The 144,179-nt window shown below is 38.9% G+C and overlaps 1 protein-coding gene across 2 annotated transcripts; it reads left to right on the plus strand.

Annotated features, from left to right (window-relative positions):
• Positions 1 to 2,284: 2,284 nt before the first annotated feature.
• st6gal1 (ST6 beta-galactosamide alpha-2,6-sialyltranferase 1) lies at positions 2,285 to 117,874 on the plus strand. 2 transcript variants are annotated; one of them, XM_039747378.1, is made up of 9 exons: positions 2,285 to 2,744; positions 16,916 to 17,022; positions 40,643 to 40,747; positions 63,909 to 64,550; positions 81,987 to 82,248; positions 83,766 to 83,863; positions 96,503 to 96,604; positions 97,315 to 97,489; positions 113,422 to 117,874. In XM_039747378.1, exons 3-9 carry the CDS (start codon positions 40,730 to 40,732, stop codon positions 113,676 to 113,678), a joined length of 1,554 nt encoding a protein of 517 aa, XP_039603312.1. In that variant the 5' UTR covers positions 2,285 to 2,744; positions 16,916 to 17,022; positions 40,643 to 40,729; the 3' UTR covers positions 113,679 to 117,874. The 2 variants fall into 2 exon arrangements, with proteins under 2 accessions (XP_039603312.1, XP_039603313.1); XM_039747379.1 differs by lacking the exon at positions 40,643 to 40,747.
• The last annotated feature ends 26,305 nt before the right edge of the window (positions 117,875 to 144,179 follow it).

Here is a 144,179-nt window from a genome sequence, read left to right on the forward strand (position 1 = left end):
TGACCGGTATATTGGATAGATGGGTAGGCAGGTACGTTATTAATCTCATGGGGAAATGCACTGTCACAGCAGCAAAAAAGTTAACACGTTGACTGCCACAGTGACAGAAGGTGAATTTGTTTCGATGCTAATGTAAAATCAGAGTATTTTTAACATACTAGCTAAAAGTACCAATTGAGCAAAATTCATTTATCCGAATTCTGTAAATCGTGGATAAACCTGGCAGCCAAGTATTACGAAATAACAGGCGAAGTTAAACAAACAACTACGATGTCTAATAAACTGTAGTCTTCGTAGTTACGGAAAACACCCTAGCACGTTTGCTTTTTTAAAAATTATATACAAACAAAAACAACCTTTTTACACGCACGCCAATATTAAACAATTTAAGCCCTTCAAGGCAAGTGACTTGTTAAATGACGCAAGCTCGATGTCTTCGGTGAGTGGTAACCGAACTCGGCATTGTTCTCTCTTCAACGCTTGCACATGAATTTTTGTTACCTTTTTCATTTAAAAGATCAGGAAGACCGCTACGGAGCTGTTGTTAACGAGTCGTACAATGGTGTGATCGCTCCTTTTTACAATTGAATATTTCTAAGACAAAAGATATACAGTAGTTGTAGATTTCAGGTGCTCCCCACCTTCCACTGTCTCGGCTTTAATTAAAAAGGAGACGGTGGGGATGGAAGAGCATTACAAGTATCTGGGGAAATCTTTGGTAACAAAATAAAGTTTGATTTTAACTCGAAGCAAATTTGCAAAAAGGGCAGTCACGACTTTCTTGGGAAACTCAACTGTTTTTAAAGTGGACACAATCATAATATTTTATTATGTACAAGTTTTTTTTAATCCATAATCACATTTACCTTTATCTGTTGGTTTGACAAGGTCGTGGGGTCCAGCGGCTGTGGGGCATCTGGTAAAGAAAGATTCACGGATCTTGACTTTGCCTACGATGTTGTGATCTGCGCGGAGTCAAAGGAGGATCTGATCGGGGTGCTCGAGAGACTGAGTGAGGAAACTGAGTGTCTGGGCTGGCGAGTATCCTGGATAAAAACCCAATATACGTGCCTTTAATGACCTCTTGGGCATAGCCGCCAGCATATGTGTCTGTTTGTGGAGAGAGTTTCGACCTTTTCGAGAGGTTTACTTACCTTGGCAGTGACATTCATGTCTCTGGTGATTTTTTTACTATGAAATCATTTGACGGATTGGAAAGGGGGTGGTGTGTCACTGGAAAGGGGTTTGTGGCGCTCCCGATATCTATGCAAAAGGACGAAGGTCCAAGTCTTTAGAATCCTGGTTCTTCCTGTCTTGCTAGATAGATAGATATGATATTTTATTAATCCCAAGGGGAAATTCAAATAATCCAGCAGCAGTATACTGATACTCTTTAATTTATTTTATTTTTTTTTTTGTAATAAAAATGCATGTAAAAACAGACAACAACTTTGAATAATGTTAGCATTTACTCCCCCGGGTGGAAAAATATAAAAATCCATGTCTATATGGTTGCGAGACATGTATTTTATCTGGAAAATGGGTATCGTTGGTTTGACTTTGTGTTGAATGAGCGGTTGCTCATGGAGTCCCGAATGAGGCACATTACCTGCATTGTGAGGGAGAGTCAGTTTCAGCACCACGGCCATGTGGCGCGATTACCCGGGGGTGATCCGGCTCGTTAGATCCTCACTATTGGGGACCCCAGTGGCTGGCCAAGGTCAGGGAGTCGACCACGTAACACCTGGCTGTGGCAGATGGAGGGTAATTTCCGGAGGGTGGGACTGGGGGGTTGCCAACCGGGATTTGTTTACTGAGTTGTTTAGTCGTGTAGTGGGTGCGCAACGCACTAGTGCATGCTCCCCAATTTGACTTGCTGTCACGGTGCAGATTTACGTGAAAGAGCGGCAGGTTTAAGATCTCTTTTAATCCTAGAGCTATATGCATTTTAAATTGTTACTTGCTGGGATGCTGCTAAATGTTAAATTCTGTATTATTGTTTTGTGTACTGTTGAAAGAAATTATTCTTTGTTCTAATCTTGGCTGGGTGTTCATCCAGTAACATTGGTTATTAAATATTGTGCATTTGTTTATCTGTTGGATCTGTGAAACAACGTCTTCTGGTTGTTGTACTTTACTGTCGCAAACAAATTTCCCTCTGGGATAACAGTCTGTCTAACCTAGCCTAATTTAGCTTAACAGCGCATCCTGCAAATCTCGTCTCTAAGGGCGTCATCTCCGCGCACACGTTTCCACGAGCGCGCGCGCGCGCTTCCCCGGCAGTAACATAGACCGGCACGCACGCAGCCGTGAGCTCACCCAGACCCTATAGCACACGGTGCTCGGCGCTGTCTTCGAAGGATTTTGAAGCGGTCTCCGCCTCCTAACAGAAGACTGGTCCCGCGTGGACATCTTGTGCTCTACGTGAGACGGCGACCCGGTACTTGTGTCCTTGGGTCAAAGTGATCGCTTTAGGTAGTTTTAAGTTGTGTGTGCGTCACCTGCAGAGTAGTGGAGATGTCGGAGAAACAAAAATAGCCCCTGGGGACAGACCGCTGCATTGCGGTGATGCGACGCGTTTCGTCACAACCTTCCCTCCCAGTCTGATAGACAATCCTCTTAAGAGTTGGAAGGATGGATCGTCTGCGCGAGGCCACGGAGTGCCGAAGAACAACACAAATGGAAGAAACGGGGGAGGAATTTATGTGAACGTGAACTGAAAGCAAAAATTGAGGCGCATTGAGGTAATTATTAATAGTTTTGAAGGTTGGAAGCTGGTAAAATCCCTAAATGACGAGGGTGCCGTATACAGGGGAGAGTTACAGTGATGGGCATATTCAACATGTGAATGCTATTAAAAGACTTAAGACAATTTAACGGCTGAAAGCGAAATAAAATGGGTAATATTGTGTGCGCGCGGGGGCGTGAAGTATTTGTAGACGAATGTGGTAGCAGGCGCGCGCCCGTGACTGCATGTGACTGCATGTACGTGTATAGCGAATGTGTAAATGTATGGTAGCATACCTGAAAACTGTAATGAACTTAAACACGATGCCAGGATTTTTTTTTTGTTTTGCTTAGGTGGAAGAATATCCGTCACTGAGCTGCGATGTGAGTTGCAAGTAGTGAGAACATTCATAGTTTTTTTGCCTTTTTTTAATCTTTTCCTCCTTCAGAGTATCTAGTGGGATCCTTGTTAAATATATTCCAGGTAGAGAGTAAAGTAGTGCATTATTTATCCAAGTGGTGTTTTCCATTTGAGTGGAAAGTCTTAATGTATTTCATTATAACATGTAAAGCATGAACATATGTAATTTTAACAATAATGCTGGAAAATCTGAGCAGTACAATAGTGAAATGTGATAAATGCCCAATAAACGGGGATCTTGATTGACCAAAAATCGTCCAAAGATTCTTTTTCTTCTGTCATATCTTTGATCAGGACATTGCCCCCTTTTTTTGGTATTCATGTTGAAAGGGGCCCAGGACAGGGACGGAGCGGCCTTACTGCAGTTAATAAAACAAAAAAGACAGTTTAATTTGGTAAAGTTAAGTACAGGACAACAATTCTTGTCAGGTGCTTTGTGCTCCTGCTTCATGTAAGTAGTATCCAAAGTCTCGATCAAAAACCTTGGGATTTGTGAAGTTGTTCCCATAATAATGTTTCTACATCTGCAAAAGAAATGTGGGGCAGGTTAACTGGCCCTTAGGGTTTATATTAGTATTTCATGTGGTGATCTAGTACGCAGTCTTGTGCCCTGTGTTGCAGGGATAGACTCTAACCACCCCCCCACCCCCCCCATTTCTGAGCTGCAGATTTTTGCATTAAATACAAGGATCCAATGTGAGGGTAAGAATAATCATTAGTTTGCCTTAACAGCTAGCAACTAGTTTTGCAAAAATGTAGCAAAATGAATACATTATACACTAAATATCAAGATATTATGGCTTGTGGGTAAGTTTATGAAATCTGGTAGTCTTCTCAAGCAGGTTGTCCAACTTGCAGGGAAAACTCAGGGATTGGGTGCAGGGTTGGCACTCAAGCCGCTGTTTAAAAACCTCACACCATTCCATTTTAACTAGTGTGGTGTTGAGGTGTCTCCCGCTGCAGGACTGCCTTTAGGTCTTAATTTGGGATGCTGAGGTGGTTCGTCATGCGGTGGGTGTGGCAATGTTGCTGTATTAGTGTATGCCCCCAACCTCCCCTCGTTGTCCTTTTAATGTGCTCAATGGTTTACCCAATGGAAAGAGAGCTACCACCACCACTCTTATTTGTGGTACATGAGTCACTACATTTAACGTATAATTGTGGCTGATTTTGTGGATGGCACACCTGCTGTGTTTCTCATTTCCATGCAAACGTATAAAAGAGAACTTGTTGGGAAAGCTGATGGGGCAACTCTGACCCATAAATACACATTTTGTAGGAAGTGACAAATTAGGTCAAAACAGAAATGAAGACTTGCAGATATAATAATTCATATCACTGAGCTTTTGTTATAGTGATGTGACAAACATATTAAACCTCAAAAGTAATGAATATAATGTACAGATTCTAATTTAGCTCCCTTTTAAGAGGGTTAATGCTACATATATTCTGTAGTTTGTTTGTCACTTTATATCAGGTACCAGTTGTCACTTCTAATGATAAGAAGCCAAAGCACAATAAAAACACAAGTGAAATTCACTCCCTGCTTATAGAAGCTATAAACATCATGCTCTATGGCCTAATGGTTTGACTCCGTATGGCTTGTTCGGCACTGCTTGAAGACTATGCAAATGATCATATACTAAGGACAGCTTTTAGGGACTGGTCTGGCTTATGAGCTGTTTTAGACTTTCAAGAGCCCTTGTCTTGGAACTATGCGTGCAGTTGGCACTGGCATTAGAAATTCAGACTTCCTAAAATCTGGCTATATATCTTTAAATCCTCAGGTTTTAACAGCAGTGGGCTTTCTGAGAAAAGTCACCTACCAGAAGGAATTGACTGGCAGGTCAGGGATATCTTACCCAATCCATCATGCTCACTGTGCTTGAAGCCATAAATGACTGACAGGGTGCTATGTTCAGTTTCTGCAAGGTTTGGTTGTACCTACCAACATAAAAAAAATTGCAGCAGTGTCTGATTTTACTTTTATGATTGTAATTATGGCATCTGACAGCAGTCATATTACAATAAGGGCACCTAGTGAGATGGAACTACTTTAGTTAACCACAAGCAGATACATTCTAATGCCAAGGTGAAACTGACAAATGTTGTGACTTGGTGGCCTGGGTGAACTCCTCAAATACAGTTGGTGGTGGCTGAAAACATCAAGTGGGAGACTGCTTTTCCAGCCAGTTAAGAATTGCAACAATGTGATTGCATATATATGGATGATGCTAATGAATTCCATGTATGGTTGATTCAGGGTGGCAAACAGGAGGGGTTGGAGGCATGTTCATTTTTGCACATTTACAAGAAGATTCTAATTTTTAAAGGTGAATTGTGCAGAAATGTGCATATGCCAGAGTTTACAAATTATAAATGTCAGTCAGTCATCATCCATCCCACTATATCCTAACACAGGGTCATGGGGGTCTGCTGGAGCCAATCCCAGCCAACACAGGGCACAAGGCAGGAACAACTCCTGAGCAGGGCACGCACTCACACACACACACACACACACACACACACATACCCACACACCAAACACACACTATGGACAATTTAGGATTGCCAATGCACCTAACCTGCATGTCTTTGGACTGTGGGAGGAAACCGGAGTACCTGGAGGAAACCCACGGAGACACGGGGAGAACATGCAAAATCCATGCAGGGAGCACCCACCCGGGAAGCGAACATTATAAATGTATATTATATAATTTCATTCTCAAATCCATGCAGAGTTTTATAAAGAAGACCCTTGGAGTCTAGTATAGCTGATATATTTCATAAAAAAATCTTAAAACAGTTTACAGATTACATTTTAGTGCTTTAAAATTCATTATAATCTACCATCAAGACTGCTCATTCCAATAAATGATCAGAGGGACAACAGGAGTTTTAAATATAAAAAAAAGTTACTAACTAATCAAATTCTTGTTCCTTTAAGAAGAGGGAAGAAAGCCAGAGTCTCTGGTGAATAGCTTATGCGGACATGGGGAGAACATGTAAACTCCATTCAAGCTGTAATTGGGTTGGGGTTTAAACACGGGGAACATGAGGTGTGAGACAGCAGAGCTGAACACCACCCTGATGTGTCATCTTTTGAAGAAAACGTTAATGTTTAGTGTGCATTCTTCAACTACTTTCTCATAGATTATTAAATGTAATGGGGGGGAGGGGGGGGGCTGTTAAAATAACAAAAAAATCTGTCTGATCTCATCATATTCATGTGTATAAAGGCAAACACTAAACATACTGTGAATCACAGGGTATTTGTTAAGATTAATCGTGATACCTGAATTTATGTGTCATGCACACAAATTAGAAATTTACTAAGGGATACCCAATTAGTACATAACAGGCTGGAATGTCAATAAGCTGCTTTCAGATACATTTGTTATAATCCCATTTGTCATAAATTGTTGCAAATTTAGACCATTATCTTTGGAGGAAAAATAAAAAATTTCTGAACAATGATTTCCCCTTTCAGGGCTTGAATTTCATGTTTGACAGAGAGGGGAAATTCCATTTGATGTCACAATAATGCGGGTAGCTCAGCATGTGGTTTATGAAGAATGGTGTGATCATCATGGACTACCTGATTTATCGTAACATTCACTGAGATTTTCTCACCAGTAATTTGAAATTTAATGCTGATCATAATCAATGCTAAAAATAAAAGTGTAAATATTATTTCATTATCATGAATTACTGAACACCAAGGTAGTTCAGGATATTTTCATTTACAAAAAGTCTTTTTTTAACAATACATTTTTAAAACTAGGTTTGTCAGGAGCAATTTTGTCTGGTTTGTGACATTTACCTTTTGTGAAAATTAGCTTTGCATCAATATATGGAGAAGACATTAGTTGGTTAATAATACTTAAGAAAAATATTTAATGGACTAGTTTGACTAATTTAAATTTCAATAATCCCAAACATCTGATTCTTCAATAGTCTAAATCACTCCCTTTATTAGATTTGTCCTAAAGCTACCTTTTGTGAAATCTAACTTGCCAATTTAAAATTATTATTATTTCAGCCTGGGCGGCTCGGTGGCGCAGTGGGTAGTGCTGCTGCCTTACAGTTAGGAGACCTGTGTTTGCTTCCCGGGTCCTCCCTGTGTGGAGTTTGCATGTTCTCCCTGTGTCTGTGCGCATTTCCTCTGGGTGCTCCGATTTCCTCCCACAGTCCAAAAACATGCAGGTTAGGTGCATTGGTGATTCTAAATTGTCCATAGTTTGTGTACCCTGCAGTGGGCTGGCACCCAGCCCGGGGTTTGTTCCTGCCTTGTACCCTATGCTGGCTGGGATTGGCTCCAGCGTGACCCTGTGTTAGGATATTGTGGGTTGGAAAATGACTGACTGATGTTATTTCAATGTTATTTCAACCTTTGTTGTACTGTTTCCTTACATAAGTGATCAGGCTTTGTTATTGTGATCAGCTTGTGCCTATGTATTAATCCAGAATTGTTTTATGCGCATTCACTGTGTTAGTTGCATTTTAGCTGTTGTACAATCAAATTTCTTTGATTTAAATAAAAAAAAAGTTAATAATTGTTTAGACTTGGAATCACATGAAGAGATGCCTGTGTGTTGTTAGTATCTATTTATTTTGTTTGAAAATTGATTTATGGATATAGAGATAGGTAAGGCACTCTTCTAACTGCCGCTATCATGCTAGGAGGTACTGCATGAAGTGAGTTGTTAAGGTGACTACTCCTTAGCTGATAGAACAAGCATGTCTAAACTTGTCTTTTTGGATTAGATAACGTAGTGGCGTGCATATAGGAGCACTTAAGTATACCAGTGTAGGTTTGGTTCTTGCCTTGTGTCCGGAAAGGCTCTACATTCCTGCCCCAGTAACATAGTCAAAAGAAATTCTGGAAATGGATGATTGTACTAGAACTGTACCATTCCTAATCCTGATATCATGACTTTGCTTTATTCTTATAATTGTTCTAATTTATCAGTAATCAAAATTGCTAAATGACACACAAGTAAAGCTTTATAAGATCCCTGAATCTAATTATGAGTGCTTTACAAGGTTCCATATAATATTAAAGAATGAAATTTATGAAAAATGCATGTCTTTACATTTCTAAGACAAAATCCAGAAATATTAAAATGAATTTATTTTTCCGTTTTATGTGGTATTTGTTAGAGAGAATAAAAAACAAAAGTTACTTCTATGCTTAACCTGTTAATTTCATATTCATGGGTTCAGATTTATCAATGAATGTGACTGTAAGAATGTGCATGAGTGGGATCTGCAGGGGACTGGTAGCCCAATCTAGGATTGGTTCTGGCCTTGTGTAGAATCTGCTATTCTAGGCCTCAGTCCACTGTGGGTCCTGACAACGAGTAAGCAGGATTGAGAATATCACATTTTTATTCTCTAAATCTTCAATTATTTACATATTATTTATACTTTATCAATTCCAGTTTATACAAGGTAGTACAAGACCCTACAGATCCATCTCGTTGGTTGGCTTTGCTTGCATATTCTTCCCATGCCTTAGTGAGTTTTCCTCCCGCATCCCTAATGACATGTATGTTAGGTTAGTTGGTCCTTCCAAACTGTCCCCTGTGTAAGTGAAGGTTTGGGTGGGTGAGTGAGTGTGGGCTGTGTGATAGACTGGGTCCCCAGTGCTGCTGGGATTAGGCTCAGAGTCCCAGGGCCCTGAATTAGATTAAATGAGGTTGAGAATGTTAGATAATTTCTGTTGTCTGTCACAGTTAATGTTGAACAGTGTGGTAGGGGATGGAGTCTGTCTTGTAGTAGCATTGGCAGGAACCAACCCTCTGGAACAGTGCTAATAACTGTGTCACAATTCATGCGTTGCCTTGCTATATCTAAACCAAAGGTGCTTCAGAGTTCAGAAAATGAAAAGTCCTTTCAGAGGTTCTTGACAAGGGGGCTCAGTCTGGGACTCTTCTAAATTAGGCTTTGCCTGCAGGTCAATTTTCAAAATACTTGGTGTTACACATTAGATACTGTCCAGTAGTTCATGGCTTCTGTTGATTAGTAATATGTCATAGATCTCATTCCGTTTTTAATTTTCGAGTTAAGATGGGAGCAGGATGGAGGATTGTTTACTGGTGATTATTGTGGTAAAGCATTTGAGGTTCAGTGGTACCATGATTTTTAAATGAAAATTTTCAGATGATCTCTCATTTTTATTTACTTAGTTTCATTTTTTTGGAAAGTATTATAAAATAAATGATGCTATTGCAATTTGAATGCCTTTTACATCTGCTGATAGATGAAAATGCCATCTTTGCATACATGGACATTGCTGGTACACACAGACAGCATGTATGTTTATGGGATGTTCTTTTTATCTCGCATGTTTTATCTCCTGTTATTTCAATTTATTACTGTGTTGGAAATAATGCCTCTGCGCACTATTAATTTTATAATGATTTGAGATGTATATATGTAATATTTCTTTCAAATTCCATCCATTTTCCAACCCGCTGAATCCGACACAGGGTCAGGGGGGGTTGGCTGGAGCCAATCCCAGCCAACATAGAACACAAGGCAGGAACCAATCCCGTGCAGGGTGCCAACCCACCGCAGGTTTCTTTCAAATTTCAGTTGTAAAATGTGAGAAATGTGTAAAGATTTTCAGTATATAGTTTGATGATCCAATATTTTGGAAAATTCTAATGGTGCTTGCTTTTCTAAAACAAGCAAGTGCTTTGCAGCTGTAGGCTACGTGCATACTCTGGGATTTAATAAAGTTTGTGCTGCAGAAGCCAGAACTGAGTTCTGGTTATTTTACTATTGGATAGACTAAAGTAACAGTCTTTTAATGTGTAGCTGGCCTGGTGCCTTGTCAAGTGCTATTGAAATAGGTTCTGATCCCAGCAACCTTGAAATAGATAAGGTGGGTTGGACGCTGAGCTGTACTGTATATGCAGCAATTATTACTAAATACCCAGTGTGCAGAAATTTAAAAAAGAAATGCCATGTTCTTTAAAACAAATTCACTTAACGTTTGAAGTTTTTTTTAAATTCTTTTAAAAATACAAATATGTATTTGTTTCACAAAAGCCTGTGTCAAATTGGAAACCGAGTTTCAAATAATACAGATCTCATTACTGAGCCAATTAGTTAACCAACTACATGCCTGAATCCCTGTTTAATTTTGCAATATCAGAATACATCTTGGCTACATAGACAGGAATGTAATATGCTAAATGTTTAGGGTATTAGATGAAAATATTTAGCAAACAGGATATATTTTTATTGCCATGAAGTATTTCATCTTCATTTCTTGTGGAAGCTTTAACTTTTAATTATAATGAGCAGTGAAGTAACTCCTTCCTGTGAACATTTGACATTATTTTAAGCAATTGATAATTTATTATGCTATTACTAACCCCTGCTCACAACCTTATTGTGGATGTATATTGGATTTCCTCAATCCTAATCAGATTCTGAGATCACCAGGACAATGCATTTATAAATGTTAGTGCAAAATGCATTATACGTTGAATTTTTTCATTGTTGTAATGGGAAAGCTAAATGAAACTGCAAGCTCAAAATGAAAATAAAATGGCCAATGAACAATAATGAAGTTTAATACCATAACTGATACATGAATATTTTACATTAAAGAATATTGAGAAGGATGCTGTTTTTATTCTTGCTTTTAATGTTTCAGTAGCAGAGTCAGCGTGAAGTGACTGGATATGCTATGTGAACATGTCACTATTGGTGTGAATTAGTGGTTAAAGTAGCTGTCAGACCACGGACACCAAAGTACAAATATTTTGAGAGCACAAGTTAAGAGGGCAAAAGGTGTTTTGCAACGCAGTTGTTTCTTCATTCAACCACCTGCTCAAAATTTCAAGTGAAGTCTTTCACTGGCGCCAACTGAGAAAATCATCTATCAATACCATAGACAAAAAAAGGATTTAAGAAGCTGTGAAGAACACTGGATTCAAAATATGAGTTATTTGAATGCAAATACAGTACTTGCTATGCTGCTGAATGCTATGAAATCAATATATACCCCCACCCCCCCAATAATTTGTCAAACTATCAAAGTGATGAAAGCCCATTAGGCTAAACCAAAAGAATTCGTCAACAGAAGAAATACGAAAAAATATCACACCACTAACTCTCGCTGTTGAATCCAGCTACTCTTAACAACCAGAAAATGTGTAATGCTGACCTTTCTTACTATTACATTGGTAACATCATCCGTCACAATTTCTGGTTTTCCTGTGGTAGCAGCCATGCTAATAGATAACAAACAGTACTAGAAAATGGAGGTGAACTAAGATGTGAAGTATAAGTACGTCTCCTAAAACAGAAAACTAAACAATTTGATTCCACCCATAAAAAAAACAAACTAATAAAATACAGCTGGAGAAAAATTAAAGAGACCAAATCATGACAGAAAATGGTGAAAGCAGGTTCAGGAAGTTGATGGATGTGTTTGTAATTGTAATAGTAAATTTGAATTGAATGCATTCTCTAAACGCATGCAGGCATAAATAGTTAAAAGAAACTTCATCTTGAGAGCTGGGATTACTTTTTGATCATATTTAGCATTAAAGGTTTGTAGTATTTGCAGCTCTTCAGTCATCCAGCAGATTGGTCATGGTAAGTGACTGCCGGATGAAAGTTTCTGGCAGGTGTTAGGTGACATCTTTTTATTTCCATCCTGTCTGGCAGAGAGTTTGTATTTAACTCACTTAGTAATTACTGTATGTCAGACTCTTTACTCATCATTCTTCATTCTTACTGTGATAATGATTCTTTTGCAATATTTTTAATAAGATATTTTATTTTTAATTTCCAGAGTATGTTAAACAACTCATCTTTTCCTGAAAATGAAAACTTTTTACAATTTTCTGAAGTGTGTTGTGTGTGTGTGTTTTTTTTTTTTATTATTTTTTTGTTTTTTTGCCTTGTTTTCTGTAGTTAAAAAGTGCACTATCGTGCAATAATATAGAAAGAAAAGAGTGTGCTGTAATGAGAGGTACAGTTCCAAGAATGTTAAACTGTGCCCTTTTCTCTGAGAGCTGTTTAAAGATTCTGTATTTTATTAACTCCAAGTTTGACTGACTGTTGTCATCAACACACATTTTATTGTACTTGGTCCTATTTTTGGACAGATCTGTTCCATTTTCCATTATATAAATTTCTGGAGATTTCCACAATGGCACAATACTTCTCAAGAAGATCCATCTGATGTTATACATATGTGTGGGTTGAAGATAGTTGGATAGCACAGATCCAATGTTCAGGGTTCAGATCCCATGCCTGGTTTAGGTAAATGTGGATTTTGTATGTTCTTATCGTGTCTCTGGGTTTTTCTGAGCACTCCAGACATTCCCGTCTGATTGTTATAAAGCATCAACTTTTTTACTATATTTATAAAATAGCTGTTATTACAGTTTGCCTTACCATATCAGCAAATAATTAGTCACCAAAAAGTAATAATGTAAATGAGCTGATGCAGGCTGCCAAGAGCTCTTTTGCTCTCTTGTCTCATATGCATTATATCCATATAGCTAGCTCAACTGTCTTGTCTTATTGCCAAAATATCTTTTTCTAAATTAAAAAAGGAACAAAAAGAGTCAATATTTGGGGAAAAACGACTAACAGTTACTGGAGAGAAATACATTTATTCCAGCTGGGAGAAAGTGAGTGTGTGCTGAATGTACAAAAATAATTTATTAGTGAAGAAAGAAAGTAGCTTCTGCAGTGATTTCAAGACCACCCACCCTGACTTCAACTTAAGCTTTTCCCCTGCTTTGATGCTCGCTGTGATAAAATTCAGGGCTTGTCAGGAAATATTATGCTATTACTAACCCCTGCTCACAACCTTATTGTGGATGTATATTGGATTTCCTCAATCCTAATCGGATTCTGAGATCACCAGGACAATGCATTTATAAATGTTAGTGCAAAATGCATTATAAGTTGAATTTTTCATTGTTGTAACAGGAAAGCTCAAGTCACACCTGCTAATTGAAACTGCAAGCTCAAAATGAAAATAAAATGGCCAATGAACAATAATGAAGTTTAATACCATAACTGATACACGAATAATTTACATCAAAGAATATTAAGAAGGATGCTGTTTTTATTTTTGCTTTTAATGGTTCAGTAGCAGAGTCAGCGTGAAGTGACTGGATATGCTATGTGAACATGTCACTATTGATGTGAATTAGTGGTTAAAGTAGCTGTCAGACCACGCACACCAAAGTACAAATATTTTGAGAGCACAAGTTAAGAGGGCAAAGGGTGTTTTGCAACACAGTTGTTTCTTCATCCAACCACCTGCTCAAAATTTTAAGTGAAGTCTTTCACTGGTGCCAACTGAGAAAATCATCTATCTATACCATAGACAAATAAAGGGTTTAAGAAGCTGTGAAGAACACTGGATTCAAAATCTGAGTTATTTGAATGCAAATACAGAAATACAGTACTTGCTATGCTGCTGAATGTTATGAAATCAATATATACCCCCAATAATTAAAGTTAAGTTATTCAAGAAGACTTATAAAATTCATTTTAACAATTTTTGGCTCATTGTATACAAATGATTAGACACATTAGGACAAATAATTGAGCACCCATCATTGACCAGCACCTGCATCACACTGTCAACTTATTGGCTTGACTCCACTTTTGTCGTTAGAATGAAAAATGTTATTTGAATTACTTTCATTTCCCCTTTTCAAAAAAAGTCACTTTACAGGTGAAAGGGTAAATTAGGAAATGGATGTGAGAAAGTGATAAATGTAAGCAGACTGAAAAGACTAAATCTCCTTACATAATTTCTGATGATGTTAAAACCTTTGTGATTGAAAACATAATTAAAAATGCCTGGGACAAGTTACGTGTGTGTTTTCATCATAAAAAATGGCCTCTCAACTGGTTTTATTTTAATAATCTGGCCCCTACTCAAAGCTAACTGGACAGCCCTGTCTTAAAGCTATGCAAACTGTCCATTGTCATGTGAACAGCTACGGTCATGAGTCTAACTAGGGGATTTCTGTAGCAACAGATGCCTTATGTCATCTATGGACGTTACTTTTATTTTTTATTGAAAACAGTTGGCTATCATCAAAGCCTAAATTTCATTTGACAGGGGTATTTCCCTCATACTACAGACTGGCTTTTTAAAGAAATATTATCATCATGGAATACCAGATTTAAAATATACTCAAGCTACATTTATTAACTGACATTTTCTATTTGGTAATTAAAATATAAATACTGCTTACATTAATGAAAAAATATTTCAGACATTCGGACATATCAGTACCACATCAAATAGAATTGTTCATAATATGTCAGGTTATAACATCTCATTTATAAAAGCTCTTTTTTAAAGCTGTTGTGCAAAATCAAGTTTGTTAACAAGCCATTTTGCCTGATTTTGGACATTTGTTAATGTGAGATTGGAAACATTGGCTAGTTAAATATGCTTGCTAAAAAGTAAAATTTTATGGATAGCCAAAGTAATTAAAATTTCATTAGTCCCAAAATCCCAGGGCCTCATTTATACATCTTTGTGTGGATTTCAGTGTGAAAATTTGTGCACATCCAAAAAACAGGAAAATGCTTTCTCCAAAAAAATAAAGAGATTTATAAAATATGGTGGACACAAATTTCTACACTATTTACCCTTTATTAAATTAATCAGTTTGTAAATATGTGTATGTTGATACACCTAGAAAGCCACGCCAAAGCATCCATATATGGAGCATGCTAATCAGCCTCATACATATGCAGTCACAATGCTGCAGAACTTAATTGAGTGGTATTCTCTGGTTGTATTCGCAAATGAGAGCCCAAGATTATGAGTGGCATTATGGTGCCATATATCTTTGTCCTAGGGGTGGGTACCCATTATCACCTGGCACTCTATGTGACTGCAGTTAATATAGAATAGCACAGACTATATCAACACTGAGGGTTCAACCAGTTACCTTACCAACAAAGCCATTTACCATGTACAGTACTGTCTTGTCTGCCAATGCTACTTTGCTGGAAAATAAAATGAATCGACCCAGGCCACCGAGCCCCAACATTTGCCAGCAACAAGTGCGTCAATGGAATGTCACTACTTACAGTTAACAAAAGCAGCTTCATTTTTGTTAGATGCCCTTATTGCAGTATGCTTACATAAGGAGAACTGAACAATGCTGCAAATTGCCTTTTTAGGTTGGCAAAAACATGTTATGTTTTATGCATATGCACCCACACCAAACAAAAACTGCCCTTACTGCTACACCAGTTATTATTATGCACGCAAGTCATCGTTTAGCTTGGTTGGCTGCATTTTCCTACTTTGATCAAGAGTGTCATCATTTCCCAATTTCTCCAAAATGTTCTATACACATAGGTCAGAATTGCCATACATCTATTCATGTTCCCCCGTCAAGTTTTTTTTTTATGTAAATCCGGAACGTTTGTGTGGGATGTTGTATATGCACATTTTAGCTTCATTTTATGTGTACTCAAGCTTTATAAGTGAAGTCGCTGATACTCTGATATTGGAAATATATGGAAATTAGCACCACAACGGGCAGGCTGTATTGTCCTCATATTGGAAGTCTGCATCCTGGGAGCTCCTGTACTATTTTGATATGTTCTATATGTGCTTTCCCTTTAGTCATCAAATATTAAATGTTATACAAGCTACTGTACCACTCATTTGGCTTCAATGATTTGATATGTAGTTTTTTTTATTATGGGTTTACATTGTTTTAGCAGCCACAACCCCCCTCCAACTTCACCTTTAAATTTTAGATGTCATTAGAGAGGTTTGCATAAATCAAATTTGCTTTATTAGATTAGCTGAGGCATCAAAGTTTTGAAGTAATGATTTGTAAATATTATTATTGAATAAACATACAGAGCAGTTATTTTTTTTTATTTTTATACACTAGATGTAAGTAACGAGCTTTGTTTAAAGTAAGTATAGCCTGTGTAGAGTTTGCACAAGTACATGTTATCCTTCCATGTCCCAGAAATGTGCAGGTCAGGTTAACTGATGACTTAAAAATGTCACACTAAGTAGTAAGTAGTGTGCTGTGATATATACAGGTGCCTGCCTTGAGCCTGGTGCTCCCGCAAGAGACACTGGCACTAGGTGACCCCTGATTATAAGAAATAAATGGGTGCATCTGTAACAACATCAAGTTGATTACAAGGCTAAATACAAAGACTAATTCCCTAATCTGGACTTTTTATTGTGTTTTATTAGCCAGAAGTACATCTTGTTATCACTTTCAAATTCACTCACTCGAATGTGAAATGCCAGAATTTAAAATTTTTGCAGCTTAATAGTTGGTTGTTCAAATTGTTGGTCTCCCAAAAAATGCATGAATTATGTATTTTAGTACTTTACTCACAAGATAATTGGGGTAAAACTAACAATAATAAAATGCTTTAATTCTTATGTGTTTTTGTTTTTTTTTTTTTTTTGGTCTGGAAAGAGTATTGTTATTTTCCCACTTCAATAAATTATATCATTCACGATTCTCCCAATCCTATGGTGAAATTCCTGCTCTAAATAATCACTGTTAATACTTAACTGTTTGATGTTAAATAAGCAGTGTTATGTAATTGATTAATATATTTCTTTTTTTAAGGAGTGAAAAATATATCACCATCAGCTTTTTCAAGAGTTTTAGTCATGTCCATGTGACCCTATAAACATATATATTTAAAGAAATAGAAAAAAGTGACATGGACTGTACACTAATGTTCAACTATTTTTTCTTGCAGCCTCCACATTGCAAAAACAGTGATGAATATCCTGGAATGATTAAGTAGCCAGGTGAAAAAACTTGAAGGTAGAAATTTCCTCTGGATATTTGACCATGGTGCTCCGGGTAACTTATATTTCTATTGAATCATTTTTTTATATGGTTTTGATATATTATCTGTGTCTCTCTTTCTCTGGGTATCCAAATATATTTTTCATGTAAAGCTTGACTTTTTAAATTACTTATAGTACAGAACAATCAAGAAGAAAGGCATACAGCAAAAGGACAAATTACTTCAGACAGGAGCTGTTTAATAAAAAGTTAGTGTCTAATGTGTACAAATGGTCTGCAACTTACATATTTTTTTGAAAACTGGATTATCAATGAACTGTCTGGCAAAAGAAACTCAGATTATCCTGTTTCAAATTTAGTTTTATTTGTAATTCATTCAGTAAATTTTTTCTTAGAGAGTGTAGCATTTGCAAATTTTATTAACTGTAAACATTTTCAAAATGCATATGCTGGGAAATGTTGTCTCTCTCTCTCTCTCTCATTGTCATATATATATATATATATATATATATATATATATATATATATATATATATATATATATATATATATATATATATACACACAGTGATCCCTCGCTATATCACACTTCGACTTTCGCAGCTTCATTCTATCGCGATTTTTTTCTCATTCATGCTTACGTCACTACGCATGTGCTTTCTGAGAACTTTTATCTAAGCCATACGATGGCTCCTAAACGTGCTGCTTTTTCTAAGCCTTCTGACAATAAAACTAAGCGCCGGAGGAAGATACTTACTATCCAGGAGAAGGTGAAACTCTTGGATATGATTAAAGATGGCAATACCCTACAAAAGCCTCCTCACGCATATGAAAAGACAGCACCAGCAACTGCCTATCAAGATGTCCTTCAGCCACGCACCCAGACACCCACTGCCTACTCCTAGTACTCCTTCAGCGGAAGAAGACAACAACGCACCTGCTGAAGATACTGCACCACCTCTGAAGACTCTCCTACTGAGGTCGTGCCTTCATAAGTTAGTGGTTGTGTGTAAGAACTGTGTGTGTTTGTGTGCAATTAAATGTACAGTACAATAATCTACTATATAAAAGCGTTCGGGATTGTCCTTCTGTCCCGTGAGTGCAAAGCATAGCAGTATTCCGCTTATTACAGACTTACTACTTGCGGCTTGAGGTACGAAGTGATGCGATGTGAGCAGAGTTCTGGTGTTCCCATCGTTCCCTTGCTTTTATGTGGAGGTGCGCTGGAAAAATAGACAAAATTATGTCTCTGGAAATAATTAATGTCGATGGAGTACAAATGCCTCACCGCGTAGTAAATATCAGGGGAGATGGTGCTTGCTTATTGTTATCTATAGCTTATTTAGTGCATGAAACTCTGTCTTTAGTGGTACAGATTCGGGCTGACATTGTACGACTTTGGACAGGCACTTGAGTGGATAAAAAAAAAAACTTAGGTTTTCGGGAGATGTTATGAATGGGCACTTTGATGTTCTCATTCCCTACACTTACATGCCTGATGTACACATGGAGTACACAAAAATTGAGGATAAAAGTCGGTCGCCTTAAAAGGTGAGCGAGCCTAGTAATATGATATTTGTAACGTCTAATATGTCTTATTTTCTCTTATTTTGTCTAATATATTGGGTAATACGAGTGTAATGGTGACTAAAGGGTGTTATTTCATGTCTAGAGGGCTATAATAATGTTAAAAAACGTATTTCGAAGGTCATAAACAGGTTTTCTGTACTCTAACTGCGAAAATATTCGATTTACAAATAAAGAATCCTACTTCGCGAAAATTAATTTATCACGGTAGAGTCTGGAATGGATTAACTGTGATAAACAAGGGTTCACTGTATATATATATATATATATATATTTTTTAAAAAAACTACTTATGTAGTTCAGAATTGCATGTACTTTACCTACCGGTCTTCCTGGCAGCACTTTTTCTGTTGCTAATGGTTCATGTTTTAACACTAGAATTAAGTTTATTGAAAAACTCATAAATTTGGCCCACCTTAAATCCGCTCGCACCTCTCAGTTCAGCGTCTTTTGTCTTGTAAATGTGTCATAAGTGCAGGCAGCAAGCAGCCTGCTATACCACCCCTGCACTGCCACAGAAAACAGCAAAAACCTCCCCCAATTGAAGCCTTGTTTATCAGGGAGTTAGGTACCTAGAGTTCACAAGTGAGCAAGTGGATAACCTCCCAGAGGTAAATACAACTACTAAGGAGGTACTGAGGAATTTGGAAATTGTAGAGGGAGAAGTGCTGCTCAGATTAAATAAGCTGAAATCAAACAAGTCACCAGGCCCAGATAATTTTTATTCTCGTGTTCTTAAGGAGGCTAGTGAGTACATATATAAACCCTTGACACATATTTTTAGGAAGTCACTGAGCACTGGAGATTCAAGGACTGGAAAATGGCAAATATCATCCCATTATATAAAAAGGGTGACAGGGCAGATCCAAGCAACTATAGGCCAGTAAGCTTAACATGCATCACAGGAAAATTAATGGAAGGAATTATTAAGGATAAGATTGAGCAACAAATGGCAAGGACAGGAGTTATTCTGAACAGTCAGCATGGGTTCACAAGAGGGAGGTCGTGTTTTACTAACATGTTGGAATTCTATGAGGCTGCAACAAAAGCATACGATCAAAGTGGAGGATATGATATTATTTATCTGGACTTTCAGAAAGCATTTGATAAGGTGCAACATGAGAGGTTGGGCATCAAGTTAAAAGAAGTGGGAGTTCAGGGTGATGTTTTTAGATGGGTGCAGAATTGGCTCAGACTCAGGAATCAGAGGGTGATGGTGCGAGGAACCTCATCAGAACTGGCCGATGTTAAGAGTGGCGTTCCACAGGGGTCAGTGCTAAGGCCGCTGCTATTTTTAATATATACTAGGCTGACCTGCCTTTTAAGGTGACCGACTTTTAAGTTGACCACTTCTTAAGGCAATTCAATATGTAGATCAATTTGATATTTTGTACAAACTCATTAATTTGGTTATATTGCATTTGAGCAGTATTACTTTAATACTTGTAGTTTCTGTTATTTTTGTGATGAAATTTAAACCTTTTTTCTATATTGAGGACACCCTTTTAAACCCCCCTGATATTTACTATGCGGTGAGGCATTTGTACTCCATCAACATTAATTATTTCCAGAGACATAATTTTGTCTATTTTTCCAGCGCATCGCGCACAAAAGCAAGGAACGATGGGAGCACCAGAACTCTGCTCACATCATGTCGCCGTACTGCAAGCTGCAAGTAGTAAGTCTGTGATAAGCGGAATACCGCTACGCTTTCCACTCACGGGACGGAAGGACAATCCTGACTTCTTTTATATAGTAAGAAAGAAGAAGAAGATATCGCACAGTCTGGAGTAGAAAATCATCTTTTACCTGGAAAAACGAAACTACAAATCCCATCGTGCATTGCAAAATGGACGGGGCGTGTGAAACTCCACGCCTGCGTAGCACTCATGGGACGGAAGGACAATCCCGACGGCTTTTATATAGAATGATAAATGATTTAGATAGGAATATAAGTAACAAGCTGGTTAAGTTTGCAGATGATACCAAGATAGGTGGATTAGCAGATAATTTGAAATCCGTTATATCATTACAGAAGGACTTGGATAGCATACAGGCTTGGGCAGATTTGTGGCAGATGAAATTTAATGTCAGTAAATGTAAAGTATTACACATAGGAAGTAAAAATATTAGGTTTGAATACACAATGGGCGGTCGGAAAATCGAGAGTACACCTTCTGAGAATGATTTAGGAGTTATGGACTCTAAGCTATCAACTTCCCAACAGTGTTCAGAAGCCATTAAGAAGGCTAACCGAATGTTAGGTTATATAGCACGATCTGTGGAGTACAAGTCCAAGGAGGTTATGCTCAACCTTTATAATGCACTGGTGAGGCCTCATCTTGAGTACTGTGTGCAGTTTTGGTCTCCAGGCTACAAAAAGGACATAGCAGCACTAGAAAAGGTCCAGAGAAGAGTGACTAGGCCTATTCCAGGGCTACAGGGGTTGAATTATGAGGAAAGATTAAAAGAGCTGAGCCTTTACAGTTTAAGCAAAAGAAGATTAAGAGGTGACTTGATTGAAGTGTTTAAAATTATGAAGGGAATTAGTACAGTGGATCGAGACTTGTATTTTAAAATGAGTTCATCAAGAAAACGGGGACACAGTTGGAAACTTGTTAAGGGTAAATTTCGCACAAACATTAGGAAGTTTTTCTTTACACAAAGAACGATAGACACTTGGAATAAGCTACCAAGTAGTGTGGTAGACAGTAAGACTTTAGGGACTTTCAAAACTCGACTTGATGTTTTCTTGGAGGAAACAAGTGGATAGGACTGGCGAGCTTTAAAGATGATCTATAATTGAGGTGAACTCAGATTGTAGAAAGAGAACAGAAGCCCTCCCCGCAAGAAACACATATAAGAACAACGCAGCTGCACCAGGTGTAAAGGTGAAAGATGGCACCGTTTTGATGCAGGATGAGGTCAGGCATCATCGTGCCAGTCAGTCTGCCCCACACCTGTCCTTCAAAGAAACAGCACGGCTTACAGAGCTCACCAATGTATTGTGCAAACTCCTGTTTGTGATTATGTTTTGTGAGTCTACTTGTGACTTGGAATCCATCCAGTGTGAGTGGACCCAGTCAATTGCATTGTCAAAAGTGTAAAAGTGAAGGGAAGAATTTTAACTCAACAGAAAAAGAAACTGTGAATATTAATGTGAAAAGCAAGACTAACCGTGAGTGGCTAAACAGGTAAGATCACATGAGTTAAAAGTGAAAAAAGAATAGAAAGGTGAAGTGAAAATAAAAAAAATAAAAGGCAACCTTGCCAACCCTTCCTTACAATATACAGTGGTACCTCGGTATACGCCCTTAATCTGTTCCAGGTCCTTGGACGTATACCAAACAGGACGTATACCAAGCAAATTTTTCCCATAACAAATAATGGAAAAATGATTAATCCATTCCCATGAAAAAAAAAAATACTATTATTGGCATATTATACATTGATCGGGTTGTATTAAATTTAAACACTGCTTAATACTAAAATACATAAATACAAAAGCAATTTGATGAAATAAATGAAAATTTAACCTCACTTTACTTTTTAATAATGTCTTTGTTTTTCACAATCGTAGATACCGTCGTTCACGGCATGCAGTATTCAGTAACCATGTCCCGGATACGCATGCCACCTTCATACTTTTCAATTCAAATTTATGTGAAAAAACACAAAATCACGTTGTGACGATGCAGGTTTGCTGTATGCTCCCATCTGCTGTCCGGGAGCCCTTGAACCCTACACCATCAGTAATGATACCGATGAGCTTAGCAGTGAGGCACAACAAAGCACGGGATGGTGAAAAAGTGCAAAGTTCTTTTATTAAAACAATCAAAAAACAAGGTGTTCAAATTAAAGTGCAGTGTCCAAAGTTCCAATAAATAAATCCATAAAAACAATAGAAAAAAAGTCTTCATAAAAACAATGAGGTTAAAATATAGCAAGAAGCATTCTAAAAAAAAAACAAAAACACAACAAGAATCCCGGTGCCTTTTTACCTGGCAGCCTCCCTGCTTCCCCCCTCTGGGCTTCTCAACAGGGGAGTCGCCCTACTTGCAGCTGACCTTCACTCTGCCTACTTCAGCTGTTCAGTTCACCTCTCCGATCCCTGGCTCTGGTAGGCTCCTCCTGACAGCGACTTGGAATCCACAGCGACCTCCTTCCGGTCAATCCCGCTCCATGATCACTCAGCGGGTGTGACCACTACTACTATTCCCTGGGTGTCGGCCCAACACCCAGGTTCCCTGTTCAGCTGCAACACGAGCCTGCCTCTGCGCTCGTGCTCTATCTCTCTCCTGCTTCCTCCTTTCTCCTGCAACCATCCATTCTTTCTTTCTTTTTCCTCCCCTTCTAGACGACTTGTGCTTCTGTTTATCAAGAGGGAATGGCAGCTGAAATCAGCAGCCCCTGGAACAATCACGAATGCGGATGGTCTGTCACCTTCTCACTTAGGTGAGAAACGGCCACATCCTGATTTGCCGTGAGAACCACTTCAGCCCAATACTATCCACTTGCAGAGCCACTACGCCCCCTCACCAAGCTGCGAACGCGGTGATTATTTATTGTAAAACTGGCCTTTGACAGGAGCTGTGGACCTGCTATACCACACACATGAAAATTCACAGAGAGTTATAGCGCGGGTTGTTCACTGAATGCTAGCAACTGGCGCACTGACGCTCGTGGGCAGTCGTGGCTTTTTCTCGAGAAAGGTAAACAAGGGTAGCACGCGAGCTGTATTCCAAACAGAGGTCGAATACCAAGCAAAATTTTTCGCGTCCAGACAGGATGTATACCAAGTTGGACTTATTCCAAAGTGGACGTATACCGAGTTACCACTGTATTTTATGGATTATTAAAATTCTAGCTTTTCCAAGATCTTCCACCGTCCTTACTCTCTGTGATGTCTTTCGCTATACTCATTTTAAGAAAGATAATTCCCTGCATACTTTAGGTCAGAAGTAAGACTTTTCATTAGACCCTTGTGACCTCCATTAAATTTCCTACCTCAGCCTTTTTGAACCTATTTGATGCCTTGCACTTATCTATACTAATAAAAGGCAAAGCTCTCACTGACTCACTCACTCACTCACTCACTGACTCACTCACTCATCACTAATTCTCCAATTTCCCGTGTAGGTAGAAGGCTGAAATTTGGCAGGCTTATTCCTTACAGCTTACTTCCAAAAGTTAAGCAGGTTTCATTTCGAAATTCTACACGTAACGGTCATAACGGTCGATAACGGTCGACAACGTCCGCCATGTTGAACTTTCTTATTTATGGCCCCATCTTCACGAAATGTGGTAGGCGGCTTCCCTGCGCTAACCGAAACTGATGTACATACTTATTTCGGTGGTATGACGCCACTGTTGGCCGCCATATTGAACTTTCCAACGTCACTAATTCTCCAACTTCCCGTGTAGGTAGAAGGCTGAAATTTGGCAGGCTCATTCCTTACAGCGTCCTGCGGTGGGTTGGCACCCTGCCCAGGAATGGTTCCTGCCTTGTGCCCTGTGTTGGCTGGGATTGGCTCCGGCAGACCCCCGTGACCCTATATTTGGATTCAGCGGGTTAGAAAATGGATGGATGGAGGTTTCATTTCGAAATTCTACGCATGACAGTCATAACGGTTGACAATTTTCGCCATGTTGAACTTTCTTATTTATGGCCCCATCTTCACGAAATTTGGTAGGTGGCTTCCCTGCGCTAACCAAAACCGATGTACGTACTTATTTCGGTGGTATGACGCCACTGTCAGCCGCCATATTGAACTTTCCAACGTCACTAATTCTCCAACTTCACGTGTAGGTAGAAGGCAGAAATTTGGTACTTATTTCGGTGGTATGATGCCACTGTCGGCCGCCATATTGAACTTTTCAACGTCTTTGTTACTTATGGGCCCATCTTCAAGAAATTTGGTACGCGGGTTCCCAACGCTAACTGAATCGTACTTACGTACATATATACGTCCATAGCTTGCAGCTCTGTCACGGTGTGAGGCGGCGTTGGGTCCCCCATTCTAACGCCTCCCACGTTGTTGGCTGCCTGCCTATATAAGGCCGTCCGTCGCTCCAGTCTCTACATTCCTTTCCTTGCTTCACCACGGGATTCACATCTCCCTGCTGATAACTACAGCCTTTTTATTTAATCCACAGCTTCTCTGCTGTTTTATTGTTCATTTATTACGATTATAGTTATTGTGTGGGTATTTTAGACTTATTTTACATTGTTCAGGTACCCATTTCCTTTATCATTCCAACTATACCCCCATTAACATGTCTATAGAGGTGATCACCATCGATCAAAGAACTGTCACTTACCGTGTGGTTTCCATGCCCAGAGATGGCATTTTCCATTCTCTTAGTTACATATTGCACGGCCATATCAGGCTCACTCTTGATATCCGTAGGAACATTGTGTCTTATGTATTGAATGACTGGGACAGGTTCAAGGTGTGGACTGATAACGGTACAGGAGATAATTATACTACACAGGAGCACTATAAGAGTGAAATGCTTAAGCCCTTCAGCTATGCATCTGCATGTGAGTTTATGGCTGCCGCTGAATTTTTCGGTTTTCGCTTTCAAGTGTACTGAAATGGCCAAATATTTTACACCTTTCGACATCCGCCAATGCCTCTTAAACATCTTAGATTGACAGGTGACGATTTAAGTAGTGGACACTTTGATGTTTATGATTGTTTAAACTCTCAAAAGCTGGATGTGAAGTTATCAATGAAACCGGTTGTATACTTACAACGCTTGACAGATGCCGAATGTCTCTCCAACACAAGTCCTACAAATAGTCGTAATTGAAACAAACCATGAAACTTAAACCGATTATGACAGCAGCAATCCAAGCTGTGAGATTTGAAACAAGATTACTGTTGACATGGCCAACTGTACGTTGCATGCTCAAGAGTCAGCTCATCGCACAGCTTGGTCATATTACAACCGGAGGGCCGAACTCACAATGTGGTATACAAAGAGATCCTTAACAAATAATTATTGGTATATTTTCCCTCAGTTTAAAAAGGTTTAATTTTCTTCTTAATAAAAATTTTAAGGCAGTACTTCGCCGCTTCGAAGCGCGGGTATTTTGCTAGTTGTAGTATATATTGCATAGTTCTTGCAATGTAGTAAACCTTAAAGCTATTAATTCTGCCTTTCGTTTATAGTAAAAGAGGGTATCAAACAGTGCTTTTTGGGTGTACCACAATAGCCTTTTACCTGATCAAGCTCTAACTGATATTTTACACCCATTTTGAGAATCCCTTGCAAGTATTTTGTATGTTAGAGCAGCTTTGCATCACTTGTATTTCTCCACTCTTTCATTAAAAGCATTTTTGGTGTGTAAGTGGTGATTATTCCCTCACTGTTTGATCAGTTAGTTTAGTAAAATACAGTTCCTGCAGTATTTATTTATCATACAAGATGGATTTGGCTAGACCTTTGTGAAAGATCTGTAAGTGTTGTGTATTATTCTTGGATCTTTTTTTCTGGTTGGAACTGCTATTTTCAATAACAAAGAGCAACAGGTTGCCAGTGGCCATGTGCAAGGCGGCCTATAAGGCATATTGCATTACAGTTAAGTATGGGTGTCTGTTTGGTTAGGTGTTTGGTTTATTTAATAGGTTTGTTCCACAACCGTGGTCTTCATTTACATGAATTTTTCAAAGATTAGTCTGGTTGTTCCCTGATCACTAGTACTTTTGTCTTCTGTACATGTTTAATCTTTAATTATTATGCATTGCAGTAAAACATATGGTTTATCTTGTCCCTGTTTCCCTTTATAAGTAACCTAGCAGCCATGAAAATTATTTAATGCTGTGTTGGCAGAACATAGGAGCAGCTTAAGTGACTGTTATGATAGCTTAGTGATATGAATCTAATTATTTACATTGCGCTTATAAAAAGAAATGGGGAAGTTAAAAGTAGGCAGAGAAGAGAATGAATACTGTTAAATTCAGTTGTGGTGCTGGCAGTGGGTTTGAGTTAGGGAGTGAAGCACTGACTCTCTAGAGAATAAGATAATCATAAAAAGTTTGGTAAGTGTTGTTTATTTAATTTTTGTTTTTTAATGTAATAGAAACTTGCAACCCTGGAGGACACCCATATACAAATTTGAGGAAAGCATCTAAAATCCATCTGGAGGTGGCAGGCTAAGGGTACTTTTTGTGGATTTTCATTCCCACTTTCTGGCACCATTTAGTTTCACAGCATGCTTGCACACACACATATACAACTTTCAGTCAGATGTAATAAATAATGGGAAAAGTGGTGACACTCCAGGTTACAGAATATTCTCTGAGGAAACAAACCAATTTATTTAACTGATGCTAGAATCAATTGTCATTAATTTGATAAAGGGTAAAGTGAAACAAATATTAGCCAACTGCAATCAGGGCTGAACAAAAATAGTTTCGAAACTACAAACCGGATCCCAAAAAAGTTGGGACACTATACAAATCGTGAATAAAAACTGAATGCAATGATGTGGAGGTACCAACTTCTAATATTTTATTCAGAATAGAACATAAATCACGGAACAAAAGTTTAAACTGAGAAAATGTATCATTTTAAGGGAAAAATATGTTGATTCAGAATTTCATGGTGTCAACAAATCCCAAAAAAGTTGGGACAAGGCCATTTTCACCACTGTGTGGCATCTCCCCTTACAACACTCAACTGACGTCTGGGGACAGAGGAGACCAGTTTCTCAAGTTTAGAAATTGCTCTCCCATTCTTGTCTAATACAGGTCTCTAACTGTTCTATCGTCTTGGGCCTTCTTTGTCGCACCTTCCTCTTTATGATGCCAAATGTTCTCTATAGGTGAAAGATCTGGACTGCAGACTGGCCATTTCAGTACCTGGATCCTTCTCCTACGCAGCCATGATGTTGTGATTGATGCAGAATGTGGTCTGGCATTATCTTGTTGAAAAATGCAGGGTCTTCCCTGAAAGAGATGACGTCTGGATGGGAGCATATGTTGTTCTAGAACCTGAATATATTTTTCTGCATTGATGGTGCCTTTCCAGACATGCAAGCTGCCCATGCCACACGCACTCATGCAACCCCATACCATCAGAGATGCAGGCTTCTGAACTGAGCGTTGATAACAACTTGGGTTGTCCTTGTCCTCTTTGGTCCGGATGACATGGTTCCCAGATTTCCAAAAGAACTTGAATCGTGACTCGCCTGACCACAGAACAGTCTTCCATTTTGCCACACTCCATTTTAAATGATCCCTGGCCCAGTGACAACGCCTGAGCTTGTGGATCTTGCTTAGAAATGGCTTCTTCTTTGCACTGTAGAGTTTCAGCTGGCAACGGCGGATGGCACGGTGGATTGTGTTCACTGACAATGGTTTCTGGAAGTATTCCTGAGCCCATTCTGTGATTTCCTTTACAGTAGCATTCCTGTTTGTGGTGCAGTGTCGTTTAAGGACCGGAGATCACGGGCATCCAGTATGATTTTACGGCCTTGACCCTTACGCACAGAGATTGTTCCAGATTCTCTGAATTCGGATGATGTTATGCACAGTTGATGATGATAGATGCAAAGTCTTTGCAATTTTTCGCTGGGTAACACCTTTCTGATATTGCTCCACTATCTTTCTGCGCAACATTGTGGGAATTGGTGATCCTCTACCCATCTTGGCTTCTGAGAGACACTGCCACTCTGAGAAGCTCTTTTTATACCCAATCATGTTGCCAATTGATCTAATTAGTGTTTATTGGTCTTCCAGCTCTTCGTTATGCTCAAATTTACTTTTTCCAGCCTCTTATTGCTACTTGTCCCAACTTTTTTGGGATTTGTTGACACTGTGAAATTTTGAATCAACATATTTTTCCTTTAAAATGATACATTTACTCGGATTAAACGTTTGATCTGTCATCTACGTTCTATTACAAATAAAATATTGACATTTGCCATCTCCACATCATTGCATTCAGTGTTTATTCACAATTTGTTTAGTGTCCCAACTTTTTTGGAATCCGGTTTGGTATATCTCTTGAATGCAAGATTAGATTTTTGGCATGAATTTGAATTCTGTAATTATTTGGTGGAGCCTCTGAGGGAGAACTTTGCAGATGACTGCACAAAATGCAAGCATAAAAGCTTGAGATTTTTTAAGGAGTTTTCTTGCTTTGGGGCATTTTCTGAGTTTTTAGTACATAACTTTGATTTTATCTTAATTACTTAGGTTATGTCTTTTCATAAGACTGCAACATTGTATAACGACATAGTCATCAGACACCCTGGCTCACCATATTTCTGAGCACGATGAAGCACTTTTGATTAATAAATGATGGGTAGTTTGATGAATGTGTAGATTTCAAAAGTATATGTGTGCTAATAATATTTCGGATTGATAAATTTTGTTTGGGATGACAACTAGCCTGAAGGAAACAATGGGGAACCTAATCTTTTCCCAGCTTGCATTATAAAGCTTAAGCATAGCCTCCTATAAAGCTTAAGGATAATGGCTTCGATATACATATTATTTGCTTAGGAAAGGCTGAATGTGAGTCTAAATGTTCAGTGTTTCAATTTTATATGAAGTTATTGTGACTTTCAAATGGTTAAAGCATTCCTTAACTGGAATAAAGGTCTCACAAAATTTACTCCATCTATATTTTAAGTTTGTGTGATCTGATCTAGCATCATATAGATTTAGAGTGTATTATAGCAACAATGGCAGAAGATTAGTTTTTTTTGCGTTCTGGAATTAAGCATTTGAAGTATGAGATTCTAAAGTAGCAACCATCATAATAACAAGTTTGATAAATTAGACCATTCAGTTCAGCAAGCTTGGTTGGTTAGCTAATAGCTTAGGAATCCTAATATCTCATTATTATAGTTTAAAAGTTTTCTAGGTTTCTGATTAAACTAGATGGCTTGGTAGTGTTTTCCTGATTCTCATGACACTGCATATGAGGAAGCAGTTCCTGGATTCTGTCTTGCATGTTCTTCTCCTTAATTTTACTGATTGTCCTTGACTACACAATTTAGTAGCTAAAAATCTGTTGGATCAGTTTTTTTTTATATGTTTGAGAATTTTGAATGTCTGGTTTAGGTTCCCATGGGGCTTTCTCTGATCAGGACTAAAGAGGTTTAATTCCCTGAGCCTATCAGAGGAGGCTATGCCGTTTAATCCTGAGGTGCACTTGGGTACTCATTTCTGCATATGTTCTATTGCCTTTTGACTTATTGTAGGTTAGTGATCAGAATTACACGAAGTGCTTCACATGTGGTTTCAATAGTACCTTGTACTGTCTGAAGATATTGCTCTTTGACTTATATTTGATTTTTTTAATAATGTAATATACATATTTATTTGGCTTCTACGCACAATCAAGACAAGAAATGCTGTATCAGTGTAAATGCCACAAAACCTTTCCAAAAGTTGCTTCCTCTATGTCTTTCTTTTCAATTTTATATTTATAATCCTTGTGTGATATGTGTAGCAGTTTGCACTTTTCTTCATTCAGCTGCATCTTTTAATTATGTAATTTTTTTTGACATTATTCTGGTCTTTAAATTTTGTCCCTCAAATTTTAGTGTCATTTGTGAATTTCATTCATTAATATTATTTAGAGCAGAACAGGACTGGCCACATAGGCCTGTGGGAGTCCATAATGACCTTATCCCATGCATAACATTCTTATTTCATCTGTACTTTTTGTACTCTGTAGCACACTGACACACTTGAAATGCAGTTTTGTAAATCACATTAGCCATGTTCTAGTCATTGGGTAATACTACAGTCTCAACTAATTGCTACAATAGGCTTAGTAAAGATTTAGAAATAATTGGTTTCTCTTCTTTTTTTGTACATCTTTTAGAGAATTCCATGTATTCTTTTTCCTGTGCAAATATTGAAATGTTTATTTAGCTCATTGAATATTTGCTTTTCCTTTTCAAAAAGTTTTCCTTGTGCATCACTGAATCCTACTAAGCTCCATTGACCTTTGTGACTAATGTACTGTAGAAAGCCATTTCGAGATCTGCATCTGGTACAGTATTTAGCATTATTTTCTGCTCCCTGAAGTTGTTAGTGGTAGAATCAATTTTCATAATGGACTTTTGAGACTAGTTTGAAACATTAATGAATCACCATGTCTTGATTTGTTTTAAATACTGATTTTTACTTGTCTTTTTAAAACTACTAGCATTTGTAAAGTCATTCCTATATCAAACATCTAAAGCAGTGTTTCTTAAACTATGGGTCACAACCCATTTTGGGTCAGCTAATGTCTGAACTTGGGTAGTGCTGAGCTGTGAATTACAATAGTCTTAAATTAGAAAGTGTTGTGATTGATCACCGCTTGCAAGTTGAAAACAATCCCACCAGACGACAGTCAGCAGTGATTCTCCAATGGAGATTCAGGGATGACGATCAACGTCTATTCTCCCAGGAGGCCAGTTCCACCCGGAGGTATGGATTTCCTGGATGATTCTTTGCGGCGATTGTGAGTCACGAAGACATGTAAAAGGCAAAATTAGGTTGCAAGAAAAGAAATTTTAAGAACCGCTGTTCTAAGGGATTTGGGGGAGATTTGTCTCCATTTTTTATTTCAATACATGATGCAGAAGAAATGGTTTTCTTAGACTAGACATTACTAGTTTCTGATATTTGGTGGAATTACAATGCACTTAAAGTACTGGTTATCATCAATCCATTTACTTCACCTACTTGGTGTCACAATGTGCATCTGCTACAAGGCAGTGACAAGATCTAGAAAAGACTTGAGGCCATCTTGTAGTAAACTCACTTGTCTTATGCTAAGTCAGGACGTCCACTGAAACTACATGTCTTTGGGATATGGGAGGAAACACAGAGCCTGGGATTCAAACCCAGGCTTTTGGAGTTGTGAGAACAATGTGTGTTTTACTTATTGGAATGTGAAGAGAATACCCTATAAGTAAAGATTTAGTTTTAGTTGCAGGCATAATACATAACCAAGCTGGATAAACCTTTAAAATCTCTCAAATCAGAAAAACATATTTAACAGTGACATTTGGCTATCTGGCAAAATTTTATAAAGAACTATTAAATGAGATATGCTAGTGTTTATTGAAACCCAACAGTAAAATTTAATACCAGAAACAATGTGTCAGATATTAATTTCAGTTTTTGCCTGGAACAATAAAAATCTATTTGAGTTAACATTCTGCTTACCAATTTCAATACTAAATATTAATGTGTAGATTCTAGTCAGTGTTCTTCTGCATAGAACAGATAAAATGTTTTTTGTACAAGATTATACTGGGGTTGTTAAAGGCAATAATTTGCTGTCAAAATTTCTCATGCATGTTCAGTATAAGAAATTAGGAGCAAAAGAAACCCAGCCACAGGGGATGCACAAATGAGTGTGTTTCTTTGTGCTGGTCCCAAGCCCAGATAAATGGGGAGGGTTACGTCAGGAAGGGCACCTGGTGTAAGTTTTGTCAAATCAGTATGCGGACAATAATACAAATTTCCATACCGGATCAGTCGAGCCCTGGGTTAACAACGACCACTACCAGTACTGTTAGTCAACAGGGTGATGGCGGAAATTGGGCTACTGTTGGCCGAAGAAGGAGAAGGAGAAGAAGAAGGGGGAGACATGTCCGGAGGCAGGAGGAGAGGAGGAAAGTAAAGAGAGTGGAACTGAGGGTAGTAACTTTGAATATGGATGTGGTGAGAGAGAACATGCAGGTGATAGGTGTAACAGAACAAGATGCAGAGGACAGAAAGATACGGAAGAAGATGATCCGCTGTGCCAACCTGTAATGGGAGCAGCCGAAAGAAGAAGAAGAGTGCACTAAAGTCATGCTATTGGGATGTTGAAAAATTATTTGACAGAGTGAAATGGGAATACACAAGTTTAGTTCAGGACCCAATATATGAGCATTGTTTAAACTATTATACTCATTCCCAAAAGGTTCAATTCAAGTAGATAAATAAAATACTATATGATTTCAGAATGTGGAGTACAACGGGTATGTTCTGTTCCATTAATTTTTTTGCTTCTTTCATCTTATTTCAAATGCTATTCTTTCCATTTACTGGCTTAAACTGGATATCTTGGGAATTCACGGGAGCAGCCTGAGTTTAAAGTAGCTTTCTGAGCACATGAAATACTGCTGTACATTATTGATTTGTACTCATGACTTCTGTAATTACTATATGTAAAGCTTTATAATATAGCAGGGTTCATGATTAATTTGAAGGAAACCAAGTTGTTTTGTGTTAACCTTACACAAAGGTTTTAAATTGGATAATCTGTTTTTAACCGTTTCACATCACTTCATACTCACGAGTCATAACTATACAATGCCCTGTTCAAAGTAGCATTAATATCTTAAGAAATGTGTTAAACAAGATTTCAACTGGTCAGGTCTTCATTTCACATTAGCTTTGAATTATTAAAATGAATATGACGCTTAATGTTTTAAAATTTTATTTGAGTTCAAATATATGAAACTCTTTAAAAAAGAAAAAAAGTAACTTTATTTGGAATTGTATGAAGACACAGACCCAAAGATAAGATTATGTTCTTCAGAAATTTAGATGACAGAGGTGGGGCATGAGGTTACCCACCTTCTTCTAGTGCATCGCAAATAAATTATAGGGTCATAAATGTGCCCGCTGTGAGATTATCAGAAGAGTCAGATAGAATTGATTTTGTACCTTCTTTGTTGCTACAGAGCAGAATCTACCCTGTCATCTTTACTCTGCACACAAGTTATCATTAATTACTGCCAACGCAGTTCCAATCTGGTGGTTCAGCACTCACTTAGAATGTGCTACTAGTTCAGGAGACAGTTGAAGTTACAGAATTTATTTACAGAGATATGAGTAAGTTTCCCAAGTTTCCTCATTATCTGTTGTTGAAATTATGCTCTTTAGATGTGAAAAAAATGTTCAGTAGATAGTGTTTGTGTCATTTTAAAAAAGGGAATTGATCAGAAATTTTATTGTGTGGAATTAAACTTTGCTTTTACATCAGTACTATAAAAGCATATGCAGGTTTTATTGCATGAGGATATGGTGCAGGTTATACTGTATAGCAGGCTTTATTTAGGTTACTGCTTTTCTGCTAACAGATGCTCATTAGGTGGTCTATTTTATTTTAATGAGTAAAGCTCATATTACTGGCTTTATAAGAGGAGGTGAGTTAGGTTACAGGTGTTGTTAAGCTTGCAAAGCCAATCTTTCTAAACATTAGAGACTTTTTGTACATGAGAAAACCTTTCACATCTAGACATAGATGGTCTTTTGTTAATTTATGATTTTAATCTAGACAAGAGTAGATGTGTGCTCGATTGGACTTTTAATAGACTAATACTATCCAGGGTTAGCTTAGCCTTACTGTATACCCAACACTGCACAGCGTACTTAAGTGCACACCTGCATAAGGCTGTTTCAGAGTCTTAAATCAAAATTGAAATGTGGGAGTGCATAGGGAAAACCCACAGAAAGTTGACAATGGAACTATGGTGTTCAAATTTGCCTTAATGGGCTTGTGAGGCAGCATTGTGTCACAGTTGTTTCTGTTAAAGTAAATACTAGACAAATTTTCTTCACACAAAGGATTAAAAGCTTAAGGAATAAGTTACCAGTTAGCATGAAAGACAGTAGGACTTTAAAGATCTTCAAAGCTCACCTCAATATTATTTTGGAGAAATTATGAGAATTTTGGACTGACAAGCTCTGTTAGGCGAATATCTTATTCTTGTTAAGCCTAATGACCTACTGTAATATCTGAACTGTGACTTAAATTAGCCATGTAGCAATTCTTTTCTGTTTGTAAGCATACCCTTATTTAGAGTGACTGTCTTTGTGCATTGAGAGAAAAAATAACTGAATTACATTACATGTACAGTAGGCCCCCGCTAAGACGCGGTTCAGGGTTCGCAGCCTCAGTTGTTCACGGATTTTTCCTTAGAACCTAAATAATAATTGTTACCGGAAACCGCAAATATCCTCCGCAATTTTTTATGGCTTTTTTCGTGGTAATACTGTACTGTAAAGAGAACAGGAAGCAACCGTAGAGGAAAACGCGGCTTGGGATGGTGAAAGTAGCCAATCCGAGAGCGTACTCTACTAGAATTTGAAACTGTAACTCCCAGCAGTCCCTGCAGTGGCTCTGATTGGTCTCCTGCTGAGAGTGGAGGGGCTGTTGGGGTCAAAGGATGTCAGTGCGGCTTTTAAAAAGGGGGCCGGTGACCAAAAGAAAAACTTGTTGTAATTTGTGTTTTAAGTTCCTGCCTCTCTGCCTGCCTTCTGTTAGGTTACCTGTACTTATTTGTTTTGTCCTGGATTGTTTCATGGTTGGGGTCTGGATTGTCTGTCATCTACCTGTGTACATGAGGACTGTAAGTGGATTCATTCCTATCCTGCGAAGAAAGGATCGCTCCTGAACCCGTCCACCCATCTTCACCATTTCAGGATCTACTGGTAGGACTATCTTTACATTCCCATTCAACATGCAGATCTCTGGACTTTCTATCTTCATTATTACATTTCATCCATTGCCATTTTTCATAGACTTTACTGTGTGTGTTTTGTTGGTGCTTTGTTGTATTTAATGTATAATCGCCGTAAGGGGAATGGGGTGGTATTGTTGTTTTCATTTGTTTTCATTACATTCTTTATTTGCTGTTTGATTACCAGTTTGCTTTGTTTTTGTCTCTGTTTGTGAGTGTGTGCGGGTCGGGCTAAGGCTGGGTGCATCACCGTCTTCTTGATGGTGTGAATCTTAGCGGCACAGGACCGCTACAGCGTTATTCACTTCTCCTTGCTGCTGATTGACTCCTGCCCCGTGACGCATCTCCAGCTGAGTGTTCTCGTGTTTTCCGTTTTGTTCTTCTCAATTCTTAAACTGCCACAACCGGCTATAGTCGTTTCCCAGTGCTATTTGCCAGCACGTAGGAGCTGAGTATATTCGCTGACGTACATTCATTGAACGCCGCAACCGGTTATTGTCAGTTTCCAGTGCAATTTACCAGCATGCCGGAGCTGATCAGTCAGTGCCATACATTCGTTGAGCAGCCAGCTCATGACCACTTCTGGAAACTGCGGCCTCACTGTCTCTGGGACTGAACCGCTGCACTAGACTAGCCTGCCGGCGTCAGCGTTTACCTCTGTGCTTGCGTGCAGCCACTTCAAGCGCAGTTGGCTTGGTGTTTTGCTGAATTTCATCAATGGCGTCAGTTGCACCTTGTACATATTGTTCCAGTAGTTTTTTTTAAATAGTTTTTACAGTTTATTGGCAGTGTGTAAAATGATCAGTGTTGCAGTAATTGTGATGCTCTTTGCATGAAAAAAAATGTGTTCCATTAAAATTTAACTTTTTCTTTGTGAATTGTGGCATTTACTTAAAGTGCAGCAAAAAAGTATTTGGCGTCCAGGAATGTATTAACCTCCAAGTATGTGGCAGTTTAAGGGTTAAAGTCCCAAGATGCTGTCGAAATGCCCTGCACCTTCTAAGGCTTCTGGCAATGAAAACACACTTGCATGAATTACAGAACATGTAGCAGTAACATCTGTATTTTACATTGTAGCACTGTGGGTGACATATCAGTACAGTACTGTACAGTATACGGGTTTTCCTTTACATTCTTTTTTTAGGTAATGTGTTAAGCTGAGGTTGAAATGAAATTAAAGTGTTTTGGGAGCATATTTAGAGCATTTTTTTAACCACATCCATACTTCGTGATTTTTCAGAATTCACGGGTGCTGTAGGAACGTAACCCCCGCAAATTTCAAGGGTGTACTGTACTCTAATTAAAACGGAGTTCAAATTGCATTTCTCTGCAGCATTCAGTTGTTTCATTGTCATGACTCATTTATGAACTGCTGCTTCCCATTATATGAGATAAAAGCTGTCCATTGAGCTTTCAGACATTTTTTCTCATGTTTGATCTTGCTTATCCATTTTTTCAGTCATAAAGAATTGCTGTGAAAACTGTTCAAACAGAGCAGATTGGATTCACTGAGCTGAAATGGTTTTGTGCAAGTGCAAACTTGATTATTTGTATGCTGCTTATACAGTGCTCCAAGTAGTGATTTGAGTAGAAGTGTTTCCCCCCTTTTTAGTGTTATACAACTGATTAATTATGTATACTTTATAATTTTCACAAGCATTTGCTTTTTAGGGCATGGCATTGTTTGTGATCAAATTTTTATTGAAATATTAAAAGTCAACATTTTTAAGAAAAATGTAAGCCATTTTAACAGGAATTAAAATAAAACCCAATGCTCTGCAGTCCCAGTCACTCCCTACCCCTATACCAGCAGGCAAAGGGAAAAGCCCAGCACTGACTTCATTAAGAAGAAGAAAAGCTAAGGATTAGTGTTGTGGCCAGGACCAAGGGGCATCCATGCTTGGACCAGCTGTGCTGTATCAGTCAATTTATGAGTATAAGACGTGGATGTCCCATTGATCCTCACTGACAACCAAAAAAGATCAAATGTAAAAAAGAATACAGAAGGAAAAAAGGAATCTTTCCAGGGCAAGATCCAACCTGCGAACGTTACAATCAAGTTCCAGCCTCATTGGGCCACATTTTTTGGGCTTGCACCAAATTAACATAATTTTGGACCAAAATCTTTAAATGCCTTTCAGACAGCCTTGGTGTCACAGTCTCTCCTAATCTACCAGCAGCTGTGTTTGGTGGACTCCCAGATGGGCTTAAAGTGGAGAAGGACAAATAAACTGTAATTGCCTTTACTTCACTATTGGCACGTAGAGTTATCTTGTTCAACTGGAAGAATCCTAACCCACCTCTTTTAAGTCAGTGGGTAACTGATGTTATATACTATTTGAAATTGGAAAAAAATGAAATTCTCACATAAAGGATCTGTACAAAACATTTTTAAAACCTGGCAGGATCTAATCAATAACAATTTGGAATAAGCATTTATATTGAGGAAGTGGATCCTCTTCCCATATTTAATTTAATTATTTTTTATTTATGTTTTTATTTACTTATTTTTCCTACTATTAAAGTTTTACTCTGTTGGCCTAGCTCTCTTTCGCATGGGTGGGGGTTGATTTGATTTGAACTTAGTTTTGTAAACTTTGACATGCTTGTATGGAATGTTATTTGTTTTTAATAAATTCAATAAAACGTTTAAAAAACAAAATAAGAGAACACTCTAGAACAAAAATTTAGCGGGTGAAATGAATCAGTCAGATTCAAGTAAGCTTGCAAAGGGAAAAGGCAGAGTCTGTTAAGAAGAGGCTTCATATATGCTTCCATACTGAAAACTGACATGTAACATTTAATAAGTATGCCCAAAGTGAAAACTGTATATCCAGTATTAAAGTTTATATTTTAAGACTCCATTGTTTCTTGTGTTTGAATACTTTTTAAAAAGGGAATATCAGCTAGTCAATTCACTATGCTATCAATGATTTTTAATTTAGACTGTTTCATTTATATAAAGTTCACTTTTTCACCTGTTGTTTTTCCATGATTTTATATCTAATTTCACTGATAATAAAGTCCTCGTGTTTGTTTGCTGTATGTGGACTGGTAAATCCAATTATTTTTAGGTACTATACACAGAGAACTGGTTTTCAAATATTTTACTACTTATTTTTAGTGTTCTTTTTTCTGGTGCCATTTTTGAGGTGTAACACTGCCAGAATGACTGAGCAGTTTACCTTCAAAGTTTTCAGTTCATTTAAGTCACTGAACACATGTATACATCTCTCTTAGTTTCATGGTTTACTCATAAAGACACCATATTATTTGAACATTGGTAGTTTACAATTCATAGTGTGTCAGTAACTATTGCTAAAGCTTTTATGTCTGTTTCTTGTTAAAAGTAGCACAAAAATATTATTTATTTGTGTTATTTTTAACTCTTGAAAATCCAATTCAGATCTTCATATGTAAAAGATGATGTGTATACCAACTACTCTTAAAGAAAAAACAAAGTCTGTTACTGCTTACTAGACATGAATGTTGCAATGATTTACTTTTTCTTTTTTAGGGCAAATTAAACACTCAAAGTACAAAATATTTATAGACCCCAGGAAAATATGTACAGAAAATATGACATTTTTGACTTATCCACAATGAAAAACCATTAAAGGGTAATCCTGTCACAAAACTTATATACTTTAGTAAGAGATATTTTATTCAAAAGTGGAGCTTGACGCAGCCTCCTCACTGCAAAAGAATTAGCTACAGTTATACAGATTGTGGGCTAAAAATTCCTCATGCACGCTAGCAAACAGCAAAGTACTTGTTTCACACAGAATGAAGCGAGTGGCCAATGAATCCTCTGCACCCAACTTTGATCGGGTCACACCATGCTTTCCATCCTTTCCTGCGGCATTCTTGCACCAGCTCCTTATACTTGCTCCTTTTTCTCTCATTGGCTTTATCAGTTCTGTCTTCCTAGGGTACTGTTAGTCCCATCATTATAATCTGGCATGAAGCCTCAGACAGTAGAACCATGTCTGGCCTCAATGTTGTTGTCACTGTGGTGTGTGGGAACTTGTGTCTTCTCCCCAGATGGACTGTGACTTGCCAGGCTGAAGCAAGTGTGAGTAGGCATCCTGGCGTTCTCTCCTGTTTCAGCAGCTGCCCTAACTAAGAACACTAGTAACTTGCCTAGGTGGTGCCTTTTCGTGTTATTAATAAAGGCCACTGTCTTTATCAGATGATTGTGCCTCCAATGATATTACTCCACTGTCAATGATTTTGGGAATCTCCAGAGTTCCTTTTTCGGGGCAAAGAGGACAAGATTGTGCTTCACTTTTGCCCCAGAGTTTGGCTGGGTTTGGTAGGCTATATTAGACTGACTGGATTATGAATCTGATGTTGTGAGGTTCGGCTTGCCAAATTTTATATCTGCCCAGATGATCTTTCTCTCCACACCACTCTCCCACATGGCCCAAGCTCCATGGTTCTGCATTCCTACAGCCCAACAGTTCTGCACCTCTTCTACACCTTCACGCACCTATTTTGCACAAGGTGATGTGTTTCCTTGCCTTTGGTCCTTGTCATATTGGCAAGAAGTAAGGCTACATTAATTTGCCACAGTTCCTACCAACAGTTTGTGCCTAGTTGTGATTATCTGTTGCCATTTCATCCTTAGCCTCCCACTTCCTGCCTTTTTAGACTTGGATGCCAGCTATAGAAATCTTTGGTTCCTGAGAATTTTGGTATTTCAAAACCCCTCTCATACACAAGAAGATTTAAGCTGCTAATGGGGAGCTGCAGCTTATTTTTCCCCCAACAGAGGAAAATGCTGCTGTGACTGCATGAAAAACCCAATCATTTGCAACAATAGCTGCTTATCTTCATCTCAAGGGCTCTATGTCAGTCTGGGTCACCTTGTAGATCAACAGAGGCCAGAGAATTCAAGGAAAGATGCAATGTAGTTATATCCCGGGCTTGAACTTGCCAGGCAAACCTGACTTATCTACTGAGTATAACCATCCCTGAACCTCCTAAGCGGTCTTCTTTATTACAGTTGTTTCCCTGAGACTTCAGTCAAAGACTCTTGACTAACATCTCATAGATAGATAAAATAGGGGTGTCTTCCAAATAAACTGAAACTTGCTCACCACCCTGCCTTTCTTCAGCACCATAGACCTGGACTTCATTGGTTTGAAGCTCATCCGTGCCCAGGCCACAAGCTTTTGCAGATATTTCAGAATCCATCTATTGCCAGGGACTGATGTAGTTGTTACAGTAAGGTTATCAATGAATGCATGGATCAAACTAGGTGTGCAGCACTGATAATTTATAGCAATGTTTCTCAACCACTGGATTGTGGCTAAGACCTCCCCAGTCCTTCCTGGGGAATACCTAGATGCTTTCAAGACTGCTGAGGAATATAATACCTCCAATGTGCCCTAGGTCTGCCCTCCTAGTGGACTCAGACTAGATTACATATCCAGTCCCCATAGCTGATTCCTTTTAATGAAAAAATTAAAAAAGGGCAGTTCTACTCCATGGATCTATTGTATTGGTCCTCATCCTATAATGGGGAGTGAGCCCAGCAACCCTTCACATAAACTTTTTTTTATTCTGCTTGTACTTATGATTGTATTCTTTTCCTAATTACAGACAGGTGATAACTATAAATGAAAATCTGCTTGGGGCAGCATCTCATCCCTTTCCTGTAATGAAGCCAATCTTTTCCAGGAGAGAACCATGACCTCACATTTAAAGGTACTAATTCTCTTCCTAGCTTCATTGGACTCTGCTGCAAATTGTTTAAGCGTGTACTGAAGGTTGTAGTTTGGTTGTAAGGCTGGATAGCCTCCAAACCTTGGCTGCACCTTGATACAGCATCCTTGATATGAACATGAATAAAGACAAATTATTACCCTGATAAAATCTCTTTCCCATATTGAATGGTCAAAACTCAAGTGACCAAAAAACAAGTGTATAAACATCTCTTTCTATACAAAATGCAAAGGGTTTTCCAGGGAGGCTGAGAAGAATGGGCTCATAGTAACTGTAATGTATCCTTTTGTCTCCTTTTTTAAAAATGAGCATCACTCCCATCTGCCAGTTCAAAGGTACCATCTGTACTTTCCAGGAAACACCAAAGAAGTGTTAGGCAAAACACCCCAATTTTACACTGTGTGCACAATTATTAGGCAAGTGAGTATTTTGACCATAGCATCATTTTTAATGCGTATATTCCAACTCCAAGCTGTATTAACTTGAATGCTTATTGGATTTAAGCACGTCAGGTGATGTGTATTTGTGTAATGAGGGAGGGTGTGGCCTAAGGAGATCAACACCCTATATCAAGGTGTGCAGAATTATTAGGCAGCTAGTTTTCCTCAGGCAAAATGGGCCAAAAAAGAGATTTAACTGACTCTGAAAAGTCAAAAATTGTAAAAAGTCTTTCAGAGGGATGCAGCACTTTTGGAATTGCTAAGATATTGGTGTGTGATCACAGAACCATCAAACATTTTGTTGCAAATAGTCAACAGGGTCGCAAGAAACGTGTTGAGAACAAAAGACGCAAATTAGCTGCCAAAGATTTGAGAAGAATCAAACGTGAAGCTACCAGGAACCCATTATCCTCCAGTACTTTCATATTCCAGAGCTGCAACCTACCTGGAGTGCCCAGAAGTACAAGGTGTTCAGTGCTCAAAGACATGGCCAAGGTAAGGAGGGCTGAAACCCAACCACCACTGAACAAGAAACATAAGTTGAAACGTCAAAACTGGGCCAAGAAATATCTGAAGACAGATTTTTTTCAAAGGTTTTATGGACCGATGAGATGAGAGTGACTCTTGATGGACCAGATGGATGGACCTGTGGATCTGTAATGGGCACAGAGCTCCACTCCAACGTGGAGGTGGGGTACTGGTATGAGCTGGTATTTTTAAAGATGAGCTAGTTGGACCTTTTGCATTGAAGATGAACTCAAAATCAACTCCCAAACCTACTGCCAGTTTTTCGAAGACACTTTCTTCAAACAGTGATACAGGAAAAAGACCATGATTTTTATGCAGGCCAATGCTCCATCACTTGCACTGAAGCTCTCCACTGCGTGGCCAACCAGTAAAGGCCTTAAAGATGAAGGAATAATGACATGGCCCCCCCTTCCTCATCTGACCTAAACCCTATCGAGAACTTGTGGGCACTTCTTAAACGCTAGATTTACGGGGGAGAAAAACAATACACCTCTCTGAAGAGTGTCTGGGAGGCTGTAGTCACTGCTCCACAAAAAGCTGATCGTCAACAAATCAAGAAACTGACAGACTCCATGAATGGAAAGGCTTATGACTGTTATTGGAAAGAAGGGTGGCTATATTGGTCATTGATTGATTGATTTATTTTTGAAATGTCAGAGATGTTTATTTGTAAATTTTGAGGTGTTTGTTTATTATTCTCACTATAACAGATGAAAACAAACAAGTGAGATGGGAAAATTTTAATTTTTCCTTTAGTTGCATAATAAATCTGCACACTAATAGTTGCCTAATAATTGTGTGCACATATGTATTCCCCTGATGATGTTCACACTCACATTTCCGTTGTGAAACATTCAGGTTTCAGGTTTATTAACATTTTGGATTGACTGATAGCACTGTGTTTGTTCCATATTAAAATTAATCCTCAAAAATACAACTTGCCTAATAATTGTGCACACAGTGTATATTCAACATTTCCAGCTGGACCTCATTCACCCCTGTGGCCTTGTTAACATTGAGATTTTTAAACAGCTCAGTGACCTGAATCACAGAGATGAACACAAACCCAGACAATGCTTCTACCACTGCCTCTTTTAAGAAGACTATATTAACTTGACTAGCAAAATACCCGTGCTTTGCAGCGGAGAAGTCGTGTGTTAAAGAAGTTATGAAAAAGAAAAGGAAACATTTTAAAAATAACGTAACATGATTGTCAAAGTAATTGTTTTGTCACTGTTATGAGTGTTGCTATCATCAAGGATTTGATTATCATTATTTCTTTCAATCAGGTTTGTATTTGGAGGATTTGTGGTGTTCAAGTTACATTCAGTGTTTGTCAACCGTTGTAAAGATAACAGGTTTAATTCATCGAAGTGTTCACTACCCAAATCGCTATGCGAGTATTTAGCAGCAGCGTCTCTATTAAGTTGTGGATTTTTCTGCGAGTATTTGGCAGCAGTGTCACAAAGTTGTTTTCGTCTAACTGCATCAGAAAATGTACCACGACGTCTGACACGCCTTCTTTTTAGTGTTTTCTCACAGCTTGGATTGCTGCTGTCATAATCGGTTTGAGTCTACATATATATATATATATATATATATATATATATATATATATATATATATATATATATATATATATATATATATATATATACACACATACATACATATCTTCATATACACTGCTCACAAAAATTAAAGGAACACTTTTTTTTATTGGGCCTGGCATGAAATCAATTAAACCTGTCTGATAATTTTCTGGTTGGTTAAGCAGCTGAGGTCATTGTTAATCACTTTCAGCTGTATTGGTGTTCATGGACTTAACGACAGGTGCACTAAAGTGGCAACAATTAGAAAACCCTCAAAACAGGACTGGTTTTACATGTGGAGGTCATTTCAAGTTTCTCCCTCTTGATCTTTTTGGCTGGTTTTCCACTCGTGCTAGTTTTGGCTTGAGTAATTATCTCTACTGGCAGTATGAGGCGATTCCTTAACCCTACAGAAGTTGCACAGGTTGTCCAACTTCTCCAGGATGGCACATCCACACGTGCTGCAGCAAGAAGGTTTAATGTGTCTCCCAGCACAATCTCCAGAACATGGAGGAGATTTCAGGAGACTGGCTGTTATTCTCGGAGAGCTGGACAGGGCCGTAGAAGGTCCTCAACCCATCAGCAGGACCGATACCTGCTCCTTTGTGCAAGGCGGAACAGGCTGAGCACTGCTCGTGCCCTACAGAATGACCTCCAGAGGGCCACTGGTGTGAATGTCTCTACCCAAACAATCAGGAACAGACTTCATGAAGATGGCCTGAGGCCCGACGTCCTGTAGTGGGCCCTGTGCTCACTGCCCAGCACCGTGGAGCTCGACTGGCATTTGCTCAAGAACACCAGAATTGGCAAGTCCGCCACTGGCGCCCTGTACTTTTACAGACGAGAGCAGGTTCACCCTGAGCAGCTGTGATAGACGTGAAAGAGTCTGGAGAAGACAAGGAGAACGATATGCTGCCTGCAACGCCGCTCAACATGACAGGTTTGGTGGTGGGTCAGTGATGGTCTGGGGAGGCATATCCATGGAGGGACGCACAGACATCTACTGCGTAGGAAATGGTGCTCTGACTGCCATAAGGTATCGAGATGAAATCCTTGAACCCATTGTCAGACCCTACGCTGGTGCAGTAGGTCCTGGTTTCCTCCTAATGCACGACAATGCCCGCCTCATGTGGCAAGAGTATGCAGGCAGTACCTGGAGGATGAAGGAATTGAAACAATTGAATGGCCTTCACGATCCCCTGACTTAAACCCAATAGAACATCTGTGGGACATTATGTTTCGTCCATTAGGCGCCACCAGGTTGCTCCTCAGACTGTACAACAGCTCAGGGATGCCCTCATACAGATCTGGGAGGAAATGCCACAAGACACCATCCGTCGTCTCATTAGGAGCATGCCCGACGTTGTCAAGCATGCATACAAGCTCGTGGGGGCCACACAAGATACTGAAAAGCATTTTGAGTAGCAGAAATTAAGTTTTTGAAAAATGGACTAGCCTGCCACATCTTCATTTCACTCTGATTTTAGGGTGTCTACACAATTGAGCCCTCTGTAGGCAGAAAACTTTTATTTCCATTAAAAGACTTGGCATCCTTTTGTTCCTAAGACATTGCCCTGTCGTTATTTGTATAGATATCCAACTTCATATTGAGATCTGATGTATCTAATGTGTTTCTTTAAAGTGTTCCTTTAATTTTTGTGAGCAGTGTATATATATATATATATATATATACATATATCTGTGTACATATATACACATATACATACCTATCTACATTATATATATATATATATATATATATATATATATATATATATATATATATATATATATATATTGTAATAATCTCAAGAGGAGACAACACAAAGGTTTGGGGTTTTCCGGCCCCGTATATTGTAGACGATCCACAATAAATCAAAAGAAAAAGCAGGTCAAAATATAAACTAAACCGTTCATATGCGCAATGCCGAAACATGGCGTTGGCGGCCATTTTATGAGGGAGGAGCCGGAAGTGGAGGAATGCTGGGAAGGAACCGTGAGGGATGCTAGGATCGATGACGTCAGGACAAGATGGCGGAGGAAGGGCAGAAGTAACGTACTGCGGGCAAAGCCGGCTTATGGCGGCGGAGCGTCTTTTTTTCTGCAAGAAAGCACAGGGAGAAAGTTAGTACCCCGCCATTCCCTGCTGGTGAATGTCTTCCCAGGTGTGTTAAAATCCATCCGCGGTCTCCTACTCGCGCGTGCGTGCATGCATGCATGATCCCCCCCCTTAGCCCAAGACCGTCAGGTCGGGCGGACCTAACCGAGAGGTGGTGGATACGAGAGAGGGCATCGGCATTGGCCTGAAGGGTGCCTCGACGATAAGTGACGGTGAACTTATACGGCTGTAAATCCAGAAACCACCTGGTGACCCGCGGATTCGACTCTTTATGTAGGGACATCCACTGAAGTGCAGCGTGATCAGTCACCAGCAGGTAATAACGGAGATGGGTCACCGCCCACTTTATGGCCAAGGCCTCCCTCTCAACTGCCGCGTACCGGGTCTCCTGGTCCATCAGTTTCCAGCTGAGGTACATCACGGGGTGTTCGGCACCGTCGACGCTTTGGCTCAACATGGCGCCTAGGCCTGTGTCCGAAGCGTCGATCTGGAGAATAAAAGGGAGCCCAAAATCGGGCGTCCTTTATACAGGTGTCGATGTAAGGGCCTTCTTTAGGTCACTGAATGCGTGTTCCGCCTTGTCATTCCACACCACGTATAAGGGAGCGCCCTTCTTTGTTAAATTGGTTAAGGGTGCGGCCCTTTCGGAGAGACGGGGCACGAACCGGCGGTAGTACCCCGCTAACCCCAAGAAAGCTTGCACCTGCCTCTTGGTATTCGGACGGGGCCATTCCAAGATGTCTTTAATTTTGAACACTGGGGTCTCACCTGTCCTCGTCCCACAAGGTAGCCTAAATACTTGGCCTCCTTCAAGCCAAAAAAACAATTTCGAGGATTTATGTGGAGGCCGGCTTTAGCTAGTGTCGTGAGGACAGCAGAGACCTGCAATAGATGTTCTTCCCAGGTGCTGGAATAGATGACGACGTCATCCAGGTAGGCGGCACTATAGGACTGGTGGGGTTTTTAGCACTCTATCCACCAGACGTTGAAAGGTTGCGGGGGCCCCGTGCAGCCCAAATGGGAGGACCTTGTATTGCCAGTGTCCACTAGGGGTTCTAAAGGCTGTTTTTTTTTTTTTTTGCGGATGCCGTTAAGGGAATTTGCCAATACCCTTTCGTCATATCAAGCGTAGTCAAGTATCGAGCCGTACCCAGCCGCTCAAGGAGGTCATCAGTGCGGGGCATCGGGTAGGCATCGAATTTGGAGACCTGGTTCAGACATCTAAAGTCATTACAGAATCTCCAGGAGCCGTCTGGCTTGGACACGAGGACGATAGGGCTGGACCAAGGGCTATGGCTCTCCTCAATAATGCCCATATCTAACATTCGTTGCACCTCTAATTCCACTTCAGCGCGTTTTGCGTCCAGGAGTCTATAGGGCCTCTCCCGGACGATTACGCCGGGGTCTGTGACTATGTCATGAGCAATCAGCGAGGTCCGGCCAGGCGACTCGCTCACTACTTCGGAGATGGCTCGGATCACATACGTTAACTCCTGCCATTGTTTGGGGTTTAGCTCATCACCGAGGTTAAGGGCAGTCGTGCACGAGAAAAGGGAGAGGGACCTAGGGGCGTCGGGAAGCTCCTCCCGATCTTTCCAGGGTTTCAACAGGTTTACATGGTAGATCCTCTCAGTTGGTCGACGATTGGGTTGTTTCACCAAATAGTCGACCAGTCCTTTTCACTCCTTAACCTCGTATGGCCCTTGCCAGTGAGCGAGCAACTTGGAGTGGGAGGTAGGAACGAACACCATAACTTGGTCCCCCGGGCGGAACTCCCGAAGGACGGAGTTGCGGTTGTAACATCGGGCCTGCGCTTCCTGCGCACGAGTCATGTGGTCCTTTAGGAGGGGTCTGATTTTTGTGAGCCTGTCACGCAGTTGCGCCACATACTCCAATATGTTAGAGGAGGGAAGGACCTTGGCTTCCCAGCCCTCTTTTAGTACATCCTCGGGGTTGTCGCCCATACAACAACTCAAACGGGGAGAAGCCCGTAGAGGCCTGAGGTACCTCCCGGTAGGCAAAAAGCACCAGCGGGAGGAGCTGATCCCAGTTCCTACCGTCCGCGCTGACTACTTTGCAGAGCATCTGCTTAAGTGTCTGGTTAAACCTCTCTACCAACCCGTCTGTCTGAGGGTGACAGACAGACGCTTTCAGGTGCTTTATTCTGAGTAATCTGGCCACTTCCCTGAACGTATCCGAGGTAAAGGGTGTACCCTGGTCCGTGAGGACTTCTTTGGGTATACCCACTCTGGAGAACAAATTAACTAATTCCCGTGCGATGCTTTTTGTGTTAGCGGAGTGCAGGGGAACCGCCTCTGGGTATCGGGTGGCGTAATCCACCATAACCAATATGTATTTATAGCCACGGCTTGAGGGCTCCAAGGGTCCTACTAAGTCGACCCCAATTCTGTCGAAGGGGATGTCGATCAGGGGTATAGGGACGAGAGGAGCACAGTCCCTCCTGGGAATCTGGCGGGTCTGACACTCCGGACAGGATTGACAGAAACGCCGGACCTCCTCGTTAATCCCAGGCCAGTAAAAACGGAGCTTGATCCTCTCCAAGGTCTTTTCGGCCCCGAGATGGGCGCCAAGGAGGTGAGCATGAGCTAATTCGCATACCTCCCGCTGGAAGGTACGCGGAATTAGCAGCAACTTCTGCACCTCGCCCTCGTGGGTTGCCACCCGATACAGCAGATCATTTTCAAGCACAAAGAAGGGTTTGCGTGGTGTGGAACTGTCGGCTTGTGAGCTATTAGGCAGAACTACCGCATTCCGGGCAAACCGCAGGGAATCATCATTCCACTGCTCCCTCTTAAATGAGGCCGGCGTGGACCGAAATTGGTGATCCAAGCTACCCAGTGGGTCCTGTGGCCTGGACCCCGGAAGAGTTCCCTGGCTAGTCCCTTCCCCGGCAGAATCTTCCAGGTCAGGGTCCGTCACCGTGGAAACGTCCCCCGAGGCACCAGCGCCACAAAGGCCTGCCCCAGAGCACGGCGTGGAGACCGTGGGAGGGGCGCCTTGCCCCCTCATGACCAGATCCAACGAGGCCCCGGGAGCGGTGTGTGTCTTACCGCAATTTTTCTCTGACCAGTCATGTCCCAAAATCACCGGATAGGGGGGTTCGGGCAACACAGCGACCATCAATTTAGTTAACTCCCCCTTCCAGGTGATATAACATTGTGCGGAATGATATGACTTGGTCCCTCCATGCACACAAGTGACTTGTAGGTGTTGTTTCAGCCACTGTCGCGGTAACACATAACGGCGAGCCACAATGGTTATGTTGCTGCCGGAATCAAACAAAGCCACCACCGCATGCCCATTCAATAACACCACTCCCATGTTCGGACTCGCCAAGGAATGCGACGGGGTACAGTACCTCTCCATAGATGCCCAGGTGCAGTCCATCGGCTCGGTCGTGATGTTCAGGGGACAGGCTGGCAGCAGATGGCCGGTCTCGCCGCACTTGTAACAGCGCTGAGAGGCCGGCTTTTCTCTAGGCCTTGACGGCGCTTCCGCAGCGTGTCGAGGGGGCTCGGGGTTGGCCGCCCGTCCCTGTCGGTTCCCACGAGCAGACTTTTCTGCCTCCCCGACTCGGAGAACCGCAAGCTGACGCTCCAAGACTTCCAGGAGACCCGGCATATCCTTATATGGATGTCACCGGACCTGCTGGGCGAGGGAACTGGGCATGGCGTTCACCATGCTCTCACAGGCCACCTGCTCCACGACTCTCTGGGCCTGGGGCCCTCTGGCCGTAGCCAGCGCCCCGTCTTGCCCCAGAACTCGAAAGCCTGGGCACGGGCAGGTTGTTCAGGGTTGAACTGCCAGTTCCGCCACTCTGCCGCCTGCTGGCCCGGCGTAATGCCGTAGCGGGCCAGGATCTCCGGTTTGAGGAGGTCGTAGTTCGCGGCCTCCTCCTCGGGAAGGTCATAATAGGCCCGCTGCGCGGGCCCCTTCAGGTAAGGCGCCAGAATGGACGCCACTCGACCGCTGCCACTCGTTCCGGGTGGTCGTCCGTTCAAAAATGCCGAAATACGACTCAACGTCGTCTGCGTCGGTCAAGAGGGGGAGGCGTCGGTCTGGGCGGGTCTGGCCTTGCTCGTTGGGCCTCTGCCAGCCTGGCCTTCGTAGCCTCCAACTCCCGGGTGGTAGCGGCTTGCGCTTGCTGCAGGGCTTGGAGTTGGGCATTCATCCCCTGCAGCACGGTATTCAGGTCCTGTCCCTCTGTCATCTCTGGGGATCTTCTTCTATCCTGTTGACTACGCCAATGTAATAATCTCAAGAGGAGACAGCACAAAGGTTTGGGGTTTTCCGGCCCCGTATATTGTAGACGATCCACAATAAATCAAAAGAAAAAGCAGGTCAAAATATAAACTAAACAGTTCATATGCGCAATGCCGAAACATGGCGTCGGTGGCCATTTTATGTGAGAGGAGCCGGAAGTGGAGGAATGCTGGGAAGGAATCGTGAGGGATGCTGGGATCGATGATGTCAGGACAAGATGGCGGAGGAAGGGCGGAAGTAACGTACTGCGGGCAAAGCCGGCTTATGGCGGCGGAGCGTCTTTTTCTGCAAGAAAGCACAGGGAGAAAGTTAGTACCCCGCCATTCCCTGCCGGCGATACACACATATATAGATATATATATATAAACTGCTCAAAAAAATTAAAGGAACACTTTGAAAACACATCAGATCTCAATGGGAAAAAGAAATCCTCCTGGATATCTATACTGATATAGACTGGGTAATGTGTTAGGAACGAAAGGATGCCACATCGTTTGATGGAAATGAAAATGATCAACCTACAGAGCCCTGAATTCAAAGACGCCCCAAAAATCAGAGTGAAAAAATTATGTGGCAGGCTAGTCCATTTTGCCAAAATTTAATTGCAGCAACTCAAAATTGTACGCAGCACTTTGTATGGCCCCTGTGTTCTTGTATACATGCCTGACAACATCGGTGCATGCTTCTAATGAGATGACAGATGGTGTTGTGGGGATCTCCTTCCAGATCTGGACCAGGGCATCACTGAGCTCCTGGACAGTCTGAGGTGCAACCTGGTGGCATTGGATGGACCAAAACATAATGTCCCAGAGGTGTTCTATTGGATTTAGGTCAGGAAAGTGTGGTGGCCAGTCAATGGTATCAATTCCTTCATCCTCCAGGAACTGCCTGCATACTCTCACCACATGAGGCCAGGAATTGTCGTGCACCAGGAGCCACTGTACCAGCATAGGGTCTGACAATGGGTCCAAGGATTTCATCCTGATACCCAATGGCAGCCAAGGTGCCTTTGTCAAGCCTGTAGCGGTCTGTGTGACCCTCCATGGATATGCCTCCCCAGACAATCATTAACCCACCACCAAACTGCTCATGCTGAATGATGTTACAGGCAGCATAATGTTCTCCATGGCTTCTCCAGACCCTTTCACTTCTGTCACGTGCTCAGGGTGAACCTGCTCTCATCTGTAAAAAGCACAGGGCACCAGTGGTGCATCTGCCAATTCTGGTATTCTATGGCGAATGCCAATCAAGCTGCATGCTGCTGGGCAGTGAGCTCAGGGCCCATTAGAGGACATGGGGCCCTTGGGTCACCCTCATGAAGTCTTTCTGGTTGTTTGGTCAGAGACATTCACACCAGTGGCCTGCTGGAGGTCATTTTGTAGGGCTCTGGCAGTGCTCATCCTGTTCCTCCTTGCCCAAAGGAGCAGATACTGGTCCTGCTGATGGGTTATGGACCTTCTATGGCCCTCTCTAGCTCTCCTAGAGTAACTGCTTGTCTCCTAGAATCTCCTCCATGCCCTTGAGACTGTGCAGGGAGACACAGCAAACCTTCTGGCAATGACACGTATTGATGTGCCATCCTGGAGAAGTTGGACTACCTGTGCAACCTCTACAGGGTCCAGGTATCACCTCATGCTACCAGTAGTGACACTGACTGTAGCCAAATGCAAAACTAGTGAAGAAACAGTCAGAAAAGATGAGGAGGGAAAAATGTCAGTGGCCTCCACCTGTTAAACCATTCCTGTTTTGGGGGTCATCTCATTGTTGCCCTCTAGTACATCTGTTGTTAATTTCATTAACACCACAGCAGCTGAAACGGATTAACAACCCCCTCTGCTACTTAACTGACCAGATTAATATCCCATAAGTTTCATTGACTTTATGCTATACTCTGATTAAAAAGTGTTCCTTTAATTCTTTTGAGCAGTATATATATATATGACAGCAACACTCATGACAATGAAAATGTCAATCAAGTTACGTTATTACTAAAATGTTTCCTTTTCTTTTTCATTACTTCTTTAACACACTACTTCTCCGCTGCGAAGTGCGGGTATTTTGCTATATATAAATATATTTATGAATGACCTCCAAAGAGCGCTGAGACTTTTGATCACGTAAACGTGTCTGCAAAAAGTGGCGTCTCCTGCCTTACAAAACTCGAGCAGCCGGCGCGCGCGCATTGCTGTGCCGGCCTTTGAGACGCTGACTGCGCTTCTGCCTTAAGTCAAAGTGAGCACTTTTAATTTTTTTCATCCACCCCCTGAGCTATAGCCCAGACAAGTGCAAACACGGGATCCCTTTTCTACACCGCGGCAAACTTCGGAAAGGGAAAAATAATAAAATGTAGTCTATAAGTTATTAAACAGTAAAACATTAATGTTTTAAGAAGTAAAGATACATTGAGCACTTCTGGAGTGGTTTCGGGTAAACTGCATTTTAAAAACGGTATAACACAACAGGTAAGTAGTACTAACACCAGCTAAAATGTATATGGATCATCTCTCGGTAGTAGATCCCTTTTGAAAGAGGCTACACGACAGCTGTGGTATAGAAATTACATTTTCTATGTGAACGTCCAAATTTCTGCCTGTGGTAATGTGCCTTACCGGCATTACCAGCAATTAAAGAAAATTAGTTTTGTGTCCTCTGCAGTGTTAAGAGAGAAAGGCTTTGGTTTGGGATAAAAGGAAAAAAGGTGTAAAGAAAGGAAACTTGCCTTTTTGTTTTATATAGTGTAGAGAGACGTCTTCACTGACGATATGAGCGCCTTTTGGGGACCGTCGCGGTGGGTCTTGTGTAGACTGGTGAGACGTCCCTGCCATTAACCGGCCGGGATGGCACTGTCGGTCCTCCACTCCTGTGCGTGTCTTCCGTGATCGTATACGTGCAAAAGAAAGTGCGAAGCGCCTTAATATTAGTTTGCCGCGGTCTAAAAATGGGATCCCGTGTTTGCAGTTGTCTGGGCTATAGCTCAGGGAAAGGAGGAAAAAACAAAAAGTGTTTACTTTCACTTAAGGCAGAAGCGCAGTCAGCGTCTCAAAGGCTGGCACAGCAACTTTTATAGTATTTTTGCAGTGCAGGAAACATCACTTTTTGCAGACACGTTCACGTGATCAAAAGTCTCTGTGAGGTCTTGCTTCTTCTCTGCATACTGCGTTCATAGTCAGTTCACGTGAGCCGCTTGGAGTACATGCATCGAAGCTTCTGAGCTGTGCCTGTGCTATCTCGTGTAATCTCGCAATGTCCACAGCTTTATTTAATGTTAGCTAAAACCCGGCACTTAAAAGTTTCTCTCGCAGTTTGTGTCAAACACCACCCTGACCATCTCATCTTCGTCTGAATATTTAGTGGCAGAGTGTTTCTATTGGATTGCTGCTGAGGGACGGCCTTATATGGGCAGGCACTCAATTACGTGGGAGGTGTGATGATGAGAGGTGCAAGACGCAACTCCGCCTCACACGGCGACCGAGCTGCCCGCTATGGCCGTATATAGTATATGAAAGTAGGTTCCAGTTATGACCGTTACGTGTAGAATTTCGAAATGAAACCTGCCTAACTTTTGTAAGTAAGCTGTAAGGAATGAGCCTGCCAAATTTCAGCCTTCCACCTACATGGGAAGTTGGAGAATTAGTGATGAGTGAGTCAATCAGTGAGTGAGTGAGTGAGTCAGTCAGTCAGTCAGCCAGTGAGGGCTTTGCCTTTTAATAGTATAGATTTAGTAGACCCTCAAAATGGTACTTACACTTTTCAACAATATCCCCATTTATGGTTACAATTTACTTACTCTTGTGGAGGGCAGCCTGAATGACATCCTGCTTACTACTCCCAAGTTGAATGGTTACCAAAACCTCTTTGAGGTTGTTTGAAATGTCAATCTCCATAGCCTCAAAATCCATCCACACATAAGCCTTTGTTTTGTATGTGGCCACAGTTTCTCCTAGCTTGGCCTTCTTGTTTCTCTCAGTTAAATCTGAAGATCCTCCCACTGACATAATGGTGAAGGCCTCATTCTTCAACTTAATTTTATTATGTGATTTCTAGCTTGAGCTGGAAGCTCCTCACTGGTTTTTTAAATTGGCACAAACTTGCAAGAATGTCCTTGAAACTCGAAAAGTTGCAAGTTATGTGATATGTTCAACATGATCTGAATGGCTTATGGGCTGTACATTAATTTTTTAACATTTTAAAAATTTCGGACACTTTCTGCTTGAATTTGTCAGTTATGAGAGGTCAAAGGAGCAGATACTGTGTTTCAATACTCATTGACCAATCACAAAATGAATCTTATACTTTTGGAAACATGGCTGTGAAACACATGATGATGCATGAGAAAAAGGATGTATTGTTTGAGTTGTGGTAAAAGAACAGTCTATATTTTTCAGAAAAATATCATGGATGTCCAGCAGCTACAAATGCTTAGTAGCATTGCTTGTTTTTACTTTTAACAGAAAAGATTTTTATTAAACATTCTTCCTTAAATGTTCTTGGCACTGCCAGGAGAAATGCTGGTAATGTTTTTGTTCTCAGGCATTTTCTTGCATTGGTGAGGGCCAAAGCTTCTAGTTAAACCGTGGTTTGGTTTATTATGCCCGAACATTATTTTATTATCTTAAAATTAGACAAAGGGTTACCACAAACTATCATTTTAGACTCAACCAGCACTGGACCTTGAGGACCCTGCATCACCATAGTTGCTGATCTGCTCAACCTTGGGACTTTTTAATTCTGGGCTTCCATAACTTTTCACCCTCCATATTTTTGCACTCATTGACAGCAGCCACAGAGCATAATGACTTTAGCACAGAGAGCATTTCATCTAACCTTTGGGTTCGTCTCTGTCAGCATTTATCATGGGTTCTAATGGCAGAAACTAAATGTGGATTTGTATACTGATAGTCTGTTTAATACAAGCAGTGTAAAAACGTGTTTGTGTTGCGATTGATTTATATTGATGTTGGGGTTATTTTGTTGCCAATGTAGCTTTTTGGTGACACTATAACTACAATGATCCTCCATAGTGCAACTCCCAGCACTGAATCTGCTAACACCCCCTGCTGGATGCATTAGCATAATGTTTATTTTTTTATTTTATTTTATTTTAAATATCTCATAAAATTTCTATAAGAAGAAAACACCACTTCCTCACTGTGTCAGGTTAAATGGGTACTTTAAAGTCCCTTCCAATATTCATAGCACACAGTTGTGCAAAATTGTTCAGCAAACCTCCAATTGTTTATGAGCCTGTAAGGTTACATATTGCAGGGTGTCTCAAACCATGGGTCAAGGCTTTGGTTGTGTTGCAGCTTGCTGTTGTATTTATTGGTAATGGGCCATGGATGGTTTCCGAAGTGGATCACAGTGGGTTGCTTAAGCAATCAACATTGCTCTGAAGATCAATGATGTTCTCCAAGTGGAAAACTCTGCCGATCAGCGACAATTCCCTGAGAGGGATCTACCCCTGCACTGATGATTGTCTTGGAAATCAACATGAAATAGGTCTCAAAGACACTAAAAGGGCAAGGATGGGTCATGGCAAAAAAGTTTAAGAAATCCTGGTATAGTGTATATCTGCTTCAGATCAGATATCAATAAAAATGAGTCATCAAGTGTGACAGGACACCCAACCTCCTGATACTGTAACGTGAGAAAATCATACAGTGCACATCTGCCCTTAGGCAGTATGATTGTTCAAATAACTGAGAAACCAAAAATTTACAGAGAAAGCAAAGATGTGCTGTTCAGTGTATTATCTGAAAGCTATTTTTTCCATAACTCTGCATTTGATTAATGTAAAAATTTCAGGTAACCATCAACACATCTCTAATAGGTTAGATGAATATGACAGTACTCTGCCATAATAACAATCTAGCTGTGTAATAATAAATATTATATCGATCTCTGTGGTCTTTATACAAAGATTCTCTCTCTGTATATTTTAATTTCCTTTGCCACAAGTGCTTTTTTATTTTAAGTCAGTACTTAGGCTTTAAATGAACTCCAGTAACCCTCTTAACTTGGTGAATGCCTGCCAGCTGTGCTTTTCAACAGAGAGCACTGTTCTACCCACGTGCAGAAATCCAATGCCTCCCATGTGAAAAGCTAGCTGTAAATACAGATACATACTCTACAGCTTCAGGCTAGACATCATATACCGTGTGGTTTGGAAAATGGCTTCATAAGACTACATCATAATTAAAAAAAAGAATTAGATGTGGGTTTGTGATTGTGTATTTTGAGTACTGGCTGCAGGGATGGTCTGGCCATTGGCGTTACTGGTCAATATCCAGTGGACCATGCTGTCAGGGCACAAACTGAAACAGTAAAGAAACATGTGAGGGACATAGGAAAAGAGAGAGAGAGTTGATGCAGATGGCTCACAAATTTTCCACTTCTCCTGCTGTATTATCTTGCTAATTCTTGCATGTAGTGAAAAGGGTGTTAGGATAGTAGGTGTTTTCCAATGGTGATAGGCCAGTCTGTTCAAAAGTTCAAGGGAAAGTTTTGATCTCAGTAAATCCCTGACTAGCTGTGCTGGTTATTCTCTACAACTCTCCTGAACTCCATCCCTCTCAACAGCTGAGAACTGTTACATACCATGCCATTAAGCAACACTTTGAATGTGATAGTTAAGGTAAAATTTCATCTAAACACACTATGTGACTCCACTACTGTATATCTTTTGGACAACCTAAGTATTTCACTGACAAAACTGATTAATGCAATCTTCATACCCACTTTTCATGGTTTGCACATTCATCCAGTAGTGGTCCTTGCTATGCAAAAGCCACACTTGCTCTAACTAGGTCAATTATCGAGTAAAGTCTAGTGGGCTTTATTGTCATACCATCTATATACAAACCTTGGTACATTATACAGTGGTAGGAAATTGCATTTTCCCAGGGCCACATTACAATATTTAGACAATAAATATGACAATATAACAATACAGAGGGGTCAGCAGTTTTACACATGGAATAACATCTGTACAGACCAACGTCATATAGACAAATCTTAATCAGTAATGATAGGAGAAGTACAATGGATAAGGAATGCAGAACAGAAGAGTAATTAGATAAACTTATGATAAGGGAGGATACTTAGGGGATAACATTATGCCCAAGAATTGACTGCCTATGAAAAGAAAGTGTTGTTCAGTCTGGCAGTGTTGGTTTATAGCCTCTGATACTTTCTGCCAGATGGAGTCTGGAAAAATATATTATTGGAATGGTGTAAGAGATCCCCTAAAATTCTGTAGTGAAGTTTCGATGATGGCAGTGTGCACTATTCGTTTAATGGACTTACGATCAAATGCACTTCAGTTCCCATACCAGGCTGTGATACAGATGGTCAGGGCACTTTCATTGATGCTCCTATAGAATGTGATGAGAAGATGTTGTTGAAGGCTTACTCTCTTCAGCCATTACAGAAAATGGAGTTGCTGATGTGGTTTATTGGTCAAAGAAGTCCCAAAATCTAATTAAAAAAGGAAAGAACTGAAGCACGTCAGTTTCAGCATTCCCATCAGGTTTTGATGGGATAATGATATTGAATGCTGGACTAAAATCAATAAACAGTATTCTGACATACTGTAGGTTAATGTGACCACTTCACCTAACAGACTTTGTTTTTGGGAAACAGGAGGGAACCTGGAGTATCTGGAGCGAGGGTATAAACAAAAAACACACCTTCATGATAAAGCAGAGAATGTGCAACCTCCTCACTAGGAGTAATATGCATATTCAAACCCAGTTGTCTGAGCTGTTAGGCAGAAGTGCTAGACACTGTCCTACAATTCCTCCACAGCTATATCCACTACTTTATAATTTTAAATCATATTTTTTTCCCAGTAATAAGTTTCAAAGGGCTCAGCTGTCGTCATGCAACTTAGAACAGTTTATTTTCATTGCAGAATTGTACGGTTCCCAGTATAAATTACTTGTTTAATTAACAACAAACTTGTTATTACTATCTAACAATTCTGAATTCAGAAACATGGCTGTGTAAATTTACTTCCATTTCATTTGTTTTATTTTTAAGTAAAGAAAAAGTGTGAAAGTCTTCTTTTTTGCAGAACTGTAATGTCTTCTCAATTGATGTAACTACCTTGCATTAATTACACTATAACAGCCATTCTTGCAAAAAGCACACACATTTTGGAACAATGCAGTTTCTTCTTGGGATCAGTAGAATATCTGTGTAATAGATGTGTCTATTCTTATCTGACTCAATGTGTCACTTCATGTTAACTACAGAATCTGGAATTTGATCAGTATTTCAGGATGTAAATGCCTACAAGATTTTTTTAAAATAATGTTTAGAAAATCCCCATATTAGTGATGGCTGTTGTTTTGTCAGTTTCTATTTTTGCTAAAAAGACTGGGCTTTTCAAACCCACAGAGTGAGCTCATTCATCTGTACTTTTGGATTGTTTAATCGTATGTATTTCAATACTGAGTGGCTTGGGCCTGTAGCCAATTCTGGAAGCACTGAGAATGACGTCAGGCACTGGGCCAGAAGAAAGTGCTATCTTATCAATCACTTGTCCACCCCCACTAGCACAGCAGACCAATTTAGAGCCGTCATGCCTCACCTGCACTTTTGAGAAAACTGAAATTTGCTGACACCTTTATCCAAAGTGACTTATATACAGCTGGTTACATTTCTTTTGGCAAGTCAAGTGAAGCATCAGTAGCAGGATTTGAAACCACAACCTCAGGGTTTGAAATTCTTTAACTACTACACCACACTGCCTTTTTATAAATGGGGTTGTTTCTGCTTGTTTTGCTGCCTGTTTTATTGGAGGCTGACATTTGAAAATGTTAAGTTGCTGAAGTGGGAAAAAAAAACAAAACCAGTGTTATCATGGCATTGGAAGAACAATATCATAATTATTTCTACCAAATTGTAAGTAACAACAATCAAGTCAAGACTCTGTTGTTTATAAATATTTAGTAAACCACAATTTTAAATATCAAAGAAGTTGGCTGCAAGATGTTAAAACTTTCGGGCATTGTTTTTAAGTATCACTTCATCTTTCATATAAAACATGTTCATGTAATATGTGATTACACCAATATATTAAACGTATGACCATAACTGGCCTGCCACCACCATTCTTAGGTGTTAACATCAAGCCTTTTTGCGTACTATTGTGATTTTTCTACCTTACAGTGTTATTATGAAGTTCCTTTTATATTAGTTACTCAGGTTATGTCCTGCCTTAAACTGCTACCTTATGCAAGGATATAGCCATCAAATACTCTGGCTCCAGCATTTCTGAGTAGGATGAAACAGTTTTGGATAATAAAGTAATGGGTAGCTTGATAAATATGTTGTGAGGGGAAAAAAAGCTTTCAGTTATAAGTGTGCCATTAAAGTTTCAGCTGGGAAGTTCTGTTCAGAATGAGGGTCAGTTGGCACAGACCCGAAAAACAATATTCAAACCAAGCTTTTCCCAGCTTCCAACAGGTATTACTTTCCCAAGGAAACGTTACTGAACTTGCATCACTGTTTTTGCGTCTACATAACTGCCATGATTGCTTAAGGCTACTGTTTACTTAAATGCTCTATATTGTATTTAATAAAGTTTTGTGGTCTTCTGGTTTCTTTGTATAATTATGTTGTTCATTTTTAATTTTGTCTTCAGGTTTGATTATCTTCCTCAGATGTACTACTTAAAATATGGCCTTTTATAGTCCCATTTACAATCTGTGTTTGATAATAAAACTTTTATGCAGAGGGCTCAGCTGATAAGGTCAGGAACTTGAATCTCACTATTTCCTTACTTGTCTGTGCTGTCCTATGCGTACTATTATTCACAAATTATTTTACCCATAGCAAAATTCAAGTGTTTCATAACACCCTGAGAATTTTACATTAGGCATCATATGTATTTTTTTTAATTTGCACTGCCAATTACCTGTTTAAAGCAAACTGAGCATTTCCTCCTTCATTTTAATAACTCATTTATTCCTTGGAACACACACGATATTTAAGGGACTTAAACATAATGATATGTTTGGCCCATATGAACTTATCTCTGAGATATAAAACAAGTCACTTCCACACTGTGTCGGTCAGTCACACACACACACACATGCGGGCATCTATTTAAATGACGTGTTCATGAGACATGTCAAGTTAATGCTCTTATTTGAGTAGTCTGCCTAAAACCTGTCTCCATAGTAAAGTCTTCCTGATGCTGATGTACTTTCTCATACACTAGCAGTCTCTAATACCAATTTGCATCTTAAATGGGCACAATAGGAGGCAGCATTATACAGTTTGATGACTGTGGGCAAAAACTAGCCCTAGAAGCACAATGGGCTGCTGAGAAGAATAGGTAGCATTTGCCATCGTAACTTAAGTTTACATAGTACAACCACCCAAAGCCAAACACATATAAACAGCACAAACATCCTATTTAAATGCTATCTTCCCAAGTCTTGTCTAACATCTCCATTGTGTAGAGAATCTGTTGACTCTTTCAACCACACACAGAGTACACATGTACACGCCCACACAAATGCTCCTGTTCAAACACCTTTTTTTCTGAACAGTTCTTTTCTATAAAACAGCCTTGGGTCAAAGCTCTGTCTATAGCCCCTCTATCAATGCCTTAGCATTTAAAAACAGGTTATCATTTGCAGAGCTTCTTTATTTTTGGAGCTATTATTTTTCATAGATAATGTGGTTCCCTTGTCTTATAAAAATGAATTACTAGGTATATATACTTTTATTTATCTCAATAAATTGCTTTATTCTTTATTTACCAAATACAGAGAAAAAGAATAATCTTAAGTATATTAATGCTTGTGTAACTATCCATCCATCCATTATCCAACCCGCTATATCCTAACTACAGGGTCACGGGGGTCTGCTGGAGCCAATCCCAGGGCGCAAGGCAGGAAACAAACCTTGGGCAGGGCGCCAGCCCACTGCAAGGCACACACACACACACACACACACACACCCCAAGCACACACTAGGGACAATTTAGAATCGCCAATCCACCTAACCTGCATGTCTTTGGACTGTGGGAGGAAACCGGAGCACCCGGGAGAACATGCAAACTCCATGCAGGGAGGACCCGGGAAGCAAACTCAGGTCTTCTTACTGCGAGGCAGCAGCGCTACCTCTGCACCACCATGCTTCTCTATTTAATCCATTATTTACTAATTACTAGGTCTGAAGCAAAAGTAGCTGCAGCCTTTTACCATTCAGTGTTATTTTCTCAGGTGTCTGCCATGCTTCTTTTTAATTGTCATTATTAGGATACAACGAAAGAAGCTACAAACTATACAGAGATGGGAGTAGACTCACACCTGGTGGCATGGATTGTGGACTTACAGACAGACCTCAATATGTGCGTCTTGGGATCTGCAGGTCTGACATTGTGCTTAGCAATACAGGGGCGCCGCAGGGGACTGTACTTTCTCCGGTCCTGTTCAATCTATATACATCAGACTTCCAATATGACTCGGAGTCCTGCCACGTGCAAAAGTTCGCTGATGACACTGCTATTGTGGGCTGCATCAGGAGTGGGCAGGAGGAGGAGTACAGAAAGCTAATCAAAGACTTTGTTAAATGGTGCGACTCAAACCACTTACATCTTAACACCAGCAAAGCCAAGGAGCTGTTGGTGGATTTTAGGAGGCCCAGGCCCCTCATGGACCCTGTGATCATCAGAGGTGACTGTGTGCAGAGGGTGCAGACTTTTAAATATCTGGGAGTGCAGCTGGATGACAAATTGGACTGAACTGCCAATACTGATGCTCTGTGTAAGAAAGGTCAGAGCAGACTATACTTTCTGAGAAGGTTGGCATCCTTCAACATCTGCAGTAAGATGCTGCAGATGTTCTACCAGACGGTTGTGGTGAACGCCCTCTTCTACGCGGTGGTGTGCTGGGGAGGCAGCATAAAGAAGAAGGATGTCTCACGCCTGGACAAACTTGTTAAGAAGGCAGGCTCTATTGTAGGAATAAAGTTGGACAGTTTAACATCTGTGGCAGAGCGACGGGCATTAAGCAAACTCCTGTCAATCATGAATAATCCACTGCATCCACTGAACAGTGTCATCTCCAGGCAGAGGAGTAGCTTCAGTGAAGCTTCAGCTTCAGACTTTTGTCACTGTCCTGCTCCACTGACAGACTGAGGAGATCATTCCTTCCCCACACTATGCGACTCTTCAATTCCACACGGAGGAGTAAATGCTAACATTACTCAGTTATTGTCTGCTTTTTTTATTTTTATTTTTTTCATTTTTATTACTATTTAATTTAATATTGTTTCTTTGTATCAGTATACTGCTGCTGGATTATGTGAATTTCCCCTTGGGATTAATAAAGTATCTATCTATCTATCTATCTATCTATCTATCTATCTATCTATCTATCTATCTATCTACAGAAAAAGGTCAAAATAAAAAAAAAATAATGAGTTAAGCATTTAAAGATACTGAAAAAATAGAAATACTTTAAAATATTTTAAAAATGTAAAAATCATGCTATCGTGCTTTTCTGAATGTTAAATAAGAAAAAGTAAAAAGATCAGCTAATTAAATGAAATCAATTATTATCACTAATTGTGAATCTGGTTGGAACAAAAGCCTGTAGCCACAGAGTGTCCCCAGGACTGAGTTTGAGATCCCCTGCCAAGCTCTTTATCTGTTGTTTCAGTTTTTTCACCATTTATTTTTTTTAAATGCACCTCAGATTTTCAACTATCCGTTTAAAATCAGCACACCTGATAAACTACCCTTTTTATAACAAACCAACATTTATTTTTTACACTTACTACGCATTGGAGCACAAGTAAAGCAAAAAACGCCCATACATTGGGCTTTATAAACTTCTACTAAAATAGGCTTTGACTATTTACAATATGCTGAATCAAAAGAGTGGTTTTAGAAAAAATGGACACATGGAGATGGAGGTTGATGAAGCTAAGGCAGGTGTTTGTAAATTTTGTTTGTCAAGTCGGCTTAAATAGAAATTTAGGCTTGAAAGGCTTTATTTGCATTTTCACCAAAACCAACCTACAGTGTTAAAACTAAGAACACTCTGAGCTCTGCTCAAGTATTTCACATAGATTTGTGAGTGTAGTATAATGCAAAAGCAGAAAATGAAGAGGTACATTAATTCCAACATCAGATGGTATATTCCTCACCACAATTGCTTCTTTCATTAATCAAACATTTTACTGAAGACAAAACACTGTTATAATACGAAAGGCTAATTTTCTTGCTTAACCCACTTAATTCAGTGAGTGGGCTCATAGGCAGCTAGAGCCAATTCCAGCAATATTGGACAAAACACAGCAACCAGTCCTGGAATGGGTGCATACCACTATATTACATGGCCCACTCACACACTCATCCATGCTAAACCAGTTTAGGCCTATTAATGTACCTAACCTGAACCTCTTTGTAAGTACCTGAAAGACAACTAATGGACAAAGAGAGACTATGCATGCTCTTTACAGGCAGTGATTGAGTGTGGGATTTCATTTTTTTTATAACACATTTAATTTTTGGAATAATATTATATGAGCAATAATGCAATTTTTTAATGTATAATTTACTATAAAGTAGTGAATGTGTAAAACCTAAAGGCCAATTTGGAGCTTTGAATTGTTTGCATATAGTTCCTACAAAATATGCACATGGTTTTCTACAAACATAGATCTAGATCAACATCCTCTGGAGAAATTTTTAAAGCTATTCAATGTATATTAAAATGAAATTCTGTACTCATTATATGCATCTAGAGAATCGCATCAGTGGATTCAAGTGTTAATTTAGAGATCTTGTTTGTGTGATATGTGTACAACATCAAAACCAATAATGTGAATTATTTTTTTGTGTTTGCTGTTTTTCCTAAAATAAGTCTTATGAAACCAGTTATTTTCATATTATAAACCATGTGCTCACTGGCCTAAAAGTGTTGCTTGTAGTTCAGTTACCTTCACTTTAGAATACACACTTCCTGTGAGAGACGTACCTGGAAAAATTCCTTCATGTTGTTTCATTGTTGTTCTTTGATACATACTGGTGGACAGCTGTTGCAGACAGAATATTACTGTCAATGCCCTGTTTTTGAGAAATATTTGCTCTACAATAAGGTTTAAAAACATGGAGTTAGTGCTTATTAATTAAACTTGTGTTTTTTTTTTTTTAGGTTTCCAACAGGGGTACCAACTCAATGCCAATACTGATGTTAGATCGCAGGAGCTTTTTGTGGTGTTTGCGGCGGCGGGTCAGAAGAGGATGCATGTGCATGAGTCTGCTTTGCTTCAGTCTGGGTTTTCTCTATGTCATTTGTGCTGAAAATGGGCCTTCTGCTACAGCAGTACTGTTCAGAACTCATGGGCGCAGTAAAGCCCTCAATTCTGCTTCCAGCTCACTTGAACACAATGGAGTGGAAAAGATCATTCGCATGGCTCAAGTAGGACATACAAGAAAACCACCCCTGGCAGTGTCTGCAACACAGCTCTTGCCTCCCTTCAACAACAGCCAAAAAAACAACACAAAAAACACTGTCATGCATGACAAAGCTGTTGAGAATAGATCAGATTATCATGGAAAAGCCAAGGGCAGTACTATAAGCTCTTCTTTTCCACCTCCAGGATCATTTATGAAGTTGCCCCACTTTCTTACACGCTTGTGGGACTTTTTTTGGAGTTGGAACAGTGATAAGAAGCAGCAGAAGTCTGTAGTTGGATCATTTGGGTCTCGTTTCAGTTCATGGAAGGTTTGGAATGAAGACACATCAGCCAGCATGCTTAACAAGAGACTGAAGAAAGTGTTTCAGAACTACCAGGTATGTATGGAATACCCTTTATTGATGATGATCATGAATGCTAGACTGCAATGACAAAATGTGCCCTTCTCACTTGTTTGTCTCCTATGCCAAGTATATGTTTACAGAGAGAAACAGGAGGGAGTGGTGGCTAAGACAGGACAAACCAACATTTCTTATCTGATTTGTATCCCTGATATACAGTTATCTATATATATATAATATGCTACTGTGGCTGTTCGTTTGTGTGTCCAGGATTTTAAATCACCTGTAGCTCTCCAACCATTTGAACTATTGACCTGAAATTTGCTACACATATACTAGGTGACGTCCACTATCCGCCTTCGGGGTCATGTTTGACCTCCAAGGTTATTTCACTTTTTATATTTATTTTATTTTATTTTATTGTAGAATAAACTCTCGGCAGCGGCCAGCACTACACGGCTGCTGTTCTAATCCCTACCACCTTTCGCCATCACTTCCACTACCTCTTCATATTTTAAATCATTCTAAAATGAAAGAAAACGTACTAAGTAATTGCAACACAAACACCAACTTAATCAGTTTTAATGTGAAAAGATACCGACAAAAGAAGAGAAGAAGTGGCCTCTAGAGTGGCGAAAACAAGAGCTACTCAGGAAACTTTTGAGCAAATGAATGCTAAACATACAGAGAAAGAGTATGAAAACTATGAAGCTCAAGTCAAGTGTATTCACTGTACGTTATCGTGCAGTGCGCCGTTACTGGTTTAAGGAATAATCATTAACTCTCCTTAGGTGAGCCTCCATCAACACTTTAAAATATTATCTAATTACAGAGATGTTAAGATAAAAATAAAAAGTAAGAATCTTAAAGAGCACAGATGGGTTTAAAAGATACTATATGATGTAAAATAAAGAGGGAATGGAGAACAAGAAAGTAAAAATTAACACATACCTGTCACTTTAAGTACAAATGCTTCCATTGGCCAGTAGGTGCCAGTAGGTGTATGCTTCCATTTGTTGTTAAGCTATGTTTTTAAGCTCTATTGTGACATCTAGTGGTCACAAGCCTATGTACTTAATTTTATATAATTCCTTTCTTCAAACACACCAGAACAATATTGTTTACAAAACACAAACAATAAAAAGAATGTTAGACTAATTTAGAAAATTAAAATGAACACCAGTGTATCTGAAGAACAAGAGAAAATGTATGATTTCAGTAATGGTTTTAACAGTAATACCTATGAACACATCAGAGGGCAAACAGCAAAGAAGGGTTACTGCGCCAGACAGGCCTCATTTATTGTTGAAATAATCTGTAATAATGTGCTGGGGAAACATAATGAAAACAATTGACAGGCTCTTTATGGATCTGGTAGCCTTTTTTTTTTTTGTAAATTGCATCGGTCACAAAATTCACACAATATCTGCATCCAAGGTCAGACTGTCAGATACTGGGGGATATAGGTTTTTATGGAGAGTCTTGGGAAAGGAACTAAAATATGTTTCAAATATTCATGTGAGACGTACTTTGAGGATGAGATTCTCCTCCTTACAAATAGTCCCTCTGTGAGGAGAATGCTGGTTAAAGCCATGACATAATAATGGATAGTATTCCAGAAAAAAAAATTAAACAGGAAGTTTGAAATGTTTTGATGTGCAGTTGTATAAGTTATATGCAGATATTTAAAATAATTTAATCAAATGATTCAGCAGGTGTAATTGAGAAGATAAACAAAGGTTGACATGTACACCACTACGTGCACAATAATTTTTCTCCTTGTGCACTAGTTTACCTCCCACATCCAAAGGACAGATATGTTAGCATAATTGATGATTGTATGTTGGCCCCTTGTGAGTAAGTATGGGTGTGTGAGAATGTGCAGGCTATTTGATGAACCAACACTCAGTCCTTGATTGGTCCTCTTTGTGTTTGGCATTGTTAGGCTCTTGAGCCAACAACCCTAAAATGGACGTTTGAGGATTTTATGTTACATTGTTATTTTCATATGAGAATCTGTTGTAACTTGAAACAACTCTTAACTAATTGCTACTCCTGCTTGTGGAAGAGTGACACCAGAAATATTGAGAGCATTGGGAATCCACAGCAAAACGATTTGATCTTTTTACACTATCCAGCAGGTAATTATAATATTAAAGAGATAAGCTCCCAGAGATTTTTCCTTAAGTAATGCTGTTGACTGGAGTATTTGCTTTCCTGTTGCCAGTTGACCTGATCTTAATTATAATTTTAATGGACATTGTATTACTGTGATATATTACAATTGAAACTGCTTTGTTTTAGTATGTGCTTAGTGTAGTTTATGTTCATGAATGTTAGTGGTGTATAGTGGTGTATGGACTTGCCATTGCATTAAATAACAAAAATATAACAAGCAACTCTGAGCCTATCAATGAAGAATGCTATGCAATAATAAAAGTGAATGAAAACATGACAGAATATTCCTTATAAAAGGATGAGTGGTTGGTTTGGACTCTTAGTTTCATAGGTGAAAGAAAAAACCAAGAGCTGCAGAGAAATATTACAGCCTAGAATGCTTTTGAGAATTAATTATTCAAAGGCTGGAGAGAGAGTACTGGGACTTTTTTAAGCATCTGTGATAAAGTGAGACGGAGTTTTTACATTTAGCTGAAGATCCCACAGTGATGAGCAAACATCTACAGTATGCATGACATTGAAGTAAAGAAGTCAGGAGGCTTGCATATGATGTATGTGCATTCAGATGCTCCTGTCAAATAAAGTGCACTGTAACATCTTTCAAATCAGTATCTCCATGTCAGAATGTACTGAGCACAACACCAGACAACTGCTGCTAAGAACTGTGTTGGCCATCATAGTCAACTGATGGAATACAAGTGGGGATGTGATAGCAAAAACAGAAAAAGAGTAACTGCAAACAAAGTGTTTCCAAGTTTCAGACAGAAAATGAAATGTCAAAATTCAAAAAAGGTCAGTTAAAATTAGTAAAGTTAAGCATGGTTATAATACAGACTCGAGTCTCAAAGATCTCAAGGTTGATTTATGGAAGGTTTCCACTAGAAATTGTAAGCAAACAAATGTTTTCTTGAAATAAATCCTTCTTTCTATGATAATCATTTTTATTATTATGATGTTTACAATTTTAGTTGGAGTGATTTGTTTTGCTGTTGTCTTTAGGGAAGGAGATGCCATCACAACAGCAAATGCCATCATATTGTGATTTTTGGAAGACTTTATATTAATTCATCAGAAGTTAGTTGGCAAATTGCCAGTTAAATTAAATTATTGGAAGGAAGGCTTAGTAAAAAAATATTGCAGTAAGAGATGGTCTGTGTTAAGATGTTAAAATGACAGGCTACATTATTCGTTACACTTTTACTTCATGTCTGCACTCTGCAAAAACTTTATATGTGTTCATATCTGTTGCTGAAACTCAAAATATATATATATATATAGTTACAACTATTTATTAAATTAGGAATGTCTTGCCAGTAGTTTGCATTACTATACTTGCTTTCACAAGGTACTGTGAAGTACTTAATCCCAAGTTTTAAGATAATCAGAATGCATACTGTTTCAAAGCAAGTGAGACGCATTTTACATATTGTTCAGAAGATAACTCTATAGATGGAGCAAAAAGAGGTTTACTCTGTCTTTTATGGACACATCTGAGAGTTTCCTTCAATCCTGGCTCTATTAAAGCATGGCATGCTTTTCTTATTTTTAATCAAATGACCCTCTTTTAAGCTTAAACAGAAATTACACTGAAATTATTCTGTTAAAATGAAAAATAAATAAGGGAAGTCTCCATAAACAAAAGCTAAAATAAAAAATGGTTAAAACCTCATAAAACTAAACTGAAAATGAAATGAGAAGTGAAAATAGTTAAGAAATTAAACCTTTTTAAAATTATTTTGAAACCGAACATGACCAAAATAAGCACATGGATTAGGAAGTAGGTAATAGTGTATGAAGTGTCAAATATAGTCACTCCCAGCAATGCTTTGTGAATGTACTTATTTATTTAAGAAGTATTCAGGACAAATGATTTTTGGGACAAGAAACAATCTCACTTTTGCTGTTTCAGCAGTGGGTTTGATTTCATCATTTAATTATGAAAACTAATATCATCTCTAAAACATACTGAGCCCAGCATCTTGCTCACTTTTTCAGTAATGCAAAAATCACTTACAATTTTCTGGGGGAGCATGGTTTGATACTTCTGTCTCACAGCTCCAAAATCCAGGTTTTGAATCCTGTCCTTGAAGTTGCCGGTGTTGTCTGCACATTCTTCTTTTTTTTGTGTGCTTGTACTTAGATTTTCCTTACAAAACCTAAAGACGTACCTGTAACATTAACTTTAAACTCTAAACTGTCTCAGGTATTAATTAGTGAATGTGCACCATCCAGGACTGGAATCTTGCCTTTTTTCCATTTCTGCTGTGATAGCCACAGGCTTATTTTCTGTCCATTAAGGACAGCACCTTGCTTTTTCTTTTTTTAATCCTTTAGAGATGCTGCGATTGGGTTACCGATTACCGATTTCATGTTACTTGATCAGCTGATTCTGATATCGATTCCATTTTTTTTCTTTACACTTTAAAAAATGTTTTATACTAATCTCCTGCCAGAGGCAGATTAAGGTGGTCATGGGCCCCTATGCTACTCTTTGTGTGGGCCCCTTGTTGCAGAGGATATAGACAGCCCCACTTACTTACAATACTTTACCAGAAAAACAAATATTTAATGCCACGTGTAATAGCATACTGGAAATATTACATAGCCAAAATGCACCCACTCGGGGTGCACTAGCATAAACAAACATCCACAGAAATACCTTGACAGTCTTTACTATAAATAGCAACTCCACAGATAAAAGGCATTAACTGTGGATCTGTAAGTTAATAACCGCTTTTAGCTTTCTAAACCAACAGGTGCAATAATGGCAGTAGCATAGAGGTCACACGATATTACTGAGGCAAAATCACACATATCAAATAAAACAAGACCAATAAAAATACAATACAGTAACACAAAGTAATAACACAACAGCATCACAATCAAACGGCAAATATGCATTTTCCTACCTTTAGAAGATTTTCTTCCTTGTTTTCCTGAAAGAGAAGTCCTTGATGAGGCTGGTGTGATATATGGCCGGCAGTTTATCCCGGCCAATACCTCCAAGCTGCCAGATGGAGCGCTCCCTGCAACATGGAGGTGCCTCGAATTCCAGCAGGGCATCATGGACCTTGGAGTTTTAATTTACAGCCCTGCTGGATAACGAGGGGGGGGGAGGGGGGCGCTGCAGGGAGGCTCAGGGACTTGTATTTTCTGTATAGCTGAAGAAAAGAAGGAGTTTTCATCTAACTCGGAAGTGCTGTGAAATCACATGGACTGAGGGATAGAAACACTTCCGGGTCATGGACTATAAAAGGACTGTGGGAGATCCCAGCAGGCAAGCTGACTTGGGAGGAAGGTTGTCGAAGTGCCTGGGAGCGGAGGATTGTATTATTGTATTGATTATTGATTGTTTATTGTGTATAGTGGAGGTGGAGGTGCTTTGTGCACATTACGGAAATATTAAATTAATTTCTTGGACTTTTGTCTGGTGTCTGACGTGTTGTCTGAGGGTGCAAGGGGACAATAGCACCCCCTATCTGTCACACTGGTAAAATCCAGTTTGTGCAAAATATCACTATCGGTGGACATCAGAGACAGGTAATTCAGTCTGTTTTGGCCCATTGTGGATCTCAGTCTGTTTTTAACTAGTCCCAGTTTTGAAAATGAACGCTCCACGCTAGCATTCGTTACAGGCAAAGTCATAAATATCCGGAGTGCTATATCAACATTTGTAAAAACGGACCATAATTTTCTTCTTTGTATAAGTTGCAGCAGTGACCTTGCTGAGATGTTCTTGTTTTCTTTAATTAATTCTCTGAATTGTCTAACTTCGTCCGCAAAATCTTCCTCCAGATCACCCGCATATTTCTTCTGAAGATAAGCCACTCCAGTTCAAAGATCTTCTATAGTGATGGAGGGAATATTGTTCAAAAATCCAAACGTCTGCTCAGTGTCTTTGTAGGAGTGATACCTCCGATCCAGTTCAGCAACGAGTCGGTCTGTGATGGCGATAAAAACTATTGTTTTGAATTTGTCTCGGCCTGATCGTTTACACTCAGATTTAGTAGTTTCATCTGCTTGTTTTTTCCTTTTTCTGTGCCTCTGTGTGTCCACTTTGTAGTGTTGGAACACAGCTGGTGACATGTTCTTTGTACCACTCTCAAAGTTGTCAAAATCATCTTGCAGGCCGACTACATAATTCCTCAGTGAGCTAATGAGATCAACAGCGTTACATAAATCCAAATCAGCTACCTGCAGGGCAGTGCTAGTCTTGTAAAAATGTTGCAGTATGCTTTGCCACATGCTACACAAAAAGGAAATGTCTAGTTTTTCCATCTTTGTGTAGAGTGTCCTGGCTTCATCCTGAGCAGTAAGGGTTTGGTTCGGGTCATCAGCTAACTTTTGCAGTGACTAACGTAGTTCTGATGCAATGCTTTTATTGCTAGTCCGTGTGCAGACCATCTAGTGTCTGAAAAGCCTTTCAAAGCCTCTATCCTGTGGATCAGCATTTTGCTGCTGACTGGATGAAGATTTGACAGCCTTGAAATATTCAGTCAATTTAGGGAATTTCTTTGGCATTTCTTAGTTACACTGTCCTTTCAGTTGTTGTGCTTTTCATTTTTGTGCTCCGCCATCATATTTTCTTTCGCCATTTTGCCGATATGCTGTCCAGTTACCCAGAATAACACAGTGGTGTGGTATGAACTCAAAACAAAATTAACTTTAACCGGGTCACATTTACCCAATCAGCTGTTTAAATTTAAAATGTTTCTTATTGGCCAATGGGCGTCAGAGAGGCGGTTTTCTTTTAGCAAATTAAAAGAAAAATTAAAAATAGTTTGGCCAGTCCCAGGCCCCTGCACACATGGGGCCCCTAGGCTAAAGTCATTGCCAGCCTGTGCATTAATCTGCACCTGTCTCCTTCATAACTAGATAAATAGTAGTCTTATGTCCTATATTAAAGTGTATTTTTATAATTAAACTTTAAACCACAGATGTTAATTGTTTTTTTCATTAACAAAATGAATTCTGTAGGCTTATTGTTCAGTGACTGTAAAATACTAAAATAAATAAAATGTCCTTAAAATACATACTTCAACTAATAATATTTGTACAAAAATATTTGTCCATAATACATGGCATAAAGAAAGTAAAATGTTTGTCATAATTACGTACATGATGTCATATTGTTTAGTTTTTTTCTGTAATGCACCTATCTGAAACAAATTTGTTTTTTTGAGACAAGTAATTCACTAGAGACATCATAAAGGTATGGGGCAGTCACCTGTATATTATATCCTGGCTGCAAAAGTTTAAATAATTGAACAGAGATGTTCACAAGACTGAGTCCAAAACAGAACTGTCAGAATGGAGGTAAGATGGTGGCTTTAAAGGCCCGTAGAGGAAGTGAAGTCATCTGAGCTGGAACCAGAAGTGACGTCATCCAAGGTGCCAAAACCTGAAGTGACGTCATCCAAGGTGCTTGAACTGGAAGTGACATTATCAAAGGCAACAGAACCGGAAGTTACATTATCAAAGGCACCAGAATCTGGTGGGATTTCCTGGGAATGGTCTGCAAGGAACTGAGAAAGACAGTCACTACATCCCGCCACCACCTGGTCTGATGTGGTATTTCAATTTCTCAAGCCCTTTAGCTGCCTCCTACTCACACGTGTGTGACTATATATTGTGGAACGGGACCCGGAGACAGACAGACGGATAATGGTTTCTCACCCAACACACCCATTTATTATATACAGTATTTACAATGTTTTACGTGCACCCCCAGTGCCTCTAGCACCGATTCCCCAAAGTCCAGGCCTCACAGTCAAATGCCTCTTCTTCTGGCCGCCTCCGTCCTTCTTCCACCCGACTTCCGCCGCTGAATGAAGGGTGGCGGCCCCTTATATAGGAACCCGGATGGGCTCCAGCTGCTTCCCGGCAATCTCCTGCGGACACACCCCCGTGTGGCGGAAGTGCCGGCTGCGCACCCGGAAGCCCTTCGGGTATCCCTGCTCCTCTTCCCATCAGCACTTCCTGGTGTGGCGGAAGTGCTGAGTTCCAGGGTTGTTCAGGCACCGGGCGCCACCTGGTGGTGGCCATGGGTCCCTACAGGGTTGGGCTTCCAAGCCCTCTACCCGCGGCCCCCAACACAATCAGGGTGGTCGCCCCCTCGCGGTCTGGAGGAGGTACAAGCCCTCCTCCGGTCCTCCTGGGCATCCCAGCTGGGCTTCACCCCCAGCCGCATGCAACAGTGCCCCACTGCCAGCGAAGACATGTCGGTCTGAGCGACACATCCTGAGAGGGCAGCACGTCCCCGAAGTGGGTCCTACTACATACCCAGGGTCCATCACGGCACCCTGGGACGCCTCATTTCGGCACCCCTTCCGAGGCCGATGCACCCCTCCAGTCTGCATTGCTCTTGCCTCCACGGTCCCCGCCAGCCGGGGCACCATCCGGTCACCGGTGGAGAGTCCTCCCACGGAGCAGCCCGTTCCAGGAGGGCAGGTTCCCAATGGGGCAGGTCCTACTGCTCATCGGGGCTTCGGTCCTGCAAAGAGACAAAAGGGAGGGCCAGAAGCACTGCCTGGACACCCGCACCGGGCATCCCACCGATCTCTATACCGGTAGCGCTCTCCCCCCCTACCGACAGCCCGCGACTTGCCTGTTTGGCACCTCCGCCGCAGGTTCCATGCCCGTCCGGTCGTCCTTGTCGGGACCGCTCTCACAGGCGGCTCCTCCACCCACCCAGGGGTTTCCCTCTGCCTCCACAGAGGACGGCCCTTCACTGGACGCGCGCACCCAGCGACATGTCCCATCCTATCAGAGGAACCGGCATTCAGCCCTCGGTTCCTCCTTTTCCTCTTGGACGCTCTGACGGTCTGGGTCCGAGCATGGTGAAAGCTCAAATCCAGCCCCGTCTGCGTCCCTGCAGAGCGACAGGAGACTGCTGCGGGCTTGGAGCGCAGGGCGCTAGGACCCAGGGCATTCATCAGCCCCTGTCCTGCCAGCACGTGCGGTCTCACTGTCCTCGTTCCGCGTGCAGCCTGCACCGCTGCGTCCGCTGTTGGAGAATTGCCTACTTGATGCCGGTCATTCTTATTATTGTCACGGCCGTTTTCGGCGAATTCTCCCACATGCTGTACGGGGAGGGCAACACTCACCTTCCCCGCCGTACTCTCCCGGCCAAAAGCTCCAGCATCGCGCCGTTCCTCAGTACCACACAGCGTCTCCAATGACGCGACCACCTTCCCCTTCAGCCTCTCCAACTCGACAGAGAGAGCACGTAGCACCTGTAATAAAGGTGACTCTGCGGGCCGAAGGGACTCCTTCGGCTCGCGCAGAGCCACCGCCGAGAACATGGAGACAGACGTCGGTGGGCTTACCTGTCCATCAGCTGCACTCGTCGTCTGCCTCCTGTGGGCCACTCCCTCTGGCCCAATCGGATCTCGAGACTGACATTCCTTGGTCCCGCCTCTATACAGTCATTGGCGGGCACACACAGAAAACAAGGTAAGTTCGACCCCGCAGGGCCGATTACCGCAGGGCAGGGCACTTACCTCTCGGGTCCTGTCACACCGAGGCCCCTGCTTAGGTGTGGCCTTCTGCGTCGCAACGCCGGCCTGGACGTCCTTCGCGACAGCGCGACTCTCGGAGCCCGCTGCACTCTGGCAACGCCCGTTCTTCTTCCACCGCACCCGGGGAACATGGCCATTCTGCGGACCGTCGGCAGTCCGCGGGGTGAACCGCTCCCGCAGGGTTGTGTACGCACTACTCCCACGGCGAGTGTGTGGGGTCCTCACAGTCAAATGCCTCTTCTCCTGGCCGCCTCCAGTCCTCTCTCCAGCTCCGTCCTTCTTCCACCCAACTTCCACCACTGAATGAAGGGGGAGGCGGCCCCTTATATAGGAACCCAGATGGGCTCCAGCTGCTTCCCGGCAATCTCCTGCGGACACACCCCCGTGTGGCGGAAGTGCCGGCTGCGCACCGGGAAGCCCTTCGGGTATCCCTGCTCCTCTTCCCCCCAGCACTTCCTGGTGTGGCGGAAGTGCTGAGGTCCAGGGTTGTTTAGGCACCTGGGCGCTGCCCCCAACACAACCAGGGCGGTCGCCCCCTCGCGGTCTGGAGGAGGTACAAGCCCTCCTCCGGTCCTCCTGGGCGTCCCGGCTGGGCTCCACCCCCAGCCGCATGCGACTATATATATATATATATATATATATATATATATATATATATATATATATATATATATATACACACACACACAGGTGGAATCACATTGTAACGAAATTCATGGGACCATAAGAATAATTCATTGTAATGGAAATTTCTTTGTAGCGAATGTAGGGAAAATACACTGTTGTGACTGGAGTCTCTGACGATTTGCCATCTCTAACAGCAGTGGTACAAGGACAGCTCCGTAGCTGTTCTGCTGCATCTGTTAAGCAATGGCAGAGCACCTGGTTGACCTATGAAGGACCATGCTTACTGTGTAACTTGCTTGTCACACAATGTTTACAACATTTAACACTGGGGCTTTGACCTCCTCTTCTTCGTACTCTCCTGGTTTGCCACAGTGGTGATTTTGAGCTGTTGGTGTTCTTCTAATCTAAAGCAGGATGATTATCATGTTGCAGCTCAGTCTCATGTCCTTGATTGCTGAGTAACAGCTCCTATTTTGAATGAACTCTTGAGACTGTACCTGCCTTCTCAATATAGTAATAATGTACCTGCATTTTCCTTGGAAACCTGGAGATACCTTCCTGTCTCTAATGCAACTCTGTGACCCAAGCTTGACAATTCCTGTATAAAAAATGGCACTTCTTAAACTGAAAAAAATATTTTATTTGATGTAGTGATAGATAAAACTTCTATAGAAATACAGGTATGAAAACAGAATGAAAGTGAGACGATAGGTGTAACTTTTTTTCAGTGTAAACTGATGCTGTTTCTCACTTTTTTTTTTCATTGCAACAAAAACTTTGAGAAACACTATGAAACTTGAACAGTACAGTATCCACACACAACACAACTACCCATGTGATTCCTTCAGCTACGTGTATGATGTTGCGCTTACACTCTTGCCAAGACTGCCTAAGACTGTAAATTTTGAAACAGACTCACTTTCTTTTGGTCTAGCAAGAAAGAGACTGCCTGTTACAGGGTTCCTGAGACTCTGTGAAAGTATAGGCACGGAATTAAGTGTTTTTTGCATCACATTTTCGGTGGCCATTTTTGTTGAAAAAACATTTGCTATTCTGAAATTTACATTTTTTAAAAATAAAATCTGTTAAACCCAATTCCAATAAAAAGTATTCATTATTCTGAAAATTTTGTTACTTCTGTATTCACTATAACAGGATTTGACCTGTATATTCAGTATACTGTACAGGTGGTCACCAAGTTATGGACATCCAACCTACAACTTACGAACGGAGGAGCAGCTGTGACACATGCGCGTAGTGTAGTGTCCCTCGGGCGGCTTTCGTTGGCAAGTGGTGACCTGTGGTCCATAGTCACTAGGGCCACAGCTATCGCTTGTGTGCAGGATGGAGGCTTGATGGGGCGGTTTGCTGCCCGCCCACCATGCTGCCGCAGCTACTGCTCCTGACTGGACACAGGCTGGATGGAGCGGAGGGGGGGTTTCACCCTCGCCACCTCCGTTCATTCTCAATAGCAAGCCTGCATGTACTGTTACGCACATAGCAGGAAAAGTTGTCTCTTGTCAGTACATCAGACGTGCAGACAACAGGTGCCTTCCTGCTATGATAGACTGTATAGTGCTGTGCAGAAGAGCTCATCTTAACCTTTTGTCTTCACCCTTCAAGAATGACTCTGAAACACAAATCTGATGCAAATGCTGGTGATACGGTAAAAAATGGAAAAACCATCACCATTGAAAGTAAAGTAGAAACAATAAAAATGTCAGAGAGAGGGGAAACTCCATCATTCATTGGCAGAGCTCTTGGTTACAGTCAGTCAACAATAGCATTTATTAAAATAATGTACCTGTTCTGACTTACATACAAATTCAGCTTAAGTACAAACCTACAGTCCCTATCTTGTACGTAACCCGGGGACTGCCTGTATATCTTTCACAATCAGTTAAATGACATTAATTAAATGCTGCTTAAATGTAAATATACATGCACTTATACATTTTAATCATTTTAAATAATTGATTGGATTACAGTTTTTTGCTGTTAAAATATACATTTACAGTACTATATTACATCTTGCCTGAAGAAAGGGCCTGAGTTGCCTCGAAATCTTGCATTAGGGGTGGGTGGTATGATCAAAGTTCTATATCACGGTATTTTTCAAAATTATACCAATTTCACGGTATTCTACGGTATTTTTTTCCCATGCATAAGTAGATGTTAACCACATTTTCCACTGCAATTACTGCAGTAGACTGGCTAAGAATAAGCTATTCCACTGTCATGAGCATTGTACATTGTACAAAAAAAGCATTTTAATGTGCATACAAGTATTAATACAGGTTTGCATGGCCCCATAAAGTGATAGTTTTTTAAGGGGGTGGCACTAATGAAGAGAAAGAATCACATTGCATGACAGATGCAGTCAAAATATAGAACCTTTTTATTGAACAAATTTTGCAAAAACTTAAGCTATAATTTTGACAACATATTTTTCGCTATCCATAGAGGCATTTAGACTAAGTTAAATATCCAGAGGTGCTTGTCAAATGTTGTATTGCACTGAACATGTCTTAGAAAAGGAATAAATAGTAGATATTTTTTGTAAACCAACTACACTTTCTGTTAATGTTAACAATCTCTGTCCACTGACACGTTAAAGTGACTTTTTAAACAACTTTACCATCATTAAACTGCATAATATTTAAACTAATAAATAATAACAATAAAATAATACTGCAACTTCCAGTAATAATACTATTACTTCAAAACTTCAAGCCCAGGTACCTTACACAATATTCACCAAAATAAAATAAAACAAGTGCAACTTGGTGATGACATCTTTACCAACTAAACCATCATTAAGCAAATTACATTAATATGGACCTTGCTTCATGCTAAGCTATATACATAAATAATAAAACTGCAACTTGCATTTATAATGCTATTTGTGGTATAGTGGGTCCGCGGCTTAAAAAAAAAGGTCTGTTTTCAAATCCAGTTAACCATGGGCGCGATTGCATGACCAATGAGGTGATTAGGGCGAGTCGCACCCGATCGTTCTCTGTTGCTTCATCGGCTTACTGAGGCATGTGAATAAGGCGCCGCGCCGATGGAGATGTATATGTATGGGCCGGCAGGATAGGGGGAAGCAAAAAAGAAAAGACAGAACACAAGGAAGTTAAAGAAGGGAAAAGGCAGTCATGGGAGATGATTCAGACACCAGGAAGGTGAAGGCAGCACGAGCTGGGGCTCCGTGAGGGAGCGCAGGCTGAGGCGATCTAGGGACTGGTTCATCCCACTGACTAAGTGTGTAGAGTGGGGCGAACGAAATGTAAGACCTTCCAATGGATCTGAGGGGCAACTGAGTGAGCACGAAGGAAGACGGGAAGTGTGCCGATCTCGGATGGTCTGGATGTGCAGTGTGGCAGCAGCCAAGACAGGAGTTGGCAGAAAGCAGTTCGTGCTGTAAAGGCTCCGCCAGCAACGCCTGTAAAGGGTGAGCACTTGGACACAGAAGGTGGTGTGCTGCGATCGGGCGAGGAGAGAGATTGCATTTTAACTTCTATTTTAACGGATTTATTTATTATGGATTTTATCCCCAAGTTTCACTGGTTTTATGGATTTGCTATTTATTTGGGTACTGTATTTTTCTCAACACTGCACAATGGACACTTTTGGTTTAAATTGTGACTGTTTTTAACAAAAGCACTTGAGCACTTTCCACCATCCCCTGACTTCAAGGAGATTTCTCAGCTCATCTCGGTCATAACTATCGATGGTGTTGGTTCAACAGATTCCCATGTGGGAAGAGGGAGTCTGTAGGGAACCGGCATCGTCACACTATTACATAGTAACCAGGTACATTACACAGTATTGAAAAAAAAATAAAACAAGTACAACTTGACTTGCAGTATTGTCCAGTAGTATAGAAACAGTATTCACACATTTGAACATAATGGTCCACATCCAAACTTTTAAAACCAAAGTATCTTCAGACAACAGACACGGCACCTTTTTTCGTCAAAAGTTCTTCTGTGTCATCATGTTCAAATTTATCGTCTGCTACAGCTTCCATTTAGGAATGTTCTCTGTCCGTTTTCACTGCTCAATACCTCTACTAACGCATGTACTCTGCTGCATTCCTGTTTAGCGGTGCAGCAGTGAAAAAGGATTCCCCCTTAAACAGGTTCCTGCTGCGCTATGTTCTAAACGTTGTTTAGGCTATTTAAACCGGTGTTCCGGTGTAAGAAAAATCCATATCATAACAAAAATAAAAAATGGTTTTTGGTTTGAACCGGTATACCGCCCAGCACTAGCTTGCATATTGTAATCTTTTTATTTAGCCAATAAAAGGTGTCATTTTGCTTGACTGCAGTGCTATATTAATAAAGGTGTTTTTTTTCTTGTGTGTATCAACTAGACATTTATAATTCTTGAGGTATAATTATAAAATATGGTTTAAACCATATTTAAACAATCGTATAACACTCCCTGGAATACCTCCAGATGTGTTGCAATATGCGTAATATAGTTATGCTTTAAAATCTAAAAATAAAAAAAGGACAAAAGCCAAATAAGTCAACAAAAAGACGAACCACCGCTTACTGTAAGCATACATGAGATGCTTGATTGGTTGGTGTCAGACAGCAACATATATATGTTGTGACAGATGGGGGACACCACTCAACCCCAATCTTTGGACACAACTGACGCAAACAGTCACAGGGTAAACTACAATGATTTTATTTGTTTGTATACCTTACATATCACTCTATATACAGGGATGATGTGTCCTTCTGCTTTCCTCCCAACTCTTCTTTCTCCTCAAATGTGTTGACCACTGCCTCCTGACTCATGTCTGGCTCCTTTTAACCCACACCCTGGAAGTACTTCCAGTGTTTGGGCAAAGTCCACCCAAAGGTTTTCAGGGTCAGGTGGAAGTGTCATAAAATAGGGATGATTGATCCCTGTAGCTGTACCTGGCGGCATCCACAATACCCAGCCCGGCTGTTCCCCGGGACTACAATTCCCAGCCTGCCCTGCGCTTTGGAAAATTGGAGTAACTACATATGGATGCTACCATCTAGCATGTTGGGGGAGTATATACTCTGAACCTTCTAAGCCAACCGACCCTTCAATAATTCTGGCCTCCCTTCCAGATAAGGTATCAATTCCCAGCATGAGTCCATTCCTTTTAAGGGACCACATTTCTTTCTGAATGGAGTGACAGACAATCCCATATGGCACTTACAATATATTATATAATATTTAAATAATGCTTAGTAAAATATTATTATTATTATTATTATTAGTTTGTGTATAATTGTTTGGAAAATATTCACCGGTCCTCACATGTTAAGAAACACTTTTAAGCAAAACTATATACAGGCTAAATCCCGTTATAGCAAATACGGAAGTAGTGAAATTTTCAGAATAACCCGGACAAAATCATCAACGAATCTCGTTTTAATGAAATGTAAATCTCTGTATAACAAACGTTTTTTCGACCAAAAATGGCCACTGAAGGTAATAATGCAATGCAACTAATACTTAATGCTGCTCCTATACATTCTGCAGTGAGCCTTGTGAAATCTGCAATAGGTTGTCTCAAAGAGAAAGACACTCTGTTGCAAAATTTCTGGTCTCAGGCAGTCTTGGTAAGGCTCTGTGAGCATGTAAGCATGACATCACACACATAGCCAAATTCTGAGTCAGTGTTCCATTGAGAATTCACGTGGGTAGTTGTGTGCGAATACTGTACTGCTCGAATTTCATAGCAGTTCTCAGTTTTCTTTGAGATGAACAAAAAAAAGTGAGAAGTGGAGTCACTTTATGCTGAAAGAAAAATGAACATGTAAGCACGACATCACACACATAGCCAAATTCTGAGTCAGTGTTCCATTGAGAATCCATGTGGGTAGTTGTGTGCGAATACTGTACTGCTCGAATTTCATAGCAGTTCTCAAGGTTTTCTTTGAGATGAACAAAAAAAAGTGAGAAGTGGTGTCACTTAATGCTGGAAGAAAAATGAACAATCCTGGAAAAAGCTGATTTTAGAATTAAGAAAAATGACATGGTGAAAGCATTTTGGAATCGAGCCTTCATCTTCATCTAACTAGTCATTTTCATTCTGTATTTTCATACCTGCGTTTCTATTAAAAAAAGTTACATCTAAAGTCTCCTTTTCATTCTGTATTCATACCTATATTTCTGTTAAAAAAGTTACATCTAATGTGACATTTTCATTCTTTTTTTTCATACCTGTATTTCTATATAAAAAGTTATATCTTACATCTCATTTTCAAATAAAATATTTTTTGCAGTTTTTAGAGGTGCACAAGAGACATGAGGATGAGTCCAAGATTTCAAGCAAAATACAGGTACTTAATTGCTGTATAGTGAAGGCAGGCACAGTCTCAAGACTTCATTCAGAATAGGAGCTATTAGGAGCTGCGGCATGGGCAATTGTCCTGCTTTAGCTCCCATCTTCAGATTAGAAGAGCATCAGTGGCTTGGAATCACAGATGCGGTCTGGAGAAGAAAGATCAGGAGAGAGTGAGAAAGTGCAGATCAAAGCCCAGTGTTAAATGTTAAACATTGTGCGATAAACACAGTATGCAGATACCCTGATTCTACAGAGGAAAACCAGTTGCTTTTCCATTGGTTTGCTTTTTAACAGACACAGCAGAGTAGCTATCGGAGCTGTCCTTGCGCCGCTGCCATTAAACATGGCGAATCATTGGTGGCCCTGGTCATAATACTATACGCCTTTTCCCCATATTCGTTATAACAAAATTTCCATTATAATGAAATATCTTTATGATCCTGTGAGTTTCGTTATAACAGGATTCCACCTGTACTTTATGGCTGTTTTATCTTTGTCTCTGATTTTGAGCACTGTATGAGATGCTACCTGTTTAGAGGGATGACAGCTTCTCAAAAGCTGTTTTTAGATCAACAAGATAGGCCATTTTTATATCCTATTGACAGAAGGGCTGTGGATTAATTATAGTTGTGGCTGTGCTACTACATAAGCTACATAAGTTTTTTGCAGAAAGGTAAGTAGTGGAAAATTGGACATTAAGTGAAGTTAATTAATCTTGTGGTGTTTGTGAGTCTCCTTTTCAAATTACCTTTGTTTATATAAGAAAATCTTATGAATCTCTTTTCTTTCTATTTCCTCTTTTAGGCCATGAATAAGTATGGTGTCAATTTTGAGAGCAAAAAGAGCAAGTCTGGAGTGCGCCAGAGTGGTATGGCTCTTCTTTGTGAATTGAAGGAATATGTGAGGGTGGAAATGCTGACTCTGGATTTGCATCCTTTCTCTGGCTTCAACTGGAGCAACCTGCTGCCCAAACGCAATTTGTCAGCAGAACTTGGTTCTCTCAAAACCTGTGCAGTAGTGTCTTCAGCTGGTTCTTTAAAGAGATCTGGACTGGGCAAAGAAATTGGTAAGCAAACTGAGATTAGTTTGGAAATAGGTTAGAGGAATAACAAGTGCAGTAAGTAAAATGTGAAACCCAGGGAGCTCAAACAGAGTAAGAAGAAAAGTGGTATAGAGTGTTGAGTGACCAAGAGGAGTTGTATTGGTAGTGATTCTAGGGAAAGTTATATTAACATTATATTTAGAAAAACTATTCTATTTATAAACAGATTTATTAAGGTTTTTACCATTATTTGTGGCAACTGTTAGAATGATGTTATACTGTATATTCAGGCTTCAACAATACTATCTAAATATAATAATAAATGCTATGAGGAATACATATAAACCTATGCAGAACTTTAGCCTATATGGTAAAACAAATCTGTCCACAAACCATTAACATTTTACATATAAATATAGCAAAAATGTGGTGTCAGAGGATATGTTGTAAAGTTAAATAGCATTTATTTGAGGCCTTTTCTACCATCATGTCGTGTAAGACTGTGATAAAGTTATCTAGAAATTCAGAGTAATTCATGAGCATGAAGCACATTCAATTGGGATGCAGCTTTTCCATAGAATATTCACATCAACCCGTGTAAATTAGTCAAGAGTCCTGTCTTAAATTCAAAACCTTGATCCCTTCATGTGCTTCATGTTCATTCACTAGAATGATTTACTGGAAGAATTTATTTAATAATGATCTAGCAATGAATACAAATATTTTGGATACTGTGAACATATAACTGGGATACCTGACATTTGGATTATGTAACATGAGTTACTTTCATTTTTTAATGAACATTTTAGTATTGCATTCCTTTGTTTTAGCAAAAAACTTTTTTTTTATCTCCCTTCTCCATAAAAGCATCACATTAAACTTTTAGTTTAATCAGTTTAGTTTATGGAGTATGTAAAATTACATGTGGGAAATAAAAAGAAAATCAAAAGATGTTTCCAGACAATAAAGTAATATAAATAACTACATATCTTACTACATAGGGATTTGAAAATTCAAATAAATAGGATAGTAAGATCAGAAGAGTCTGTCATTAAGGGAGATCTGAAGTGGTTAATGCTTAAATTAGGGTCAGTCTTTTCCCTATAGTGGAAAACCAGTTTTATTAGATTTTTTACTGGAAGGGAAAAACAACTTAGAAAACAGAGCTGTAGTAAGCAATGGCCCACACAGATATCAGAGATCTGTTATTTTTTAGCACTTAGCTAATTTAAGCAGATTAAAATCCTGCAGCTCTTTTGAGACATATCTGAAACAAGATAATTTGAACAGTAGCAGAACAAGAGTATTTGTCAGTTCAGTACACTTTAAGAAAACATTTTATATGAAATGATAAAAGATAATACAGTATTCTAAACTGAACAATATATTTGTGAGGAAGTGATCAAGAAAGTTGCTCCAGTATATAGGGCGGATGGAAATCTTCTACTGACTTTCTCTGTCAGGAGTGTCTTATTACCTTCTACTTTGCAAGATCAATGTATGCCTGAACCTATAAATCTGCTTCTTAATATCTTTGGCAGATACCCATGATGCTGTGCTTCGATTTAATGCCGCTCCCATCAAGGGCTATGAAAAAGATGTTGGGATTAAGACAACAATACGACTCATTAACTCTCAGGTGAGTAGGTGGAATAGGCTTTCAAGATCAAGGATTCTTTGCTGCATAGTTGTTCCTGTTTAAAATTTTGAACTACTGAAGTATATTGCAATGGGTATAAAGCATAAACCAGGACTGCTCAAGACTTATTGTTCCATTACAGTGCAGAAAGCCAGTCATTTATATGATATCTATCCATGGTAAGCATTTACATGTGCAGTGATATACACAAAAAGATTTACATTCTTAAACTTTATTTACCCGTACACCTTGGTCAGTGCCTCCTAAACTTACCTTTGATTTTTTTTCCCAGGTCATTCTGAAAGTGTTCTGGTCTGAACACACAATGCACTGCTTATTTCATTAATCAGTTTCACATGTTTTTTTACATTGTGTGGTGACTATGTAATGTGTGTGAGAAATCATGACTCCTATTTTGTTTATAAAGCTTAATCAACAAGTTTTAGCAATCTCCTAACAGTTTGAGTAGATTACAGTACACTTATCAGAAACTCCAATTCTTCATCCAGCTGTACACCAAGCCCAGCCATTATGGCGAGTACCTTATGAAAAACTTTGCAAGTAAAGGTAGATTTCACTGGTGCAAGTTTTTTGCTATTTCAAGGATATTAGTAAGAATAATCTTTCTAATCCTGCTCTATCTGTTGACATATCTGTCCTTGATAGTTGCATTTTATATTGTCTTTTATAATGTAAATAAAGAAAGATAACAGGTCTTTAATTAGATGTAGAACACTTTTATTTTTATCCAGATGGAAAAGAGAAAATCCTACCAACTGGTGTCTTGACTCTTGCAGCAACCACTGCTGGAAAACTCAGAGGCACAGAGGCAACTGAATATGCAGTTGTGGGATGTTATGCCATTCCTGCCAAATGGCATGACAGAGTTGCTTGTGATTGGCAGGCAGAGTTTTGTGTTTCCAGTTGTTGTAATCCGTGGCTTCTCAAAGGCACTCTGTGGTTAAGGTCAGGAAAAAAGTTAGGCTAAGGCTGCCACAACATTCATAAGGACCGTTTTGAATACAGTAGCTGTGCATGTGGTCTGGCATTGTCCTACAGTAGTGTTAGGCTGCCTTTCTTTGTTCAACATTGCCCTCCCTTCCCCTGCTGGAATTGTCCTACATTATTGTCAGGTTGCATTGTCTCCAATAGGGAATGATGATTTGCTTTGTAATCCCCTATAATACTCAGTGTGTCCATAATGATGTTGATCTATATCTGGCTTGTATAATGAAAATCAGCCCTCAACATTAACATTGATTCCACTTCATGGTTCAGTTTCTGGAACACAGGCATCAGCATACTCTTCTCCTGTTTTTTTCTTCTCCACACTGGCTGATATATTTGTGTGGAACAGGCTAAAGTACAACTGTTCTGTGAAGAGGAATAGATTACACTGAAACTAGTAAATGGCATTCATTGTGACCCAGTCCAGTCATGTGTGATGGCTATGATCTGGTTGTCTTGTTCCAAGACCAGCAGCTTTAGCTGGTTACTCACTCTTCTGTCACTGAGGTGGGCATTGTGTTTGCTAGCAGTATCAGCAGAAGTACAGATGGCATATCTATAAGTGATCTTTCAAATAAACAGGTCTGATGTGTTGATCATGCTCAGATGTGGTCACTCTAGGACAACCAGAACTTGAATCGTCATGCATTATGTTAGTCTGCTGAAATCTTGTCAGGACATAGTGGAGTCACTTTATTCATGGTGTCAGTTCTGGCACGGCATGCCTACCTTTAGCATGCCAAAGCTGCTCTCCTTTGTTTATGGTGACATTCGAGCCATCATAGAACACATAGAAAATGGATTAAGTGTAACTTTTTTCTTGCTGCTTACTAAGCTTTCACTAAAGCCTTTTTAAGGTTACCTAATCAGGTAGTGTTTTGCCTGGACCTTACTTGTTTCAAAGTGTGCCTAATGAGTTTGCTTAACATTACAATGCCACACTGTAGCAGCTATAATGATAGTCAGAGGGTTAACGCAAATTGGTTATGTTTTGTGAAATTACTTGAGCTATAACTATAGTTTTCTCATTACAGAAAATTTGTTTTTCCCATGACTTTATTTAAATAAATAATATTTTCTGCTGGACTCCGTCAGTCAACTAACCACTTCCATTAAATTAATCTTTGAGTATAAGAACAATAGTGGGATTTAAGTTGCACTTTATGGTAAACTTTCTAAAGAATATTTTGCAGACAAAAGAACATTATTCGCAAGATAAATATCTAGTTAGAGAAGCACAAATGTTTCCAATGTTACAAAGTGTGGCTTCAGTGGTCAGTACAGTCCAATTTGTTGAAATGAGCAAAGAAAAATAAAATATCAATATGTTACCTAAGTCTGGCCCTCTCTGTAAAGGTACTGAAACCAGTCGTGACTATAAATGAGTAACAGTGGGCGTTATCTGCAGTTGCAGTTGATATACAAGGAAATAGCATTCTCCAATGCGTTCCACGAGAAAGGCTTTTAAGACAGTGGCAAGAAAAAAACTCCTGATCACTATCTCCATCCACTGTTTGTTTTAGTGCCTTGCCAGCAAGCCTTCACCTTAACTGACCATATCTTCCGTGTGGAAACACTTAATGATCCACTTTACAGGTATACTTAAAAAGCATACTAATAAGTATCTTTTAAAGGATTAAATCTCCAAGGTGTACCTGTCTCTTGAGGAGAAAGATCTTCCTGTCACAGTTAGGATATCCTTCCTGCCTACTGCCATCTTAAAGGTGTGTCTTTACCATCCTTGGTTACCTTATTCCTACACTTGTACTCTAAGAAATATCTCAGAGGCTTCATTCTCAGTGACAGGTTGTGTCATGTCAGTCATCCGGTCCCAGCATCACTAGCATGTACAGTAGAGGTACTTTCAATTGCCATTATACTGTAGATTTTAGTTCTTTCACCAGCATCTGTTAATTCTTATCCTTAACTCTGTGCCACCTTTACACTTGAAAACATCTTGGAACTATAATTCCATTTTTTAAAAGCACAAATATGACTGTGTGGTCATTTAAAATGTTTACAATATACTGCCCATTGTTTTACATTAATTTGATTCACCATTTCAATCATAGATAAGAGCACACCAACATGCAAAATATTTTGAAGGCTGCAGTTTCCAGGATTTTATTTGAAAAGTGCATTGAAATTTTGTTGTAAAAATAAGGATACCTTTCCAGGCCCTGCAGTCATGCTACTCTCAGCAGATTTTTAAATTTTCATTTGCAACACACAAAATTGTACTAAAGCATGCACTGAGAGTGTTGCTTCCTATTCTGATCTACAGCAGCTGATCTGGTTTGAGGCTAAGGACGATTAGCATGTGCTTATCCATGAGTTCAAAAAAGATTGTTTAGTTTCCTGTTATAAATTATAATTTTAACTTACAGTTCAAAACAAAGGATTACCAGTCCACTTTAGATGACAAAAAGGCAATGAGCATCTCAAAATATGCATTACTCCTTAAAAATGAGTATGTCAGTTTAAGGTTGAAATGAAAATGATATTTTGTTGTGGTATTATTTCTGAGGAAATTTCTGTGAAGATTTTGATGACACCCATTTACCCCATGTGTGAATTGAATGGGAATTATCATATTACTTTTGTGCCTTGAGCAAAACTCCTAACACCTACCTTAGTTAAGCCATTTTTGTACCAGTAAAACATCACAAGAGTGAATTCCAGTTAGTTGCATTTGTGTCATGTTGCATTGTTTTATTGCCAGATCTACAATAAGACAAGACCTACAAAGAGTTACATGTACTATTGTGCTAATTACTTGTATATTCATTTAAGTTAAGTTTATGGTTTCATAATGCATTATATTTATTATTAATGCTGGAATGAGGTTAAGAATCAAAGGCTCAGTTCCTTCCATGAGTGATATTTCTTTAACAGCTGCACTATAATGAGTATATAACATACCTTGGAATGGTGCCCACCTCAAAATAGAATTGTATCCTATAGTTATACATAAAAAATATCATAACCAGTGTTAATGTAACCCTTAACAATTGTATATTCTTTGAAGCTGTGCAGTGCAATAAGTGGCACCTAAAATGGTCTACAAATAAAGGAGGAAAACCAACACTGACAGGGTGAGACGAAGCAGCCAGACGTCCAAGTTCCCAGCCGTTACATCACTTGAGTCCATGTCATTCATTCACAAGATGCATTAATATATCCTTGGCTAAAATTTTTGTAGTGGTTTAAAACAAGAAGTATTAATAAGTTAGAACTACTAAGAGTTTTTTGTAACAATATGCTAGCTACTTATACAGTACGTGCAGTCATGTGAAAAAGTCAGTACACCCCATAGAAATTGTTGACGTTTTGAGGTATATATGAACAAGCAAACAATAGATCTTCATGCAAACAGTGCCCACAGGTAACGGTGACATACTTAAAAAAATGATGCATTAAATTCACATGGTGCATATATTCTAATAATCTAGATTTTAACCTCCTTAGCATTAGACCTGAGCATCACTGGGGCAGTAAAAACAGTGCTAAAAGCGTTAGTCCCGAGCGTCACTTGGGCAACTATATAGATGCGTCTCACATAACCATTACACCTGAGGATTAAAAAAGTGCCAATAGTGTTAGTGTTGAGCATTGTTCTGGAAACAATATAGCTATGCCTTGCACAACAGTCAGATGCGGCTTCTCCTAGCCTCATAATAACGTCTTGTAAGAAACATTTTTCAGCTGCCCAGGTGTTGCATGCTCTTGACAGTGATACGTGCAGTGATGATGAAGTGAATCTGTCCTCAGTCAGTGAAACTGAAATGGACAGTGATATCGAAAGTGATTCTGATGAATCCAAAAGTGACTCTAATGTGAATCGCACATGTGCAGTGTGCCATTCTAAAGCTCATCAGTCTGGAAAGAAAATATGCAAGGAATCACGCTACTGTTGTCCCAACTGTGATGATGGATTGTGTATTTCACTGTCCTTCAAGACATACCACACAAACTACACATTTTGGCAGTATATATGTTATTAGAATTATTTGTATTATTATTATTTTTATTAGTTATTACTATTATTTGTATAATTATCATACTTTCTACACTTCTTTCTTTTTAGAAAGGTCAGATTTAATAAATATGTAATTTTTGAAGCCAAAATATACACTTTTTACATGATTTTGTGAGAAAAAAATGTGATGCTAAGGAGGATAAAAAATACAGATTTGTCAAATGGAAAAAGTAAGTACACTCTGTAATTTATCACCACTTTAAATCCATAAAATTTAAATCAAGTGTTTCAGATTATGTGCCAATGATTAGAACCTCCTTAGGAAGTATGCAGGTGGGACCTGTCTTAGTTAAACAACAAATATCTAGTGAGTGGTGCTTTCTTTGCCATTGATGTGTGTGGTGTCTTCATGTCAAGATCAAAAGTGCTCTCTAATGCCCTAAAATAGAAGGTCATGGATGCCTATGAGTCTACCAAGGGATTTAAAAAGATTGACAAATTATTTGAAATCTATCATTCCACTGTAAGGAAAGTCATTCATAAGTGGTGTAAATTTCAAATAACTGTTAATTTGTCCGGGACTGGCTGGTCCAGCAAATTCAGCACAAGAGCTGACAATTAAGATACTAAAAGAAGTATCCAAGAACTCCAAAATTTAATTGCAAGATGTACAGGTATCTCTTGTAAAAGTGTCAAAGTGCATGCATCTACAATCAGAAAGAGATTTGAGAAATTTGAACTGCATGCAATTTGTGCCTTTGCTGTCTAAAAAAGAACATTAGAACAAGACTCTAGCTTGTTATTGTAAATTCAGACCTCCTGAAAAAATGTGCTCTGGACAGATGAATTGAAGATAGAGTTGTTTGGCCACAATAACTGTAGATATGTTTGGTGCAAACCAAAGACAGCATTTCAGGAGAAGAACCTCATACCATATATAAAATATGGCGATGGAAGTTTTATGGTTTGCGGTTGCTTTGCTGCCTCAGGGCGCTGTCATCAAGTCAAGAATGATTTCTGCATCTTATCAAAGTGTACTTGAGGAGAATCTAAGGCCATCTATCTGAAAGATGAAGCTCAGCTGGAAATGGGTCATACAACATGATAATGATCTGAAGCACCCTAGCAAATACACCAAGAAATGACTCAGAAAGAAGAAATTGAGGGCTATGAACTAGCCAAGTCAAATTTCTGCTTTTAGTTCAATTGAAATGTTGTGATATGAAATGGGCATCTTGCAACCAAAGGAATTTTGCATTGAGGAGTGGTCAAAAGTTTCACTGAGTCGGTATCTGAGAGTGGTGGGCAGTAATGCATAATGCCTACAAGAAGCCGTTTCTTTGTATTAAAATCATTGCAACCCTTGATATTTTTCTTGAATAAATGATTCAAAATTTAAAATTTTCTTTTTTTTTTTATTCAGGGTTATGACCTTTATCTGTAGGCACAATTTGCATGAAGATTCACTTTTTTTCTGTTCAAAGTTGTGGAAAAAGTCAGCATTAACATGGGGTTTCTTTAACTTTTCACATGACTTTACCAGTGCTGTACAGGTCATCACTCGGTAAAGCCTTAGTGTTCTGCAGGGCTATGTGAAATTCAGTGGATGCAGTGATGCTATTACTAATAAATAAAGCACAATAATTTTTTTTAAAACTGGTATCAGTTCCATTTAAATTTACACTTACTGTATGTATTTTACTTTATAGTGGCAAATGTGCTACTTAGGAAAAAAGTCCTCTGCTCTGAGTTGGCAGAGTACCTGCATATTGAAATGCTGTTGCATATTTTGAATCATATAGACACACAATTGTTTGACAGAGGATGCATTTAATATTCATTAGACTTGCATTCAGTCTATAATAAATACAGTACCAGCAGTGGGCTGGTGCCCTGCCCGGGGTTTGCTTCCTGCCTTGCATCCTCTGTTGGCTGGGATTGGCTTCAGTAGACCCCCGTGACCCTGCAGTTAGGATATAGCGAGTTAGATCATGGATGGATGGATAAATACATTGCCATGGTTAATATGAGGTGCAGTTTTGTATTATCTGAATTATATGTCAGTTTGCACACATCCGTGTTGGTTTGGCAAGTACCTATATTTATTTATGTATTTAGTTTAGTATAGATTAGTTTCACTATGGCATTGTTATGTTTAAGCCAGGGTTCCCTCCTAGCTTATGTTTAAATACCTTTCTAATGTCTTTTTTTGTTACTGTTTTAACCTTTAAATATTGTCATTTATGCTATTTGTTTATTTTTGTATAATTATGTATTTTTGTCAGTTGTGATTGCTATTTAGTGTCTGTGTAAGAGTGTATTTTCTGTCTTGTTCCTTGTGTTTTGTGGATGGTTTCCATAATGGACTATCTGTCAGTCTCTGTTGAGTGACTTCTCCCAGCCCTATAAAGGAACTTGGGAACTGCTATATCTCTGTGGTACATTGTATGCACTTGGTGGTTGGTGAGTGCGTGTCTCCCTTTTGCTATTGTTTATTCTTGGGTTTATTGTTTTTTTCATGTTATGCTTTTTTGATATCTAATTTGTGGATCTCTTGCTGGGTCTTTGGTTGCTTAGTATTGCCTTTTAGGCAGCTCATTTGTGTTATGCCTCATTTTATTCATTTGAGCTTTTATTTCTTTCTTCCTTTTCTTTTTTCATATTTTTGTCAATAAACCTATTTGTAAAGAGTTTATTTTGTCTTGATCTGTAATAGCCAGGGGTTCATAATTTTCTCCTCCCTAGTGGGTCAGGTCTGCTTCCCTAGCTATTCCTGAAGGCTTCATACCTCTTTGGCTATTTCAAGTGAGTGAATCACAACAATACATTGCAAAACAATTTATTTTTGTATAGCACTCTTCACTGAGTGTAGACACAAAGCACTGTGGACAAATTCTCAGGTAAATTACAAGTATAGATTATACTAATTACTAAAGGCAGAATTATTACATATAAAGTTATAGATTTGTTAAAACACACAGTAGAAATTGATTAATAATTGGAAACCAACAACATATGTCAATTGATTAATTTAATTGATGACCTGTGGCTAGTTGATAACAGAGGAGATTAAAAATGTAAAATAGAAAGTCAAAGGCAAAATTAGACACAGTCACAGTCATGGAGACCTTGGCCATCTGCCCCTCTCCTGGGTATTGCGCCAGAGAATGCCTCAATTGGCAGCTCCACCATTGGCGGCATGTTCTCTTCACTGAGCACATGTGAAAGACATAAAGAGTCTGGAGATGCTGGGGTGAATGTTATGCAGCCTGCAATGTCATCCAGCATGACTGGTTTGCCGGTGGGTCAGTGATGGTCTGGGGATGCATATCTTTGGAGGGTCGCACAGACCTCCCCATGCTAAGCAACAGTACCCTGACGACTGTTAGGTACCAGTATGTAATCCTCAAGAGCCATTGTCAGACTTTATGCTGGTGCAGTGGGCCCTGGCCTCATACTGGTGCAGAGCAATGCACAGCCTTGTGGCCAGAGGGTGTAGGCAGTTACTGGATGACAAAGGCATTGATGCCATTTGACTGACATGCATGTTTTCCAGACCTGAATCCAATTGAGAACTTCTGGGACATAAATGTATTGGTGCATCTGACTCCACCAAGTATTGCCACAGACTGTCCAGGAGCTCTCTGATGCCCTCATGCAGGTCTGGGATGAGATCCTCTAGGGCACCATCTACCGTCTCATCAGGAGTATGCCTAGACGTTGTATGGAATGCATACACTAAAGTGGGGTCCATACACATTACTGAGTCACATTATGAATTGCTGTGATGAAATTTACGCAAGTGCGATCAGCCCGTGATGTGCACAAATTTTAGAGCAATTACTAGCACAATAAAGTAAATGAATTTTGAAATTAATACATCTAATATCTATAAGATAATTTTAAATGTTTTCAAAAAAGCTTATTAAAGATATTAATGGATTGTTTGGCAACGTTTATATAATACAGATATGGCCAAATATTGTACTAAGAAGTTAAATAAGAACTTTAATCAGATAATAAAGAAATAAGATGTTTTTATTATTAAAATGTCTAGAGAAATGTATTTTTCAACTCAGATGCTTGTTTTAAACACTTTAAATACATTATTACTTTTATATTTAGGACTTTAATGGCCATATTAGAACACTGCCTTTCAACAGTAGTTAGTGTTTATAAAAAATTAAACCAATGGTGTTTCATCATTTAGAGCCTTTTTGGGTACAGCCCCACCAAATAATCTGCAAAATAAGTAATTATCTTCCCTCAGTATTTTAACTTATTTACTGTAAATGTTAATAACAACCTAGAATTTTTTTACATTTTTTCCAGTTGTATCATTGTTTACCTAGAAGAATATTGCTTTTTGTCGTATGTGAAATTATCCTCCTGCTGGGAGCTGCACATTGCATTTTTGTGTAGTGTGAACTTTGCAATTTAACATTGGGGCCTGAAGGCTAGAGCCTTTATACTCAGCATTAAAATGAGTACTGCCAAAAAAGAGAAGAGGTAACCGCAATAATTAAAAAAAAAAAAAAGAAAAAAGAAATTTGTTTACTAGGTTTGTGCCAGATAAATATCAGACATATTGAGCACAATACATCATACTGATCAGAATGGAGCTGAGCAACTTCTTGATCTTCATCCTCTTATAATACATTTAAAACAGTACCCAGGGAGACCTTGTATTGCTTCTTCCACTTTGTGCAAAGAAAGCCAACAGTATAATGCTGCTGTTTCAAAAAAAAGTCCTGTTACAGAAAGAATTGATTTCAATTGTTTGCCAAACTCACACATTCCAGCAAACATTTGGTTACATGGTACTTAGTACTGCTACCAGACATCCCACAGCCTTGTGTTTGAGTCATGCATTGTGTGTGGTCTGTCATGCCCTCTGACATCTTTTCATGTTCTTGTGGCTTGTCTTTTTTCACCGGAAATAGATTCTAATCTTAAGGTGTTGCTGTTTTCAGTTTATGCAGCTTATAGCTAATATATTTTTCTGACTGTGGGTAGCTGCAGGACACTCAGTCTACTCTTTATGGATGTATTTTGTCCTATGACAGTGGCAAAGGGTATCTCAATGATCTGATGTCTATTGAGACAGACCATGCACTATCATTTCGTTTTTTTTTTTTTTTTTTTTTTTGGTAATGCTAGTATTACTTGCATGTCTCGCTAGTCATTGTACAGATTCCAGATATTTTTTCTTAAGTAAGTTATTATTATAGAGCAGTTGGCACAGATAAAGGAAAATAATTTTGATATGGCTCCAAAAGAATTTTCATACAAAAAATGCCACTGAATCAAGTTGCTGGCTGTAGCATTGTGTTTTTGCCTGAGCCCATCTCTGATCTTGTTACTTCTGTCATTAACTTGGATGGGTGCTTTAGGAATTCGTAATCTTACTTGGTCTCTAGTCTTATTAAGGTTTTTATGTCTCTGTAGCTGCTTCTCAAGTACAAGCCTTTGTACTGAATTTTGCTACAGCATTTTCAGACAGTTTTTGTTTTTAGTCCTTGGGTCATAGTTCACATATATCTTTTGCAATATTAGTAACCATATTCTGTTTATGGAATCTCCTGTAATCTGTTATTTTATAAATTGCTTTTACTGAGGATGGTAGGATGTTACGTATTGGCTTTTAGATTTAGCAGTAGTTTGATCTGCCTGTTCCTAAAATACTTTACAGCTGCAATGTTAGTTACATCAAATTAGCAGAAAATCACATCTAACTGGTTACTAGAGATGAAACAAATAACATTTGGTAAATCCCTAAATTTAAATTAAAATTACCTCATTTAAACAACTACAGTTAACAAACACAACTTAGACGAGCACTACTAACAGCTGAAAACAAAAGCAAACAATTATTTACCCACTCACTTTGTGCTGGAAATTGCTGATGTACTTTCTTTGAAATTAAATGTTTACGATTTATAGTGGGTCAGGGTTGCACAGTAGATTGTTCTGCTGCCTTTCTGATGCAGGAGTATATTTTGAAAGTCATCCTTGCCAATGCCTGAGGCTTATATGCATGCTCCTCCAATTTTGGCATGGATTTTCCCTCCAGTTTTCCTCATACTTTCTTGTTAAGTTAACTAAAGAACTCTGATGTTATCCACTACAAATGAGTTTTCACTGTAATGGATGGCAGCGCACTGTCCAAGTTTAGTTTGATGCTTCGTTAATCATTGTTGTTGGGATAGACTCCATTTTACACTGACACCGACACCGACAGGGGAAGAAATGTTTAATGTAATATATTGTAATAAGGCGCTATATATCGCTCTACCCAGCACAGACTGACGCAGAAGCACGTACAAAATAAAAAAAGACATTTCTTTCTTCAGCCGTGGGACACGTCTTTTCCGTGTCACACAGACCAACACAGTTCCAAAGCAAAACACAACACCACCAAAACACTGTCTTCTTTTCTCCTTTACCACCACTCCTCTTCAAGCTTAGTCCTCCTCCTCCTGACTATGGCTCCTGAGTGGTGGTGGCTGGCCCCTTTTATAGCCCACCTGGAAGCGTTCCAGGTGCTTGACCACCTGGTCCCAATTATACTTCCGGGTGGGGCTGAAGACTCATCCACCCGGGCTGTTGACCCCATTCAGCACTCTCTAGCAGCCATTCCAGCTCCCAACCAAGCTATGGAAGACTCCATCTCCCATGGAGCCAGGCAGGAGGCTGGGGAATCATCGTTGGCCCGGGAGACTGCCACCAAGCATCCCGGGGGAGGTATTGAGCTGTCCATTGTTGCTCCCCCGGAACATATGCAGCAGGGGCGTCCCAGCCAGGCATGGGACCAAGCTGTCCATCACAATATTTAAAAAAAAAAAAAAGTTTAACCATGATTGGTATTATATAAAACTTGAGTTATTGGTTTAAAATAAAAGTACTGGTGCCTTGTCTAGTTGGCTCCTGCCTAGTGCAAAAATAATGCTTGTGTAAATGCTGCATTCATTGTATTTTTTTCTCTGTTGTTGATAGTATACAATATTCCTGTCACAAGTCAGAGGAGCATGCAGAAAAACATGAAATTGCACCATCTATACTTGAAAACATGATAGGAATCAGCTGCCCACAATCCTAAACTGGATAACTGGGATAGAAAATAGATTAATGGATGAATGAAAGGTCAAAGTTAATCAGTGTTTCCTTCATAAAATTCATTCCTTAGTAATGCAAACAGAAAATGAAGCAACATCCTGAATTAAACAGCAACATAAACACTTTATAGATGATGCTACCTTTTATGTTTACCTGCTACTTGGTGTTTGCAGTGATCTGTAAGACATGAAGACACAGAATTCCCAGAATATTTATAGTTTGTGCAGTGTTTGCTATATTTAGCAAGCTGAAAAATAGATTATACTCTTATTGTAAGATTTTTCTTTGGCATACGTAGAAACACACAGTTGACAGTAAAAAGACTATTTATGGTATTATTATACCATAAATAAAAGCTGCACATACACTGTAGCTGCTAATGTGAAAAATATATATTCTGTATGTTACCAGTAATGTAAAAAGACAGTAATAATTGATGCTTATATTGGTTCAAAGTGTTGTTAAGACAACATTGATTAACCACTGGTTTGCAGATGAGAAGTGCCAATTTCAATACTATAATATTCCTATTCCAGGTAATGGCATCAGAAGACCACAAATTCCTTGATAGCCCTCTTTATAATAGAGGCATACTGGTAGCATGGGACCCATCACCATACTCGGCGGACCTAACCCAGGTGAGAAATGGTGAAAGAAGAGGACTCCAATAAAATTGAATTAGAAGATGTCTGTCCTTGTTGATTGGAAGGAATCAGAGTTTAAGTTATATACACTTCTTTTCATTGTCTTGCTCAACACATGAATGCTGTGATCTATTATTAAATATTGTCCCTCTATAGAAAAGCTCTCAGTGGCACACCTAGACACATGGTAATGTTCTGGTACAATCTGCTCTGCATGGCTGTCCACTCAGTTGTGCTTAGTCCAGAATTTTTACTGTTATAATACTGTAAATGCAGCCCTTGTGTAAACAGGACATTCTCTTCTCAGTTCTTCCAAAACTGGAAATGTCAAAACCCATTTCTGGAACTAAAATAAGGGCTACAGTCTGCTTTGTATAAAAACTCTTTGTTCTGCCACTTAAGAGATGGCAGTATTCAATAGTAGGAATACAGTTAGCTGTTTCATATGGCTTTCTGTGCTATGATTTTATCTGCAGAAAAGCTGTCTGTAGTTCATCAACAAGATGTGACACTTGTGGTTTAGAGAACCTGAACATAAAGCCTGTAGATCATGGCATTCAACTAAGGACTTTAAGATTACAGTAATGTAAATATTCTTTTTTGTAGTAAAAGTTTAGTGTTTATCTCAGTTATGTCTTGTTATACAAAGATTCCTGAGTATATGTTATATAATTCTTCCCAATTTTTGTGCTTAATTGTTGTAGTGGTACAATAAAACTGATTACCCAATCTTCAAGCAATTTGTGAAGTATCGCTTGAAGAATCCTCAACAACCTTTCTATATCCTGCACCCTAAAACTGAATGGCAGCTATGGGAGAGGATTCAGGAAAACATGGCTGAACCCATCCAGAAAAACCCCCCTTCCTCTGGCCTGCTGGGTAAGTTTCAATCAAGTATTTTAAGTAAGTACTTCACTCTTTACTCCTGAATTAGATGCCAATATTTGCAGAGAATGGCCATTTGAAGAGAGTGCTCATTTGAACAATTTTAGAAAACCATCTTCTCTGAAGTACAAGTTCAAGTTTATTTTATCATCATTTTTAACATTCACATACTGTAACTGTTGTATATCTTTATTGTTTTTGTTGATTCATTTGTGAAAAGCACAATGAGTTGTATGTAAATGTATGATAAGGTGCTATATAAATAAAGTTATTATTATTTTAGCAAATTTTAGTTCAGCAAATAAAAGATATGTGAATGTGTCTGTGTTTGAGTAGTAGTAAGTCAGTGTACACCATTAGTGGTTTGAAGAACTTGCAAAAAGCCAGCAAACGTAACAAGCATATTTTGGCATTTTGCCTGTTTTATTTTCTTTCATCTTCTTAAATAGATATTTGTGTTTACTGAAGAGAAACAACCCGCAAATTAATCAAAAACAAAGGCAGTATTAACACAAAGGATACAAAACCTGTCATCACCAGCCCATGAACTGTTTTCTCTTGAAGGCAACAGAACACGGCATAATGGTGAAACTGGGCATGTTAGAGTTAGAATAGACCTTCTTTGTCTTGAAATTTGTCCAACATTGGTTTCATACCTGTTAATGAGTCATAGACAGCTGGGTTGCTGGTACATTAATGATAATTAGTGTTGACTGCAACAAAACGCAGGGTATACAAAGGAAATTTAGAACAGGATTTCTATCCCATTACAAATCACGCTAGTGTAGATTCATACATTTTTGCCAAATTCTAAAATTGTAATTCTTTGGGCGAATATTTGTAATCCAGTTGTAAAACTGAATGTTAGATAGTGCCATGTCACCCTTGCTTTAGATCTCTATAGAGTTGCTCTTTGGATTCGTGGTCATTTTGAGGTCAAGATAAATTTTACAATTGAGTCAAACTTTGTAAAGAAATTATTCTTATATATGCAAATGGGAATCCCTCATCTACAGCAACACATTGCAAACAGAGATTTTCACAGTACATAAGATTAGTTTTAAGAAAATAAGCCGCATTTTCAGTTACTTCTGTTTTTATGACCTCTGTATACATAAAGATTTGTCTCAGATTTCCTGTATCTTTTATCAGACACTCCTATGGAATCCTGCTGATGCTGCTGAAACATAAGCAAAAAAATAAAATTCCATTTTAGTTTAAGCTTCTGTTGCCAGGCCCCTTGTTGTGTTTTTAGCTACACACATTGACAACAATTGTTATCAGATGCTTGTCAGCTTCCTCTGACATACCTCCTATACCAGGAGCTTGCTCTTCAAAATAATGCAAACAAACTGGTTATTAAATAGATTAGGCTTATCTGTATATATAAAATGCTAAGGATTTTAAGTGTCTGTTCTGCGATTACTTGCCAACCAATGGAAATAGATCCTTCGTCTTGGTCTTAATCGAAAGCTCATGACGTGATACACGGCAGTGAAATAAAAAGTATTTATAAAAAATACAGTTATCGGGGTTTGAGTCTTTCTTACGACAAACTGCTTAAAGTGCAGAAGGGAAAATAACAGTGGTGATATCTGCTGAGCATGAAGTGTATTTCTGAGGCCTTTCATAGGAAGAGAAAGAACAACAACATTACCATCTGAGGAGTGTCAAGTGTGAGAAGCACAATACAAATGTCTGTTCAAACTGATCTACAATCCTGTCCTCACACCAAAAGATCATTACGATTGCTAAATACGGTGCTACACACCATGATGATGTGAAGAATAACTCCAGTGGCAACATATCCTGAGCATCAAATCAAACACAGGGGGGCACTTCGGTGATGAACAATGATGAGAGGTAAGCCGTAATATAAAGTCATTGAGCAGCTCTCTAATACTATGGCTCATCAACATGCCACACATACTTCATGATACAGAATGCAAGAACAACAGAGAAATGTATGCTAACAAATGAGGAGATCATCAAATACTCCAGATTCTGCTGATATGCCAATATTGGTTTTATATCCTTATATGAATGGTTGGTTGATCATCATGACTTTCAAATGTTAGATTGGTGATTATGTTCTGTTTTGTGTGTATTGTACTTACCCCATTTTTTGACAACCATTGCACGCCCAACCTAATTGAAAAGGAATATCTGGATTACTCTTCTCAAGATTTCTTTCATGTTTTACTTTCTCATATACTGTATGAAGTATTGGGAAAGTATTGTAATTGTCCAAAAATTTTACTTGTGTATGTGTATGTAAACACAATAACTTGAGTACACTTTCACCTAGGGTAACCAAATTTTGCATACAAGTATTAAGTACCAACGTAGATTCCTGTCAACTTTTAGGCTATAACCAAGAGTGGAACTTTACCTTTTATTCATGTAGCTGCAGTGTCCGATTTATTCATATATTTACTTTTTTGTTTTACTATACTAATTGTTCAATGTATTATTCATTTGATTTGATTTGTTGTTGAAGGTTCTTTAATGCACATTACTCAGATATGGGTAGGGACATTTGAGAAGTAAACCACAAGACAATAATTATATTTTTATATACAGTGGTGTGAAAAACTATTTGCCCCCTTCCTGATTTCTTATTCTTTTACATGTTTGTCACACAAAATGTTTCTGATCATCAAACATATTTAACCATTAGTCAAATATAACACAAGTAAACACAAAATGCTGTTTTTAAATGATGGTTTTTATTATTTAGGGAGAAAAAAAATCCAAACCTACATGGCCCTGTGTGAAAAGTAATTGCCCCTTGTTAAAAATAACCTAACTGTGGTGTATCACACCTGAGTTCAATTTCCGTAGCCACCCCCAGGCCTGATTACTGCCACACCTGTTTCAATCAAGAAATCACTTAAATAGGAGCTGCCTGACACAGAGAAGTAGACCAAAAGCACCTCAAAAGCTAGACATCATGCCAAGATCCAAAGAAATTCAGGAACAAATGAGAACAGAAGTAATTGAGATCTATCAGTCTGGTAAAGGTTATAAAGCCATTTCTAAAGCTTTGGGACTCCAGCGAACCACAGTGAGAGCCATTATACACAAATGGCAAAAACATGGAACAGTGGTGAACCTTCCCAGGAGTGGCCGGCCGACCAAAATTACCCCAAGAGCGCAGAGACGACTCATCCGAGAGGTCACAAAAGACCCCAGGACAACGTCTAAAGAACTGCAGGCCTCACTTGCCTCAATTAAGGTCAGTGTTCACGACTCCACCATAAGAAAGAGACTGGGCAAAAACGGCCTGCATGGCAGATTTCCAAGACGCAAACCACTGTTAAGCAAAAAGAACATTAGGGCTCGTCTCAATTTTGCTAAGAAACATCTCAATGATTGCCAAGACTTTTGGGAAAATACCTTATGGACAGATGAGACAAAAGTTGAACTTTTTGGAAGGCAAATGTCCCGTTACATCTGGCGTAAAAGGAACACAGCATTTCAGAAAAAGAACATCATACCAACAGTAAAATATGGTGGTGGTAGTGTGATGATCTGGGGTTGTTTTGCTGCTTCAGGACCTGGAATGCTTGCTGTGATAGATGGAATCATGAATTCTACTGTCTACCAAAAATTCCTGAAGGAGAATGTCCGGCCATCTGTTCGTCAACTCAAGCTGAAGCGATCTTAGGTGCTGCAACAGGACAATGACCCAAAACACACCAGCAAATCCACCTCTGAATGGCTGAAGAAAAACAAAATGAAGACTTTGGAGTGGCCTAGTCAAAGTCCTGACCTGAATCCAACTGAGATGCTATGGCATGACCTTAAAAAGGCGGTTCATGCTAGAAAACCCTCAAATAAAGCTGAATTACAACAATTCTGCAAAGATGAGTGGGCCAAAATTCCTCCAGAGCGCTGTAAAAGACTCATTGCAAATTATCGCAAACGCTTGATTGCAGTTATTGCTGCTAAGGGTTGCCCAACCAGTTATTAGGTTCAGGGGGCAATTACTTTTTCACACAGGGCCATGTATTTTTGGATTTTTTTTCTCCCTAAATAATAAAACCATCATTTAATAACTGCATTTTGTTTTTACTTGTGTTATATTTGACTAATGGTTAAATGTGTTTGATGATCAGAAACATTTTGTGTGACAAACATGCAAAAGAATAAGAAATCAGGAAGGGGGAAAATAGTTTTTCACACCACTGTATATAAAAATATAATTATTGTCTTGTGGTTTACTTCTCAAATGTCCCTACCCATATCTGAGTATACGAGAACATCCAGGAGAGACCACTCCCGATTGTTTTTTCTCTACAAGGGTCTTTGATTTTGGGGACATTTTTTATCTTGTTAGGGAGTCAAGGCTTGTCAAATAACAGGGCCCAATAAAGATATTGAGATATTCCTTGTGCACTTTTTGGCTATAGAAGAAATAAATTATTAATGTTGTTGATGTGCTCACTATGAGATGCTGAGAAAAAGGAATACGTGGCCAAAATCTAGGTTTGTGTCTGCCCTAGTGTTCTTATAATTCTAAATGGAAATAATAGTTTATTAACTTTATTGGTGACATTCAAATACAGTTCTGAAAGGCACTAATGGAAGTAAAGTAGTTGTGCATTTACGTGAAAATCCGGAAACACTTCCTCACACAAACTGTTTCTAAAAACTGAAACAAGCTACCAAGTCATGTACGGGAACTGGAAACTTTGACAACATTTAAAAATGTAGATAACATATGGGGAAGTTTATCTATTAGCTAAACATTTAGGCCCTCCCCTTGGGTAGGGAAACTGGGGCAGCCTCCCAGGGTGACATAAGGTGCTGCTCCACTTTACTTCTCTTTTATGGGTATCTTTAAAATTCTCTAAAACATTTCTGTCTTTAAAAGATAGGTTTGGTTTTTATCAAATTGGAATAATTTTTTTCACAATCAAGCTATTTATTCATTTGACACACAATTTGTGATTTAAAGTGAAGCATATTTTATAAACTTTTAAAAATAACTAGCTCGCTGTTATGTTTTATAATATAGGTTTTGAGTACTGGGGTCCCCATTAGAACTAGACAATAATAACTGAAAAAGTCACACAAACAGCTTATATATATTTTTACTGTACAGTACAGAGGCTTATTCTGTTACATCACAAAGAAATTGCCTGCTGCTGCTGCATAGATAGTGCACATGCTTCATTTGACAAAGTATTAAGCACATGCATAGCATGTAATCAGTTGGCGAGAACTGTATAGACATCTACTATAGACGTCCATAAATCCATCTTAATAGCCTGCTCATCCAGGGCATGATCGTGGGGCATCTGGAGCCTGCCTCAGCAAGCATCAGGTGCAAGGTAGGAACAATCCCTGAACAGGGCGTCAATCCAGCATAGGGAAAACATATACACACTCACACACACAGATCCACTAGGGCAGGGATGGGCAAAGTCATTCCTGGAGGGCCGCAGTGGCTGCGGGTTTTTGTACCAACCCAGTTGCTTCATAAGAAGCCCTTGTTGCTCAAGTAACACTTCTGCTTCATTTTAGTTGTCTCACTCGTTTAGATTTTGAACCCTTATTGCTTATTTTAGTCTTAAACAGCTGTAGTCTTTGTTTTTAATCACCCCTTACAACAACAACAACATTTATTTATATAGCACATTTTCATACAAAAAAATGTAGCTCAAAGTGCTTAATTAGCAATCAGATGCAAATGACAAAAGAAATTCCGCATTTCTCCATTAAGCTTGTTTCCATTTACACCTGCGTATGTTTATCGTGCAGTATTTGGTTTAATTAAATACTTGGGAAGAAAATAAAGAGAAAAAAGTGAATGACTGAGAATTACTCATCTGTTTTAGGATTCAAATCATTTGGATGATATCCTTAGAAAGGAAAAAATATCTAGTATATGAGAATGACCTGACATGGCAGAGCTAATGCACTAACGAGTCCTGAAATTAAATAATTGACAAGGATTTTTTTTTAATTAAGCAACTGGGTTGGAACAAAAACCTGCAGCCACTGTGGCACTCCAGGAATGACTTTGCCCACCCCTGCACTAGGGCCAATTTAAAAATACCATTTCACCCTTGTTTAATCATATTGAAATTTAGTATGTTTGGTACAGATGTCAACATTAGAACACTCTAGACAAGAACAGGCCATTCAGCCCAGCAAAGCTCGCCAATCCTATCCACTTATTTCTTCCAAAAAAACATCGAGTCGAGTTTTGAAAGTCCCTAACGTCTTACTGTCTACCACACTACTTGGTAGGTTATTCCAAGTGTCTATAATTCTTTATGTAAAGAAAAACTTACTAATGTTTGTGCGAAATTTACCCTTAACAAGTTTCCAACTGTGTCCCCGTGTTCTTGATGAATTCATTTTAAAATACAAGTCTCGATCCACTGTAATTATTCCCTTCATAATTTTAAGCACTTCAATCATGTCACCTCTTAATCTTCTTTTGTTTAAACTGTAAAGGCTCAGCTCTTTTAATCTTTCCTCATAATTCAACCCCTGTAGCCCTGGAATCAGCCTAGTCGCTCTTCACTGGACCTTTTCTAGCGCTGCTATGTCCTTTTTGTAGGCTGGAGACCAAAACTGCACATAGTTCTCCAGATGAGGCCTCACCAGTGCATAATAAAAGTTAAGCATAACCTCCTTGAACTTGTACTCCACACATCGTTTTATATAACCTAACACTCTGTTAGCCTTCTTAATGACTTCTGAACACTGTCTGCAAGTCGATAGCTTAGAGTCCACTATGACTCCTAAATCCTTCTCATAAGGTGTACAGTAAACCCTCGTTTATCGCGGTTAATCTGTTCCAGACTCTACTGCAATAAATTAATTTCCGAGAAGTAGGATTATTTATTTATAAATCAAATATTTTCACAGTTAGAGCATAGAAAACCTGTTTACAACCTTCTAAATACGTTTTTTAACATTATTAGAGCTCTCTAGACATGAAATAACACCCTTTAGTCAAAAGTTTAAACTGTGCTCCATGACAAGACAGAGATGACAGTTCCGTCTCACAAATAAAAGAATGCAAACATATCTTCCTCTTCTAAGGAGTGCATGTCAAGAGCTGAGAATGTCAGAGAGAGAGCAAGAGAGAGAGAAAAGCAAACAATCAAAAATCAATAGGGCTGTTTGGGCTTTTAAGTATGCCAAGAACCACCGGACAAAGCAGCTGCAAGGAAGGGAGCAATGTGAAGGTAGTCTTTCAGCATTTTTAGAGGAGCGTCCGTATCCTCTAGGCCAGTGTGTGAACAGCCCCTCTGCTCACACCCCCTCCATCAGGAGCAGAGAATGTCAGAGAGAGTGAGAGAGACAGATAAAAGCAAACAATCAAAAATCAATAAGTGCTTTCAAGTATGCAAAGCACTGCGCGGAAAGCATATCATTGAGGAGTTTTATTTAATACGTAATACGTGCTCTGATTGGGTAGCTTCTCAGCCATCCGCCAGTAGTGTCCCTTGTATGAAATCAACTGGGCAAACCAGCTGAGGAAGCATGTACCATGAATTAAAAGACCCATTGTCCGCAGAAATCCGCGAACCAGCGAAAAATCCGTGATGTATATTTAGATATGCTTACATTAATAATCCGCGATGGAGTGAAGCCGCGAAAGTCGAAGCGCGATATAGCGAGGGATCACTGTACTCTTGATTTTCCTACCGCCCGTAGTGTATTTAAACCTAACATTTTTACTTCCTATGTTTAATACTTTACATTTACTGACATTAAATTTCATCTGCCACAAATCTGCCCAGGCCTGTATGCTATCCATGTCCTTCTGTAATGATACAACGGATTCCAAATTATCTGCTAATCCATCTATCTTGGTATCATCTGCAAACTTGTTACTTATATTTCTATCTAAATCATTTATATATATTAAAAATAGCATCAGCCCTAGCACTGACCCCTGTGGAACACCACTCTTAACATCGGCCAGTTCTGATGAGGTTCCTCACACCATCACCCTCTGCTTCCTGTGTCTGAGCCAATTCTGCACCTATCTAAAAACATCACCCTGAACTCCCACTTTTTTTAATTTGATACGCAACCTCTCATGTGGCACCTTATCAAATGCTTTCTGAAAGTCCAGATAAATAATATCATATGCTCCACTTTGATCATATCCTTTTGTTGCCTCGTCATAGAATTCCAGCATTTTAGTAAAACATGACCTCCCTCTTCTGAACCCATGCTGACTGTTCACAATAACTCCTGTCCTTGCCATCTGTTGCTCAATCTTATCCTCTTTAATAAAACCTCTGTGTGCGTCCAAGTGTCTGTGTGTGTGTGTCTTCTGGTGTAGTGCGCATGCGCAGTCCGCGCCGTGCATCATGCCGTGCCCCGCCCATGCTCACGGCACCGTGGATGCACACACACTGGAAGCTGGGCACACAGTGAATGGACTTGCCACAGCCGAGCATGATAAGAAATAAAGGACAACATTGCTGGGGAGAGTGCTGATTGGGTAGTCACGGCCACGCACACAAAATCCGTTGCTAGGGAGACATCACACATACAATAATCAGCTGCACACCAGCACAGATTAAAATACTTGCTGGGGAACTAAACAGTACTTGCTGGGAAGACGCCACGGGCACAATTATCAGCTACACGCCACATATTAAATCAGTTGCTGGGGACACTCTGCTGATTGGCCAATGTTGTGACAGAAAATTAAAGTCATATTACGGACAACAAAGCCAGTATTACTGTCAGAGAAAATTACAGGCATTTTACGGAAATACAAGCCAGCATTACTGCGAGAGAAAATTAAAGACAAATAATACAGTGACTCATATTACATCCACATACAAACCAGTATTACTGTAAGAGAAAATATTACAGACGTATCTACTAATAACATGCTACCCAAAAAAAAGGACACGTCAAGTACGACAAAAGACATGGTCAATCAAATCCAATATAAGCAACATCTCCTGGAAGAACGGTCAGCTCAACAAGTAAACATCAACAAAAGAAAGGCTGAAAGGTAAAGAATAATACGAGCAAATAGATTAATTGAAGAAAAACAAAATGACCGTTAGAAAAACGCTAAAAGAGAGACTCAGAAGAGCAAACCTTAAAAAAATGTGGCATTTACTTGCCTGAACAAAAATTCAGCCAAAGTCAGTTATATATTGCATTATCAAGAGTTAGAAGTTTTCCAGATGTTGTTGTCAAGGTTGTACAGTAGATGGTCCTAATCAAGGCAAACTGTTGCCAAACTCTGACAGAATATTTACAAGAAATGTTGCCTGTAATTAAATTTTATAGAAACATTTCATGAGGTAAAAAAATAGAAAATTTTTCCTAAATATCTTCTTCAGATATTGTGTCTTACAGATTGTTACAAAGTTTTACACTAAGACAATATTAATTATACTTACTGTGTTGTCATATACATTTCTATTTTATTTTTATTATTATTTCACTTTAGGCTTCTTGCAAAAATATTTTATGACAACAAAAATTAAGACAAGAAACAGAATGAGGTCAAGGTCCCTTGCCGTTTAATATAGACTGTTCCTACTAATGTTTATGCACTACTGTTCTAGCACCCATTATTGTAACAGGCTTAATGTCTAGTCCTTAATAATTCCTTCTATTAATTTTCCTGTGATGCATGTTAAGCTTACTGGAATACAGTTGTTTGGATCTGTCCTGTGACCCTTTTTTATATAATGGGATGATATTTACCATTTTCCAGTCCTTCGGAATCTCTCCAGTATGCAGTGATTTCCTAAAAATTTGTGTCAAGGATTTATATATGTACTCACTAGCTTCCTTAAGAACACGAGGATCAACATTATCTGGTACTGGTGATTTGTTTGATTTCAATTTATTTAATCTGAGCAGCACTTCTCCCTCTACAATTCCAAATCCCTCAGTACCTCCTTAGTAGTCGCGTTTACCTCTGGGAGGTTATCCACTTGCTCACTTGTAAACATCTCAGAAAAATGTAAGTTTAGGGCATCCACTATTTCATTGTCTGTATCTTTTAATTCCCCTTTACTATTTCTGATGCACTTGACCTCCCCCTTGACTGCTCTAGAATCTCTTAGGGTCTTCTTTCACGTTATTTGCTATATTCCTCTCCAACTGTCTTTTAAGCCTCCCTGATATCCTTCGTAATGGTTGCCCTCATGTTCTCATACACTTTATGATTCACTTTGCAGTCATTAGTCTGATATGCCTTTTAAAGCAGTTTTTTCCTTTGCAACTTATTTTTTAAATCTTTATTAATCCACCGTGGAGTTTTTTTTATTTCCTATTAATTCCAAGTTTAGGTATGTATCTGTCCTGCATTACATGTAAAACATTTTTAAACCTGTTCCACTGCTCCTCGACTGCCTCCACACTTAAAAGCTTATCCCAGTCTATCCTACTTAGACATTGTCGCATCTGCCCAAAATTAGCCCTACCAAAGTTCAACTTAACAATTTTAGTCTTTGCATCTGCACTCTTACGAAATACTTAGAATTGTATTATATTATGGTCACTTGGCCCTAGTGGTTCAATCACCTCTACACTCTCAATTCTATCCTGATTATTACAAAATACCTTGTGTTGGTGCTTTAGCATGCTGTGTTAAAAAACAGTCACTGATTACTTCTAAAAACTCCTGCTCTTGTGCTCCTCAATCTGCAAGATTATCCCAGTTAATATTTGGATAATTAAAGTCCCCCATGACTATAATATCTCCCTGTAAACTTTTTTGATTTTTGATATTACTAAAAAGATGTGTGTTGAAATTACTGTCTGAATTGGGTGGTCTATAAACACACTCCTAAAATAAAACCTCTTTCCCTAATATTTTCCAGATGAAGCCACATCAACAACAACAACAACATTTATTTATATAGCACATTTTCATACAAACAGTAGCTCAAAGTGCTTTACATATTAAAGAATAGAAAAATGAAAGACACAATTATAAAACAAAATAAATCAACATTAACATCGAATAAGAGTAAGGTTCAATGGCCTGGGGGGACAGAAATGGGACATGTCCTCACTAAGATGGGGCTCATCATCCAACTGAAGATGACTTACATTTAAATCCTGTTTGGCATAAACAGCAACCCCACCTCCTTTTCTGTTCTGTCTATCCTTCCTAAAAAATGTGTATCCCTCTATGTCATCCCCATGTTTGTTATTTAGCCAGGTTTCCGTTATTGCTATAATATCATAATTATGCTCTGCTACATACAACTGCAACTCACTTACCTTATTTTTGACACTTCTAGCATTAAGGCAAGCTATTTTTAATGTGTTACTCCTTCTACATTTAAATGTTTGCTTAGAATTTATATTACTATGCATTTTTATTTCTACACCATTGTTTGTTCTTCCATGTATAGATCTAAACCTGGCCTGTCCTAAACTCCCTGCCCCCCCATTCCCTAGTTTAAACAATCCTCAACTAGCCTACACATACGCCTCCCCAAAACATTGGTGCCCCTCCGTTTCAGATGTAACCCGTCACGGTGGAGCAGGTCCCATCTGTTCCAAAAGGAGTCCCAATGCCCCATAAACCTATACTTTTCTACCCTGCACCAAGATTTGAGCCTCGCGTTAAGCCTTCTAATCTCCTCAGTCTTGCCTGGACTGGCGCGTGGCACGGGCAGAACTTCGGAGAAGACTACCTTGTCAGTTCTGCTCCTCATCTTGCCACCTAACTCTTTGAATTTGGATCGCAGAACTGACAGACTACCCTTATGTATGTCATTTGTTCCAACACCCCCTCTCTAGCCAAGAGCCTATCCACCCTTCCAGGGAGTTCTCCAACCTGTGCTTCCATAAGGCAAAACACCGTGCGAGACTGTCTGTCTCTGGAGCACACCTGCGCTTCAATCACCCTAATGATTCTCTAAAGGACACCTGGGCCAAGTCCGCCAATTCTGTATTACAACACAGGTCAGCCAACTCCTCCTCCAGTTCAGCGACCCTGAGCTCGAGGTGCTGGATCAGCTGGCATCTCTTGCAGATGTAGCCCTCATAGACAACTGGCTCTTCCAAACCATCATCTAAAAAGTCCAACATCCAACAGGACTTGCATTGCACTGGTCTCATTATTAAAATTTGATTTGGGATTAGTAAACTGCCTTAACTTTTTTTTTTCTTAAAATTAAATTTCTTCTTCTTTCGGCTCCTCCTTAACTTAAATGGTAACACTAAGATCTGCTACAGATATTTTACACCTTTTCCTCTTAAGCTTATGTACTGTTCTCCCTCTCAGCTGCCTGCTAGTTGTCTTTCTATGAGGTTAACTTTACTTTTCTCTGTCTCTTCTCCTAACTTTGCGCTCTTCTTACTTATAAGCTCTCCACTTGCACTGTTTGTGTTCCCCCGTATTAATGAACTTATGCTGTCGCCCACTTAACTGTTCTACCTCTAGACCGCTAAGGACTGTTTAATCTAAAATAAACAAATAAATAAAACTTTACTACCTTATTTGCTCCTACACCTCCTTGTGCCTGATCGGCGTCTTGCACGTGCATGACATTCTATGGAAAAAACAATGCAGGTGGATTTAGTGTTATTTGTACAAAGCTTAATGAAATGTATATGTAGTCTTTTTACCACACTGTCACTTGGCATTAATGTCACTCTGTCAGCATAGAATAACAACACAGAATATAATAGATAGATAGATATATAGATAAGAACTTTATTTATCCCAAGGGAAATTCTTTTGTCATATACATGCTCAGTGCAACAAGAGGAATAAAGATAAGGTAATAAAGAGTTAAGAAGATCAGTAGTAATAGTGCAAACAGAATAACTAAATAAACAATAACAACATAACTCAACAAAATATCAAATAACTATAACTATAACTAATAGTTTGTATTATAACTATATAACTCCTTTTATGCAAAGCAACAAACAACTATAACAAAAAACTATAACGGATATAATAAATTACAGATTATTAGTGCAAGTGGTGCATGTGATGATGGGAAGGATCACCTACAGAATGAGGAAGAATTATACAGTCTTATTGCCACAGGTAGAAAAGATTTCCTGTGGCGTTCGGTTCTACACTTGGAGGCAATGAGTCTTTTGCTATGCGTGCTCCGATGACCCATCAAGGAGGCATGCATGGGGTGAGAGGGGTTGTCCATGATACCGAGAATCTTTTTCAGCATTCTCCTCTCAGACACCTCCGCCAGGTTCTCCAGTCTGACACCCAGAACAGAACCAGCCTTTTTAATCAGTTTGTTCAGCCTGTTGACCTCGGCTGTCTTCAGCCCACTGCCCCAACACACAGCTGCAAAAAACACCACACTCTCTACCACAGAGTGATAGAACATAGTCAGCATCTTCCTACAGACATTGAAAGACCTGAGACTCCTCAATAGGTAAAGTCGGCTCTGCCCTTTCTTGAAAACCGTGTTGGTGTTCTTGGACCAGTCTAGTTTACAGTCAATGTGTACCCCCAGGTACCTGTAGTCCTCAACCACCTCAACATCAGTTCCTCTGATGGTGACAGGGGTGGGAAAAGGAGCCTGTTTTCTAAAGTCCACAACCAGTTCCTTTGTCTTTGTGATGTTTATCTGTAAAAAATTTAGCTCACACCACTCCACAAAGCTGTCCACCACCCTCTTGTATTCATCCTCCTGTCCTTCCCTGATACAGGCCACAATGGCAGAGTCATCAGAGAATTTCTGCAGATGACATGACTGAGACCTGTACCTGAAGTCAGACGTATAGAGGGTGAAGAGGAAGGGTGATAGGACAGTTCCCTGCGCGCCCCCGTGCTGCTCAGGATGCTATCTGAGCAGCAGCTCTTCAGCCGGACATGCTGTGGTCGATTGGTTAAATAGTCCGTAATCCAGGCTACCAATGGGCGCCCACCTGCATTTCCGTAAGCTTATTTCCCAGCAGTGATGGTCTGATTGTGTTAAAAGCACTGGAGAAGTCAAAAAACATGACCCTCACAGTGTTCCCAGCAATGTCCAAATGAGAATAAGCCTGGTTCAGCAGATAGATGATGGCGTCCTCCACACCGATACGGGGCCGATAAGCAAACTGAAGGGGGTCCAGCCAAGGTTCTACCAGCAGACGCATATGTTTCAGGTGAAGTCTCTCCTGATAGGCAAAAAGTAGGCACTGTTTAGGAAAAAATAATCACTTTATTTAAGTGTGCATCAGTCTGTTATTACAAGCCATAGCATAATAAGAAGAATATAGTTTGGTGAACAGTGTAGTTGGTTTACATTTTTCACAACAGACCCCAGTAATCACAAGTTCCATTATAAAATTCAAGAGCTGGCTTGCATTTCACAATTGTGAAGAAATAACTTTAACCTGAAAAATGCTAAACTTGATATCCCACAGGACCTTTAAAAGATGCTTAAAGTGAGTTCTCCTTTGAAGTGCAATTATCTTGAGTGAGTGAGGTCACAGTTTAAAATAACACCCATGAATAAAACCTACCTGAGGAAAATGTTTTATATTTAGTAATTTCTGAGTAGAGAAAATTCAGAAGAATAATTATCAAAAACTAAAGTGTCTCATCTCTTTATTCGCATTGTGAGGGTGCTGAATTAATTTTTAGGCACTCTGTGATCATTAAAAACATCTATTGAATAGGTTCGACTTGCTAAAAATGTAAATGAATGATGGGATACTGTTAACTGGTGTTTTTGTTGTTTTCTTCTTTATTGTCAACTTACCTTATGTTTTATTAGCCTGATCTCTAATGAGATGTATGAACTTAGGTCCTTATTTGTAGCTGCTCATTCCTACAGATCTTTAAGTCAATGATTGATGAAAGAGTCACGGAACAAAAAATGACCCATTCACCACAAGTCATAACTTTAACAAGGAAAATGTGAATACACAGAAATGTTGACCATTCTAAAAATACAAATATTGAGAATGTTGATGGGTCAATTAGTCTTTGTTAATTTTTAAAGTGGACAATTTGAAGAATATATCACAGCCATAATTTAATAAAAGTGTCTAACAGAGAGTTTTAGTGACTAGTCGGGAGAAAATTAAGTTAAAAATAGAATAGGAAAAATCACCTAAAAATTCCAGTGTATATAAATAAATAGTTTTCTTTTGCTTGGCTTGTGTGTGTGTTTATTGTATAGTTCCCTAATTCAGAAATAACAATTGCGAGTTTATTATTAAAGTTACAGTTACCGTAGCATCAGAGGGGTAAAGTTGAAATGGATTAAAAAAAACAACTATTTAACACTGCCTAATTCTCATGAAAGACTGAATGGATTGCCTATGATTTCCATACAAATTAAATTAGAGGAACATTTAGATTATGAAAATTTAATAGGAGAATTTACTACAGTGAAAGGTTTGGAAAGTAAACAGAAAATAATCGTTTGTGATACTCACAAATAAGCCCTATATTTTATATAAAAATGAATGTTAATTTTAGATATTCCTAATATGCTGGTAGCGTTCATTACTGAATGTGTTTCATGACCAAATCAGTTGTTTCTGTTGATAAGTAATACATAAAACTGGCATTATTTCTACCATTAACGTTTAAGTCAATCTGAAAATATGGTTGACAGCTTTAAGCACTTATTTTTAATTTCTATTATTTTTCAGGTACAGTTTATGGCCATAATAGGGAGCCTGTGTCCTTCTAGGGACATCACAGACTGAATGGTCTCCTCTTCTTTGTCACTTGTCTTATTTTCTTAATTAAAAAAAAAAAGTCTGGATTCTCTCTCTGTAACAGTGCAGCAATTGTATGACTTTTGTCTCATAGCTGAAGTAGACAGGTCTATTCTGTCAAAACTGAAGCCAGGACTTAGTTGTAAATATTGTCAATTCTTATGCCAAAACTCAATATTAGGTCTGTACATGCATTTTGTTCTTGTTTGCTTAAATGAATAATGATCCCAACATTTTTTCTATTTTCAATACTGAAGGTACTGTGTTGATGATGGACCTGTGTGATGAGGTGCATCTTTACGAATACCTTCCATCAAAACGAAAGACTGAACTCTGTCATTATTACCAGCACTTTTTTGACTCTGCCTGTACCATGGGTGCCTACCACCCACTACTGTACGAGAAAAACTTGGTGAAGAGGATGAATCAGGGCACAGATGAGGAGATCTACAACTATGGGCGAGTCACTTTACCAGGTTTTAGTTCCCTCAACTGCAGCAAAGGGCATCACTAAAATCATTCAGAGGATGATTATCTAAACTGTAATAATGAAAAGAGACTGAGACCACTGTTATTTACAACTGAAGCTCTGATCCTTATTGTGCATCATATATTGCAAATTCTGACACTATACTGTGCAATTGAAAGAAGACATCATTACTATTATCCTAGTCCAGAGTGGAAGCTATGCAGGCCAAGTGAAACTCTATCAAGGTTCTTTAACAGTGGGTTTTCGGCGATGGCAATGGGCAGCGTTAAAAGGTAGCACAATGCTTCCTACCTATTTGTAACTTCGTTGTATACACCAAATATGGACATTTTGGATGCTTTCATCTGGTATATTTGGTTGAATCCATTTATGACTCCAAGGAAATGTCTTATTCAGAATGCTGAAGCTATTGGCTTAGTATTTTGTTATTACTGTACTTATTTTTTCAGAATCTAAGCTGGAAAACAGTTAACATCTTAGTAAATGCCCATGCCAATTACAATTTCCTGAAGAAATAGAGGGAAGAAGCTTCACAGCGCAATGTGAGAATTGGTTATGTGATTGCGTGTCTATATATAATGTCTATGCCTTTCTGCTAATGAAAATGTCCTCTCTGATTTTTAGCAAAGGCCACCTTGTCTGCATGTTGACATACACTATTGGATTGATATTATAACCTAGCTGCTATTTCCTTAAATCACTTCTGATTTTCTGTTTCCAGCTGACATTTCAAGCTATAGTCATTTGAAAAAGTGAGTACATTCCATTGAAATTATTGACATATATGAACAGGATAACATTAGATTTTACACATGAAGGTGATATATTTGAATAAAAACACAAGGAATTTATTTCTACTGGGGAAAAAGTAAGTACACTCTTGGCATCAGAAACTGGTATTGTCCCTTTTAGCATAAATGACCCACCATTCTGTGACATTGAGTCTGCAAAATATTTTACCACTCCTCCATGCAAAATTCCATCAGGTGCTAGATGTTTGTGAGTTTTCTTGCATGCACTTCCTTATCCCAATCTCCCCACAATATTTCAATGAGATTTAAATAGGAGCTTTTCATTTCTTGTTTTTGATCCATTCCTTGATGGATTTACTAGTGTGCTTAAGATTAGTATGCTGTTATAAGGCCCATTTCCAGCTCAATTTCAGCCCTCGGACAGGTGGCTTCACTTTGTTATTGTTCAGAATTCAGAGTTGACTTGATGATGGCATGGAACAAAGCAATCTCAAACCACAACATTTCCACCACCTTGCTAGTATGGTGGTATCACAGCTGGTATGTGGTTCTTCTCCTGCTATGGCCAAATAACACTGTCTTTGATTATTCAAGAAGGCCTGGTGTTAACCTGTACAGTATGTTCAAAGTCAAACTGTGGTGTTCTTTTTTAAACAGCAAATGCCTTTTTCCTAACACATATCTCTTTCTAATTGTAGATGCATGCACTCTGAACACAGCTTTTGTAGGAGTTACCTGCAGATCCTACAATGAAATTTTGGGGATACTGGAGGCATTTTTTAGTATGGGACAGTCAGCCCTAGGTCTGAATTTGCTTGGCCAGCCAGTTCTGGGCAAATTAGCAGTTTTTTTAAATCTATACCACTTTTCCTTAGAGTAGATTGATTTATTTTAAATAATCTCTTTCCAGACTTAACGACATTCACAGACTTCTTTCTGAGGGTTTTAAGGAGCTCTTTTATTAATCTTAGTATCATGACATCACACACATCAAAAGCAAAAGGACACTAGACCATAGGTGTTTTCAGTTAAAATAAGACAAGTCGCACCTGCATACACTCTAAGGAACTCCAAAAGGTGGTTTTAATTATCAGCATCTAATGCGGGACACTTAATTCTATTTTTCTGGATTTGAAGTGGTGATAAATGTAAGGGTGTACTTACTTCTTTCATGTAACAAATCAGAATTTCTGTTAATTTAGATTATGAGAATGAATACACCATATCAATTTTATGTGTCATTTATTACAATATATGCCCTTTATCTGTAGGCACTGTTTTGGCACTTTGTCACATGACTGTACTCTGTGCAATCTGTTCATCCCATTGCAGGTTTATCCATGTAGCACTTAAAGCTTGTAAGTAAGGCTGAAAATGTGCCCTCTGTATCATTCCATAGATCTTCTCATTCTGTCAGAATAGCTTTCTTTGACCCTAAAGGGTGTGCATGTAGCTGGCATATCTCTAGCTAGATATTCAGTGTCACCGAATAAACCGAATTCTTCAGTGCTACTAGCATTGCACCCTCAGTCAGTAAGCATGGTCTGTTACAGTTTGCAGGTCATTCCACCAACCTTTTAGTACTGTTGAAATGTACCACTATTTCATTCATCTCATTAACCATACAGCAAAGCTGTATTTTTTCCTGCACAGTATTATTAGCTATAGCCAGCATGCGATATCCCCATTATTCATTAAAAGTGTCATCGCAGCCCCCGAGCGTTTATTGGATACTATCATTATGCACTGACCATCAATGCCAGGTTGTAATACTTCTTTAGCCAGTGACCAAACATCATATGTTACTTCCAAGTTAACATAACATTCCCAACTCTTCTTTGTTGTTATTTGGGATCATGGGTGGCCAGAATCTATAACGTCACTAGGATGCAACCCTGGATTAATAATGTGCAATTAGTCAGCAAAACCGCTATTTTAACCCGACTGATGTTATATGCAGTTAGTGCTGCACTCTCATCAAATATTTTATTGCCAAGAAGACATTCATATTTTATTAGCTTTAACCCATATGTTGCCTATAAAACTTGAATTGTTCCCACCCTTTTCGTTCAGTCACTGTAGCTGACTTAGCATATCACCACATCAGCAGAGAGTTAGTTCAATTAGCACTGCATTATCCTTGTGCCATACTTAAACACTTGTGAAAATCCTTACTTTTCATCTTCTTCCATTGCCACTTTTTAAAGCCTGTATAACCTCAGGCCACTTGATGCACCTAGCTCCATTCCCACATTGTTTGCTGTGCAGGTGCCATTCCATCTTCATCCAATTACTGCACAGCTAGTGCAGTCTGCATTTGGGTTATTTAACACTGACATGCAATCAGGATGAATTGTGTTTATTCTGCAAACCAGCTGGTACCCCAAATGTACCAGTATCTGTGTAAAGTTAGTGCCATGCAAAGAGACTTATCTCGTGATTGTTAGTAATTACCTTATGCCAGTGCTGTATTATATGCTATGTATTTCAAAAAGAAAAGTGATGTTTTAACTGCACTGTTTTGCATTACATTCTATCTCACCTCGAAGTGCATACATTTAAACTCGATGATCCTGGCATGCCTGGTCCAGTTTCTCAGAGGATGGCCTTTGATTGGACTTTGCCAGTGTGAATAATCCCCAAAGTTAAAGCAGGTACATGTTGACATTTGTCATTACTGCTCTCTTACTGTAAGAAAATAAGATTTTAACTTGTTTGTTATTTGCAGCAGTCACCAAGGTGATTATTGGAAGCTTGTGATTATTTGTTTTAATTAATTTATTTGTGTATTTATTTATTTATTTCTCCCCTATCATGAGGTGTGGCCAGCCAATGAATGCATTTAGTTTTATTACAATCAAAGAAAGAATGTTGTACTGTATGTGGGGATCAGCTGGACTTCTGTATTATAAACATGAAGAAAACTGTTTTGAAATATATAAATGTAAAACAGTTAATATTCTTTAGTATATTGTTTTCATTTTATTTCTTTATAAATCAAAACACTGTAAATTTAGTGATTTCATTTAATGGGTCATGTTTACAGAGATGAGAAATACTCAAATTAACCATCTAGTGGCGCACATAGGAACAGGAGCTGGTAGAGAGCACCAGCCTGGAAATTGCACACACAAGTACGCCACTTGCAGCATGTGAGTTGTCCCATCTGAATGGAGACTGGAGATAACCTGATGATATCCATGATACAAGGTATCTGTGCATTTTTGTAACCCACTGGTTTGCCTCTTAGGAATGGCATTAAGCCTGTGGTGTCACAGAGCAATTTCTTTAACTGAAACACCTGCACACCTCAGCATATAATAAAAATGTTGTATTCAACTGGTTGACAAAATTTTATTTTTTAATGACATGAAAAAATACCATAGGCTACATGTTTACATGCAAAGAAAAATATGCATTGTCTTTTTAAGGTGTTTTGATCAAATAAACCATTTTTTTTGTAATTTAGCTGATGGTCTGGGAACAATGTTTAATTTAAATTGATTCATTAATTTGTGTTATGTTTCTTGGGTGGCCTCACAGATCCAGCCCTCTGGGTTCAAATCCTGGACCTGTCATCTGTGTAGAATTTGCATGTTGTCTTCATGTCTGCATGGGACTGGCTCTGAGTACTCCAGTTTCCTCCTTCATCCACAAAGTTGCGCTGCTTACGTTGATTGGCATCTATAAATAAGCTGTATTTGAGTGGGCAGTCCTTGCATTCAGTTTGGTCAGAATAAGCTCTGGCCATCATGACTCTCAGTTGAATGCAGCAGATCTGAGAATGTTATATTGTATTTTTAGTTTTACTCATGTTTTTTAAGTGGAGGAGATCATCAGTGTCAGTGGGTGAGAGTAGCAATTGCACATTATTGAACTGTGAAGTGAGAATTATAGAGGTTCAAGAAAATATAATCTATTTTAGATACAGGCACATATCCAGGAACTATTCAAATACTGTCTGTTAGAAAACTGGAACAATTTTTAATGAGAGTGGACCACTTACCCCTGCAGAACTGTTAGTCCTAATCACCTGACATCTTCAAAATAACATCAATTGAGTTTTAAAGGTCCCAAAGATTTACCATTTACTATGGTTACTTGGTAACTTATTCTGTGTATCTGTGGTTCTCTGTGTGAAGAAAGACTTTTTAACAATTTTCCATCTGTGTATTGTGTTCTTGTTGAAGAATTTATTTTAAATCAATAGCTGGGATCCAATGTTATAATTCCTTCCTAATCACTCTTCTCTGTACTTCCTCTAGCATTGCTATGTCTTTTTTTTTGGATGGAGACCAAAACTTTACATAGTGCCAATAGATGCAGCCTCATTAATGCTTTATGTAGCTCAAACATATCCTCCCTTAACTTGTGCTATAGATATTGCACTATGTAACCTAACATCCTAGTGGTCTTCATAGTGGCTTCTCTACAGTTGATATGGGAAATTAAAAGTTCACTGCAGACTAGGTCTATCTCATAGGGTGTGTACTTTCAGTTTGAAATCTCCCATTATGCATTAAAAATCTTAAATTTTTATCTCCTACTCCTAATTTTTACATTTGCTTAAATTCAAATCTATTTGCCACAAGTTTGCCAAGGTATGTATTCTGCCTCAGTCCATTTGAAATCTGCAGGGTGAGCCAAAAAGAAGTACCACATTTCAAATATTTATTCTACAAAAATGCTACAAGATAAAATAAATTTCATTACGACACATGAAAGGGTATACAAAGTAGATTTTCACTGTGTTTTAAAAATGATATCTTTTGGTGGTGGCCATCAGTGATACACTCTTTGAGACGATTTCTGAATGCTTGCATGACTCGTTCGGCCATTTCAAGGGGAATAGCGGCAATTTCATGGTGAATAGCATCCTTGAGGGCTTTAAGGCTTTGAGGTCAGTGTGTGTATACCTTCGACTTAAGATAGCCCCAGAAGAAGAAATCTCACGGAGATCAGGCTAGCGTGAAGGCCGCCCAACATTGCTGCGCAGGAAGATCAGCCTCCCCAGAAACATCTCCCGCAAAACTTGCATGGACCTCCATGACGTATGAGCTGTAGCTCAACCTTGTTGAAACCAGACCTCCACCACATTCAGTTCTTCCAGTTAGAGCCGCAAAAATTTCTCTAGTATTTCATTGTAATGTTTTGAAGTGACAGTGGCCATTGCTCCCCCCTCCTCAAAAAAGTATGGGCCTACAATGCCAAATCTGTAATGGTACACCAAACTGTAACACACTCAGTGTGCAGGGGTCTCTGATGAAGTTCACAAGGGTTGTTTTTATCCCAGTAGTGAAAGTTTTGCTTATTTACACAACCACGACCGCATCTCGATGAACGGTTTGAGTAATGTTCACGCACAACTCTCTACGGCTTTCCCAGTCTCTCTCAGTGAGTTCCTGCAATACCCTTATTTTGTATGGATGGCAATTAAGATCCTCATGCAAAATCCTCCTCAAATACATGTTGGAAATGCCTAAGGCAGAAGCATATTTGCACACTGTACACCTAGAAGACTGCAAAATTGATGCCCTTACAGCTTGTATGTTTTCAGGTGTTAATTCAGTCCAAACACGGCCTGGAGATTTTCTTTTCAATGTTGTACCTGTCTGTCTAAACTTAGCTACCCACTGAAGAACTGTTTTCCGATTTAGAACGTCACCATTAGGAGGAATGGTGAATTACGTTTGGAAGACCGTTGCACAGTGATGTTGTATTTGTTGTTTTTGAAGAATGCTTTGACAGTGAAAGCACGGTGTGCAGCGGACCAAGGTATGTTACTGACTGAAAACTACAAGGGATCACCTATCAAAGGATCCCCACCCCAACCCACTCGGCTGCCTCTACCTCGCGCAATGACCTTCAGAAATGTGGTACTTCATTTTGGCTTAACTTGTATATTCATTCAAGATTGTCTGCAGTTACACCAATGTTTGGTATGAGATGCAATCTTAACCATCCTGTTTACATTCTTGTGAAGATCATTTATTTCTATTAAAAACAGCAATAGTCCCAGCACTGATATCTGAAGTATACCACCTTTAACATTATCTTATTCTGAAAATGTTTCATAACCCTCTTCTTCCTGTATTTAAGCCAACTTTCCATCCACCTACACATTGTGCTTTGAATTTTCATTTTTATTAGTTTGATCGCAAGCCTTTCATGTGATACCTTATCAAAGCCCCCTGAAAATCATGATAAATAATATTTGTACCACCATGGCCGTGTTATTTTTCTTGTTACTCAGAAAATTCCTGAATATTAGTAAAATGCAGTCTCCCTTGTCTATATTGAGTATTCTTTAATGCACCTGTCCTTGATATTTGCAGCTCAATCTTTTCCTTAGTAATTGCTTCAATTTGCCAATGATGCATGTAGAGAAAAGCCAAGCAAAATGACACCTTTTATTGGCTAACTAAAAAGATTACAACATGCAAGCTTTCGAGGCAACTCAGGCCCCTTCTTCAGGCAAGATTACATCTGAGTTACACCTGAGTTGCCTCGAAAGCTTGCATATTGTAATCTTTTTAGTTAGCCAATAAAAGGTGTCATTTTGCTTGGCTTTTCTCTACATTCATAATGTCTAACACGGTACAACACCCTAGTACCAATGATGCATTTTAAGCCTAATGGTGTGAAGTTGCTTAAATCGACCCTGTAACCTTTTTTATATAATGGGATAATATTTGCTATTTTCTAATATGTACAAATTTTTCCCGTGTGCAGATGTACCCCTGGATGGTCACTGTTAATCCTATGACATTCATTGCATTTACATGCACACACATAATCGAGATAAGGTGAATAATTTGGTTCAGGCAGAAACCTGGTTTCTTAATAATCCATGTTTACATGTGCGAGTTCTCCTGTGACAAAAAGCTACAATGTCATTAAACTGATATCTGTTACCAGATTGCACAGTGCAATTGAGCCCTGCAAAAGACCCGGCATGTGTGTTTCTTGCCTTACACCCAGTTCTGCCAGAATAATAATAACAGGTGTTTTACTTCAATAAGATAAGGTTTGCATTGAGTACTCATTAATTTAAAAAGAACTACTTAATGTATGTTGCTTTTTACATGTTACCCTATTTCTCTTGAGATTGGGCTGCTGTACTTATTTCAGCCAGGAGACAGAATAATGCGACCGCCTGAACATTTGCCTTTGGAAATGTATTTTGTGGAATCTACTACCTGGGGCTGCTGAAAGCTTGTAAAACTTGTAAGAAGCTTTTACTACATGTGTAAGCTGACAGAGTGCAATGGGCATGCACAGACAACAAAATCCTTAACTTTATCCCGGTTTTGGGTTCACATGACCACTGAATCCACCTCTGTTAATCAGGTTTCTCAGAGGCCAATAGCCTGATTTTTCTAGTCGAAATAAAGGTTTATATAGCATTTTAGAAATCGGGTTTCTGTGAATAATTGAATTATTGAGGAACATATAAATGGGCTAATTGATTCTGTCTAGGCCGTGTGACAGATAGAGGGCGCTATCATCCTCTTGAACCCTCAGACAATACGTCAGACGCCAGGTAAAAGTCCAATAAGTTGACTTTTTATTAATTTTCAGTGCACAAAGCACCCCCCTCTCCACAATACTCATACAGTTCTCCAATACAATAACAATGAACCAATCCTCCACTCCCAGACACGTTGCCACCCTTCCACCCAGCTCAGCTCGACGTCTGGGATTTCCCGTCGTCCTTCTATAGTCCTTGACCCGGAAGTGTTTCGATCCTTCAGTCCACGTGACTTCCTATCGGGTCAGATAAAAAGTCCTCTTCTTCATCCCGGAAGTACGTCATTCCTCCTGTCGCTGTGACTAAGACGTACTTCCGGGTTATAGGGCACATACGATCCTCTGTTGGCACCTGTGGTATCAAGCAGGGCTGTAAAGGAAAACTCCACTGTCCATGATTCCCTGCTGGTATTCGGGGCACCTCCGTGCTGGCGGTCTGGGGGTATTGGCCGGGATGACTGGCTGGCCATAGTCCACAGCCGCTAAACTCCATAGTTTGACCAGTGAGTTACAGTACAGTCTATCCTAGCAAAACTTTACTTGGACAAAGTAGTATGGAGAAAATTTAGTTTAAAATGCTTACTTTTTCTGTCCTTTGGATGAAAGATTAATAGAAGGTACATTTTTGCTTTCATAGCACAAAAGCAGAGTGCTTCTATTTCAAATTTATTTAGAGGCATGACACATATGAACAATAGACCTGCCAGTCTTGTAAATTGAAGAAGAACAATTTACAAAACTTTCCTGTCTCCCGAAGGATCTGAAGCTGTCTGAAAAACAGCTGATTTGAAACTAAATCTGGTCCAGACTGGTCAGTACATATGTGGCACTGCTTTAATGCTATAAAACACTATGGCTACATTTCATACTTCAAGACTGAAGTAACTCAAATCCTATTTTTTGCCTTGATATGACACAAATCAGATGTTTTTCAAGTCATCTGGACAGAAATCTGATCTTTTCAGTCGCTTTCATAAATGATCCCAGATCGGATACATGAATGAGAACAGTCAAATCAGAAGCCTTTACACGTGGGCAGAGCACTGCCGTTATTAGCCAGCACTGACAGCATGGCAGAACAGCAGTGGAGAAAAGCTATTTCTGTGACAGCAGTCACAGTCCCACCACTGCTAGCTCCTTTCTCTTACCCACATATCTATTTGTGAAGAAGTGCAAACAAAAAAGACAAAAAAAAAAAAAGCTGGTTAACTGCCTACTTTCGCCTTCTCAATCTAATCACATACCGCTTACAAACTGTTTTCATCCTCCAGAGCAAAGTGAGATGCATACACTAGCTACTAATGCAACAGTTTTGCCAGATTTAATAAGACGTGTTGTCTCACAAATATGACTTTTTTGTTGTTTAGTGGCACAGACGACTATCAATGTGTACATGTGTGCCATTTTGGCGGATAGATGCTTTCACTTAATAGTTAAATATAGGTCACTTGTACTTATGAATGTGAACTGTCAAAACAGGCAAATCCAATCTGAGCAAGAATTTGAACTGAGCAATGAAACATAAAATATGAAGTAGCATGAAATCTTTATTTTGGCGAAGCTAGAAAAAAATTGAACATTTTTATTAATACTTAATGTGGTGTCAACAGGCCATCTTCTTTTTTCCTGGTGTATAGTGTTCGTAATCACCTGAGTGCTGCATGTGGATTCGCTTGTGTGCATTTGCTGTTATTCAGTATGCACACAGACCAGCATTTTTACTTCTTGTTTTTCTTATGTAGCATTCGCCACCGAGACATACATTCACCACAAATTTTTACTTAAACACACAGTTAGAGAGGTCACATATTTTGACAAAATGTCGGTCGGGAGTTTCTAATGACTTTTAGCACATTTCCAAACAAGTCTAACATCTTGTTTCTTGATGAAATGTTAAATTAGAAGTGTGAGATTAAAAATGTGTCCACAGTTTTTTTTTTCTAAATAAAGAAATGACTCATCAGCAAGTAAAGGCTAGTTTCTTGACTAATTTCATTTCAGTTGTGCTTTTGACATTTTTGTTGCCTCATGATTATGAGTTTGAGAATTGCCCGTGTTGCCCTACTTTGCAGTTGTGATTGTGCTGTTAACTTGTTATCTGTCACATCATTTCTCAAGGGCAGATTGAACTCCCTTTAGATTTGGTTGCTGGTCATTTTGCCTGTCTAGTGTATAGACACCTACTACTCCTGACAACTCTTCTCGCTCACCCATTTGAACACTCCACCACTTGATATCTTAAAGGCATAAACTTTATTTCAATTGCCCTTATTTTGAAAATAAAATGGTCTGGTGATGGTGCAGGCCACAGAAAAGGATTGACCCAGAGATGCAAAAATTAACCTGAGATGGCTGCTCAAGAAAATAAACTAATAATCTGCAAACATAAGTCACAGAACCTACCACCATAGTGCTAATGGTTGTGTTAGTGGTGGAACTGGGAGCACCAGAGCCAAATTTAAACTCTAGAGCTACAGCAGCACACATTTTGATAAAACAGCTCTAGATTTTATACTTTGAATGTTACTAAGAAAACCCCAGTAAGTTGTCAGAGATTCTAACATAAGTTCATATTAATTTATGACATAATGCCCAGTACATTAACTTAGAAGAGTTTTTATTATTTCTTAGGTGGTTGGGCTTCTTTTAAAATAAACAACTACTGATTTAAATTGTTTGAGAAAAGTGTTTGATACTACAGAGTGTAAAATAATCACCACAAACTATTTTTGTACATTTGAACAAGTATATTTGGAAATATTTATTCAGTTACAAAACACTCTTGACCATCTTGGGGTGGAGTAGTCATGTATTTATTTCAGTATTTCATAATCTGCTTTCTGAGGATAGTAAAAAATAAGTGGGCAGTCATTACTTTGGTGAATTGTTAACAGACACTATTGGTCCTATTGTAAAAATCTGAACCAGAAAGAAAGAAAAGCAAATATTTTTGACCAAAAAATATGTACGTAATTGAAATCTTTATGGTGATTTGTTCAAACTGTACAGTCACCTGCCAAATGATGTCTGTGAGTGAGTAGCTACATATTCTTGTTGAGGGAAAAATTCAAGCTCATGCTTTGATAGTGTGGCAGCAGGTCACTTTAGAAATTTCCAAAGATTTCCGCAGACTCACTTTACCTGTATACTGTATGAATGGCTCTCCATGTCTTTCCATTAGGAAATAATTTGTTCTAAATGTACAGAGCTACATAAATGTACCTAAAATCGAAATAATTACGGTACATTTTTAATAGTTTGTATTATGACTTTGGAATGTATTTATTTCTGCTTGAACTTTGAATTTATTCTTTATTTTTTATTAATCATCCTTATTTTTGAACTTTGCTGATTTTATTTCTAGTATTACCTTTTGGTTTAATTTTTTAACACTTACTATATTTTTTAAATGTATATTTTGCTTTGTTGTGATGCCATTTTGCTTTCCGTGTACACATTCACTTTGTGAGTTTTTGTTTTTCACCGTGCATCCTTCGGGTAATACATCACCGTCTGGGTACTTATACTATAAAAGATGGCAATTACAGCAATACCCCTCCAAGTTTATGATATCTCTGACAGAATGTGAAATATTTGGGAGTCTGGAATTTCTTTTTGTTTCTTTGAATTAGAATTTTGAGTTTTGTTTTTGGGTTCGTTATCTGCTGCATTCAGGTTTTCTTTTTCGACATCGGCATGTTTTAAAGTTCAATTGGAATTTGAACCATTCAGATCATAATCCAACCTTTGCTTCTGCCAATTTCAGTCTTTGCCATGGCATCACTGATTAATATGTGTATTATCTTTTTGTTTTTTAAAACTCTTTGTTTTAATTAGTAACAGTAAATGAGAAAGTAGAACCAACAAGTTATGTCACATGGAGGCCTCCTTCTTCTTCTTCTTCTTTCGGCTGCTCCGTTAAGGGTTGCCACAGTGGATCATCTTCTTCCATATCTTTCTGTCCTCCCTGGTGGTGCTAAATGTGATATTGCATAATGGAAATACAGGTACTGTAATTTGAGAAGTTTAATCTGAGGCGAAAAGAGCAGAGAAAAACATAAGCATCTTGGGACATCTATAGTCAGAACGAAACATGTTTTAAACATGTTGTTTCCCTGTCCGGTGGAGTGCTTACAACAGTTTCCATTTTTCTTCTGCTGAGTAATCCGTTTTCATTAACAGGACTTTGCAGCAACATCTGTAGTGGCTGACAACCAAGAAGCAAATTTACCAGAATAGGACCTGAGTGGTATGTGGTTTTGTTTCTGTACTTTGAACCCTATCCTTGATCTCATTTAGCATATGTTCCTGATTATGATATTAGCTGGCATTACCAGAGTCATATTGATAAGACTGACAAGAGGCATTCATTGGGACTGTGGTTATGTTTACTTTATTGTTGTAAATATTTGTATACAAATATGTGTTTATTCACTGTGGTTATGTATAATAACTTCTAATAAAATCATTGACATTTTTATATTTGTTGCATTTGTAGAATTGTTTGAAGGCAATCTTTATTGTTCTTTTTATGTATCATTGTAATGCCTCCAAAACAGCCCTGATCTAAATTGTGGTTTGTGTGTTCAGTTTCTGACATTAACCATTACATAGTAATCAAGGTTCAGTTCCCAAAAGTAATTATAGGTTTCCCTTAGCTTTGATTAAATAATTCTTCTTTTGATTGAAGCCATGATAATTTAGCAGGGTAGTGGAAGAGATGTTACCTGTTGAAGATAAATATGCTTTGTGCGCCTTTTAGCCTCTCACTGGCCTCATCACACATACACACATTTCTTAGATGTCCATCTAGAGGAGAAGTCATCCGTGTTGCCCTGCTTTGCCGTTGTGATTGTGCTGTTTACTTGTTATCTGTCACATCATTTCTCAAGGGCAGATTGAACTCCCTGGCTGATAAAGAAAGTGGGCCAATGACAGAAAGTTTATCAAATGGATTTATTAGACCTTCATGTAGCTCTGTAGGTCAGCATTGCTCTTTAATGAGAAGGAGGATAGTTCTTCTAGGGCAAGTATTAACAGCAGAAAATTAACTGTGATGAACACTTACTGTGGATTCTGAAAGTATTTTGAATAAATTTGCAAACATTTCTGAAATCATGTTTCCATTTTGTCATTATGGGTGATTGATTGTAGATTGGTGGGCAAAAATAACAAATTTACACATTTAAAGTTAAATCTACAATAGAATAAAGTGAAAAGTCAGGGGTTCAGAATACTGTCTGAATCCACTGTGTTCCCTTGCAATTATTTCATTTTTATTGAATTGAATTGACAAATCCACAATGACTAATAGTTGTATTTGGTGCATGTAATATGAATCACATTTGTGATGGGAATGAATGGAAGTCCACTTTCAACGGAGCTTCAGGACATAATGAATACTGTTACTGTATGGCAGTGGTTTTCAACTCCAGTCCTCAGGGGACCCCATAGCTGCATGGATTTATTCCTGCCAATTTCACATTCAGTGCCTCATTCTTACTTTTAATTGTTTGCCTTGTTTAAGCAGAAAGAAAAGCAAATATTTTTGACCAAAAAATATGTACGTAGTTGAAATCTTTATGGTGATTTGTTCAAACTGTACAGTCACCTGCCAAATGATGTCTGTGAGTGAGTAGCTACATATTCTTGTTGAGGGAAAAATTCAAGCTCATGCTTTGATAGTGTGGCAGCAGGTCACTTTAGAAATTTCCAAAGATTTCCGCAGACTCACTTTACCTGTATACTGTATGAATGGCTCTCCATGCCTTTCCATTAGGAAATAATTTGTTCTAATTGTACAGAGCTACATAAATGTACCTAAAATCGAAATAATTACGGTACATTTTTAATAGTTTGTATTATGACTTTGGAATGTATTTATTTCTGCTTGAACTTTGAATTTATTCTTTATTTTTTATTAATCATCCTTATTTTTGAACTTTGCTGATTTTATTTCTAGTATTACCTTTTGGTTTAATTTTTTAACACTTACTATATTTTTTAAATGTATATTTTGCTTTGTTGTGATGCCATTTTGCTTTCCGTGTACACATTCACTTTGTGAGTTTTTGTTTTTCACCGTGCATCCTTCGGGTAATACATCACCGTCTGGGTACTTATACTATAAAAGATGGCAATTACAGCAATACCCCTCCAAGTTTATGATATCTCTGACAGAATGTGAAATATTTGGGAGTCTGGAATTTCTTTTTGTTTCTTTGAATTAGAATTTTGAGTTTTGTTTTGGGTTCGTTATCTGCTGCATTCAGGTTTTCTTTTTCGACATCGGCATGTTTTAAAGTTCAATTGGAATTTGAACCATTCAGATCATAATCCAACCTTTGCTTCTGCCAATTTCAGTCTTTGCCATGGCATCACTGATTAATATGTGTATTATCTTTTTGTTTTTTAAAACTCTTTGTTTTAATTAGTAACAGTAAATGAGAAAGTAGAACCAACAAGTTATGTCACATGGAGGCCTCCCTTCTTCTTCTTCTTCTTTCGGCTGCTCCCGTTAAGGGTTGCCACAGTGGATCATCTTCTTCCATATCTTTCTGTCCTCCCTGGTGGTGCTAAATGTGATATTGCATAATGGAAATACAGGTACTGTAATTTGAGAAGTTTAATCTGAGGCGAAAAGAGCAGAGAAAAACATAAGCATCTTGGGACATCTATAGTCAGAACGAAACATGTTTTAAACATGTTGTTTCCCTGTCCGGTGGAGTGCTTACAACAGTTTCCATTTTTCTTCTGCTGAGTAATCCGTTTTCATTAACAGGACTTTGCAGCAACATCTGTAGTGGCTGACAACCAAGAAGCAAATTTACCAGAATAGGACCTGAGTGGTATGTGGTTTTGTTTCTGTACTTTGAACCCTATCCTTGATCTCATTTAGCATATGTTCCTGATTATGATATTAGCTGGCATTACCAGAGTCATATTGATAAGACTGACAAGAGGCATTCATTGGCACTGTGGTTATGTTTACTTTAGTGTTGTAAATATTTGTATACAAATATGTGTTTATTCACTGTGTTTATGTATAATAACTTCTAATAAAATCATTGACATTTTTATATGTGTTGCATTTGTAAAATTGTTTGAAGGCAATCTTTATTGTTCTTTTTATGTATCATTGTAATGCCTCCAAAACAGCCCTGATCTAAATTGTGGTTTGTGTGTTCAGTTTCTGACATTAACCATTACATAGTAATCAACGTTCAGTTCCCAAAAGTAATTATAGGTTTCCCTTAGCTTTGATTAAATAATTCTTCTTTTGATTGAAGCCATGATAATTTAGCAAGGTAGTGGAAGAGATGTTACCTGTTGAAGATAAATATGCTTTGTGCGCCTTTTAGCCTCTCACTGGCCTCATCACACATACACACATTTCTTAGATGTCCATCTAGAGGAGAAGTCATCCGTGTTGCCCTGCTTTGCCGTTGTGATTGTGCTGTTTACTTGTTATCTGGCACATCATTTCTCAAGGGCAGATTGAACTCCCTGGCTGATAAGGAAAGTGGGCCAATGACAGAAAGTTTATCAAATGGATTTATTAGACCTTCATGTAGCTCTGTAGGTCAGCATTGCTCTTTAATGAGAAGGAGGATAGTTCTTCTAGGGCAAGTATTAACAGCAGAAAATTAACTGTGATGAACACTTACTGTGGATTCTGAAAGTATTTTGAATAAATTTGCAAACATTTCTGAAATCATGTTTCCATTTTGTCATTATGGGTGATTGACTGTAGATTGGTGGGCAAAAATAACAAATTTACACATTTAAAGTTAAATCTACAATAGAATAAAGTGAAAAGTCAGGGGTTCAGAATACTGTCTGAATCCACTGTGTTCCCTTGCAATTATTTCATTTTTATTGAATTGAATTGACAAATCCACAATGACTAATAGTTGTATTTGGTGCATGTAATATGAATCACATTTGTGATGGGAATGAATGGAAGTCCACTTTCAACGGAGCTTCAGGACATAGTGAATACTGTTACTGTATGGCAGTGGTTTTCAACTCCAGTCCTCAGGGGACCCCCATAGCTGCATGGATTTATTCCTGCCAATTTCACATTCAGTGCCTCATTCTTACTTTTAATTGTTTGCCTTGTTTAAGCAGAAAGAAAAGCAAATATTTTTGACCAAAAAATATGTACGTAGTTGAAATCTTTATGGTGATTTGTTCAAACTGTACAGTCACCTGCCAAATGATGTCTGTGAGTGAGTAGCTACATATTCTTGTTGAGGGAAAAATTCAAGCTCATGCTTTGATAGTGTGGCAGCAGGTCACTTTAGAAATTTCCAAAGATTTCCGCAGACTCACTTTACCTGTATACTGTATGAATGGCTCTCCATGTCTTTCCATTAGGAAATAATTTGTTCTAAATGTACAGAGCTACATAAATGTACCTAAAATCGAAATAATTACGGTACATTTTTAATAGTTTGTATTATGACTTTGGAATATATTTATTTCTGCTTGAACTTTGAATTTATTCTTTATTTTTTATTAATCATCCTTATTTTTGAACTTTGCTGATTTTATTTCTAGTATTACTTTTGGTTTAATTTTTTAACACTTACTATATTTTTTAAATGTATATTTTGCTTTGTTGTAATGCCATTTTGCTTTCCGTGTACACATTCATTTTGTGAGTTTTTGTTTTTCACCGTGCCTCCTTCTGGTAATACATCACCATCTGTGTACTTATACTATAAAAGATGGCAATCACAGCTATACCCCTCCAAGTTTATGATATCTCTGACCGAATGTAAAATTTTTGGGAGTCTGGAATTTCTTTTTGTTTCTTTGAATTTGAATTTTGGGTTTTGTTTTTGGGTTCGTTATCTGCTGCATTCAGTTTTTCTTTTTCAACATCGGCATGTTTTAAAGTTCAATTGGAATTTGAACCATTCAGATCATAATCCAACCTTTGTTTCTGCCAATTTCAGTCTTTGCCATGGCATCACTGATTAATATGTGTATTATCTTTTTGTTTTTAAAAACTCTTTGTTTTAATTAGTAACAGTAAATGAGAAAGTAGAACCAACAAGTTATGTCACATGGTGGCCTCCCTTCTTCTTCTTCTTCTTCTTTCGGCTGCTCCCGTTTAGGGTTGCCACAGTGGATCATCTTCTTCCATATCTTTCTGTCCTCCCTGGTGGTGCTAAATGTGATATTGCATAATGGAAATACAGGTACTGTAATTTGAGAAGTTTAATCTGAGGCGAAAAGAGCAGAGAAAAACATAAGCATCTTGGGACATCTATAGTCAGAACGAAACAAGTGGAGTGCTTACAGCAGTTTCCATTTTTCTTCTACTGAGTAATCCGTTTTCATTAACAGGACTTTGCAGCAACATCTGTAGTGGCTGACAACCAAGAAGCAAATTTACCAGAATAGGACCTGAGTGGTATGTGGTTTTGTTTCTGTACTTTGAACCCTATCCTTGATCTCATTTAGCATATGTTCCTGATTATGATATTAGCTGGCATTACCAGAGTCATATTGATAAGACTGACAAGAGGCATTCATTGGGACTGTGGTTATGTTTACTTTATTGTTGTAAATATTTGTATACAAATATGTGTTTATTCACTGTGGTTATGTATAATAACTTCTAATAAAATCATTGACATTTTTATATTTGTTGCATTTGTAGAATTGTTTGAAGGCAATCTTTATTGTTCTTTTTATGTATCATTGTAATGCCTCCAAAACAGCCCTGATCTAAATTGTGGTTTGTGTGTTCAGTTTCTGACATTAACCATTACATAGTAATCAACGTTCAGTTCCCAAAAGTAATTATAGGTTTCCCTTAGCTTTGATTAAATAATTCTTCTTTTGATTGAAGCCATGATAATTTAGCAGGGTAGTGGAAGAGATGTTACCTGTTGAAGATAAATATGCTTTGTGCGCCTTTTAGCCTCTCACTGGCCTCATCACACATACACACATTTCTTAGATGTCCATCTAGAGGAGAAGTCATCCGTGTTGCCCTGCTTTGCCGTTGTGATTGTGCTGTTTACTTGTTATCTGTCACATCATTTCTCAAGGGCAGATTGAACTCCCTGGCTGATAAAGAAAGTGGGCCAATGACAGAAAGTTTATCAAATGGATTTATTAGACCTTCATGTAGCTCTGTAGGTCAGCATTGCTCTTTAATGAGAAGGAGGATAGTTCTTCTAGGGCAAGTATTAACAGCAGAAAATTAACTGTGATGAACACTTACTGTGGATTCTGAAAGTATTTTGAATAAATTTGCAAACATTTCTGAAATCATGTTTCCATTTTGTCATTATGGGTGATTGATTGTAGATTGGTGGGCAAAAATAACAAATTTACACATTTAAAGTTAAATCTACAATAGAATAAAGTGAAAAGTCAGGGGTTCAGAATACTGTCTGAATCCACTGTGTTCCCTTGCAATTATTTCATTTTTATTGAATTGAATTGACAAATCCACAATGACTAGTAGTTCTATTTGGTACATGCAATATGAATCACATTTGTGATGGGAATGAATGGAAGTCCACTTTCAACGGAGCTTCAGGACATAATGAATACTGTTACTGTATGGCAGTGGTTTTCAACTCCAGTCCTCAGGGGACCCCCATAGCTGCATGGATTTATTCCTGCCAATTTCACATTCAGTGCCTCATTCTTACTTTTAATTGTTTGCCTTGTTTAAGCAGCTGAATTTTGAAACATTTGTATTTTGCCAGAACTTTAAAATTTCATGTGCTCTTTGCCATTTTCTTTTTAATTCACTCTTTACTGTTGAGTTTTCCCCTATAATCAGATTGGCTTTATGGGAATGGAAGCATTGGGTTGAAGGAACTAAGCCTTCTTTCGTTACATCCCAGCCATAAGGGTTGCATACTCTTCACTCAGTTTAATTTTGTAATATTACATAAACTACAATGAAAAAATACTTTTTATATCAGTTTCACATTTTGGAACAAGAGGAATAATCTGAAACTATCACTCCAGCAGGAAGAATTTGTATTTGCAAATTTAGAGGAGACATCTGTTTTAAGGGAGATATTGAGTGAAGACCAAGAAACAAATCTCTTCACTGTAGAAACAGTGCTGCTTTTTGTACCAGAATCAGTTTGTGGTCATGGTTTACTGCTTTATGAACATCCGGCGTTTATTTCCATCAAATGATGTGGCATATTTTTGATAGTACACTATTAGTAATGCTGGTGAACAGAGTAGTCAAGGAAAACGACTAATTGTCTTCAACTTGGTTTCCCTTGAAGGAATTTCCCTAGCATTACTGAAACTCACATTTAGATTATAAGGCAATTATGATTTCTATTTGTGGTCTGCAATTTATGTCTTAATTTTACCATAGATTCTGATTATCAGTTAAAAGTGACTTTGGAATGCTGTCCTCAGTCCAATGGACAAACTACAATTACACTTGGAGTTAGAGAAATAAGGTGGACTTTGATGGAGCTCAAATGACTTTCATTCACATTGGACTACTGTCCTACCTTTAGCTTACCTAATGGCAGTCAAGGTGCTGTTGTCTAGCCTGTAGAGGTCTGTGCGTCTGTCCATGGATATGCCTTGACAGAACATCACTGGTCATGCTGAACGATGTTACAGGCAGCATAACATTCTCCACGGATTCGCTAGACCCTTCCACGTCTGTCACATGTGCTCAGGGTGAACCTGCTGTCATCTGTGAAAGCACAGGGCACCAGTGGTGGATCTGCTAATTCTGGTATTCTTTGGCAAATGCCAATCAAGCTTCATGGTGCCGGACAGTAAGCACAGGGCCCACTGGAGGACATTGAGCCCTCAGGCCACCCTCATGAAGTCTGTTTCTGATTGTTTGTTCAGAGACATTCACACCAGTGGCCTGCTGGATGTCATTTTGCAGGTCTCTGCCAGTTCTCATCCTGTTCCTCCTTACCCAAAGGAGCAGATACCGGTCCTTCTGATGGGCCTACTACGGCTCTGTCCTGCTCTCGAAGTTTAACTGCCTGTCTCTTGGAATCTCCTCCATGCCCTTGAGACTGTGCTGGGAGAGACAGCAAATGCATGTGCTGATGTGCCATCCTGGAGAAGTTGAAATACCTGTGTAACCGTTGTAGGGTCCAGGTATCGCTTCATACTACCAGTAATGACACTGACTGTAGCCAAATGCAAAACTAGTGAAGAAACAGTCAGAAAAGATGAGGAGCGAAAAATGTCAGTGGCCTCCACCTGTTAAACCATTTTTGGGGGTCGTATCATTACTGCCCCTCTAGTGCATCTGTTGTTAATTTCATTAACACCAAATAAGCTGAAACTGATTAACAGCCCCCTCTGCTACTTAACTAGCCCAGAAGTTTCATTGACTTGATGCTATGCTCTGATTAAAAGGTGTTCCTTTAATTTTAATTTTTTTGAGCAGTATATAAGTGAGCTCTGTGTTTATATCCTGAATATAAAATTCACATGAATGAGGAAAGAAACTGCAACATAAAACAAAGCAGTAAAAGTATGTGTGTTAATATAGGCAAGTATTAAATAAGTATTTAAAATAAAAAAGTAATTTGCATAAGTCTGCAGTTTGTTGGTAGGCTCTGTTTTACTGGAAAGTGAGTGACCAGTGTTTAAAGGAATATTCCAAAATATTCCAAATATTGCTTTTGATTTGAAGGCAGAGCTCTTGACCAATGAATGAGAGGGAAAGGTGGATCCCGTTTGAACGTACATTATGCTTGTACACTAATCTGATTTTGGGACATTTTTATCTATCTATCTATATATATATATATATATATACGGTATAGAAGATGTTAACGTCTGTCTGTCATGATTACTCACAAACTACTGAGGCTATAACCTTGATCTCGGTCTTGATCAAAAGTTTATGACCTGATACTTTCTGGTACTTCAAAACATATAAGGTAGTGGCAAACTCTGCAAACTGACCTGTGCAGCTGGGTTTCTTATGGCAGTGATAAGTAAATGAAGTGACTTTGAGCTACATTATTTGTATGAAAATGTGCTATATAAATAAATGTTGTTGTTGTTGTTGATATGGAGGAAAGAAATAGAAGAGCTGATATCTGCTGAGCATTAAGCAAATCTTTGAGACAATGATGTGACAAAGAACACCATAATAGGACCAAGAAGAGCATTTCCATATGCTGTGCGTCATGTGCGACACGTAGAATTCAAAAACCCCAAAAAAAGTGAAATGCCTGCATTCAGAGGTGCGTATGTTTCACTAGTATAGCACTATTTTAGCAAAAGGTGCATGCATTTTGAATGTTGTGAATGAACAAGTGGGTGACATTTCCTGGATATTATTGAAGTCTGTTGCATCATAAACTTTGTGATCTCTGTTCACCATTAAATATGAGAGTATTTTTTTTTCTCAACATCACTGCAAACAATACAGAGTTTGTAACAGATAAAAAAAATAATTTTTATATTGAGTATTCCTCTAAATGCAATCACACAGTGGCATAATGAATGTATTTGCATTGCACTAAGCAAGCACACAACACCACGAAATACATTTAGAAAAAGATGGAATTGAATCAAAGGTGTTCAAAACTTCTGGATTGCCACATACAGTATTTCATTGCACTGTGCTCTGAGTGTACAGCATGTCTTTACTGCCCCCTAGTGGCTGTGTCTCAATCACAAAAGTGTTTTCTTAAGTGTGTGTGATCCACTTTTCAATTTGCAACCCCATCGAGTTTATTTCAGCTTTTTTATTTCTAGTGCATTTTGGTATCCCTCAATGCACCCAACAATCTGTAAATCCTGTTTGATCACAAATAAGCATATTTTACATCACCATTCATATTCATACTTGGGGGGTGCAAATAGTTTATTGTTTAGTAAACCTTTCACAGCAAGACTGCTCAGAAGAGCAAAACAGATATCAATGAATATTCACATAGATACTTTATTAAACACAAGGGGAAATTCACATTATCAATAACGATAAATCCAAAGAAAATGCATCCATTTTCTAAACTTGATTTCAGTTATTAACTATGCAACTAACAGTAATAAATGATCATTAAAAACAATCAGACTCCTGAAATATGTTATTGTCATTTTTCATTGTTTTATATGATGTTAAAGATGTTTATAGTAAGTTCTATGACATGCAGATAGATACTAGCTGCTTATAATGCACACCTTACTCATTTCTAAGTGGACCTAGTATTTATTTTATAAGTTGGTAGCTACATAAAGTATGAACGTGGATATTTACAGCACAAAAAGAGATCTGACAGTTTTTTTAGTTCTACTTTTTAGACCTAAAACCAACTGTTTCGCTGGCCCCTCATCACGTTCAGTAATGCTGCTTACTCTGTGTCCCTTTGTTGCCACATTTCACTTTGTCACATTAAGAAGAAACTCTTAGTGCTAAAACCAATCCAGAACAGAACACTGATAACCAGAACCACAGCTTCAATGTGAAATTTCAGTATATTTTTCTTTTTAAGTGTGAAATGCTGTGGTTCAACTGACACACGTAAGATCAGCTTTGTTACTATACTGTATAGCGCCATACCATTGCACTTTCCTGATTTTTCATCGTGTTATATAGCATCTGTAAGGGTGTTTCTTTTCTTTTTTTTCCTTTTTATTAATTTTATTACAATCCATACAAAGCAATCAAGTTTTTACAAAAAGAAAAATTAAGTTAAGAACAGATCGATCCCCACCCCTGAGAGAGAGAGCAAGTCAAATGGCGTTAAATTTAAGGCTTGTAAACATACCTAAATTAATAAATTCTCTGTGCTTTATGAACTTATTTTAAAATATTACTGATTAGATCCTGCCATGTTTTGAAAAAAGTCTGTACGGATCCTCTAACTGAGTATTTGATTTTTTCCAGCTTCAAATAATATAATACTTCGGTTTCCCACTGACTTAAAAGAGGAGAGTTTGGGTTCCTCCAGTTTATCAGAATACGTCTGCGTGCCAAAAGTGTAGTGAATGCAATCACAATTTGTTTGTCTTTCTCCACTTTAAGACCCTCTGGAAGAACCCCAAACACAGCTGTTAATGGGTTAGGAGGGATTGTGAGTCCAAGGCTATCTGAAAGGTAATTAAAAATTTTTGTCCAGAATAATGTTAATTTGGTGCAGGCCCAGAACATGTGACCCAGTGAGGCTGGGACTTGATTGCAGCATTCGCAGGTTGGATCATGTCCTGGAAACATTTTGGAGAGTTTTAGTCGAGACAGATGTGCTCGATATATAATTTTGAGTTGTATAATTGTATGCTTTGGGCATATGGAGCTTGAGTGAATTCTCTGCATTGCTACTTTCCACTCCTTTTCTGATATATTAATTGAGAGATCTTTTTCCCAGTGTACTCTTGGATTTTTGAAAGGGAGTGATTGTAAAATGATTTTATATATTGTACAGATGCAGTCTAAGTCCTTGAGATTGAGCAATATTTTTTCCAGCATGGATGAGGGTGCAAGATGAGGATAATCTGGAAGGTTCTGTTTAACAAAGGTCCTGATTTGAAGATAGTGAAAGAAATGTGTAGCTGGAATGATAAATTTGGAATGTAATTGTTCATAGGATGCAAAGACGTTGTCTATATAAAGATCTCTAAGCAAGTTAATTCCAAATTTTTTCCAGATATTAAAAACTGCATATGTTTGTGAAGGTTGAAAGAGGTGGTTCTCTTGCGACAGAGGTGCCACAGATAGAAGCTTCTCCGTCTTAAAATGCTTTTTACATTGGTTCCAGATTCTAAGTGAGTGGAGCACAATTGGGTTATTTGTATATTGCCGATATCGTGTGTTTATTGGAGCACAGAGCAAGGAATACAAAGAAGCACTGCAGGATTTTACTTCTATTGCGGACCAAGCCTGTGTATGTTCTTCTATTTGTGTCCAGGTTCTTATCGCCTGTATATTTGCTGCCCAGTAATAAAACTGGAAGTTAGGTAGAGCCATGCCGCCTTCTGCCTTTTGTCTTTGTAAGGTCGGTCTTTTGATGCATGGATGTTTTGAATTCCAAATAAATGAGGTTATTGTTGAATCTAATTGCCTAAAGAATGATGTATTAATGTATATTGGGATGTTTTGAAATAAAAAAGTTTAGGAAGAATATTCATCTTAACAGTGTTAATTCTTCCAGCTAGTTTGAGATGAAGGGTTGACCATCTATGCAAGTCTTGTTTAATTTTTTCCATGCAGTCGGCGAAATTTTGTTGATAAAGAGCTTTATCTTTACTTGTGATGTTTACCCCGAGGTATTTAAACTGTTGTGCAATGATAAAATGTAGAGTATCTAATCTAAAATTATATGCTTGAGAATTCACTGGAAAGAGTACACTTTTATTCAGATTAATTCTGAGACCAGAGATCTTTTGAAATTCGTGAGTGCTGCTAAGACTGCAGGCACAGAATTTTCTGGGTCTGATATATACAGTACCATATCATCTGCATATAATGAAATTTTCTGTTCCAGTCCTTCTCTGCTAATCCCCTTTATCTGATCAGTATTTCGACAATGTATTGCCAGTGGTTCAATGGCAATCGCAAACAGCAGCGGTGACAAGGAGCATCCTTGGCTAGTGCCACGTTCTAGTTTAAAGTAGTCTGAGCAAATGTTGTTGATGCAAACTGAAGCTTCTGGGTTGTGGAAGAGATTGATTATCTCTGGCTTCTGTAAATGTTGCTAATAGGAGGGGAGCTAGCTGAGCGGAGAATTTCTTGTAAAATTCTGCAGGGTAGCCATCAGGGCCTGCTGCTTTCCCTCCTTGGAGTGACTTTATAGCATCTAGTAGTTCTGATAACGCCAGAGGTTTATCAAGTTCCTCCACACTAGAAGCGTCTATTTGTGGTACTGTATCTGTAATGTATCCAGAAATGCATTAGATTGTGTATTGTCTTCCTTAAACTCAGTAGTATATAGGGATTTATAGTAATCTCTGAAAGTGTGCATTGTATTCTTGTGTTCGACGATTTTTTATCCGTTCGTGTTAGTGATTACCGAGATTGCGTTGCGCACTTCTTGCTTGTGATTTTGTTGAGCTAAAAGCTTATTAGCTTTCTCCCCATGTTCATAGTAATGATGTCTGGATTTGTAGATTAGTTGTTCAGTTTCTTTAGTTGTCAAGAGGTTTAATTCGGAATGTAGAGCCTGCCTTCTCCTATGTAGAGTCTCGCTTGGTAGTCTGGCGTGTTCTTTTTCTATTTTAATAATTTCGCTTTATATCTCTGCTACTTTCTTGGCCTCGGATTTATTTCTGTGGGAAAGATATGAGATAATCTGTCCTCTTAAGAAGGCCTTAAGAGTCTCCCAGAGTATTCCTGCAGAGATCTTGGGGGATGTATTTGTCTCTAGAAAGAATTTGATTTGTTTGGATATAAATTCAGTACAATTCTCGTCAGCTAATAGAAGCGGATTAAGGCGCCATCTGCGGGGTGAGTGTATGGGGCTTAGTAATTTTAGCTCCAAGATCATAGGTGCATGGTCAGAAATAAAAATAGCATCGTCTTTGCAAGATTTAATCTTAGGCAAGAAGTTATTGTCTATAAAGAAGTAATCGATCCTAGAGTAGCAATGATGTACTGGTGAGTAGAAAGAATATGTTCTTGAATTTGGGTTTAAAAATCTCCAGGGTGTTTCTTAGATTTGCACCATGACTTAGAATCAAATATTTATTTTAAATATCAGTGTTAGATAATATAGGGCACCCTTGAGCCATTCCCAAAACCAGAATTAATGCCATGAAGGCTACACCATATAAATTGGAGACTTTATTATAAAAAAGAAGCACACATACAAGGGAGCAATTAGCACAAGAAATGGCAAAATATTAGAATAAGTGTAGAAAAGAAATACAATACAATACAATACAGTTTATTTTTGTATAGCCCAAAATCACACAGGAAGTGCCGCAATGGGCTTTAACAGGCCCTGCCTCTTGACAGCCCCCCAGCCTTGACTCTCTGAGAAGACAAGGAAAAACTCCCAATAAAACCTTGTAGGGAAAAATGGAAGAAACCTCGGGAAAGGCAGTTCAAAGAGAGACCCCTTTCCAGGTAGGTTGGGCGTGCAGTGGGTGTCAAAAGTAGAGGGTCAATACAATACAATATACAGAACAGAACAATTCCTTAATACAGCATAATAATAAAAATTTTAGAAGTACGGTTTAACAGTAGATGATATGACATAATTAGGTTTGGATATTTTTAGAGTCCTGGAGACCCCATCCATCTAGCTGCCTCCCCATTTGGCCATACCACGGCTGAAACGTTGCTCGATGAAAGGACCCTCTTTCCCATGATTCCTGTGATCCTCCATCAGGGATGACTTTACCATAGGCAGGCAAACAACTTGGCAGGTGGGCGTGGCACCAATGCCACATTTGGGTACCGAGAAAAGAAACAGAATAGGTGAGGGTTAGTATTCAAATATAATTATCATGTTACTTATGTTATAGTGCTAATGACTAACAACAGAGATGCAGTATGTACAGTTAATCAGCAGCTCTAGTCAGGATATGCTAAACTGAAGTAGTGAGTCTTCAGCCGGGATTTAAAGGCTGAGACTGAAGGGGCATCTCTTATGGAAGCAGGAAGACCATTCCACAGTTTAGGGGCCCTGTAACTAAAAGCTCGACCTCCCACTGTTATTTTATTAATCCTTGGAATCCTAAGCAGACCGGCATCTTGAGATCTTAATGTGCTCAGGTTTGTAAGTCATGATAAGTTCAGACAAGTAAGCGGACCTTGGCCATTTAATGCTTTATATGTTAAAAGGAGGATTTTGAAATCTGCCCTAAACTTAACTGGGAGCCAGTGTAAAGATTTAAGAACTGGGGTTATGTGTTCATATTTTCTTGTTCTTGTAATAATTCTTGCAGCGCATTTTGGATTAACTGGAGGCTGTATAGAGAACAGTTTGAACAGCCAGTGAACACCGCATTGCAGTAGTCAATCCTACTAGAGATAAATGCATGAATTAATTTCTCACAATCCTGTTTATTTAGAAAGCGCCTTAATTTCCTAACATTTTTAAGATGGAAAAACATGTTTTGGACGACTTTGTAATATGTGCTTTAAATGACATGCTAGAGTCAAAGATAACTCCTAGATTGCGGGCTGATTCAGTAAAATTAATTGGGATTCCAACTGAGTTAAATGATGACAAAATATTGCTGTGATCAGCGTCATTCCCTCCAACAATTAACATCTCTGTTTTATCTGTATTTAAAGACAAGTAGTTCTCATTCATCCATTCCTTTAATTCACTAACACAACTAATTAAAGACAACATCGGAGAAACTTCATTTGATTTAAATGAAAGGTATAACTGGGTGTCATCTGCATACGAGTGAAAATTAACATTATGTTTCCTAATGAGAGATCCCAGTGGAAGCATGTAAAGTGAAAACAGTAAAGGTCCCAGTACTGAGCCCTGCGGACACCATATTGAACTTCTGTGTATAATGATGGAGTACTGTCTGCACATTTCTGTACATACTGGAATCGATTTGATAAATAAGAACTGAACCAAGCGAGCACGGGCCTGTAAGCCCAACATCGTTTTCTAGCCTGTGCAGTAAAATAGAATGGTCAATGGTGTCAAATGCTGCACTTAAGTCCAACAACATAATTACAGTGGAATTTCCTTCATCAGAGGATATCAGAATGTCATTTACAACCCGTGTTAGTGCCGTTTCTGTACTATGACCAGTGCGAAAGCCAGACTGGAATTTCTCAAATAAATTGTAATGCGTAAGGTGTGACTGAAGCTGACTGGCGACTACTTTTCTAGTATTTTAGAGAGAAATGGTAAATTTGAAATAGGCCTATAGTTATTTAGTATGTGTGGGTCTAGGTCTGACTTTTTAAGTAAAGGTTTAATGACTGACACTTTTAGTGCATCAGGTACTGTGCCATGCAGTAATGAACTATTGATAATGGTTAGAATAGGCTGCAAGAACATCCATTGCACTTTTACTAGTTTTGTTGGCACTGGATCTAGGGAACAAGTAGTGGGCTTCATTTTAGTAATTAAAGTTAAGACTTCCTGGTGAGTTACAGGATTAAAATTATTAAAGTGCTGAATGCAATGTGAGTCAGGGTCTGCTAAGCTAGTATTTGGTTTGTACTGTGATGCTGAGATCTGGGATCTTATATTTTTAATTTTCTCATTGAAGAAGTTCATAAAGTCTGTACTGCTAATATCTGTTGGTATTTTGCACTGTTGATCTGAATTCCCATTTGTTAATTTAGCCACTGTTCTAACAGTACCCTAGGGTAGATTTTTATTATTGCTATCTATTAATGTAGAATAGTATTCTGAGCGAGCTTTAAAGAGGGCTTTTTATATTTATTACACTCTCTGTCCATGCAATTTGAAAGACATGTAGCTTTGTTGTTCTCCATCTGCGCTCCAGTTTTCAACACTAATTTAAGAGCTCGAGTATTTTCATTAAACCAGGGAGAGTTTCTATGTGCTTTGATCACTTTTGTTTTAGGGGAGCCACTGTGTCCAGAGCATCTCTCAAGGTCACATTATAATGTGATATTAGCTGATCTAAATTGTTTTCCACGTTTACATTTGATGTTAACTGATCTAAATGGTTTTCCACAATTACACTCGACTTACTCAAGGTATCTATAAATTTTGAAGCAGAATTACAATCTAGATGTCGCACTGTCTTTGTTTTAATCTGCGAGTGCGCTGGCATGGGCAGAACTAAATCAAATGTAATTAAGAAGTGATCGGAAATAACTACATTTAATGGAGTAATATTTAAATTTTGAATTTCAACTTTGTAAGTTATAATTAAATCTAATGTATGGTTATGATTATGAGTTGGACCTTTGACAATCTGACAAAATCCTACTGAATTTAACAAATAAGTAAAACATTTGCTAAAAGTGTCAGTTTCTACATCAATGTGTACATTAAAATCCCCATCAGAACTACGTGATCATAATTTATAGCCAAATCAGACAGAAGGTTGCTAAATTCAGTCATGAACAATGAATATGGCCCTGGTGGTCTGTAGACTAGCACTATAATTGTGTTGGAATCTGTTTTAATATTTAAAATGAATGCCTCAAAGGATGTAAAGTTGCCTAAATTTTTAGGAGTGATTTGCATTTTGTTACAATGAATTATTCCAAGGCCTCCTCCTCGACCAGAATCTCTAGACTTATGAAGGAACGAGTATCCATCTGGTGACGCCTCAGCTAGGGAACAGTGTCACATTTGCTAAGCCAGGTTTCAGTAAGAAGACACAGATCAGATTTTGTACTTAATATTATATCATTTACCAAAACAGCTTTAGTGCCAAGAGAGCGAATGTTCAATAAACAGCATTTAAAACTGCATGGTTCTTTCTGAACTGCTGATATATTTTTTGTTTTAATTTGAATTAAATTTCTATTACAGATGCCCTGGTGGAGTGTCTGGTTTTATCCCTTGGTCTAATTATACACCTTATTTTTGGTTATCAATTAATTTATGGTTTTATCAAGACTAAATTTACTGGATGCCCCACAACAGGGATTATGGGTAACAGCTTCAGGAAAATAACAGGTGGGATAAACAACAGCCTGTGATTTAAGATCACATGACTGCGGCCTGGATGGTGCTCTAATCAGTCAACCAGGCAGTTTTGCTGCCATATTTTGGGATAATACATAAGATCCCTCCAGTTAGGATGAAGACCATCTCTTCTGAAAAATCCAGGCCTTTCCCAAAAATCATCCCAATTGTTCACAAATGCTATGCTTTTATTTGCACACCAGGTTTCTAGCCAGCAGTGAAAGGAATGCAATCTGCTATAAATCACATCCCTCTATATAATCTTGGTAAGGGACCAGATACAATTAAATTCCGACATTTTGTTTTAGCTTTGGTGCATAGAGATGAAGTTCCGCTTTAATACCTCAGATTGCTGTAAATAAATATCATTAGTGCCGACATGCAGCAATAAGGTAGATACTTCATCGTCTGCAACACGGTCCAATGCGGCCTTTATGCCAGAAATCTTGGCCCCTGCAAGGCACTTAACATTAACTGCTGGTTTAACATAGTTTGGAATTCTAACATTCCGCACTATGGAATCGCCAATTATGAGCACTTTATTATTCTCAGTTTCCACAGGCGCGCTGCGGAGAGCTGAGAACCTGTTCTGGGTCCGAATTGGTGACCTGGGTGCTGGGGGATTAAATTTTGGATTCTTAGACCCCGTCTTACTGTTACCCACTCGC

This window comes from Polypterus senegalus, chromosome 3 (assembly GCF_016835505.1).
Source record: "Polypterus senegalus isolate Bchr_013 chromosome 3, ASM1683550v1, whole genome shotgun sequence".
Classification (NCBI taxonomy): Eukaryota; Metazoa; Chordata; class Cladistia; order Polypteriformes; family Polypteridae; genus Polypterus; species Polypterus senegalus.

Excerpts from the sequence above, each read along its gene's own strand:
- st6gal1 (XM_039747378.1), top strand. Across the intron at positions 82,249-83,765 it reads TGGACTGGGCAAAGAAATTG|ATACCCATGATGCTGTGCTT; the intron begins GTAAGCAAACTG and ends TATCTTTGGCAG. Across the intron at positions 97,490-113,421 it reads CCCTTCCTCTGGCCTGCTGG|GTACTGTGTTGATGATGGAC; the intron begins GTAAGTTTCAAT and ends TCAATACTGAAG.